The 144,179-nt window shown below is 39.0% G+C and overlaps 1 protein-coding gene and 2 long non-coding RNA genes across 6 annotated transcripts; all 3 read left to right on the top strand.

The window, feature by feature from the left end:
- Nucleotides 1-5,986: 5,986 nt before the first annotated feature.
- Nucleotides 5,987-30,558, top strand: LOC311436650. 2 transcript variants are annotated; one of them, XR_014692999.1, is made up of 4 exons: nucleotides 5,987-6,100; nucleotides 18,855-18,945; nucleotides 26,309-26,472; nucleotides 28,883-30,558. It is a non-coding gene; the product is annotated as an uncharacterized lncRNA (long non-coding RNA). The 2 variants fall into 2 exon arrangements; XR_014692998.1 differs by lacking the exon at nucleotides 26,309-26,472.
- Nucleotides 30,559-49,372: 18,814 nt separating this feature from the next.
- LOC311436651 lies at nucleotides 49,373-53,221 on the top strand. Its single transcript, XR_014693000.1, has 3 exons — nucleotides 49,373-49,435; nucleotides 49,746-49,879; nucleotides 53,101-53,221. It is a non-coding gene; the product is annotated as an uncharacterized lncRNA (long non-coding RNA).
- A 9,115-nt stretch (nucleotides 53,222-62,336) lies between these two features.
- ANKRD50 (ankyrin repeat domain containing 50) lies at nucleotides 62,337-125,447 on the top strand. 3 transcript variants are annotated; one of them, XM_084517542.1, is made up of 7 exons: nucleotides 62,337-62,523; nucleotides 75,315-75,397; nucleotides 79,025-79,127; nucleotides 84,455-85,744; nucleotides 107,920-108,149; nucleotides 116,510-120,057; nucleotides 122,385-125,447. In XM_084517542.1, exons 4-6 carry the CDS (start codon nucleotides 85,266-85,268, stop codon nucleotides 120,052-120,054), a joined length of 4,254 nt encoding a protein of 1,417 aa, XP_084373668.1. In that variant the 5' UTR covers nucleotides 62,337-62,523; nucleotides 75,315-75,397; nucleotides 79,025-79,127; nucleotides 84,455-85,265; the 3' UTR covers nucleotides 120,055-120,057; nucleotides 122,385-125,447. The 3 variants fall into 3 exon arrangements, with proteins under 3 accessions (XP_084373668.1, XP_084373667.1, XP_084373669.1); XM_084517541.1 differs by having other exon boundaries at nucleotides 79,025-79,792; XM_084517543.1 differs by lacking the exons at nucleotides 62,337-62,523; nucleotides 75,315-75,397; nucleotides 79,025-79,127 and adding an exon at nucleotides 83,772-83,808.
- Nucleotides 125,448-144,179: the final 18,732 nt, after the last annotated feature.

Here is a 144,179-nt window from a genome sequence, read left to right as displayed (position 1 = left end):
TAAATGATATGTGTGTGTTTGCATGTGTGTAAAAACACATACGCATGCAAAGACACTTTACTTAGAGATACTGCTTTCTTAGGGAAAGCTCCTTTAAGAACCGTCTATTGCCTGAACTCTGCATGTGCTCTGGCTGAGATCTCATCAGTAGCAATAAATTCATCTCATACAGATCTAATCTTGTCACTGAAGAGAGGATTATGCTAACTGATGACACTCAGGCTAGCATCTAGTTCCAAGCGGTCAGCTAGTTTGTTTTATCCATTAAATCTGTGGCTCACTAGAAAAACAGTTTTCAAGTGCACATTTTCTATGCAGCAGGGATAATTCAACATCTTTTGTTCTGAAGTGTTCCAGAATGTTTCACAGACTATTTAGGCTACGTGCATTAAATTTTGTTGTTACATTGCTGCAAATCCACAGTTACTCTATTGATTTCAGTAAAATTAGATGTCTGGAGCATGTACACATCTCTATAGCTTTTATGTTTCTCACTTGAGAGTAACATGGGATTTTTTTTACACATAGTTTCTTTAAGGGAATTCCAAAGCATGTCATAAATCTTTCTCATAAATATGCATATATGGAGAACAAACTCCAAAGCCAATTGGTGCATGTGCCAGCTTTTATCCAGATTTTTTTCTGAGAAATATGCACAGAGGTTTTATTAGTAAAATGTTACAGGAACAATTCAGCCCAGCTACTTGAGGAATTTACAAAGATCATATAAAATGTATTTTGTTTCCTTCAAACATCTAAGACCCCATCCAACGCCAGCTATGTCAGACTTTCCACTGACCATACTGCTACAGAAGCTGCATGAGACGTTGGCATTTGCAGCCAAACTGGCTCAGGAAACTCTACTCCTCTATATTCAGGTTGCTTTTTGCCTTCTATTTGTTCCCATCCTCACGCTTCAGCTCACGACCCCATCAGTTACAGGCAGCAACTTGTGGCTTGGGAGTAATTACGTCAGAAGGGGTTTGGCTGCTGATGCTGGCACAAGGGAGCCATGGCTGGAGTTTCAGCTTCACGAAGCAATTACTAAACCCTCTGGAAAATGCAGCTAGGAAAGGTCCTATATGAGCAGCCTTCATCTAGCAGCAGCTAAGGCTTGAGTGCAAAGAAAGGCATGGGCAAACCCAAAGCAGGCAGCAGAAAAGGGAATTTCTTGGAAGGGAATTGCCTCCCACTGTGGATGCTGTCCTGTGACACAAGAGACATCAGTACAGGGAAGGAGCGTGGCAGTTGCGGTCTCCTGACTGAGCACACCAGCTGCACAACTGCCAGGAGCCTATTAAATATTGAAGAGCAAGCATTCACCAGGCAGTGGAAACACAACATATTGATTGACTCATTTTGTTGCTCCTAGGAGAAGGGCTTTGTGATATGACTTGCAAAAACAATATGCTTTTCCCTCCTGTTTACTGCAAAGGAAAGTCACAGAAGGAAACTCTAGTGCAAGAGCGGAGCCACGATAACCACCCCATGGGCTTTGATCCAGTGTGTTGTGGTTTTACTCAGGTGGGCAGCTGAGCTCCACCACAACTGCTCTCCCATTCCCCCTCCTCAAAGGGGTTGTAAGGACAGGGAGATCACTCAACAATTATTGTCACAGGCAAAACAGACTCAACATAGGGAGATTAACGTAGTTTATTACCTATTACTTACATGTGCAGGCTAGAGAGGTGAGAAACAAAAAATAAACTAAAAATACCTTCTCCCCCAACCACCCTCTTCCACCTCCTCCCCCCAAGCGATGCAAGGGAATAGGCAAATAGGGACTGTGGTCTCCGCCACTCCTTCACGGTCACTCTCTGCTCCTGCTCCATGTGGGGTCCCTCCCACGGGATGCTATCCTTCCCAAACTGATCCTGCGGGGGCTGCCCACAGGCAGCAGCTCTTCAAGAACTGCTCCCACATGGCTCCGTCCCACGGGGTCCATCCATCCCCCAGGAGCAAACTGCTCCAGCACGGGTCCCCCATGGGCAGCAGCTCCCCCCAGACCCCCTGCTCCTGTGTGGGCTCCTCTCCACGGGCTGCAGCTCTAGCCTGGGGCCGGCTCCTGCGGGGTCTCTCCAGGCAGCCTCCTCCAGGCCACATCCACCTGCTCCACTGGAGGCTCCTCCATGGGCTGCAGTGTGGAGATCTGCTCCATGTGGGACCCATGGGCTGCAGGGGGACAGCCTGCTCCACCAGGGGCCTCTCCACAGGCCACAGGGGAACTGCTGCTGCATGCCTGGAGCACCTCCTGCCCTCCTGCTGCACTGAACTTGGGGGCTGCAGGGCTGGTTCTTACTCCTCGCTCTCCCAGCTCCTGTTGTGCAGCAGGTTTGTTTGTATTTTTTCCCTTTCTTAAATCTGCTGTCCCAGAGGCATAAGCATCATTTTTTGGCTAGGCTCTGGCCAGCAGCGGGTCCCTTTGGAGCTGGCTGAAACTGGCCCTTACCTAACATGGGGCAGATTCTGGAATCTTCTCACAGAGGCTACTCCTTCAGCCCCCTGCTACCCAAACCTTGCCACATAAACCCAATACAAATCGATGCCCTGAGCTTCTTACAGATTGCTTTTGGCAGTTCCACAGGTATCGAGTGCTCCCTGTGTGCAAACGAAAGCTTTGACATTCACTTGGGGGCTGTAAATGGCCTGCTGTTAATATTATAACATCTGCATGGCAGACATAAGCAGTGTATATCTTTTTCTTTTTTCTCTCCTTAGGATACCGTAGAGACCAAGGATCTTTCACAATGGGAACTGGGTCCCTTGATTACAGTTTATGCCCTTGGGTGTCTAAGCAACTGTTTGCTGCAATTGGACCTTGACCTTCAGGAGGGTTCACAACCCGATGTGGGAGAAACATTTTATTCCAAACCATTCAGTTCAATCAAGGAGCTTTTCATTTGGCTAGAAATAACAGCTTTTATCGCCAGCTGGTCAGTAAATGAATTATCACAAAAATATAATTATAGTATGCCAGTAATGGGTTGAAGCCATTATCAAATTTCACCACTTCAGAACACTAATTTTTATGCAGGTGCAATAAATAATAATCACTGCTTTACTGAACATCTTTTGGTTTTAGCAGTAGTGGAGTAATTTATTTTTTAACATACACCTGAATTTAATCAAAACCACACTCTAGCTTGTACTCTTTCCATTGGATGACATACATTTACCTAAAAAAACATACTGTAGGTTTGCATTCTTACATTTGGCTACAAGCTAAATCTTGGCAGTCAGCCTGATAGTTAAAAACTTGATTCTAATCTTCTGTTCTTAAGCCTTTAAAAATTAACATGTTGAATCATTCTTTGAGTTAGAATTTGCATCATTTTCTAACATTTCCTTGAATATTAGAGAGAAGCTACTTCATACTATACCACGAGAACCCTCTTTTCAAAGAGATAAAAGATAGGCCTAAAGACTATCTGCACTATACCACGAGAACCCTCTTTTCAAAGAGATAAAAGATAGGCCTAAAGACTATCTGCAGTGTTATCTTCTACACTTTTTGGATGGTTCCTCCAGACTATAGGACATTTAATGCCTGGGAGGTATTCTTACAGCCAACATCTGCCCCTTTCTTGTTATGTATGATTACATAGTCTCTTCTATTTTCCTCTCATCTCTCCATTCTGTGCATTAAACACAAATAGTTTTCGTTTTGTAATTGTCAGATTCATTGTCTGAATTCTCTTTTTGGTCAGCCTCAGAACATACTTCTTATATTTATTCCAATGCATAGTGTGTAGTAGTTACAATGAGGTTTGAGGATTTGGAAATGTTTACAAAAGTAACATTAGTGCTCACTGGAGCAATAGTAGCTCTCACCACTGTGAATTTAACCTCAAGTTCTTGAAACCAAGTTAAGAAAGACTTTCTTGTCCATTTTTTGTTGTTGTTGTTTGTTTGTTTTAGCAATATTAATACTTTTTTCTTCAGAATTGTTAAATTTAGAAAATAGTTATTCACATGTATTGCATATGTTTGATTTTTTTTCTTTTCTTTTTTTTTTTTTTTCCCATAAATTACACATCCACCAAACTTCAATTTTATAAAATGTTTCCTTTATTTTTCTATACAAATGCTCTCATGTTCAAACAGAGTAATTTGCTACTATTCTTCGTGTACCTAAATGACAGACTTTTCCTTTTGTGCCCAAGCCTTTTTGCACTACCTTGCATCCTTCAAGTGAAAATCAATGTTGTGCATATAGTTTCTATTTTTTTTTTGTTATTTTTGTTTTGTTTTTTTATCTAGAGTAAAAAAATTCAATGGCCTCCATCCCTGCCATAGACCACTAAATAGGACAAATATAGGACAAATCTTCCTGTTTTTCTTAAATGCCTTTTTTTTTTTTTTTTTTAAATCTGAATGGCTCTCAATTTTTTAATGCTTTTTCATGTGTTTGTTTGTTTTTGTTGTTGTTGTTGTTTTTCAAGTTATGCCATTGAAAGGAAAAACAAAACAAAACAAAACCTTCCTTATTTATGTCTGCCAAAAATATTTCTATTCTGATGTGGACAAATATCCTCTGGATTAGTGAATTAGTGGATTCTCTCATTTTGGAGAAAGTCAGGCCTAAGACCAGGTTAACCTAGTCAGGTTCAGTAGGCAAGAGGAAAGAAAAGCTCACATTTTTATTGTAGCAAAATATTCCTCACTTTTTACCCAGAAGTCACCTAAGATTTCTGAACATCTTTCCCATCACCACCTCTCTGAGTGACAGTAGCCTGCTGCTGGTGGCTTTCACAGCATTGAAAAGCAAGCTCAAAGGTGAGACAGTAACTGGGCTCAAATCATTGTGCACCCACAAGCCAAGATTTGGGGTTGCAGTGTAGTAAATGTGTGGAAAAGTAGTGACAGGGAGGATATTGTGATGGCATGAAGGCACCCTTCGCTGTTCCTTTCTCCAGGTCCACTACTCCCATGGGCTTCTCTTCCCTACATATCTTTTTATATAAACTCCTCCTCATGACATATTCAGCTTTTGCAGCATGAGAGGGTGAGCAGAACCAGGGTTGCACCCTTGGAATGAGTAGGAAAAAGGAGCTGAAAACATTTTTTATTTTGTACCTACTGCTGGCCTACAAACTCACATCAGCAATACTGAAGAGGCAGAGGAGGGAGGAAAGGATGCCAAAAAGGAGCTGGGGTCCTGTGAAAACTTAATCTGTTTCAGGCAACATTAACTGATTCCTTGCTATAGGTCTGGAGGATTTCCCAGTTGAGGGAGAAAAAGCCAGAGCACACTGCTTCTCCCTTAATAATCCTCTTCCTTCTGGCCAGGGCCAGGGCCAAACTTCAGGCAAAGGAGAAATGATTTTGTCCAGGTTAGAATGAACAGCCTCCTGAAAAGCCAGCTGACCTGGCTCCCCTCTATTTCCTTTATGACAATCCTTGTGCTGTGGGTCAGAAACCAATTTTTCTTCAATTCTTGCTTTAAGCACTCAGCTTCTCTCTGTACAGAAATTGCCTAATGGGATCCACTGACCAGCTATTTTGGTCCACTCTTTCATGCAAGCCAACAGCAGGGTCATAAAAAACCTGCCCGCAGTCACGCATTTAATTGAAAGCTGTGACCTGTTTACTAAGACTACTGCAACTACAATTTTAATTAACCTCTGCACTTTCTGCAACCAACAGGTCACCTATTTTATCTTTGGACAGAATTAAACAGTTCTCATTCCCAACATAACCTGTCCACCCCCAACCCGCACACCTCTGAAAATGGCTTAGCTTTATGAGGTGGCATGAGGGGCCAGTCAGAGCTGGACTGCTAAAACGACTGTGGTCTAGGTATATGGGTCACAGTTTCACAGTTTGACATAAGAGCAATCTTCAATTTTCAATCAATTTCTTATCTACATCTCCTTAGGTTCAGCTCTGAAATTGTAAGCCACCTGGAACTTAAAAAAAAAAAAAAAAAAAAAAAAAAAAAAAAAGAACCAACTCAGCCCAAATACAATTCACCTGATTCAGAGACAGAAGACATAAAAAAGGTGGAAAGTGTTTGCTTCTCTTCTTCCACCCATTCCTTGAGGGATCAGATGCTGCCTTCTTCTGTTGTCTCCCAGTACTGCTTAATGAAACACATCAGGTACCTGTTTCAGCCTCTTTATTTGCCTAGGAAAAAGTAAAAGAAAACCTCACTCCTTTCTTATAGGTTTAAAGGTCCTGATTTTACATTTAAATCATTTCCAGTCTAGTTGATTTACATTACTGTGTGAAGACTGGGTGCTATACACCATTTACCATCCTTGAAACTAAAATACATGCTACTTTTGAGCCATCAAAACACAAAAAGATATCAGTGACTTTTGGGGGGACCCAGTCCAGCTCTCATTAAAATCAATGGGAATTTTCCAGTCAATTTTGATGGGAGGTGGATCAGACCTCCCAGAGTGTAAAAATTACAATTTTCATGGTTGGATGTTTCCAACATAGCAGATTTGATTCAGCTTTTGAAAATGATACAGTCCTGGACTGCAAATATGAAATTACTATGTAGATAGTCAGATAAGAGACTCTGAAGCTTAAACAAAAGATCTCTTCAGACTTTTTTTGTGCATTTCAAGCAAAATAACGAAATAAGCCACCAAGTGCAGTATTTGCTAGAGTGTTTCAGGGAAAATAACTTTTTTTGTTATAGCTAATGAGTCAAACCAGATGACACTGCTAATTAAAAATGAACATTGATCTTAACTGCCATGAGCTGGATGACTTTTAGGCCTCCTTCTGAATGGATCAAAACATTTCTATCCCAGTGGACACAAAGCAGACATATCCTGAAGAGGGTCAGTCTATCCCTGCTCCATCACCCTTGAAGGGGACAGAGCTTGTCTCCAGCAGTAAAATGATATCTTCTTCTCCCCGGGTTTGGAAGGAGCTACAGCTCCAGGCTGGGCTTCCCCAAGAAGGTGGCTCTGCCCCATATGGGGCAAAGGGCAGATGCTGCTTCCCAGTGTGCCAGGACTGTAGCTCCTTTCTTTGGTCTTCTTATTCTCCCTATTCTCCCCCTCCTTAGGGGCACCCAGGTATTTCTCATTTGATCTTGTCCATTTTCCCAAACATGTAAGCTGTCCGAGAGGTGTTTAGGCCACCTGAGAGCACATGTGGCCCTTTGGTTCAGCTGCATTCCAGCAAGGCAAGGAAATAGCTGTGACTGAGGAGAGGATTTGGGGGATGGGATATGAAGGAGAACATCCAGTGGCTTGTTCCAAACCTGATTAGAATTTCTTAACAAAAGATAAAAGTTCCTTAATAATTCCTCAAGGTTAAGAGGTTCACGTTTTACTCCCATGTGCTCTGACCTTCCCTAATTGGCATGCTGTTGGTATTTCATGTCTGAAATATGAATAAGCTATTCATTATCATCATAGCCATTATTCTTCTGCAAGCCACCAGAAAGAAAAAGTTGCTTCTTTTCATAGGAGACAAGGTCAATCTACTCTATCAGTTGACTAAACCTGAATAATGTATAAACTGTTTTTCACAGCAGGCTTTGTCAGCTGAGCAGGTGATAAGAAACGCATATCCATAACGATGGCCAGCCAGAAAAGATAATCTGCTATTTAGAAATATTTTTACTGTGATGTATTTGCTACCTCTGCTACAGTATCATCTGAATGAGTGGGCCTTTGCAGATAGAAACCTGACTCTATTATCTTTTTACTTCAGTTCTTTCTCTTTAACAGAGTGGGAGTTATGATGCAGGATATCCCTGACACTGAAGATTGAAGAACAGGGATTCTGCAGCAGGAAATATTTCTTGTGTTTGGTGGCTGGTATCAGAAATATCTGCATTCAGTATCTACTTTTGTTAAGCCTGGGGAAGCGTGTATGGAGAAGTAACAGCTTTCATTAGGCCACCTAAAACAGTTGAAAAAATAGGTGAAGGTCTGGGCATGGGAGTCTTTCTGGAGGTTAGAAGACAAGACCCAATTTTGCTGATATTTCTTTTCGGACCTGTGGAAGTCTTTGTGTGCCAAAAAGCTTCTCTGATTTCTCCAGCTGCGTCATTTCACTCAAAATGCTCTCATCTCTCCTTTCAAACCTTGCTTTAATATACCCTTAGGGTATCACGACACAACATTACTGCTAATTATATTAACTCACCTCATATAATGAGAATTAATGAGAATGCTGCCATACTGAGGACAGGTCAATAGTACAGCAAAGCACTAAAGGCATTCTTAGCATTTCTCATCCTTTTTTTGGTCGTTGTTACTTCTATTTAATTCATCAACTTCATCATAGGACATACATGGAACACAAACACATAAATCACTTTCTCTTTCCAGTGATAAAGTTTTGTGCTTCTGGATCTATTCTAGGAGATGGATTCCATGTCAAATAGTCATCACTGTTTGTCTATGTCTTTAGTTTGAAAAGTAAAGTGAAAATTGTACATTCTTCAGTCATGCTTGCTTCTCCAGATGTACCCTTCATCCAGAATTTGTTAATATCTGTTTCAAAGAGTTTCAACTTTGGAGATATATTAAAATATTTCAGATTTAATATATTAAAAGCATATTTAACATATAAAGATTTCTTTCTTCCTGTTTTCTCTGCATTGCCCTAAAACGTAAATACAAGTTTAAACTTGTTGATTTTGTCAGAGATTTATTATCATAAAGCCCCCTCTACCTATGAAAGTGACTCTACCTATGAAAGTCTGCTACTACTGCATTTGCTTGTGCCCTGGTTATCTCTGTATTTATCCCTCTAGGGCTGAGTTTAAGGTCAGCTGAAGGTAAAGTCCTTGAAGGTCATACAACTATAAGTCTGCTTTGAGGATTTGTTTAAATCTTCCCTGAAATTCCATTGTTATCCATGGTCTTATCCCATGGCTTATGCATGGTCTAAGTGCTACCCTAAAAGGAATCATTTCACAAGTGCTGTGTAAATGAAAAACAACTAATTCCTGTCTGTATGAATGATAACAATGAATCAGAAATATACTTTAAATGCTTCAGGTCAGACTTGCTAACTCTCTGCTTAATAAGTTTCTCACAATGAGTCATTCATTTTTAGAAGAGGGAAGGCTATGTGACATGGCAAAATGATAAAAGAAGCATGTTTCCACAGTCTGCAGGACTTACTCATTTTAGATGATTGCCATATTTATAGCTAAATTGATGAAAAAAAAAAATCTGAAAGCATGATCTTTCTGGAACATTTGTGGTGAAGGAGATGGGGCAACCAGTTGGAAGTTATGGCCAAAAATAAGGTTGAACCAGTTCCTCAAGTCTTGCCTAGAAAGTTTTTATAAAAATGGTGCTGTTTTCTGTGGTTCTAATATCTATGCCTATGAAATCTTGAATTTCTTTCAGTGACAACTAGAAATTAAGATCCTTCACTTTGCTGATAAGTCAGGTGACATTATTTAAGCAGTGAGGTCAAAGAATTTACATTGGACATATTTGAAGTAAAATGTTGTTATCCATCACTTTTGGTATTGGGACACTTCTTCCTAAGCATATTATTAGAATGTTAAGATCACAGTTTAATGCCATAATTTAGTTTTAAGAAGTAGAGTAAAATAAATTACTATTTTTTTCTCAGATCAAAAGGAAACTGGAAAAATATTATTAAATCTCTCTGAAAAACTTTAAGAAAAATGATTTTTATTTTGTCTGTAGAAGAGCAAGTTACTCAGGCAGTTCTTGTAAGGGTGTGTATTGAGACATTTGTGGGAAATATGTTTTATGATTGTATGAGCCATGTATACGTAGGCTAAGCAGGATAAGACAGAAGTTACATCAGGTACTTCCAGGGTCTGAGCTCATACATCCTGGTCAAGAAACTTGTAAATGCCCTTGTTTCTTTCACAGCTTGTATTTCTGAGGGTTTCTGCCACACAAACCAAATGTCCTGGACAGGAGGAAGACAGAGCTCTTCTCAGAGCCTTGATGGAGTTAGAAGTTTCACATGGCAGTTTTACTCCAGAACTTGGCAAAAATTTTTGGTTTTCTATTTTTCACAAAAAAAAAAAAAAAAAAAAAAAAAAAAAGCATGTATTTTCTTAGGGTTATCACCTTTATCTCATTAGTTAGTAATATTTTAAATGAAAAACGGTATTATGACCAGCTTTAAATTGAGCTGCACCTAAAGTATTACAGAATCACAGAATCACAGAATTTTCTAGGTTGGAAGAGACCTCAAGGTCATCGAGTCCAACCTCCAACCTAACGCTAACAGCCCTCCACTAAACCATATCCCTAAGCTCTACATCTAAGCGTCTTTTGAAGACTTCCAGGGATGGTGACTCCACCACTTCCCTGGGCAGCCTGTTCCAATGCCTCACAACCCTTTCTGTAAAGAAGTTCTTCCTAACATCTAACCTAAAACTCCCCTGGCTCAACTTAAGCCCATTCCCCCTCGTCCTGTCACCAGGCACGTGGGAGAACAGGCCAACCCCCACCTCGCTACAGCCTCCCTTGAGGTACCTAAAAAGAGCGATAAGGTCGCCCCTGAGCCTCCTCTTCTCCAGGCTGAACAAGCCCAGCTCCCTCAGCCGCTCCTCGTAGGACTTGTTCTCCAGGCCCCTCCCCAGCTTCGTCGCCCTTCTCTGCACCCGCTCAAGCACCTCGATGTCCTTCTTGTAGCGAGGGGCCCAAAACTGAACACAGTACTCGAGGTGCGGCCTCACCAGAGCTGAGTACAGGGGGACGATCACCTCCCTAGCCCTGCTGGTCACGCTGTTCCTAATACAAGCCAGGATGCCGTTGGCCTTCTTGGCCACCTGAGCACACTGCTGGCTCATATTCAGCCGACTGTCCACCATCACTCCCAGGTCCTTCTCTGCCTGGCAGCTTTCCAACCATTCCTCTCCCAGCCTGTAGCTCTGCTTGGGGTTATTGCACCCCAGGTGCAGGACCCGGCACTTGGCCTTGTTAAACTTCATGCAGTTGACCTCAGCCCATCGGTCCAGCCTATCCAGATCCTCCTGCAGAGCTTTCCTACCCTCAAGCAGATCGACACACGCACCTAACTTGGTGTCATCTGCGAACTTACTGAGGGTGCACTCGATGCCCTCGTCCAGATCATCGATGAAGATATTAAAGAGGACCGGCCCCAGCACCGAGCCCTGGGGGACGCCACTAGTGACTGGCCTCCAACTGGATTTGGATTTATTGCTCTCTCCTAAATCTTTTACCTGCTACAAGAAGAACAAGTTGCAGTGCTCACTGAACAGGTTAAAAAAAAAAAATGGAACAAATGTTCTGCAACACAACAGTTCACCTGTAGTAACAAATAACAATAATAACAATAACACCAGAATGTATAAAATAGGGAACAAAAAACTAAGCACATTCTTTCCTCTGTGTGGAACGTTTCCTATTCTTCCATTCATTGATAGTACAGATAGATACACAACTGTAAAGATGCAAAGAGTGCTTTAGTCATTGTCAGGACTATTAAAGAAATCTTCAGTGACTTGAAGTGAATCAACAGTTTCTTGAGAAGATATCAGCCTATGCAATACACTTATTTCTATTTAGTAAATGCTTGAATGATTTCTGAACCTAGAGAAATCCAAGCATGATAAGGAGAGCAGATGTTGCTGTGTCTAGTGCTCAAAGCTCTAATTGCCAGCTGGCATGCTTTTCTTAATCCACTTGAGATATCAAATTGCTAAACTGAAACATAGAGTTAATCTGAGCTCCAGGAATACCGGGTGTGTAGCTCATCACTCCTTGTAGAGTGAAATGCTAACTGTAGGTGTTATTCCTCACTATCTGTGGAACACCACTAGTTTGAATGCTTGTTAATCAGAAAATCCAAACCTAAATTCAGGAATGACTATATCTTTTTTAAATAGTGCTGCTGCAGACAGCTCTCAAGATTGTTGCCAGATGTAAAATCTCCTAGACGTTAATGGCAGCAGCAGTCTTCCTTTTACAGTGAGGACAGAGGCTGAAGTTTTTTGGTCTACCAACAGTGTTGTACAAAACAAATCTGTAAGCCAGCATCTCCAGCAGTTTGCTATGGGTGAAAAAATGGCATTTTTGAGTAGGAGTTCTGAGAAAAAAAAAAAAAAAAATCTTATTACTGTTACAAATTACAGGATACAAGCAAAATCCAGCAATCTTTCTCAGATGAAAAGATCTATGTCATGTGGAACTCATTCTGGAGCCTCCCCAAAACAGGACAATGATCCTCCTCTACTGTGAAATTTAGTTGAAGCTAAGATGTAGGCACTGAGACTAACACTTTTTAACTGAGGGCAACCACCAGCAAAGGCACTCTGGGCAAGGAGGATACCATCCTGAGAATTTCTTATAGGTGCACAGAACAGCTTTGCCACAGAAGATGAACTGACTGACATCCTAAAAGCAAAGGGAACATTTATTATTTTTAAACTGAACACAGGTGCAAAGATGCCAGCATGGTGCCACAGAAAGTTATAAGAGCCCAGAGAGAAAGGGGAGCACAGAATGCAGCTGATTCATACTGGGAGGAAATCTCTGCCTGCTCTCCAGTAGGAGGTGAGGAGAGGATGTGGATCAACCTTTGCTGGAAGATGAAACAGAGTATATCCACTCAAAGGCTGCACCCTTTAATTTATGTCTAATTCATTGAACAGCTAGAAGTGGAAGCTTTTCTGTATGATCTAGCTTTGAAGTTGGTCCTGCTTTGAATTTGTGGTTGGACTAGATGACCTCCAGAGTTCCCTGCCAACCTATTTTTTTTCCTATGAATTTGTACTTAACTACATGTAGATTTTTCTTTTTTTTTGGTCAAATGTTTTTCCTCTTTCAATACACCCATAAAGTTCTGCCTGAAGCCCTCAGAAAGAGAGCAGTCATTTTTGCACAGCCAGCATCCCCCAGGAGAAAGGCTGCTGAGTGTGTTAAGTTTGCTACCTGAAATACGTCAGAAATGGATAGACAAGTTTTTTCTTGTGCAATTGCAGCTGCTATAAGTAATTATTTGGTTTGTGAGAGAAAAAATAAAGTCACCACAAGCAAACTTAGAGAAATTTTGCATGGAGTTAAAATAGAGTTTATTCTGACTAAATTGATACAGACAGAAACAAGCTACTTGGGAGAGGTGGGACAAGTCGAGCCCAATAAAAAAACTGATATCCCCACCCAGCCTACTTCCAGAAACAAGGAAAGGGAGTTAAAATTAGTTATAATGGTGAATCGTGAGAAATGTGTGACTGATCTAGCTGCTTGTGCCGTGAGCTAGTGACACCCTGCAGTCTGGTCCCTCAGCTGGGCAGATGTGGGACCTGGCTGAAGACACTGCAGCTTCCCTCCAAGCACTGGTCTGTGGTTTAAACTCTCCAGAATCTGGACATCAGAAAGGTTTTAGGCTTTCAGAACTGACAACTAGCCAATACAGTTCAGAAAGGCCACTGATATATAGAAGATCTGTGCTGAACAAACTTGTCTTTAAATATCTTGCTTTAACGTGCTCCTAGTCCTGAAAATACGTACACGGGGCTATTTTTGTTTCTTTTTCACTATAATACAAACCTGAGGATGGTATTTGTACAAAACCTAAGCATAGAAAATTTTGTTGAAAAAGTTTAAATAAATGTCATTCTGAATAGCAAATAAATAAAAGCAAAAAGCAAACAAAGCAGTCTGACCATAGGTGAGATGTGAGCAAAAATTGTGAGAGCCATTGCTGAGGGTAAAAGCCTGAACAAAACAGCTAAGGCTTTTAGCACAAGGTTACCAAGCCAGCTTGTTCCTAACATCTATTATGAATTGATGGCAGAAGTTTTATTATGACAAATGATTTTCTTAGAGACACTAGATAATGATCTGTAATCTTGAACAAAACATAATGTGGAGAAGGGCATGCAAAAATGCTGTAAATATCTGTGTTCCAGTATATAAATACTTATAAGATGGAAAAAATGTAGCTCAATATATCATCCTATGCGCAGGTGTATTATAACACTGCATTCTTCATGAAACAACAGAAATACACTGTCACCACCTCAGCCTATATATTTATACTATAAAAAAGTAGTAGTAAAACATGTATAAAGGTAAATTGGAGCTGTTCTGCACATCTTCAAAGGAGGCTAGTAGCAACTTAAATTAATTTTGCAGAAACAGACATTTCATGACAGCCGCATTTCTCAGGTCCAGCAGGAAATTTTTATTCAAAGAAAGCAGCAAAATATCCCAGGTAGCTAATAAGGCCTGCAGACTACCTTAAATCAGGTAGAAAAGTGCCCTGGGTTGTGTCCCCTGACTTGATTGTGAGTGAAACAAGGCGGCTATTCTGGGGTGACCTGCCTTGAGAAGAGGTCTGTCTTGGGCTGGTCCCAGTCATCTGCTAAAATTCATGTTTATTCAAAAAGCATGTGGAAAACCCTGCTGATCTCTTCCTCAGCTTTTCAGTGACTACTCCATTGGTTAGGTTATGGGCTTTCTCTTTCTCACCTATCATATATTTAACCATTCACACAAAGTGTAAGAACCCCAGCAAGAGGCAAAGACTAAAAGCAAGTGGGCCAGCAATTAGAGGGCTCATCTGGAATGGCAGATGGTAGCTTGCTCTTTCTTTCCCCAGGAATATCTAATCATTTATTAAATGCAGTGTTGGCAGTAGCTTGGGCTGTAAGGGTTTGTGATCTGGACATAAGCATTCATAAGTCATTACACATTTTCATATTTCTAATATTAAAATAATGTACAACCTCAGCTCTATTTCATATCAGTCTTTTTATCCTCTTGCATAACTGGTTCTGTAGGAGGTAATCTTGCAGCTAGCCATAGCACTATATGTAAACACATAGACACGCACCCACAAGCATGTATGTCTTCAGAGAGCTCAGTCCCTCTCTACAGAACATTTATCTTACTTAACCAGGAGATAATTGATTACTTCTGTTGCTTTTTTCACAGAAACCAGGACATTCATTAAGCAGTAGTCTGGGTGTATAATCTTCAGGAAATAGCTGGTTATGCGTTTATGGATGATGATCCTGGCATGTCACATTACTATGTGAAGTAGCCTGTTTATCATTATACCTTATAGCATTTCATCCTTTCTTTGTTTTTTTTTTTTTTTTTTTTTTTTTTTTTTCTTTTTTCTTTTTTCTTTATTTTAGTTTGTTAAAAAAATAAAAAAAAATGTTGATTGAGAAAACTTAACTTATCCTCTAAAGTGAAATTCAACATCCTGTGCAAATATTGTATTGATCTGAAAACTCCTTTTACAGCATTCTATTCTTTGGCACTACATATTATTCCTGTTTCACTGCATATGTATTTCCTTATGTATGGCAGTAAATAATTTGGGGTGAATTTCTCTCATTTGATTGCCCATGACCAGGAAGACGTGTTTTCTTCTTTATGTGGATCTCTTTAACACCAGCAGATGCTGCAGTCAGGAGCACACTGTGTATCTCTCAGTAACTGAGATCTGCAGTGGTTGGTATTTCCCACGGGGTATGTGGGAAATGCATTGTTTTTCACTTTCTGAAAGTGTTGTGTTCTCTTTTTTGTAACTTCTTTTAAAATTATTTTTGACAGAGTAATACAGAAAAGGGGATGACAATTAAAGTTTACAAAAAGAAGTAATAGAAAAGGAATCATCCTAACAGAGAAATTGTGGCAGTCCCAATAATTCTCTGGTTTCCTGCAGGGTACACGGCAGGAAAAGTGAAACGCTTGATGGGGGAGAATAAAAGAGTTTGTCTTGGCACAGCCGAACTCCATGAATCACCTTTTTGAAGGAAAAGAAGCTGAAACTTTAACTTTCAGTGCATTTAACAATGCAAGTGACAGATTCTTGTACTGCATGTGAAAAATGAACTGGGGACATTAAAATACCATTACCTCTTTGATTTCCTCCACCTGCTGCTCCACATGAAGCCTGTTCTAGACAGCCAGTGACTGACTGCATTTCAGGAAACACAGCTTCGCTTTCCTCCTACTCTGATCTCTGGGAGTGTTTATTATCAGCTTACATTTTTTGGAGCACCTTTTGTGGGAGTGGTATCTTTTCTCTGGACTGAAACCAAACCCTCTTTCTTCTGTGATTTTTCCTTTCTGCAGTGGCCTCCACATACTTTGCCCTTCCTACCCACTGCAAAGGTCCTCAGAGTCTCATTCTTGGTCTCATTCTTTATTACTTTATTCTCCAGAGTAACTTTACTCTGGGTTTTACACAAGGATACTGTGTCAATGTGGATACATTATATGCCTCCCTCAGCTCACTTTGGTAACCACGTTCATTTATCAGACTGTCTTGGTTCTTTCACCCGTAGCATCACCATGACTTCCTACTCTTCAATATTTCAATTACAAAATCACCTAGCTAGGTAAAATTATACAAATGCCTGCAAGTCCCAGCCTGGGCTCTGACAGCAGTTCAAGTTTGGTGAGACTGCTCCTCAGGTCTTTAACTTGAGCTAAAGTCTGTATGATAAGTTATATAAACAATACCTTTGGCAGTTCCTTGCTTTCTCGTGAGGCAATATCTCAAAAGTCAGATGTGTGAGTGATTTGCAAGGTGTAGACAAAAACTGAGGTTCAGTGGCACAGTGTGTGATGCCAGGGCAACTCGAAGAAGTGGAAAGACTGGTCAGCCCCCCTGAGCCCCAAAACATAGTCAGAGGAGTTTCAGAAAATGATGTCTCACAAACCTGCACATTGTCTAGAACAAAGTGCAAAACAAGGTAGTTAAGAAACCAAGATAATGAAAAGAAAACCAGATAACTCACATTTAATCAGACTATGGCTGACTTTTCTGATACCAATTCAGAGCTGAACCATTGAAGTGGGTTTTTGTTTGTTTGTTTTTATTTAATTTCTTCTCATTTTATGGAAAGCTTCACAAAATGGGGTTCATTAGCAAGAGCAAAACTTTGCAGTACTTCCTGGTGAGTTTTTGAAATCACAAGCAATTTCAAAAACAGGGTTAAACTCCGCTGTCACTCCAGTTCATGGCTGAAGAATACACTGGAGATTCAGCCCATTGGTCTTAGAGCCTACAATTTTGGTGAACCAATATGAATTAGGTATTCCTGGAATGACTGTAGTCGCAGATGAAATGCTTTTATGTTGTGTTTGCAGTGTAAATATTTAAAAAATAAAACATTCAATGTTTCCAACCCCTTTTGCTGAAGAAGCACGAACACAGAAAGGGCACAGAAGTACGTGGATCAAAGAAGATACTTTTATTCAGATATTTCACATTACATGCATGCTTCTCAGCCCTGAGTATTAGATGGGGGACATTTTCTGTCTGCTGGATTTTTTTTTTTTCAGAATTTCATATATTCTCCTACTTTGTCTTTCAAAAGCATCATGTGAAAAAATATGAGAGAGGTAGAAAGAGAGCTGGAAAACCAGTGAATCAGTCCCCTGGTGATTAAAGCAGGCTTTTATCTAAGACAGGATGCCCAGTTTGATGTTCACCTTTCACACCAGGCACAGCAAGGATGGAAAGCTATCTGGAGGGTCAGACACAACTCTGAAAGATTGTTTATCAGCTTTTCTTTCCACTGTGCTGATCATTTCTGTGCTTCTTTTTCCACTGCTAACAAAACTCCTTGATATTGTAAAGCATTTCAGTGAAACCCTATTAGATTAAGGAAACAGGGACTGATTCTTCACAGGGTCTGGTAATTTTTCCCCAGAAATAGCAGTGTTTAATGACAGAAACATAATTATTTTGTACATGATGTAGCAATGTTGTTTATATACAAGCAACATCAGTGCTCATTCTCCCTCCCATATCTGATGCAGTTTTCTCCCTCTGGCAAATGTGAGGCATGAGGTTATACTCCTAGCTTAATGAGGTAAATTATTGCACAATCCTGGAAACTTCAATTGCAGCAGGGCCCTTGGGATCATCCACATGAGGCATACTGGGTATGCAGAAAACTCTGCGGCATCTCACAGTGCAGTGAAGGACTGATGCGTGGTAGATCCACGCTACAGCTCCTGAGACACACATAAGATCTGGGTGAAGCTTGCTCGAAGTTGGTTAGGCTCTCACAGGAAATCTGCTACTTTCTGCAGAAGAAATCTCATGGAGTCTCTCTACACTACAGCCTCAGTATTCCTTCCTATATCCTGAAAGCTGTGTGAGAGCCATGTGTAACATTTATAGCCAACGCTCACTTGGGATTAGCATGTGTTACCTCAGGGACTGTTGATTATAGTATTGTATTTCTTTTTCTGTTGTCCCAAGGGGAATTCTCTATTTAAATCGGTGTGTCATTGGGTTGTTTTCTTTTAATTGTTTGCATATTCTGATGATCAAAAGTAGTTTTCAAATGAATTTCAATTCAGCAGTGGTTGGAAAGAGTCTATGGTTATGAAATAATTCATTACAGAGCTGAATTCTTAACTGTCCTTGCACTCATCTATATGCCTTCCAACATAGCCTTCAGCCAAGTTTTGGGAGGTAGAAATCTTGTGAGCAAGAGGTCTGGTGGGATGAGTAATGAATTTGGAGGAAGAATAATTTAAAATTAGACCAGTTTTGAGGCAAGTGAGGTAGGAAAAGGCTGGGACTTAACCAACCCTTGTTACTTCAGGGCCTGCTAGCTCTGCCCTTTGACAAGCACTACATGGAAGGTGGGTGACCTGTCATCCCACACAGGAACACAATCAGGGAACAGGATTACAGGGGCAGGCCCAGGGCTTGTTAAGGACTGATGTCTTCAAAGATGAGGACAGCGAAGAGAAATGCATGAGCTCTGGAAACCTCTGCAAGCTTGGGAATAATAAAAGTCCATAGATCTATCTGGGTTTGTCAAGAGATGTCAAGTTTTGGCATGCGGAGGGCAGTTATGAAAATCCTGACCCATCATTTCTTTGGCTACATTCCCTTTGACCTTAATGGGATCATGATTTCATTCCTAGATTTTATGGTGAGGAGGAAGCAGCAACGAGGACGACTGTTCCCCATCTGCAGGCCATCATCTCTTTATAATGGCTTCATTCATCTTTCTACGTAAGTCATTTGGTTTGTGCATTTCTTAATATTCCTAGGATTTGGGGAAGGAGTTGGCAGAGACAAAAGGGGTTCCAAACTCCCATACGAGAATTCATATTCCGTAAAGAACAAGTCTTATGAGAAGCTGTTGGATGAGTTTGACCTTTCACACTGTAACATCTTTAATTCAGATCCTGTGCAAGATTTAGCTGCTGGTGCTTCAACAACCTAAGCCTTTTCCATTTATTCTAGTTCAGTTTAAGTTAGCATTTAGTATCTTTCTTGAGTTATCCTATGTCTGTTACTGTACATTTTACAATAGATGAGCAAAAATAACATCCATGTTTACAGTGGACTAAGAAGCTATTATTTCAAGCCTGTAAGCTGTTTAAAGTGTGACTGCTCCCTGTATGTTAACTTATTTTTGAAAATAATTGAATAATCTTGTATTATTAATTGATATTGACACAACAGACAATAGATTTTGCTTGCTGCTTTCTGTCATACACATATCACTCAGGCAATCTTGATCCCACTAAGAATAAATTCTAAAGTGTGCTGTAAACACTGTTAAAATCCCTTCATGAAGTGAGGTCTCTTTACAACGTTGTGATGATGGGCTTGTTTGTCATTCTGCATCACCTCGCAGGGTTCACTAATATGGCACGCTCATAGTACTCCCTCTTTACATTTTTTTTTTAATAACACAACATTCAGCCATGTGTTTGGAGAAATAATAATACCTAGAGCCACTGGGGATGGCCATAATCCAGCCGACAGCCCAAGCATTTTGGAGCTGCGGCTTGGAGCGGTGTTGATATTGCTGACCGCTGTGATGGACTATTCCCATTAGAGGCCACTGCAGCTGGATGCAATTTAAAGAAGCCCTGGGGGGTGCTCTAAGCTTACAGCCCTTGCTATTCTTGAGGATAAGGAAAGCAAAAAGGTGGTTTGAAGCCTTATGTTTCTCAGCTGTCCCTCTTTCCCCTGGCACTCCCCAGCATGCCAGGCACACACTCCTCAACTGACAAGCCAAGGTTTGACACAGCCAAGAATTTGGCTAAGCATGGGAAAAAAAACAATGGATTTGAACTTAATATATGCTGAGTAAAATGTCCAGATTCCCTACAGCCGTATCTCTTGTTACTAAAACAGAGTGTGCAAAAGCCATGTGGTTATCCATGAGCCCAGGGAAAGGCAGTCATACAAAACTGACATTATTGTTTAATAGTGGGTACAAATGACTAAGCAGGAGGAAATTGTGTTAAAACAGAACAGCCTTATTTAGTTTAACATAAAAGCAGACCAGCATTAGACATGGCTAAATCAGAAATTTTCAAAGCACCAAAAACTCCATAAAAGAGATGGGACTTGCATTAGGGGCTGCTACTAGCTTAAAGTTTGGTGCACTCTTTTGCCTTTTGTATGCCAACAGACTCAGCTGTTGAAAAATATCTGCTAGTATGAAATGCTGAAGACCAAGTCTTAAACCCCTTGCATTACAGAGCAGAGGTGTAAGACCATCTCCCAGTGTACCTGCCTATGACATACTCCTTTTAAAACTCTTTGGCTTGAGTTTTTATTATTCCTGTAGTTATTGGCAATTTTAAATTATATGGGAGAATGGTTAGGAGAAGCACAAAACTTTGACAAGTTAGGCTTGGCTTAGGCCATAATTTAAAGCTTTCATAATTAACAACCTCATCCTCTTCGGTTGTAGTTATAAATAAAAATAAACAGGGTAGAAGGATACTTCCTTTGATAAAACAGTCTCAACCTATATATACATATTTTCAAATACTATATTCCAGATTAAAGTTTCATATTATGTTTGTAACCCCACTTGCAAAATTCTTGTCCTATCTTTAAAGCTAGTGTAGGAGGAGAGAAAAGGAAAATAGGTTTTTCTTTGAAGATTTGCTAACATTGCTACATTAATGATAGGCACTTCTGAAATATTTGACAAGGTTGTGCAGTGTGGATGGATTATTAGCACCACATGGAGAACTGGAGTGCTTCAGGGAAACTCTTGTGATAATCCTTCTCTTCAAACAAGGCTGATGTATTCAAACCAGCCTACAGAAAAAAAAAAAAATAGCAATCATACAGACAGATATATAAGCAACTAAGTAGCCAGGCAATAAATAAAAAATAATAAAAAAAATAATAATAATAATAAAAAAACCTGCTACAATCTGCAGTGATAGAAGCCCCTGAATGTATCCCCAAAGCTGTCAGTCAGCCCCATCACTTGGACAGCCATTCAAGATCTTGTTGTCTTATTCAAGAGTCCCCATCAACCTTTTGTTTGCTTTTGGTTTTTCTCTTTCGTATAACTTCTCCCGTATATCCGCTCCCCTTGATTCAGCTTTCTGGACTTTATTAGGATTTCTTTCTTGCTTATAACCTCACCATCCTTCTCAGCTGGGACTTCTCCAGCACCTTTCTGCAGATCCTTCTGCTGAGGTCTGTTCCTCCACAGCAGCTGCTGTTGCTTGCATATCAATTCACTCTCAAATCTGTACTTGGGCATCATTGGCCAGCCGTCAACAGTCAGGTAGCTCTGTCCTCTGGTCCCAGTACCATCAGTGGCGCTACCTCTGTGAAGAACATGCAAGTGCTAAACTCAGCAAAAATGATGTTGAGCAAAACCCAGGCTATTGCAGTAAGAAAACTCTAAGTTTGCTTGTGTGGCAGCACTGGAAGAAAGAAGCCACCAGAGAAGCAGGAATCATTATTCTTCCCCAAACCCTTCAAGAACAATTTATGCCTTAAGATCTATGGCAGATATTCTGTCACGAGAAGAGAAATGGTCTGTGCATTCAACAGATAATACACATTGGACAGGGAGCTCACCAGCATGCAGCCAAGATATTTTGTACAGAAATGAGCCTAAAATATTCATGGAGGTATAATTCTTGCTTTTTCATCCAAGTTGACACACGATGTTGACCATATTCAATCAAGGCAGAAGTGAAATTAATAGATGCTATTTTTTTCTAAATGTCTGATACTATACACTTCATATTACATTACAGAAATTCTCTTATTCCATAGTGATTGCAAATATAAATATTTATGCTTCTGGGATTCTAGTTTTTTTCCTTCTCTAGTCCTGAAAGTAATATCAAAGAATCTCTGAGAAGGGTTATTAATCCACTAAATTAATGAACTTTCCAATTCCCAAGTCATTCTGGAAAAATGTTGCAACATACTGAATAAACAGTAAGGTGTAATCTTCCAAATATGCAGTGTTGTTGTTCTCTTACTGCGTTGTTGTTTTTTTTTTTTTTTTTTTTTTTTTTTTTTTTTTTTTTTTCCCTATCAGGTTTTCTCCCCCTGTTGAGCTCTGAGGTCTGAATAATATAGAGTTTAGAGTCATTGTTGCTGGTAAACTCCAGATAATTGGACGTTGTTCACTGGAGAAAAACTGCAAAAGACAAGAACTACTTTCTAAGTATCTTTTGACCTGTATTTGGTCAACAAGTACTCCCAGGAGATAAGCAGAATGCCTTAAAATATATACAGACCTATAGAGCTATCTGAAGAAATGCATATAGCAGTAAATATAAATTAACTTAAACCATTTCTTTTGACATATATACAGATTTGGCTTGTTATACATCTACCCATAGGAAGTAATGGAAATGATGAGGTTATCTATCACCCAACACTCATGCTTTGCAAATTTACAAATGTGTACTAAGGTGATGTCAAGCTTTGACCAAGTTTCAACTGAATAGATGCCAATTAATGGTTTTGAGTAGAAGCCATATAAAACTTGATGGCTTGAACTGAATTTGGAGGGTCACCAAAAGCATAACAATATCTAAACCAGTAATAATTTAACTGAAGCCAATGAAGTTCCACCCATGTAAGGCAGAGAACTGAAATCCGACCAAAGGTTGGTAAATGTCTACAGGCTAAAAAGAAGAAAAAGAGGCACAGCCCTTCTCTTTCCATGGGCCAACATAGCAAAGCCTGTGTAGCTGTACTTAATGCTTTCACCTGTCAACATGTTCCTCGCTTATTCCTCATTTCCATTCATTTCTACTTCTTTATAGGAGTTTATGGAAATGTCAGGATGTGTTCTTACAGGAAGGCTGGTGTCACCTCCACATTTCCTGAGGGATATTTTTAATAAAAAAGTCTTCTGGTCCACTCTGAATAATTCTGTTCTTTTTGTCTATCTTCTGGAAGACAGAGAGGTGACTGGAAAGAAAGCTTTTACCTCTAGCTTACAGCTTCTAATTCAGCTCAGCTCAGTAGTAAGTAAACACTCGGTAGTAATGTGACAGCCCATGTCAACCAAGTTAGCAGCATGCATGAAGCATTTGTATAGAAAAAAAAAAATTACTTTATGGAAATAATTGTCAAAAAATGCATCTAGATGACAAACACTTTCTGGGGAAAATAGATGTTTATTTTGGAAGTAACATCTGAGTGTATTTAAAAGTGAAAGCTCTCAGTATATAACATAAAAATATAAACACAGTAAGATAATGCTTAAGAGTGGAGGAACAATTTTATAATCAAATCTGAACACCCAATTCATTGTGTCAAGCAACTTGCTTTGAACCTTAGTAATGCTGGTAAAACAAGTGTCAGATAAAAAACATTTTGGAAGACTGCATAACAAAGACCCTACAAACAGCAATGAAAAGGCACGCAACAAACTTTAGACTTATGTATAATCTCTCCTACTATAATTTAACTCTGTTACTTCCTGTCTTTGCTCCTCGTTCTTCACAGAGCAAGCATGACTCTGTGGTTAATATTACAGGATCATAGAATTCCAGACTGCTATAGGTGTCATATATATGTTATATATAATATATATTATATATTTTGCCAAATGCAAATATATATATGTCCATGTCTGCATTTGGCAAAATATAATTGCACTCCAGATATTTATCTTTTGCTGTGTTTTGATTGTTTAATGTTATTCTAAGCTAAAACTTTCCCACCACTCAAAACAATCCAGCTTTGCATTTTTATTGGCTGCTATTTGAATAAATTACTATTGAAAAAAATCATTTGAAAGATTATGTGATTCTTTTTCAGAGCTCCGTGGGCCAGAGATTTTTATTTTTCATTTTTGGAAGCATTCACTTAATTTATTGGTTGTGAAACTTCTAGGCTAGAGACAGAAGAAAATAAATCCTTCACTCTCTCCCTGAAACATGTGCAGTGTGCCCTCTGGACCACCCTCAGCCGCAGCCCTTCAGTAGCAAGCATGAAGCTTGCACTTCCTCTGTCTTTTCAAGGTCATTTCTTTAAGGTAGGAGGGTAAGAGCAAAAGTGATTCCCAGGTACTGGTTGGACTGGAAAGAGCTAAGAAGACTACTGGACACTGAGTGTCCTACCTATCTGCCTAGGTGGTGTTGGTGGTCACAGGGCAGGAGGTGCTGTCACCTTTGTCTTCTCAATGCAAGTTCAGATACACTTCCTGCTAACACCCCATCTTGCAACCCTCCCCTTCTTGTTCAAGGGTATGTGCTACCTGAGAAAAGCAGAAGCTCCATATTCCATGTCAGCTGTAAGCAATGGGACTTCTCATAGAGACCCAGCCTGAAACACCACTGGTTTATTTTTGTTTCACAGGTGGTGCACCACAGGCCAGGCCAGGCTCAGCTGGATGCCCTTGGCCCTCCCTGGGCAGGAGGAAATGCCAGCCTGGAGGTAGCAGCACTCACTGCTGCAGGGCTTTCCTCAGCTCTAGCAAAAGTTGCTCTGACAAAGCCTACAGCTGCTGTTTCTTCTACATGAAGGGCTAAGGCTGTGATCAAAGTTCAAACAAGCTTGCTTTAAAACCACATCCCTACCTGGTTCCCCCCTTCCCCAGGAAAAAATGACCCTCCTTTCAGTGCACAAGACAGTGGAAGGGCCACAGGAAGCCCTGAGGTCTTCAGTGTACTCTGCTGCCATTTGGGTTTGAGAAACCCCTTGCTGTTTTTGCTGCCTGTCACCGTGGTGAGCTAGCACACACAGTGTTAGCCTGGTCTAATGTCTTCCCCAGCAGTGAAGGAAAATGAAACCAAATACAGGGTGAATAAGTCCTTTGCACCAAGGCCACACTTCCAACAAAGGACAAACAGAACCTTTCCATGTTTGTCATCCATGCAGTAGCATGGTTCAACTCAGGGAATGAGTTGAACACTTTGAATTTGGCCTGGGAAATTTTGTATTGGCTTCTGTCAGCTCTGAGCTTGGCATTTTGATCTTGGGCATCAGTGGTCTGAGAAACAATTTTCCTTGTAACTGAAAAAAAAGAAAGAAACTGAATGGGCACCTAGCATATGGTCATCTTTTTTATGAGCAAGAGAAAAGAAGGCAGAAAGACAGACTAGTGACAGTTCAAGAACATACAACAAGCTAACTTTTCACAGACTTTCATCCTGACCTGTTTGCTGTGTTAAATCCCCCTCTGCTCTGCTGTGAGCTGTTAATACTCCAAACACTGTTAGAAGGATATCTGGATCCCTGTTGAAGTAGATAAGAGCTAAACATGTGGGGCTCCATGCAGTGGTGGAAGCTTGAAGGAAAAGAAAAATGAGAGAAGAAAAACGAACTAAATATTTTAAGTTAGCAAAAGGAAAGAATAGCAACTTTTTGCCTATTGAGTTGTATATCAGTACAGACTCCTTTCCTCAGGGAAGGAAATGTTGAATGAGAAAGCAATGAGGTATAGCTTTAATCAGCTATTTTATGCTAACAGCGCCTAATCTGAGATGAACATTAGTAAGGGTTTGGCACCCTTCTCAGGTACCTGAGGCACCAGGCTAAGCAACGTGCCTGAACCATGTAAGAGCAGCCTGCTGGCATATTCTTGTTTATTATTCTCTAAAGAAAAGATCACAGACAGAAGAAGAGAGGGGAAAAGGAGAGTTTCTTGGGTACATCAAGCAGAGGATTTGCTGCAGAACTGCTCCAGTTTATGTGAGCACTCCACCCCAGTTTGAAGTGAGAATCAGAGCCTGTGCCTGCTCATTTTGCAGGTTTACGTTCTGATGAGACATGGGGCGATGACTGACACCACTCTGCCAGTCCCAGCACGCGGGGCAGGGAACATGCCCAGCACTCTCCTCTGGCATGCACAGACTTTCCCAGCAGTTTCTACCTGTCTCGCTAGAAAAAAAAAAAAAAAAAAAAAAAAAGCATAGTAAGGAGCTCTAGGCTGCTCTATCATATGTGAGCATACATCTAAATGTATGTAGAGGCTGTATGTGTAACAGCCTCTAAAAAGCTGTAAAGGTGGCCCTCAAATGCAGTTAATTAACTAAACAAAATACTGTTTATTTGTTTGTGCAAAATATATTTGTAAACTGCAATAGTTTCAACCAAAACCATCAGTACTGTTATTCATATCTGAGCACAGGAAACAGCTCAAGTCAAGGGGAAGGGGAAAGTGTAATGTGAGAGGAGTGGACTCACAGCCAGAAGCATCAGAACCGCTACTGGGAAAGGGCTTGAAGATGTTCCCATCGGTCTCTTCACACTGTTCTCAGTGCTTCTCACTGAAAGTGGAGCCATGACACTCAGGTAAAGTATTGATCAGTGATTGACTTCAGCTGGCTGTGAAACCTTTTTTACCATTAGTACATGAGCAGCAGTATTGACAAAAACAAAAAAAAACAAAAACAAAAAAAGGAGATGCAGAAGTGTCCTACTTAAGAAGCTACATTAACTTAAAATTCAAAGTTAAAAGCTGTTGTCTCAAAGCCTCTTAGTTCTCTAATGGGATGAATGGACCAAACTTCAGGAGTAGTTCTTGTTTGTGGCTATGACAGTAGTTGTAGTTTCCTGTCTGAAGATTAAGTTTGCTAAAAAAACAAAAAACATGAAAGCACCATACCTCCATGCATTTAGTCAGTAGATGTTATAGACCTAATATATCTCAAAAGAGATGACAGCAGTGAATAGATGAGAAAGGAGTTCCTATTGGATGCACAGTTTCTAAACATAGCTCAGAAGAGAACTTTAAAGTCTGCCAAACTCAATTTAGGAGAGCCCCAGAGCATGTCCATACCTGTATACGCTGTGTATGTGCCCCATGACAGATTCCACGGCTGGGATGAGAAATGCGTGCCCAAATAGCATGCCTGCTGTTAAATCTGCAGAGCTGAGGCTCCAATATAACCTGCAGCATTACCCAGATACAGAACCATTCCCTGATTGCATGTACTGTCAGTTCCATGCCCAGATTCATTATTTCAGTCCAAAAGCTGTCATGGAGGGTCCCTTAAGTAAAACTGAATGGCTTACAGCAGTGCTCTACTGACCTGGCTAGGGATTAATTGCTTTCTGCATTTAACGTAAGCACATTCATTTCACCACAGTGAAGTCAAAGCAATGTTGAAAAGTTACATTGGAGGCACAGTAACCAGAGGCAAGGTTACTCTAACTCATACACACAGGAGACATTGAAGGCCCTGGAAGACTTTGACAGGAATTGTCTGCATTAATAGGCTTTTTAAGTTCATTAAGTTAATTTGGGCACCTTTTGCCTTATGTCGAGGGGAAAAAAAGTCACTGTTAAATTGTTTCAAGCTATTTTGGACACTACATGAATCATTCCAGATTAAAAAGCAATCTGGTTTAACATGAACTCTCCCATCTTCCTCAGTCTGTGCAACTGATGTGTTAAAATTATTTGCTTGTAGTACATTTACACTGCTGCACAGAACAATGGCATCTGATGTTGTGCCTATGTTGTGCAGATGAATCACACAAGTAGTGTCCCTCTTCCAAAAAAAAAAAAAAGTGTGAATTGATAAATTGCTGGGATCTCTAAAGTATTCATGGTCTTCTGCAGGTTTGAATCAAAAGTAACCCCACAGAGCTTAACACATTACCTGCAGAACACAATCAGTATGCAATATAGGTGGATAGCTGACAGACAGTGTGTTGAAATTGAGCATTCTGGTCCATAACACATTTAAAACACCTTTCCTCTGTTAGCAAAGCTGATGCACATGAAGATGGGGTGACCTATGTATGGACACATTTAATGGCTTCACAAAACTAGTGCTGTTTTTAACTTGGATCCTTTTTGATTCCCATTCTGAACACTGTTTGCTGATCTTGTGCTGCTCTGAAACCTCTAAATGACTTTGAGGCTGTAATGTGTTGATGACAGCCATTTGCTGGGTTGAATTTAAATTTACTTTGTCCCACACCATTTAAGCTACAACAGACACTGACAGCCAGCAGTCACGGAGAGAAAATGGGAATGGTTCAAAATCATTTCTCCCATAAAGAGAACATTTGAGGGAGAAGAACTCATCAAGACGAAATGTTATGTTCAGGGCAATGTAAATTAAATATGGTGTTGACGTGCTGGTTGGGGGTAAGGAAAAAATAGTAGACTACTTTTGTAACAACATTTATTGTTCCTGAAATGAGGCAGAAAGGTGCCGTAGCATGCAAGTGTGATAACTGCAAGAAAGGTATTGTCTTTTTGGTGCATTGTTCTTTCTTTTCCACTGCCTGACAGATGCTGAGCAGTTATTCACTCTAATGCAAAAAAAAAAAGGGCTTGACCCTGGCAGGAAGAGGGACATTTGGCTTAAAGTAACAGAATTGTTGAGTAATTGATGTTGGTAGGGATTTCTGCACATCTATTGGACCAACCCCCTGCTCAAAGCAGGGCTTGCTTGGGAGTTCAGTCAGGTCACTCAAGACCTGTCTAGAGGAGTCTCTAAAGTCTGCATGGATGGACATCCCACATCCTCTCTGGATGACCCCTTCCAGTGCTCAAGCACCACAACTAGGAAAATTGTTCTTCTGGCATCCAGCTGGAATTGCCTTTGATCACCATGACCATTGCTTCTCCCCCTTAATAGTGCCCACTTGAGAAAAGACTAGCTTCATCATTCCTATAAATCCCCCATTAGGAAACTGAAGGCAGTAAATAGAACCCCTTGTAACCTTTTTGTTTGTTTGTTTCCAGGCTGAATTAATCCACATCCCCTTCCCATACGGTTGCTGCAATCAACATCTGATTAGGAAGGTGCACACATTAAAGAAAGCCAGGATCAGACCCCAGGCATAGCTTACCCCACTGTTGCAGACAGATCATACTGGCTACTGGTGTTAAAGTGATTTGTCAGTCGCTGAATCAACAGGGATCAGACTTTCCCTATACAATTATGGACTAAGAATATAAGTTCCCACCCACAGGAAACCCAAACTGAAGTCAACGTTTGCTATGACAAAAAAATATTTAAACATGATCCTTGATATTAAATTGAGTGTTCAGTTGTCACCCGCTATTGAGAACGGAGTTCATCAGATACAAATCTACTTTTTCAGAAACAGACAGAAGTGAAGTCTTTGGGAATTTTTGAAATAACATCTTCACTTGGCTGTAAATTATCTCTCACAAAAATGAGCTATTAATTACTTTTTCCTAATAGCAATTTCATTCTGTAAAGTGAACAACATTGCCATTTTGCATAACAGACCTTTCAGGAAAACCACAAATGATAAAATTTTGCCCCACATCATCATCTGACTCCCCAGCACCAATACCTCAGTGCCAGACAGGATGGAGAGAAAGGATAAGGCTGTAAGCTGGCTTTGCACTTGGTTGTCCTTCAAACTATAGCTGGGCTGCTTTAATTTTGTCAGAAACACTAGCCCCCAGGATGAAAATATGACTGAGGCTGACTGGATTGCACAGAAGTTTCAGCCACCTCTCTTTTCCTGCCTCCACCTTTCTGCACAGAGGACAGGCTTGGTGCGGGGGCTGGCTCAGAGCCCCCAGCGGATTCCTGTGTCGTGGAGGGAATGTCAGGGAGCTAGCCCTGGAGAGCTCTCAAGGGGGCTTTGTGCCACTCAAGTGTGCAGAGTAGGTTTAATGCAGCCAAGGAACAGGCTAGATACATGCTCGCTCAGACTTAAGCATTTGCTTTTAGTATAAACATCATCTCACAGCTAGGAGAATGCTTGGCTTTTATTTTAAAGGGAGGTAGCAAGGACTCTCCCAAAGCTCCCTTTGTTCTAGCACATAAGAATTTATAACACAGCGCATTAAAACATGTATATGAGGACACTCGGAATAGAACTACACTGCAGAATAGAATAGAATAGAAAGGTCTCTGCACTCTCTAATACATCATGCAAGTGAAGCTAGCAGAAGCTCATTAACATCACCACGAACGTAACTGCCTGCCCATCTCCTCCCTGTAGCAAAGCCAGCTATGTGCACTCACTGGCCTTGCCTTGCTGTGCAGGCAGCATGGTTCAGCCACCCTTCCACTTACACAACATCATTTGTTTGGGAATTGTCCAAACGATGGCTTCAAGTCTCTGCCCTCTGCCCCCACCACCCAAGCTGACCCACAGAATCAAAAAGTTGAAGAGAGTAAGAGAGGGATGTGGACTGCCTGGTGAGATGCTGACTGTTAGGCTCTATTCCTAGATGTTCTGTGGCTTTACTATGTGTATTCACTGTTAACCTTCAATGTGGGCTTATTATAGAGAAACTGGATGTCTTGAGGACTATATTTGGAATTGCTGAAGCAAGAAAATTCTAAAATTGCAATTGCAGCCTACTGAAACATTGAATTTTCACTCTGTAATTAAAATCTCTTATATAAACTTGAGCTTCTTCAGCATTCAGAATATTTTTCCTGTCTCTGCTTAATGTTTATACATTCAGTGTCTGTGGAAGATTAATACAATTTTCTTTCCTAAGACTACCCCCATTTGAACTGCAGTATGCTTTTTTCCAGTGTCTGTGTCCCCAGGATGGTTTTGATCTCTCCATCTCCAGCTGATATAAATTTTCTGTAATGCATGGGATTAGGGAATTTATATATATTAAGGAGTTTATATATATGCATATATGTATCTAAAGTATGTGGTTTTATATATAAATTTATATTTATACATATATCTACATATGTATATAATTTTCAATACATTTATAAATAATATGAGAACTACCTGGACAATAGAGAAACAATCTGTTTGTTGTTTTTTTTTTTTGTTGTTGTTGTTTTTTTTTTTTTTTTAATTGTTGTTGTTGTTTGTTGTTTTGTTTCCAAGAATGGAATTGTGTTTGCAGTAAGTTTACTTCCTATGTGCAACTGCAATGGCTTCTGCAACAAAGAAATGACATTCTTGGCCAACAGTGATGCCACAATGGTGACTCACATCTATTTATATTCAATCTTGTCTTCTGCCATCGGTGTCAGACCTTAGGTTGCCCTTTCCTCTCTTCTTTCAGCTTGCTTCAGTGCTGATTATTCCACAAATGGCAATGTGAAGCTGTGTGTAGTACGATAGCAGACCGAATTAAAGGTCTTAATGAACTGCATATGATGCTAAGGGGTTCCTTCATGCTGCAGCATGAAGGAAAATCTCTAGCAGATCAATTAGAAAAAAATCTTTATTAGAAAAAAAAAAATATAGGAATAGTATTTTGAAGCAGGAAAGGAAAGATAGAAGAGGGGAATATGTGACTTTAGGCTTTAGTCTGAAAAGGCAAAATGAAATATTCAAGTCATTTTGCCGACTTCTGCAGCTGTAGATTAGGGATGTACATTGAGGCCACGCAGCCCGCTTCTGGCTGAAGTAGCAAAGACAAGACATTGGTTCTAAATATATTATTTTCTAGCAGTAATGCAAACACACAAAACACAAGAGTTGTGAAACAAGAGCTGCAGAAAGACTATAAAGGTACTGAGAAATGCAAAATAGTACATCCTCTGTCTATTTTTTGATCTGCTCTGGTTTTACAGCATCCCTAACATGAAGAAAGCTGATAACCTGCAACAGTTCTGCCACAGCACACATCTGTCGATGGGCAGTGTATTCCCTTACAAAATGGTTTCAGAGAAACAGAATTTTAGCGAGGCTTGCAGCATGTATTTTATCACTCCAATTTTGCTTGCAGTACAGTCAATGCTATCAAACTGACTTTTAAAAATCACTCATTTGCATATATTTCATACATCCTTTCTGGTGACTCTTGGATGTTTTTCTGTGCACTGTAAGACTCAGGAAGCTAAGACAGCATGGCATTCAGTTTATTTATCTGTCACTAAATGGCACTGTGGTATTTATGGGAGTTTCTGGAGGTCGTACTGGGAAACACTTGTCTCCAAGAATTACCACTCTGCTGGACTCTGACTGCTCAGGAGAGACACAGGGATGTGAAAATGTCCATGGTGCATGACCTGCGGCACAAGATGACAATGCCACCTGACGAGGTCAGATGATCCTGCCACCCTCTTGGATGGGACTGCCAGCACTGCTGGCACATCCAATTTCAAACTTGAGGGCTAGGAGTACTTGTGTAGATCAGCTGGAAAATCATTCTCTGGTGACCTTGGTGCTGGAAAAGCTTAACTGCATGGATTTGCAAACAAAGCAAATTAGATTCATTTCTACTTAAACCAAAGCTCAATTTACTAATGCTTATTCTTGGCCTGGAAGAACAAAATGACTCTTTTACCAGAGAAAAACACCAGTGTGATTGTTTTCATAAATAATGAAAGAAAAACCTCCATCACACACTCAGCAGTGAGCAAGTGAGGTTTTTATTTGAAGCAGCAGAATATTCAATCAGTGATTTCATCACTATAGGAGACCTATGGAGTCTGCCACAGACACAAATAAAAATGCAGCCAGCACACACAGGAGGCGATGGAGAGGAAACAGATAAAGCAGAACTAGTTATTTTTAACTGTCATTAATATTGCAGGAGAAGCTGTGACAAAGGCAGCAGCTTTAGAATTCAGGATAGTGTTCTCATTAATACCAGAAAAATATTATCTAATGAGATATGTCATATCAAGAATAACACAAAATGAAGGCAAGAACAGACATCATAATAAGACAAACACAACAACACTTATATATATATATATATATATATCTTGTGAGATTTTGAACAAAATCTTGACTTAATACAAATAACAGATATTGCCTTTACTGCATACATGCTTCAGCCTTTTAGTTGTACAAGAGTATAAACAATTCCAAGAAAAAGAAGTGTTTTACTAAGACAGCAAGATAAGCTGCTGAGAGTACATTTATCATCTTAGATCACAAAAACACACTCATTTAATTTATACCAATGACTGGGGTGATAACTTGCATTATCAAAGATGTATGAAATGCTTGACTGCAAAGAATAGGAGAACAAGATTCCCATGATCTCTTACTTGAGCTCTGAAAAAGATGTTCAAAAATTCAGATGCTAATTTGAATATATAGCACTGGAACAATCTGCATCTATTTACTTTCTGTGAATGTGGAGTGAATAAAATGTGTAACTACAATCATGTAATCTGGAGATACTTTAAAATCCTAATAGCTTCCTGGAAATTATATGAAGTGGAGTCTGGTAAACATTATCCCCTGAAAAGATAAAAAATAACTTGTGTACCCTTCCCTATTTTGTCATACTTTATATGATAAAATTTAAGAACTTGTTGCTGAAATGACTAAAATGAAACAGACACCATGGACTTTGTGGGTGGGGAAAACATTTTCTTACAAGAGCTGGACTTCTGTTAGAAACTGTATATTTCTGCAAGATCTATTCATCAACTGATCTATATATCTGTTTTTCTATTTGTTATAAAATAACTGTTGATAATAGAAACATTTCATATTCCTTTCTTTCCTGATACTTTTCCTGAAAGATTATACTCCCAATACTTTTTTTTTTTTCCCCAATCACTTCTGATAATAAATTCGATTAATATTACTAGACTACCAGAAAAATGCAGCATCCTATAAGATAACCTTAGTTACATAGCTCAACTATTAGTTTGTCTGTAAAGAACTTAATGTTTACAGTAGATTTGCTCTTGAACAATCCACTGATTAAAAGATCATGATAGTCAACTGTGAATATTAATTTACAGGCTATTGGTGAACAAACAGGACTAATTAAAGATGTTTATCTTGGATGACTCTCATCTTATGTAATAAATACAGCACTTTTAACATAATAGTAAACCACTGCTTCTGAATGAAGTACTCTTTCTCCCAGGTTCTTATTCCTGAGATTAATTAACATTTATTAGCATAAGCATTTCTGTGGTCACTCAGTTGGACCATGAAATTGATCTGGATTAAAATTAACTTGACAAGACAAACAAACAATAGTTGCTTTCAACCTTAATTTTAAGGATTGCCTTCATTTCTCTAGGGTGAAGGCATCCTGCTTCAGTGTCCTGAAAATCACCTTTTTACCTACTTTGGAGGAATTTTACTCTTTAATTTTTATTCTTTAATTTATCCTTATATTCTTATTTAAAACAAGCAAGCAAACAAAAACGCTTTCCTAAACTTATTCTTGCAGAAGAGAGGAGAGAAAAAGAACTGGCAGTTATCAGTCAGACTGAAATTTCAATATGAATGTTATTATTATTCAAATTTTAAAATTTGAAAACCAGATTTCAATAGCTGTTTGTTTGTTTGTTTGTTCAAATCACCAGAACACCTTATTTTCTATCCCCAGACTCCTAGATGGCAATTTTTCCAGCAGCTTTACCTGAAACCCATGGCAGTTCTATTACTCCTATTCCAATACAACAGGAAGAAAATTTTGCAGAATGTAATTTTGCAGCTTTCAGGATACACAGAGACCCCTGTGCACATTTGTTCATTGTGACTCTATGAAGCTGTATATTTTCCCTTGTATGTGAAGCCTGCTAGGTGGTATAAAACCAGTAGGAACATAGTTCTTCAGATAATTTCTGGGGGAGAAGCAACACAACAGCAACACGGGGGCTAACTGAGCTCTTCTACCTCTGAATTTCTCATTATCTCTTCTCATTTGTCTGTCTTTAAGCAGTGCAGTGTATCACAGCCTACTCATTACAGTCCCTTCTAAGAACAAATGATCTACAACATCTAATGAAACCCCTTCTATTGTTACTAAGACCTTAAGATTTTAACCTGATTCTTCTTATTACTATGAAATGGATGGGTTCTCCTATCTTAGCTGGAAAGATAGTTTTGAAAACAGGCTCCTTTCTATACATATGATGAAGGAGTTCATGGTACTGGGAAAACTGAAGAATGTGTGATATATGACCCGCAATTATAATGATTCTCAATAACTACATCTCACTTGAAGTGCATGTGCTCATGTGAGATGAGCAGCCCTTCAAAGAGATGGCTAAACATATCTGAGGCAAGAGGCAAGCTGTGGTTTGAACCACATAGCTGAAAACAATTTGATAAAGCCACTGGGAAGTAAATAAGGTGAAAGACAACATACTATGTTGATTTTCTTAACCTTTGGCCAGAAATTGGCATCTCCATGTCTCTTTGAATTGCTTGGCCCAGAAGCACATCCTGCTCCCTTTGTTTGAGTGTATACCTTCAGTATTCCACAGCTTAATAAGGCCCAGGCTTGAATTACACCAACCTGGTGTCCTTCTCCCCTGTGTTTGATTTAATGCGGAAAACAAGCTAAGGCCTGCAGGCTAGAAGGGACCTGCAGTACATCCCCAATAGCAATCTACAACTAAGTGGGAATAGGTTCTCCATAGATCTGTGGACCTGAAACTCCAAAATAGTTTGTGTGGAAGTTTTTTCTGCCCATGCTGGAAAGAACTGTCATGCTTTAATATGTGTGGAAAGATCAGAAGTTATTATCCTCATATTTTCAGTAAATACACTTTCAGCCTTCTCTGCATCAGCAATAGAACCCAGACTTCCAGAAGACTAATTTGGGGAAAGTCAGTGAACCCTTCTTGTTACTGGAACATTTCAGCTGTTGTGTGTTCCTGCCATTTTTTATTTTTTATTTTTTTGCATGCTTCCCTTTAGATTATTCTCCACACCTGACAGCCTTCAGCTAACAGGTCCAGAGTTCAGATGACTCAGTGAACTTCAAATATCAGGTTTCTATGCTCCAGATACTACAAAAGATGTTATTTACCTGTTTTTAAACAGCAATATGTTCTCAGAAGAAAGGAAATTTTGGATAACAGTAGCTTCCTGTGCCTATTTTGCAATGATCTAATGAGGCAAATGAGCTGTAATGTTAGCATGGCCAGTTTTCTAAAGATCTGCTCAACATGAGGGAATTCTCTAGGTAGATGAGATCTACGCACATCATCTCAGCTTGGCACTAATAAAGGGTGGCAGCCAGGCAGAAGGAGTTGTAGCCCAGACTCTACCTATCCTTCACAACTTCTCACTGTGTGAATGGTCCCTGCAGATATAGGCAGGTGGGCCTAATTTACAATAGCCCCAAGGCAAATGCATAATTATTCCAGAGGCCAGCCTAGGTTCCAGACACTAAAATCAGAAAAGCAAAAAGCTAACATTCAGACACCTTTTTCCTTTGCATTCATGCTTAACAAATCTCAGTTGGAGATTAATTATTTCTATGTAATTATGTTAAGTTTTGAAGTGATGATTATGTAGACAGGAGACACTAAAGTGAAAATGAAAATAAATCATAACAATGTTTTTATTTAAAACCATGATCCAATAATAAGGCTATAAATAACATCAAAGAAATCAGCAAGGATAGCATACTAATCTAAGTACCAAATTGTCTCCCTGTAGTATTAGTTCCTGTGAATTTCTTTATAGAGATAGATTAGAGAATGGCTTGTCCTTTCCATTTCTTTTTCTTCTGTAGAAGCTAGATTTAATACACTTAGAAATATAAATAGCAATGAGGTCATAAAAATGTTGAAATGAACAAGAGTTGAAGAAAGAAACTGATAAAGAGAGGAGTCAGACTGATAAGCTAGTTGGTAATTTCAGAGTGCCATGAAGTTGAACTAGACAATAAAAGCCCTCTAAAAAAAAAAAAAAAAATCAACCCTAATAAAAACAGTAGTCTGTCTGCTCCAAATCAGGTCATTGTAGTGTGCACTCACAAATTACTGACAGAGGAGAGAAGTGATGAAAATGAAGTTCAGCACAACTGTTGCTGTCCCAGCAGTGGAGGAATGTGTGTGTTGCGTGAACCCCTAGATACAATGACCCCCAACACTTCTCTTGCAAGTCTATCTAAGATCAGTTAAAGCTCTTCAGTAAGAAACACTCTTTTCTGCATAGCCAGTTTTGGTAAAATTCATGTTGTTAGTCATAAATATATTCAATTGTATTATCTAAAGTATTTGAGATTCTGACTTTAATATAAGTGGCCTAGAGTTATGAAGACATTCCTTAGAGACATTCAGACAAATTATGTTCAGTTTCTGCCTTTGACTTTAAATCCAAGTGAAAGAAAATTTGGGCCAGATATTGTTTAACTAGTTTCCTTACAACAGATATGCTATTGTTTTATCTGACTACACATTTCAATTGTCTACCAAAGAAACTACCTGTCAGCATCACTCGTTCACCTTTGCTAGCCTTCCCCAGTTTGGAGAGGGAAAACAGGTCTAGCCTTCTTAGTGAATAAGAAAGATGATTATTTTCACTGTTTTTATACTCAGATAATTCACTTGATGATGCACTTCATTTGTAAATTTGAGTATTCATGCTTCTTTATAGTTCCTAGTTTTAAGATGAAAATAAGATTGCCAGTTCACCAATGAGCACCTTCTCAAATGAACTCAGCTTTACTCCAGGTGGCAGTTGCTAACAAGAGAGAATATATTGTAATTACTTTGCGGTCTCTACCCACTTCCCAAACTAGATCCTACTCCCTCTCCCTAAAGTAAAGGTAAAAGTCTTATTTACATCAGTCCATCCAGAATCAGTCCCCTAAGGTACAGGTTTCATTTCAACATGTAGATACTAATATGGATACACTTCCCTGTCTCATCCATCTGCAGTGTGAAGGTATGTGCAATACCAACTCCTCAGTGTTATCCCAAACTAAGAAAATATTAAAAAAAAAAAAAAAATGATGAGGAGGAGGCTAGACACTTTTTTGTTTGCTTTGTGTTATTTTATTTTATTTTTTTCCTTTGGAAAACAGTCTGTGTGTCTAATGTGAAGATTGGTGGCTTGGGTAGTATTGTTTTAACCTACCTCAGGTTAAAGCAACAGTCAGACTTAACCAAATCAATAATAATTCATTTAGCTGTGCTAAGATATTTGCCCAGTATACATACATTAGAGTGATACATTGTAGTGTGATATGCTATATAAAGAAATATTTCTCATATCTCATATAAATAAATTGCTTAACTTTAATAGTTTCCTATTAAGCAAAACAGAAGTTCATGACTCACTTTCTTGATATCATCCTTTAGTTTATATTTCTCCTCCTCTCCAAATGTAATTAATATTAATGTTTTAAATTACTTCTAACATAGAAGACCCCTGCGTCTTTAATCATGCTCATTTCTGGAGCTATTTAAAATTTGTCTCTCTTTTTTTCAGTCACAGGACATGACTGAAATTTTAATGCTCTCTGCAAAATTGGTATATGCCATTGTTTTATCATGTGTAATGGCATTCTTTTCCCAGATATCCCAGATTTGGCTTGTTGACTGTTGTTACACATTTAGAAAAGGTGTTCTCATATATCCACAATAGCCTAGTCAAAAACATCACAGAAAATGAAAAAAGTTCTTCTGGGCCATTTAAATATCATTTAGCTACTGCATGATCTCAATTTGAAAATTACTGAAGTATGCAGTAGTAAATTTTGATGATCATTATTTTAACACACAGTAAAGACTATAAATCATGCTAGGTGTCAGAATTTGTTTGGATTGTCTTAATGATCATTGATTTTCATAGAATGAACGTTCAATACAGCATGTGGCAGTTACCATCCCTTAAATGAACCAAACACAGCTAATTTTGAGGATGAACATTACATTTATATTATACAGTAGTAATTAGATATCCCAACAAATATGATTAAGTGCTTATTGCTCTAAGAGAAATCAAAACATAGCAAGAGACAGTTCCTGCCATTAAGCATCCACCACCTGATTGAGCAAGTTAAACTAAATACAACTTCTCAAGAAGCAACACTAGCACAGAGAAGCAGATTGCCTCACTAAAGATGTCACAGCTTTTTGGTGGAAGCGCCATGAACAGGAGCTCAGAAACCCAGCACAGGGTCTACCAGGCTTCAGTTATGCCTTCAGCATGGGTTATTCCTTAAGGTCAGACTGAAACCCTTCCCTTTCTGCCTGCAGAAATTACAGGTTGAAAACTTAGAGATTTGCTAATGTTAGCTAAATTAGCTAATTTGTTAATTCATAAGGAAACTGAGAGACATCAGCTACCATGATCTAGAAACAGCCCCTGTACTGTATCAATGACAAAATGTCCACTAGAAGCCAAATGGTGTTATGACACAAACAGATCTTATTGTCATGGACTGCAGAGAAATGAGCATATATTTTTTGACAGCTTCATTGCAGAGAGACCAGAATATTTATGGGTAAATTTGTTTGAATACCCAAAGAAAATAACCAAGTGACCTTGTAATATTCTTTTGTAACAGAGAAAGGCTGTTATCCCTGTTTTACATGTGGGATGACAGAGGCATTAAGGGTGGTTTGATTGTCTAAATGTAGGCAGCTGGTACTAACTTAAAAGCTTCATGGTGATCCTCCAGGACTCCTGGGTTTCCCAGGGTTGTATTCTGACTTTGTGGTTATACTTGCCAGCCTCATGCAAGTGTCTTGGATACATAGAGTCTGCATTTAAACCCATAAATTGCATTGTAAGTGACCTAAAATAATCCAGGAATCATGCAATGAACTGTGAAAAGAACCCTGGGCGTACACTTGGACTGCATTTCACAAAAATCATCTCTTTTCTCACCTTTTTCATTCAGACTCACATCACCAATTTCTTCTCCTAAACCAATTGTTTACACTTCCACCAATTTCTCCCACATTTACAGCCTACGCTGACAGTCAGTGTGACTCCCTCCCTCTTTTTTCTACCTTTTTTACCTGCTGACTGTAATGTCTGGTCACTCGTAGCCTATGAAACTATTCATAAAAATGAAAGATGAGGGGAAAAGACAGCTGGGTGAATGAGTAGGGCATCCCATGTGGGTGGAAATCCTTATGCTGTACAGAAAAAGAGCTAACAGATTTGAAGGCAGGAGGGAAGAAGAGGCAGAGACGAAGTTTTATTTTTTCAGGGGTTGGGATAAGAAGAGGTTGAAGCCCACCACAAAATTCAACTGGCAGTGAACATCAGCAACTAAAACCAGTAACTGAATTCACTACTAGTTTTTCAATACTGGTAAGACATGGTACCTTGCAGTCTCTTATAGTACGGACATAAAGAACATCCACATTCAACTACTTATGATTTCATCTCTTGTATTATTTAGCCATTCTCTTACAACTGTGCCTAAAAATAGCATTGGAGTGACATTAGATATTAACAATTGAAGAACAAAAGAGTATATAATGGACTCACTCTCCCTTGCAGTTAGACTACCTGTATGTCCACCTGGTTCATGTGGTTTCAGTGAAGCTGGTCTGGTGCAGACGTTTGGACCTATAATTACTCTCACACGGGTACAGTTGAGAAGAGGAAAAAAATGTTGCTTTAAAATGTTTTATGAGTGTAGTGCCCATTATTATCTCTAGTTATCACACTGTGTGAGAGATGAATTTTGCTATTTTTAAAGTGTAAACACTTTGGAAATATAGAACATTTTATTTTTAACGTTTAGACAGTGCTTTGCAGCCTGCAGTTAGACAGGATGAGAATTAATACTGCAGAATTAGTTGTTTTATTGTGAGACAACATTTTACACAATTCCCTTATTCAACAAATGTCTGTGTGGAAATGGAGAGACACAATTCTTAGGCAAATAACTCACCTTTTCTATTTTCTTGTGGTAACATAGATTTGACTGGAATTACTCTGTTTTGGAAGTATTTTCTGAAGTTAATTTTTGTTGCTACTGAAAGATCAGATTCAAACATACCATCTAACAGCTTGTCTCTTGACCCTGAGCACAGATGTCACTTAATGCATGTAGGAAATGTGAGGAACTGCCCTGTAGTTTTGGAATTCTAATATCAAGCACCCAAAATGAGGTTTCATACAGCTACTGACTAGCCACAAAGTTTTTGTGACTGCAGACCTCTGTTCCGCATAGGCTTATGCAGTACAGACACCTATTTGGCTCTAAGGAGACTTCAGAAACATGAAAAAAAAAAACACCTCACAATAATATATTTTTCTCTTCTAATTTATTCTGCCCTTTGGAGTGCCAGGGATATGCCTGTCATTACTTCAAAGAAACTGCAGTAATTATTGAACAGTTGATAGTGCAATTGATTCAGTAACAAAAAGTAAGCTTCATTTAGTTTTCAGTAATTCAAACACAATCAGCAATTTTTATTGGTGCAGGAACTCCTTCATAAGACTTGTCTCATTCTAAACTAATTATTTCTGCGTTGAGACTCTCCTGTCAGCTTCTTCCTTGCTCTCCATTTCAGACAATTACTATGTCTGTAGGAAAAAAAAAAAAAAAAAGAAAAAAAAGAAAAAAAAACTGCCCAAAATGACAGTTGGTAAAAAAATAACCCTTTTAGAGAAAATGACTTGGCAAATTCTGCTGTTTTTACTATTAAAACCCCTCATTTTTCAGGAACTCCTACTGCACAGTATTTTAAATTACCTGACAAGAACTTTTGACATTGCTCGGTGTTTGGAAATAATTTCAAGTGTTTGTGTGATATTGCTGAATATGCTGAATAATTTTACATGTGACTATTGGAATTTTGTCTTATTTGTCAGCTTAATTTTGATCTGAGTATCCAAAATAACAGTCACTGCCAAAAACAGCCGTCTCCTGTTGGACACATATATGCTGGCTTTCCCGGCTCAAAGATCCACCTCACAAGTGGGTGGTTGTCTTTTCCATACCACGTTTCACAGTTACTTAGCAATAAGGGATTATCTGACACCTGCATTCTAATGAGAATTTGACGGGAAATAGTAAGCATGGCACAGTTTCATGTATTCAGGCCAACAAGGTATTTAGGCAAAGGTGAAATGCCAGTTGCTTCATTAAAGTGACAAGTAAGGATAGTATACCGCCTAGTTCAGATAAAATAGTCAGACTGTTCTGGGAGTTTGACAATGATGTCTTGTCCACAGTTCACATCAGGGGCCGTTTGCTTATGTAACGGTTTCTGTCCATACAACAGCTGGGCATAAGACACATTTTAACCTGCTCATCAGCGACATTCAGGGCTATCTGGTGCTGTCTGGAGTTTAAAACACTTGGCAAGTTTCCTGTAACACATATAGCCCTTCTGACACTCGGTATTGCTGCTGTATGAAAACATTCAGGTATTTAACAATCTCCTGCTAAGAAGCTGTCACCTATACTATACAGCTTGTCTTCCATTTGATAGGTTACATGCTACAATGAAATATATACTTGTCCATATAATTTTTTTAACTACATACTTGAACAATGATTATGATATGCATTGCATTTTAAACTATTTTCCATTATGTTTCATGTGCTGTACAGACTTCAGTTGGCATTTGCAAGACAGCCAGAAAATTACAGCAATTATTGAAAATTATTGTGATATAAAAGCAACGCACTTCCCCTCCTCCTATCAAGTTTCTTTGTATTGGTGTATAAAACAGACTGCTGCTTCAGCACCTAGGAAGACAAACTATATTTTTCCTCCTTAACTATTAACTATGCAGAGAGAATAAATTCTACTTAGCTTGATAGTTTTGGTAGCAGATATGTGGTCAATATCATTTCTGAGCTTTTACCAGGATTACGCTTTTTAGTATTGAGCCATTTACTTAGATTACAGTCTGTTACACTTAGGTGTACACTCACATATATTTTCACAAGTGTAACAGTCAATTCTTTATTCTTTGAAAATGTAATCCATTTTTAATTTCATTATTGCTTTTCTGGTTCAGATTGAGGAGGTTTTAACAAGAACTTCTTTGGTCAATCTGTTTTATTACTTCATTTATCTTAATGGCAAGGACCTTTTCTATAAACTCATCTATCCATGGTTAGTTTTACATTCATGAATAGTTTCTTAAGAGCCTATGGGTTTACTCACGTGCAGGAAGTTAAGCATTTGTGTGTTTATAAGAATAAGGTCTTATTTTGCCTGGGCTTTTTAAAATGTACAGCACTAAGACTTCATTGTGTTCCTTTAAGGGGAGAAACAATTTAAAAGTGTTTGAGAAAGAGGATTAATGTTTTTCATAGCATACATAAAGAACAGTAATAATTTTCATCATGTATGTCTGTCTAAAGTAAAAATTGTAATGCAAATCTCTGTACTATAGCATAACAAACTTGTACTTTGTGTGTTTTCCTCTGAGTTTAATTGAATTTGACATTGTAAATGGCAGGAATTTTAATTACTTAGGGCATAATACAGATATTATTTTAACATGGTAGGTAAAGAGGATGTTGTTTGATTATAACTCAGTTCTACATTTTTTCTTTTGTATGTTTAAAAAAGCAAATACGGGCAATGTCTTTATTGTGACAAGAAGGTATCTGATACAAGTTGCTGGGAAAATAATCAGAAAAAAAAAAAACTGTGTTAAAATAAAACAAACAAACAAACAAACAAACAAACAAAACGATGTAATTCCTAGCTAAAACATTGCCTAGGCTCCATGTTATATACATTGGAACAGCTACCCCAAAAAGATCTGTAAGCAAGTTCTCTGATGTGAGATACTGGGGTATGCTATGCCATGACATTACAAAGTAAGAGCCTTAAATTAAGCAGGTCTCTGATTTATTTACCTTTTCCTTCTGTTGTGGTTTTCTCTCTGTACTCCTTTTCATTTTTTTCTTCTCAAGTTTTAACTTTAAAAAAGGCCACCAAGAACACAGACGAAGCAGAGTTTAGCCATGAGCTTAATTTGAAAAAGCCAAGCGCCAGTGCTGTCTGCTTGATATCTGTAAAGGTATTTGCTTGCTGTTCAGCATCCTCATTAACAGCCCATCAGACACGTGGAAGAGGGATGTTGTGACAGTAAACAGCAATGCTGTGAGCAGGAGGTGAACTGGAAAATGGGAGCAACAAGTCAAATGTACTGTTGCTGAACATTGTAATCTCCACTAATTCCACTTGATTATTTTGACACAATTTGCAGCACAAATTATGCTAGATAAATTAGGGGGCTTACTCCCACACGCGTTTCAGTGTTCCTAGAGACCTTCCTCCACCTCCTCCTTGATTCCTTCCACAGCAGGATGCACTTGTGATTAAATGTATTTTGCACAATACGCTGACTGTTGTTACTTACGATAGTAACTGGTGGTTAGTGTTGAGGCAATTTTTAGCATTAATCACAACTTTCTCTTTGTTTCTGATGAACAGTGAACAAACAAATGGAAAGAAGATAAACCTTCTGGTTTAGGAATTACCTTAACTGAGCTCTTCTCTTTCTTTTGTCCTTTTTCACTGTTCTTTTGAAAAAAAAAAAAAAAAAAAAAAAAAAAAAAAAAAAACAAACCAAAACAAACAACAACAACAACAAAAAAAAACAACCAGATACCTGTGCAGTTTTAAACAGTTATTTATTTTTCTAGGAGCTCTGTAGTGTCCTAGGCACTAAATGGAGCACACCAGCCTAAAAACAGAGGAAAAAAAAAAAAAAAAAAAAAAAAAAAAAAAAAGTTAAGCCCTGGCTTTGAGAAATTACTTAAAGCATTTAATATACTGAAGGTCTTGTACTCAAAGCATCCCTTCCCTCTCTTGTGGTTCATCTCCTAAACCTCCATTTTCAGCATTTTCACTTAACATTTTGATATTAGCTGTACTTAAGTCCACACGTGTTTCATTGAATGAACTCTTGGGACAGACAGGCAGCCTGAAGAGCTGCAGCCATGCCAGCTGCAGTACAACGTGGAGCGAGCCTGGTGCTGAGAGCAGCAGGGGGTAGCTCCTCTGCAGCCTCCTGAGCCGACACCACAACCCGGTGCTCAGACCCATGGGCCAAAGGGCAGCCAAAGGGGGCGGCCAAGCAGCTGCTGCTCAGCCCCAGCCATTTCTTTCCAGTTTTGTTAGCACAAAAGGCCACCGGTTTCTTCTCTGGCAAACGCTGGAGGGCTGAGCATCCTTGGAGCTGGTCCAGCTCCTACTTCTGGTGTCCCTCTCATTTATGCAACCACACGGGCAAACTTTACAACACCTCGTATATTATTTGGCTATGGACAGGCACAATGCATGGATGGTTATCACTGAGTATAACCAGATGAGCCTATGTCACAGAGCTGCTTAGCATTACGGCTTAAAAATAGACATATATTTATATCATTTTTAGTTGCCATGGGTAAGTCTAAACTGTATTTGGTTTTCTTTTTTTATAAACAGTGCCTTAAGTTATGTGAACTCACAAAGAGAAAAAAAAAGCCAATTAAAAAAAAAAAAAAAAGAACAAAAAAAAAAAAGAAAGAAAGAAAAAAAAAAAAAAGAAACCAGCCACAGCCATTCAGCCATTTTGCACTAATATATATATATATATTTTAATATGTGAAGTACAGTTGACAGAAATGTAAAGTTTGGCATATGCATAATCAGGCAGTGTTAGGAAGGTCACGCTACCAGTGTCCTGCATCTGTCATTCATAAAGGAAGCTGTCTACACGGGACACATGAATATAGGTTCCTACAGTAACATGGAGCTTTTGTTTTTCTTCAAGTTTATTATGTAGAAGCCAAAGAGTATACTAAGACACTGAGTGCATTCATAACTCCTAGAAAAGTCTGGTGACTGCTTTCTCAGAGGCACCTCTAATTGACTCGTTAACTGCTACAAACTGCAACCTAGAAACAAAAAGCAGACAGCCCTCACAACAATAATATCCCACCATGGTCCAGGCTTGTGTCTACAGCTCAGCAAAAAAACCAAAAATCATGTAAAATAAGTAAATAGATAGACAGAGGGGAATAATAATAATAAAGGCAGTTAAAATCCCTGTTGTCATTTTCTGGAGTAAACTCAAGAGTCCTACAGCAAGGACCTTCTCTGAGCAGATGCAACGGAGTAACTCTGAGGATATCTGAAATGTGCAGTAACGCAATGACCTCATGCTGATCTCCTCTCCTGTGTCTTGTTTTTACAATTTTAGTACAACAGCTTTGTTACAAAAGGAGTAAACAGATCTTTGTCAGCTCCCCATGGTAGAATTGTACAGTCTGTTAGATGCTGGGGAGCTACATGACAGAAATGATTAAATACCCTTTTCTTATGAAAACACCCATCTTTTATGACTCATCTCTTTTCAATTCACCTTAAACACCATTTAATTTTAAAGCTGAAACTTTGTAGGTAGCTTGAGGGAGTCATAGAGAAGAGAAACAGAAAGCAGTGGTGCTCCAAGATTGTATTAGTTCTTACCAGCAAAGTTATGAAGCACAGTACCTAAAAATACATGCACAATCTATTTAAAGCATTGTTATATTTGCTCACTCTTTAGTTTCCTTTGGGAGCTAGCTGTGTTGTGGCTGCATTCAGGAGCAAGTCTTCAATCTCATGGCCCTGCGGTTACAGGAAAATGGCAGCTGAAGATCACATTTTTGTTTTATACAGCTGTACGGCAACACTTTGGGCACCCTTTAATTAAAGGGAAAAAGTTAAGTAAACTGTTTGCTTTCCCGCAGTGGACTGCTTTATGACAGGGATGAAGGATGGTTCGTGGTTAAGAAACTGGCTTTACACTTGGGGATGAAAGTTTGGTTCCTGAATATTGCAAGGGTTTTTGTGTTTCCATGTGCAAATTTCTTAGGGCAGGGCTGTCAAAAGTAATGAATGATTTCAGCTTCCTCCAGATGAGGTTGCCCAATTGAAGACAATTTAGTGGATAATAATAATGGATTTAATGAACAATTTCCTGGATTTTCCAAGAAAAACTGAGCATCAGCATTCCTCAAAATAAGGTCCCTTTGTCTTCAGTTGGGTAGTGCAGATTTCCTCCTAAAATTCCTACGTGCTTTCTGAAAATCTAGCCCAACATCACTGGGGCTCAATTGCCTATCTATATTAGGAGAAAACTCATATCATTTTCTCCATCCTTTATCTTTTGTTTGTTTTTATTTTCGCCTGCTTAGCTGCAAAACCCATTTAATGTGCCAGTGTGTAGTGCCTGGAATTGAATTCTCAGATCCTTCCTGATGATTTTTAATGTTACTAAAGTGCAAGTGTCTCTGCATCAAACTCGTACAGTTTTATATGCATCTTTTTCAGTGCTTTATATAGAAAAATCCTATATACCTGCATCCAATTTGGGTGTGGGATAGTTGGCATAAAGAAAGCTGCTGGAGTGCCTTAGAAGCCTTTTCTTGCCATGACGCTGTGGCTTCTGTCAGATTCCCTTCCCTGCTCTTCATGTTGCTGCCGTGGCTTGGGCTGCACGCAGAGGCAGCAGCCGGCGTTTGAGCGGACACATGGAGACCATCGACTCCATCCCACGAGAGCAAATGGGCTGCCAGGGAACAAACATCCCCCAGGGAAGATAAGCAGATTACTTTAGTCCTCACATTTCTGCCACACTCTCCTGCGTGATCAGAAGGACACCACAAGAAGCGCTCTGAAAAGCACTAATCTGCTTCAGCACACTTCATTAAAACTGAAATCCAATCAGCTGAAATATGCCACACTTCAACAGACCCAAAAGGACTACAGAAGACTCAAACTGTTCTTTACTAGCTTGTGTTTGCAAAAGGGAAAAGCAGCACCATGGGGCACTAACCCTGATGCCAATGAAGCCCAGTCCTTGTAGCTTATTCATGCACACCCCACAGGAAGCCCTAGTTAGGGAGCCATATGCAGAAGAAAATATAGAACAGAACAGAACAGAATAGAATAGTTCAGTTGAAAAGGACTGACAAAGATCAATGAGCCCAAATGCCTGACCACTTCAGGCCTAACCAAAAGTTAAAGCATATTACTGAGGGCAGTGCCCAAACACCTCTTGAGCACTGACAGGCGTGGGGCATCAACCACCTCTCTAGGAAGCCTGTTCCAGTGTTTGGTTCACACACGTCCTGCCACCAGTGAGCAGAGGCCGGTGCCTCCCTCTGTGCTTCCCCTCCTCAGGAGGTGCAGAGAGCAGGGAGGTCCCTTCTCGGCCTCCTCTTCTTGAGGCTGGGCACCCCACATGTCCTCAGCCTCCCCTCATAGGACAGGCATTCCAGCCCATTCACCAGATTCATTGCCCTCCTCTGGAGGCTTTCAAGTGCCTTAACATGCTGTCGGTATTGTGGAGCCCAGAGCTGCTCTCAGTGCTCACTGCAGGCCTTGTTGCTCTGGACCCAGGCAATCCATTTCCATCCTGTTGCCCCAGCCCCACAGCTTGGCAGGTGTGGACTTAACAGCACCCGTCAGAGCACAGAGAGTGCCAGAGGGCTCTGCCCAGGACAGGAATCAGCTCCAGCCTCTGACGGCTGGCCTCCAACAGTATCGGCAGCACCGGCATGATACTGCTAGGTGTGTAGGTAGCTGCTGGCACCTACGGTTAACAGCATCTAGCTGGGCCTTGGCCTTGTGAACTGCCAGCTAGAACAAATGGCATTTTTCTGAAGATTTCCAACATCTCTGTCACTGGCTTCAGGGCTAGATCAGAAATAGCTCACACATGGCTTTACTCTGTGAGCTGCCATTCCTGCTGCAAAGCCATAAACAAGCATTGGGGTTACACCAGAGAAGAGCCTAGCATTTCAGGGCCGGGGGTGGGGGGGGGGTGGGGGGGGGTGGGCTCTTGCCACTTACGCAGTTCAAACTCCAGCAGAAATAGAACTATTTATTTAGGGGTAATTTATCGCAATCATTAATATTAGTTGTGATTCAGAGGCAGCAAAGACAGGAGATCTCCCAGTCCATTCCAACTCCAGTTGTTATGCACAATCCTGTCTGTTAATCCTTGGTAAAATACTCTATCTAAACAGTCCACAAGCTTTATTGCAAAGTGTTAAAAACCTAATGGTCTTCATCTACTAACTTTTGATTTCTGGTCTGAAATGGAGAGCTTTACAGCAGCTTTGTTTAAATTATGTGAGTTTAGAGAGCACTTAAATTCAGCCTTGAACTGACCTTGTTGTACAAACTGTAATTTTTTTGGCACCAAAGCCTCAGGCTGCAGTCTGCTGCTGGTTGCGTGCTGTATTGTGTCTTTTCAAATGCATCCCCTGAATGCATCTCCCACATATTTGCAGAAAAGGACTGTTTCCTGTTCACGTCCTGATGCCCTGCCAAACGTTCATTCTCAAGTAAGTAGCGCAATGAATTATCTCTTCTTCCATACCGAATAGCAGCCCCAAAATAATCCACAGGTTAAACTGGGAGCTCTTGGAGCTATAGAGACATATGGAAGGCTTGGAAGTTCTGTCTTGGAAACATGAGAAAAATGTGACCTTCTAATCACCACGTGATCATACCATGCATGCCTGCAGACATCTGCTTGACCACATGTACGTTCTTCCTGTAAAAAAAAAGAGTGAAATTAGAACTTGCGAGCCTCAGGAAATTTTATTATTTCAACATTTTGTTCGTTTCAAATGAGGAGGAAGCTGAAACAATGATCTCTCCTGTCCTCTGCAGTGACCCCACTCAAAGTGAGTATCTAGACTTTCCCTGGCAGTATTTTTGAGAAGAAAATGGTAGCTTAATGGAAATAATGGAGATTTCTATTGGATTTCTATTCTGACAGAAAATTATGGTCCCCAAATTTAGATGTTGGTTTTATTTTTGAACTGCTTTCTACGGAGTGTATCTTGAGGTATACTTTTGCATTCTTGAGTTTTTGCCATGCCTGTGACATATTTGCTTTTTTATTATTATTTATTTTTAAATAAGTGCTGCCAGGAACTAGGACCTTCTTAAGCTTTCCTTCTGAATATCCTCTCATCTCTTCTGGGCTCCTAGTATCATTCAGAGTCACCTAGGAGCTTCCAAAACCCGCCAAGGAAACCCTGAGTGATGAAATTATGATACTTGAAATAAAGGATAAAAATGTCACCAGGAGCTCACTGCAAAAACGGCACTGTTACTCCTTGCTGGTGAGTACAATGATGCTGCTCTCAGGCACCTGTGAGGTAGGAACTGCTGCTCCTCTCCTGGTGGAAGGTCCACCACCACCTTGCCTCCTGCCATGAAACAGAAAGAGAAATGGTAGATAGGGATAAAGAACCTGAACTAGAATAGAATAGTTCAGTTGGAAGGGACCTACAAAGATCATTGAGTCCAGGTGTATCTGTATCTATAAGGAAGCTTAGTGAAAGAAAATAAATCACGTGTTTTTAATTACTGAGAAAAGTCTTACATTTTCCCCAGTATGCACATCAATACATGAGGCACAATGGTGTTCATATCTTTATTTTGTATCAATCTTTTATTTAAAGAGATCTATGTCCCAGTGCAGAGGGGCTTTCTCAAACCGAGCATCTAGCATTACTGAAAACAGGAAATACATCTGTTATTTGACAGGGGATTCATGTTTATTTTTTATATTGAAGAATAAAATCTTCCTAACAGAAACATGCCAAGGTTTCCATTTCAGGGATAAAAATACTTCCATTTCCATTCAGAAGATGACTGGTATTACAGAAATTGAGATAGAATGTTTCTCGCTCTATTTTCTCTTTTTCTTCTCATATATATCTACACATTGACTTAAAAAATAATGAATACACATAAAAGCTACATAACAATACAGCTATTATTGGATTATCAGGTAGAATAAGGGCTAGTTTAGCAGCTATGAATATGTGGCACGTGCTGGGTTAAGAAAAGTTTGAACTGCAAGGTTTCTAAAAGCCTGGTTTTCCAGAACTACTGAGATGGTGGCATTTTGCCAGACTGATTTACAGACAAGGCTCATTTTTATTTTTTCAATCTGTCTTCTGCTATCACTCTGGCTGCCCAGATGTCATACATTTCTGAGTTCTGAAGAAGTTCAGAAATAAAAATGATGAGCTTCTTGCAAAGATATGCAATCTCTCATTAGAAACAGCTACTGTTTCAGAAGACTTGTGGATAGGTAATGTTTAAAAAAATAATTCAGACAATTAAAAGAATTAGGGTAGTAAGGGTTACATCAAAACCTGGAAAATATAGTTGAAGTGCTACTTATAAACAGAATAACCAATTGTCTGGTGTCATAACAGGAGTGAGTTTAACCAATGTTTTTTTACAAGTAAAAAAGCATCTAATTTTTCATCAGAAACTTCAAACTGGAAAAATCAAGCAACTCATAAAGAAAACTGGCTGACACAAGCTGCTCAGGTTTACCAAGAAATCCTTATCCAGAAGTACACATCACATTAAAGGCAAAGCATTTTCATGAATCACAAACCTGGCACAAATTTAAAGAAGCAGTGTTTTAGGTTCACTTCTTAAAAATATTACAAGGGTCGGTATTAGATTCAATGTGTAATGTATTTACTAATCATCTGAATGGGGGGTGGGTAGAGAAGTAAAACTACTTGATGATGATGAAAAGTAATGAAATGAGAAACAACAAAGGTCAGTGCTGAAGGAAAATATTTACTTGCCTAAGCCCACTTCACTTTAGTAAAGGAACCTGATATTCACTGTGCAGCTGTAGTTAATGACATGCAAGTATCCTTTTCTTCCTATACATGGGCATACCCATCCAAAAGTGAAGTAATAGAGCAAGTGGATACAGGGAAAAATAATTATATCAGAATTCAGAGTAAAGCTTCAGATATAAAAAAAAAAAAAAAAAAAAAAAAAAAAAAAAAGAGTTGAATATTCATTAGGTGATTTTAGGAAAGATATTGCAGATTCAGCATGAAAGACTTTCAGAGATGGGCAATAAGAATGGTCAATGGCATGGAAAGAGCTCTTGTTCAGAATGACTTGAAAACTCTTAAGACTGTTTCACTTAAAGGAATTTAACAACACTGGACACAATAATAGAAATATTTGAAATAAGGGGAGCAGGTAAAGAAATATATGAGAAGCTTCTACTTCTGTGATTATTCAAAATGATGACAATTTATGAGAATGGAAAGTACTAAATTCAAATTGCAGGAAAGAGCATGTTGGAAAGTCAAACCTGGCAAGGTGGATTGATAGTAATGTAGGTTAAAGAAATATCAGGAAATCTGATTTAAAAAAATAATAATAAAATGGAAAAAAATAGAAGTACTTCAAAGTTTATATCAATCTCTAAAGAGCAGAATGACCAACATGAGAGCCTCCCAGACACACATAATCCCTCTGAGATGTTTTCTCCATATTCTCATGTATCTGGCTGTGGTTTGATATGTTGATTCTTCATGGCAATCTCTCTGTTTCTAAATTACTTATGGCCATAGGTAAATGAAAACAAACAAACAAGTCTTCTCTTTCAAAATACTAAGTATCAAATTTCAGTTAGAAATTTGACTATTAGAATAAAATCACATCATCTTTACTCAGAGGTATGGCAAAGTACCTTTTAATATGCTCAGCCAGCTCTTTAATCTTGATAAAAACCCATTTATAAATATGTATAATATTTAGTTATGGGCATTTATTTTGGGGGGATCTGTCAGGTAAGACTGGAAATTAGGAGCCAACATAACATATTTGTGGGAGGCATCCAGAAGTGCATAGCATAATTGATAGAGAGAGCAGGAAACATTGCTACTTTGGTTTCTTGTATGAAAGCTGGCCCTGTATTTATCTCTGCTAGGATTTTTAGAATGAGGATCTCATCAAATGTCTGTTTTTTTTGATTGCTATGTAGATCACCATCAAAAGAGACCCATAGATGGAAAGATATGGATGGAGGTCTGCAGCTTGTAACTTTGCAGGGTTAAAGTAACTTGAAGAACAGGGTTCTAGAATTCAGGCCAGAAAAGTCCAACTTAATAAAAATAATATATGTAATGCAGGGGTATTATAGCACAATGTCTCTGCCTGGCAATATTTTTGAACCTATTTTTCTGTTAACTTGTTTAAATATCTGCCAGCTTGAGTTCTTATACACAGTGTCCCGAGGCATTAATCTCCTTAATAAAATGCTATGCATTCCCACTGAAGCCAGTAACAGAAAAATAAAAGGGAACCTGTGGTCATATTTCACCATAAAAATGATCTTAAAGAATTGCTGAGTGTACAGTCTAAAATGTTTTGTAAGTTCGCTAGCTAACCCTTTCTCTGGAGATAGAGTAATAATGAGTATGTCCCAGGGAAATAAGAAATAGCAAGACCATGCAAGGTGAAAATATAACTAGAAAAGCTAATGCGTGACTATTGATTATTTTTGCAGATTCTCTGCTGCTGCAAGTTGCCTTTGTCCTATCGACATCAAAGTGCCACCACTGCAGGATCTGTCCCTGTATGGTCATAGAAGGAGCTCAAATGGCTGTATGAGCTATTTCACATGTGAGAAAAGATGTGTGTGCTCTTGCTGGTATGACTGTGCCTAAAGTGCTACACCAGAATGCAAAGATCTCTTGCAGGGTCCAGACGAAGTTTTGCAGAATATCAAGGAGGCCAATTACAGAAATGTCTGGGCATGCTGATGGGATGGTATAGTTAACTCCTACTGTAGTGAGACTGTTCAAGAAAAAGCTACAAAGTTCTTGGGTCAATAGTTTTACCATTTGTACCTTTTCCCCAAGGAATTCTTTTTCCCTCTCTCTCTGGCAGTCTCCCCTCTTCATTGTTTAGGCACTTTCAGGCTACATCAGAAATCTCCTCTTGAACACACGGAGTCATATCAGACAATAACTCCATCAGTAAGATTTGAATTCTCCCTCGCAGTTTCTGATGGTGCACAGAGACAGCTGTGAAGAGGCCTGCTAAACTAATTTATCAGACAAAAATGACACAAAGAGCTGACAAGGTGTGCTATGGCTTGCTGAGTACTGCAGGGAGCAAAGAGGACTCACGCCATGTGAGGGCTTGCTGGTGGCTGGGCTCTGTCTGTGTTAGAGCTCAGTGCCAAGAGCAAGAGGTATCCTGACACCTCTGCCTGGTTCTTGAATCTGTTTGAACATCATGACAAAGGGAGAAAGAATTAACGTTCAGAAATGAATAATTTCCAAGGAAGACGAACTCCTTAATAACATACATTAGATGTTATGAGGCACAGAATATTTGCTGTGCTTAATTTCATCATTCTGTACAACCACATTCTGCTAGAGACACTCATAGGATGGAATGGAGTGGGCCTATATCACTTGAACAAGACAAACAAATATATTTCAGTTGTAATTTGTATTAGATGATAGAATCTATGGTAATTTTCTATCAAATAACTCATTCTTACACTCCCTGAGAGCATGGTTGTTTATAGTAGCCTGTCTGTCCTTCACATCTCTTTTACTGGTGCAGCAGGAAACATGATAGCAAGGGGATTCGCTTATGACCGATGTATCTCCTGCATATGCAATGTGCACAGGTCACATATAGTTGCAGAATACATGGTAAAGCATTCTTCTGTAAAGTTTAGCTATGTGAAATTGCTTTCCAATTCCTTTGCTTTCAATTGCCTTTGGTGGGGATTCGATTTTTTTTTTTCCTGTAGATTATTTCTGGGCTCAGGTAATGAAGCTATAAGCATTTGAAAGCTGTCATTTCTAGTTAAATCTCCATGCTGAAAAGGATTATTACATATCAGTGTCTAGGCAGTTTGTGTCAGTATAATTCAGCAGATCAGGCACTAGATACTCTAACTCTGTGAATTGTCACAGTCACTGGACAAGTCACTCTGACTTTAGTGCAGGGTATTAATAGCTATGGATATTTGTTTTAATAAATCCTTCCTTCCTCTCTTTTCAAATCAGAGCACTTCATTTTCCTTATATATATATATTTTTTTTCCCATTAAAAGACCTCTCCCAGACCCTACTCTGCAAACAACCATTACCTCCAAATCACAAGGAGTAATTTCCCAGGTATTTTCACAGTCAGCCCAGTTCTGATCAAAGAGACAAAAATGATCTAAAAAGTTATCATGAACAGCACTGCATCTGTTGGTTTCTTGCTACTCTTCTCCTTTCCTAGGGAGAAATCGCATTTTATACCCACTTTGCACATTTAAGTAACAAGTCTCCAAGATGCACATTTGTTTGAAGCACAAAACTGTCTGGCTTAGTAATTAAGCTTGGCATCATCTTGAACAACTGGTCACATCCAATGGCAAAACAAGGATGAGTACCCAAGACTGGTACCCAAGACAGTTTCAAGCAGATATTTGCTGTGACACTGAAGGAAAGGTTTGAACAATCAATAAATATTCATTGATTAGACTTTCCTTTTTGTAACATCTGAATGGTTAAAGACATTTATATTCTTCATAGCTCACTTTTTTTTCCCTCTAAGATGCAATGCAATCATATTTCTCTGCCAAGTAAAAATGGCATAATTTCCCAAATGGGTAAAAATTCCCCTCAGTTATTGCTAAAATTTCCTATATAAAAAAGGAAATTATGTTTCTGAGAGCCTGGGGATTGAACACAATTTTCCAGAGTCAGTCAGACAGTCCCACTTACCTATAATGCAGTGCTTTTGAAATCAGCTACACAGCATGGTATGTGACAGTATCCTGCATCTAATTATGTTCCAGTTTATAAGAGGGTGTGAAACAAGCCTGCTATCTCTTTATATTGCACTTACACTTCTAATTATATCTACAGCTTGTTATCAAAAATATAATTAGGCAAGGTGCCAATAGGTCATGGAGCTGCTTTAGTAACTGTGGCTGGCTGGCTAACTGCCTGCAGTTAACAATTGGGTTGATACACTCCAATCGTCGTTATTATGGGAAATCTATGCAACTGATGGATGTTCACTGTTTCCAAAGCATTCAAACATTCTGCTTATTTTTACTTCAAATTACTTACCACTCTCCTTTGAAAGGGCATAGACAGCAGCAAAGATAATTAAACAACTGTTAGTTACTAATTAAAGAAAAAAATAAACTTTACTAATTAAAAATCAACAACAACAAAAAAGCCTCTAAGCCTTACTTTCTAACAAGGAGAGAGTTTTAGCAAGATCAAGGTTAGCTGGTTGGATTATTGGTCTCTTTGGAAGAGATACATCGAAACAATGCCTGAATGCAAATCCAGGCACTTATTAAATAGTTCTAACTCATTAATCATACACTTGTACTGTGTGGGGATTTTCTATCCAAGAAATGAATAAACAAAGACAAGTTAGGGAGCTGATTATTCCACTCTTACTCTCTGTAAGCACTATCTATACAAGTACTCTTGCCTAATTCAGTGGGATTACAGGTAGGGTTGAATGCTTGATTTGAGACATCGTTTCCCTTACAGTACATTTTGTAGCTTGAGTTTACCAATTCATGTCAGAAATCACCTGGCCTTTCTTTGCCTTTTTTTGCTTTGAACTGAAGTCAGAGGTGCATGCAACCACACATATTTTAGCTAACTCTAAGCTTTCCAGATGGGGACTCATATTTCACGAGTACAATTCAAAGCAGTATGTACCTTTGATCAGTTCTTTATAGTAAAAAGAACAGAGAATTGTAAATGCAAACTAATTCAAGTCAATTTTAACCAACATAACACACTTTATAATTACTGAAACAGAGTCTTCCAAAGAGCAGACTGAACCAGGGCTACTTAAATTCAGTCTGTAACATGGAGAATCTGAGACTTCTGACTCAATCTGGGATCATCCCCTGCCTAACATGGTATCTGAACATCTTTAAATACCTGTAGAAGTCTGGATTCAGAGCAGAATCTAGACATCATGAGTAGCAAGTGGCTATGTGTTATTTCTGTACAACGCCATCCTGGAGGTGAAAGGCATTTCAGAATTCATTTTGTATGAGGAAGACCAATCAGATTCACATCCTTTATGTTAGATAATTATCCAAATTCTTCCTCAAGACATTCAGGGATGAGGACTGTAGCCCTGCCCAGGTGACCTATTTCAGTGCTTCCAAAACTTCACTCATGGTAAACTTTTCTTACTGCCTGCTGTGACTCATTCCAGTTTCAACCCATTATTTCTTGTCATAGTGAGTCAACTAAAAATTTCCAGTTTTCTGAATTGTTATAATTGTTATTAGGATTTTGGAAGTCATAAAATGCTGTAATTGAGGATACTGTTGTGAATTCAGTTTAAAAGTATAGAGTTAGCCCTTCACAGTTTTCTGTAGTTAACCATGTATACAGTGTGTTTTTTTTTTTTTTTCTAGGACCTATCCAAATCATCAGCAAATTGTCCTCTGACCTCATCTCTGAGAATTTTATATTCTTAATAACGGGTACTGTAAATAAATGTAAGTATTGTAATCACATAATTAAATAGAAATCTCTCACTATTGCCATCTGTATTATTATTATATGAAACTCTCTTTTGTAACTGAGGGCTCTTCTTCATTGTTAGCACTTCAAGATATAACGGACTTTTAGGTGAAAGAATTGACTTTTTCCTTTAGTTAAGTTTCAAAAATTACTTTGTTTCAGAAAAAAAAAAAAATCCAATGCACCAGAAACATATTGGCTATATAGCACTCTGTTTAGAGGTACAGACAAATTTTGCAGTCAGTCAGCAGTTTACATGTTGTGGCATATCTAGTACAGCATTAAGAAGTTGCTGTGCAAAGGTCACATTAATGTCTCACATTACCCATTATAAGTGTCTGACAAAGTTATTCTTTTTTAATCTTTTAATCTTCTGCATAAAAAGATACAATTCTAATATTGATCAATGAATATCCAAAGGATGGTTTTAAGTTTCTAAAGACTGGGTTACTATATTAAAAATTTCACTTTGTGATAGGCAATTATTAAGTCACTTATTAAAAGTTGCTTCTGTTCACTAACTGGACTGATTGAAGTTTCTCAAGACTTTTTGTATGTAGAAGTTCAAGTCATGCTAAGCTTTTTAATTATTCAAATTAGCTGAGTATATTTAGGAAAAATGAGATTCAAAGCGGACTTTTAATGGATAATGCCTCCAATGTGAAGGCTTTGTTTCTAAATTGCATTTGTCATCACAATATTTTCACATAACCCCATCTGAAAATGAAACTTGCTTACCTAAAGGTGAACAGACAAATGAGCCACAAGAAAACAGATTTTTGTACGGAATATCATTATTTAAGCCTAGTTGCAGATCTAGCTGAGATGTGTCAGCTTTTTCTGATTGTAGAGAAGATCACCATACATTCCACACAGATGTCATGCTGCTAGAAGATTGCTTTCAAATATGTTGTGAAAAGCAGAAAAAAAAATAAACAAAAATAAAACACTTGTAGTAAGGAAGTGGGGAGAAATAGCTGAGATACCACCAGCCTCCAGAGAGGGGATCCATCAGCTGGCAGAGGAGTCCTGACAGGGTTCTCGCTTTGCAGGCTCTTTCTTAGAAGTAATAGACAGGCAGGGAAAGAAGAACCTCCCAAGGATTATTTCCACCTAAAGGTAATTGTCTAAGCTAAGTGAAATGCATCTCTCTCAGACATTTCTGTCCTTACGAAGGGAGTTCAAATAGCTTTAGATAGATCCTAAAGGCACATAAGGGAAAACAATGGGTAAAAACCCGAGACAAGGAGAGAGGGGACGTCCTCACCAGCATTTTATATCAAACCAATTGATGTTTCTCCCTGCTCAGCACAGAGGCTGTTTTGCATCCTCCTTAGAAGTTTAACTCTCACCATATGTTGTTATAGGAAGAATTTGGCACTTCACCCTGCATTCTGAATCCAAGGGCTGGTAACCCAATACCCGCACACAGCAATGCTCCCCACCACCATACACAAGTCCCCCAGTGCATCTTCAGATCTGCTTTTAAGATTAGATAAGTATTAGATTGAATAACCCGAGACTGGAGTTGGTGACTGGTTTTGTTGTCTTTTGGTCACTGTGAAAACATTACCAGTCCATCAGAACATTTTATAAGATTCAGCTTTTTCTAAATGGCATTAATTGCTGTTTCCCTTCTCAGCTGTGCACTACACTTTCTGCTTCTTGTCTGCCAATTTCATGCCAGGGCAGCTGCAGCTCACTTTTGCTGTGTGCAGTTAGTTTGCAAAACAGGTCTGGGATCCTCTGGGATAGCAGACAGTATATAAATATGAAACAATATTGAAAAGCAGAGCCAGTTAGCTTCTTGTAAAACTACCTGCCAAAGTAATATAATATTCCAGACTCAATTACATGTACATGAAAGGAAAAATCAAAGTAAAAGACAAAATAAACTCTAAAAATAATGTGTTCAGTTGTTTTTCTTTATTCTTTGACAAATGTACATAAATGATTTTTTAAAGGTAAACAGTTGTTTAATCTTAAAACATAGTATGGTAGAACGGATTAGTGTTTAAATAACTAACATTTACACTTTCTAGTGATCCTTGACACTTACAGTGAAGAACTGGGACTTTACATTCTTGAATCCTCAGTTTAGATACTGCAGTATTTGTTAAGGAATGAGGATAAGAAAGTCAGATTTTTATTTTTTTTTTTCATTTCCAAAATAAGTGAACTTGAAATGTAGATGTTTTTATCCTGTGCTTGGCTTTAAGTGAGCAATTGTGAGCCTAATTTTAATACAGAGTGTAAAATACATTTGATTATGAACATCATCTGTTTCAATAAATCAACTTATGTAAATGAAATTCATGATGCAGCAGTAAGGTAAAATAGACACTGTCATTACAGTCCACACAAAGAAACCTGCTTCCATTCTACAGTTTCACACTAAACAGACTGTAAGTTACATAGCTAGTTTAGATGGTAGGTGTAAACATATATTATTCTTCCTACTTTATCTTGTAGTGTAGCCCAGAGGTTTATTCCATATGGTATACAAAATAAACATGGAAGAAATAATCCTCTATCAATTAGAGGTTTCTCTACCACAGCTCAATCCAAAAACCATTGAAATCCCTGGAATGACTCCTACTGACTTAACTAGGTTTTAGGTCATGATAGTAGAAAGTGAATTTACACTTTTAATTTAATGAATTTAATTTTATGAATTTAATTTAATGAAAGAGTATTTACATCTCTAAACTATTTTACAACGCATCTAATGAAGTAAGACAGAAAAGGATTAAAACTAGCATTCTTCCATTTAGTCAGTATACTCCTCAGGAACCAACACTGAAGTGAGCTCACTAGTACATCTATTTTCAGAGAATTGCAACTAGCTAACATACTTGTGGGTTGTCTTTGGAGAAGACAGATAATGTAAAAGCCAAAGTTTTCAGTTCTTTCTGCTAAGGCATTATTTCTGTTTCGCAAAACTAAACAGACGGAAAAGCATAATGAACTTACTTTTAGACCAGATTAAGAATAGATGTGTTTATCTAGCCAAAACTAAGGCTTGTTAAATATCTTGCATATGAAAACCATGAAAATTTCTTTGGAAAAGCTTAAAAAACACACAAAAACATTTCAAGATTGCTTGGTCAAATATACATAAATTAGTGCCATTTGTATTTATTATTTATTATTTATTATTAATAAAAATATTTCCTGGTAATTATATTTTTGTTATTATTATTATTACAACTAACATTTTGTCCAAAGGAAAGTAAAGTTCATGGAAAAAATTATTCATGCGTATGAGATTGGAGTGGTATGATACTGAGTCACTTTACCAAATTGTGAGTACAAAGAGAATACTGTAAAATTGGACATGAATGCAGTACATTCAAGATAATCACATCAAATACTTTTGCACAAATTATGTAATATGCAAAAAAGATTTTTTATGAAAAAAAAAGTCATTCAGTCATTCAGTCTTCTCTATTGTTCATTTGAGATCCTTACCATCAATGGGGTAGTACAGAAATGCATTTGAATGCTTCTGTAAGATGAATACTGTAAACATGCAGAAGTTCAAAGCTATTGTATTTCCTTTGACCCTACTTTTCAAATTCTGAATGTGAAAATTAAATTGAACCAAATGGCTAAAGACGCTGCCAAGATGCGATGGTCTTTCCTGGCTGTAGCGAGGTATACGTATAGTGCAAAATGTTGAGCTCCTTAAAAAAAAAAAAAAAAAAAAAAAAAAAAGTGAAAGTTCTTTCCATGTTATAAATACAGTAGAGTATCCCCATAAGACATTGAGAAGAAATCAATGTTCCCAGGTGTCCCTAAGATTGTTGAAAATACTGAGCAACTTCGAAGACTTAATATCACAGAGCCTCCACATAGCTGTCCCTCTGTGCACTCTTGCATCTGCACATAAATACACCTCACCATGTTAAGCTGGATCAAAGATAAATGATGGGATTATTTGTAATATGATTCAATAACTCACATCATCTTTTCCAGCTGAATGCTATTTTTCTTCTAGGATCCTCTGAATCTGAAGAGGAAACTGGAGTATAGAAATAAATTAACCTAAAAAGATTACAATTGTATGCATTCTGCTAATAAGTAAGAAAGGTAAAATGAAACTGCCAATTTTCTTCATTAAATTATCCCATAAGATTTGTTTGCCTACATACCATGAGTTAATTTTAAGGTTTGTGTATTTTTTCTAAGGGAAGTCTTTCTGAAAACAAAACACAAATAAATGTGATGGGAAGTTCCTGATCTTCCAGAACTGCAGCAGGAAATATTTGACCTTAATAGACCTCTAACTGTGATGTTTTCATCAGGGAAAAATATCAGTAAGCAGTGTCTACAGTAAAAGTGTCTTACAACAGCAGTGTGGAATTTTAAACAAAATATGTCAAGAGTAATTAAAATCAGAACAATGATCCAGCCTCAGTTAACATTACCACAGAAACAGTCACTGCCAAAACAAGAAACAGCCCCCTCTCACTCCAAGATTATAAGGGACAGTGAGCATCTTGCTTAAGGAAATTTAGAAGTTTAAAGTTTATGTGCCTGTATGTCCATCGTTTATTTCACTTAAATTTATAGTGTGCATATTCACTTTTTTTTCACAATGTGCAATAAATAAAGGAATATTGAGAACACTTCTGTTGTGCAATAAAATTTGATTATTGACATTTTTAAGGCAGATACTTAAACCTATGGAAAGTTTGGAAGGGAATTTCCTTATGTATTACACCAAAAGAAAAAAGTGTTTCAATTTATTCCGTGGGAGCACAAAAAGGTTTTCCTGAGAACCAGCAATAAATAAGTAGATATCAAGAAATAAAATAATATCTTCAATTTTGAACTGCCTTGGACCATTCAAGACATTGTAGTGGCCTTGCTATCAGTGAATCAAACTGCTTGGGGATAACAGTCCAAAAAATTCCAAAAAATTTCTAAGTGGCAAAGGGGGCAAACCCTTCTCTCAGTGACCATATCAAGTTGCCTCAAAGCCCCTAGGAGCCACTGCTTGTCTTGAAGAACAAGGGAGGGGACATTAAGTTATTGTTGAACACCTGGTTTGAGTTTAGACCATTCACATAACTACAAGACCACCCTCCCCATTCTATGAGGCTTTGGTACCAAGTGCCCTGAGGGAACCAATGTTTTCTAATTGCCCAAGTAGAAGCACCTGATGCCCCCACCCCATCCCTTGCCTCAGGGGCTATTTCAGCCCAGCCCTGGCTCTAATCCTGGTTTGAGTAGTGCTGTGATGGTCCCTGGTCCCTGCTCCTGGAGCTCTTCCCAAATTATTGCTTAGTCCTCCTGGAGCAGTGTGCTGGCTGCTACAGGCTGAGGAGAGTTGTTTTGGGATGCTGGAGTCCTCTGTCCTGGGCTGCTTGGGCAAATCCCAAGGATGAAGGATATTGAAGGTATAGTAAAACTAAATGCTACTTTGATAGAGAAGATATAATAACTGCTGAAAACATATAAGTTAACATTATAGAGTGTTTTCAGTATGGATTTGTTTTATGTTGTAAAAGAATATCATCCTGAAGAGTGTTGCTGAAACTTGTTTTGTAAAACTTTTTTAAAGAACTAACTTCCTAGATTAGGCTGGCTATTACGAAAGACCTTGTGATCTAGCTCCCATCACAGCACAGTCTTCTTGAGACTTCGGCTGATAAATCTTACTGTCCAATTTTTCCATTTAAAGCTTTACAGATCTTCTGAGAATATAGCAATGTCCATTTTCATTTTTTTTTCTGGAGTTATGTATTTACTGGCACAATGAAGAGTTTTCTGGAGTTCATACATCGTTTGAATTTTGCAACTCTAAATAGTGACTCTTTGGTTCTCATCTCAGAGTGTGCTAAAGGCAGATTCAAACCACATAAAGAAAAATGTTGACAAGTACAAGATCAAATTATTGTTATCTTTTTTTCTCCCTCAAAAGCATCAGAGGAATAGTTATGGCTTTGATTATTTTTAAATGCAAGACTGACTAATGAGCAAAATAATCACAACAAATAAAATTTATTTGTATTCTTAAGGAAGAAAAAAGCCTCTTTAGATGTTTTTTTTCAAGGTCAGAATGAAGGCTTTACTTTGTATGAAAGAGAAATAGTAATTGAAGTTGTGCAGTCTCCACCATTTGAATTAAATCAAGATTCCACTGGAGATCTTCCAATCTTCTGTCTGGAAAACATGCAGGATATGTAGCTTTAAGATCTTTTTTCATTCTGTGTTTTGTTTTGTTTTCCTTTTACTTGCATTTGCTAATATAGAATAAAACTCTTATTGCCATAACCTGCTTTAAGAAGTAATGATGTATGGATGTCATGAACTGATGAATCACGCAAAGTACTATTTAAAACCTCATGCGGTATAATTCTTTCTTAGATGTCTAAGAAAGAAGCTCAGTTTCTGAGGCAAATGTCATCATTTGCTCGTCTGAATAAGCTATATAATACAATAAGAATTCGTGAGAGAAAATACATAGATGGCTGATTAGCACAAAGACATGCAGAAAATGTATTGCAAATATTGGTGATGTTTGTTTTTTTTTCAGGATTTTCCTAATGGAAAATCTTATCAGTGGGATATCATCAGGAACAGTTTCTCAAAAGGAGACATGGAGATTTGGAATTTAAACAAAATACTTCATGGTTTTTAAAATCATGACTATTAAAACCTGAACTCATAACATTTTGGGATGTTGTTCCTGTAAATAGTGTACAAATTCCTTCATGCAGTTGAGCTGACTCATTGTTTTACATGAGCAAGAGGAAGGGTGTGTGTGTGGTCAAAAGAGCTTTGGAGCCTTGATAGGTATGCTGCATATTTACTGTTTCAGCAGTCTTGCTATGTATTCTGCATTTTTGATATATTATACTTAAAGTAAGTCACATGAATAGAAGCATTTGTCTATCTCTGCAATGTTTGTACTGTAGAAAGTAGAAAAATGAGAGGTTGTTAGCCATCGTGTTAGATGGATTAAAATGCACGTAGGAAAAGCTTAGTGCTTACAACTGGAGTTTGAAGGCTACTACATTCACTGCTGTAAATTGTAAAGCCGTGTGCTAAATGATCAGCTGTAATTGAACAGAATTTTTTTTTACTAAGTGGAAGGCCAAATAGTGCATTCCTGCCATAGCACTGCAGCCATGACTTGGCCCTTTCCTCCTTCATTAGGTAGGCTAACAAGTGGATGTCAGTTTTATTCACTTTCATGTGCACCAATACCTGTGGTTGTTACTGTATTTCAGTATAAGGTAAACCTACATGATAACATCTGTAATGAATGTCTCTCTGCATTCCTCAGGGGAAAACATTTGAATGAGCTTGTTTCAGTTGTGTGGCTCTATAAAGCGAAGGGAGCCAAAAAAATGAAAAAGGTGCTTGAATGGTGGAGGGTGCTGAGGTTTGAAATAAGCTTTAATTCTTCTGGAAATAAATTTTCTTCTTTAGACTGCCTTCCAAGAAAGCTACAGGCTGAGATCAATGCCTTCAGCTGGCTGCAGTTCTGATGAAAGCCTGCAAGGAGTGGGAGGAATAGCCCATATTACTTCATTCCTTGCATGTTTTGAATAGCACGATTGCACTTTGTCTTTGCCACTGGTCTTTCCCCTGGAAGATCTTGCTCCCTTTGCAGTATGTCAGCCTATGGAAAGCTGCTGTTTGTTTGAATTTGAAGTAGCCAAATCAAAGGAAGGAAGCTGGAAGCTGACAGCTGTGGCTAGTGGCTCTGGTGATGTAGGTACAGATATGGAGCTGGCTGTGATTTCCATCAGCCTCTGCTGAGTGCCACCCCTCTGCAGCAGGGCTGGAAAGGCACCAGACATGCTGCTACTGAAAAATGCTGCAAGGCAGCCAGCACGGGGGAAAACCACAGGCTGGGGAGAAGCTACAGCAGGAGAGTGGGGAGTAAGTGGGGCCTGAGATGCTTATCTTGGCTATCTGAACCTGGAGGACCTACCAAACCAGCCTGTCATCGGATAATTGCATCTCTCCCTGCCTAGAACGTTTCTATTAGGAAAGAGATGACCTGATGTTTTGGGTGTTTGCATGGGAAGGGTTGGTTCCCCTTGATGCATGCAGAGCTACACCACCCCAAGGTATCATCCCTCCTGAGATCTGATAGAGCACACAAGAAGGGCCTCCTGCTTGCAAGGTACGAGAAGGAGCACATCATGCTTCCTGCTGTCCTTGGAGGTGTAATTAAAGTAATTCTTATTATTTTACTGGATAGATAATTCTTATTATTTCACTGGATAGATTCAGGCAGCCAAAGAATTGGAAGCAATACTGTATGACATATAATCTAGCCTATTCAACCTGTAAAATAGGACACTTGAAAAAGTAATCCATGTGCTTTTTTCTTTTTGAGATACATCAGCAATGTTTGGAGTCAAAATGTAGTAATTTCACTGCTAGGAGTACCTCCTGTCTTCTGAATACAGTAATTTTGTTAAAAGGAAAATGTTCACTTAAAAACAGCCTAATTGATATTTCTGCCAGACATTTCTGAAAATGAAAGACCACATCTACAAGAGCACTTGAGAACCTAAAATTTCAAACATTTCTGATGAGATTCACAGAAACACCAGAGCAAGTAGGTAACAGGCAAAAGTATTCTATCAGTCCCACTTTGTTCTCACTGTTCTCACTTTTATCTTTTAAATTCTACATAATTTTTAGAAAACTTCAGACAACATGAAAAACTCAATTGTTCTTTTGAAATTAGTCAGCAATAGATACACATTTTTTTATATTGTGTATAAGATATATGCAAAGGAGTTAACTGCTGTAGTGATTATTTGATAGTAGATTGAGAATGCAATTTTTCATGCAGTTTCTCAATAAGATGCAGAATTGCAAAGCCATTTAGATCTTTCTAGAAATAATTTGCAATATCCCTTCTTGCTGTTCTTTAAAAAAGAAACATTCAAGCATCTTCACTGCTTTCAAAGTGCACCTGCAAAATTACTCCAATACTGTTTGAAACAGTTAATAGCTCTTATTACCCATGGCAAAATTCCAATTTGTAATCTAAGCACTTTTAAAAATTCCAATTTTAGAAACCTGAACAATATTTTGTTTGACATATTGACTTACCAAAGACAAGAAGAATGTTGTAATAGATGTTTAATTTGGTCCTTTTACATGAGCCATACAGTAATCTCTAAAGTTGGAAACTGTTCAGAAGGGTACAGCATCTAACAATCTGTTATACTAACTTCTGTCATTAGTGAAAAAGCCAAGCTGATTAACTTTCTGTTGCAACTCATCTTTTTCTCTGCATAAGTGTACTTATATTTTAATATCCTCCTTAAGTTACTCTAAATCAAGGTAGGGATAAGGCCCAAAAGCCTCTTAGGACTGAGTATATAATACTTCAGTAGAAATGTGTAGCATAGAACAAATCATTGCCAGAAAGGTTATTAAAATTGAGCTTAAGTGCCTTAGTCATGTTCTAGAGTTACTTCCATAGGTAGGGAAATCAACCAGTTCTTGGTATTTCTAGATCCTCAAAACACTTTCTGTTTGAGATTATTTTTGTCTTTTCTATATGCACCAGGAAGATATTTAGGAATTGTTTCTACACTTTTGGATCTTAAAGCATATATGAGCATTCAGTCTTAACGTTGTATGTGATTGAAGGTATTCTCAGATGTACTTTTGAAAAGTGAAACTATTGTTGCAGGAACAAGACAAAACAAAGGAAAAGAAGGCAGTTTTACTTTATTCCCCAGGGATTCTTTTCATCCTGGAAAAGGTATTTACCCAATATAATATCATTAAATCACTTGTCCCTGCAAGTAAGCTCATAAAATCCAGGCAATTAGCAATGTTGATTGTAGACATTAAAATAAATGGAAAGGAAGGGTTTCGTCTTAAACAACTCAATTAAAAATAAAAGATGTAAAATACTCTGGCTGCAATATTGTGTCCCTTATTATGCAAAGGGTCCGAGCAGAAAAAGCATAATCATTTCCGTATATTATTACTCATTTAGTTGTACAGGGCTTTTCCCTAGGAGGAAAGGGTTCTTCGTTTGGCAGAACATACATGTAGTCTTTACCCATCCTTTGCTCCTTAAAAACCACTCAATACAACTATACTTGTAAAGCCTGACTTATGAGAGCTAATGCCTAAAATGATCCAGCAAGATCATTTCACTATTACTTTTCACAATTGTTATGTGATGTATTCATTAGAAATAGCTTGGTTTCTATTTTTAAAAAAGCTGGAATTAGACAAGCTGGTGTTAGAAACCTAATATTTATAATAGAAGCTTAATATATTTTCTGCACAATAACAGGTGGATTCAGTTCTTCAGGGGAAAAAGTAATATAAATATTTAAGTACGATTTTCAAATCCCATAAGTGTAAAGATTTAAGAAGATTTCTTAGGACTTCTTGACAAGCCAGGAAGTCATATTAATAATTGGTTTTGGAGCAAATAAATTATCTTATGTTTTAATTGTCGTAAGGAAAAAAATCTAGCCATTCTTAAGCTGTTCCTTTAAAAACTTCTATATCTACTGCTGAGGACCTAGGTATCTCTGGATTGAAGCATTGATATTTAACCACACATTTCTTTAGCCTTATCTTCAGATGGTTTATTTTGGAACTGGGAGCATGCTTCACTACTTGACTTGAACAGAGAAACTTTAAGTTTTTCCAGTGAGTCTTCCTAGGACAAGCATGTCTCGTGCAATCAGGCGTTCTTCATGAATGTATGTTTGCCTGTCCACAGCTCAGTCAGTACTTGTGAATTCATTAACCACTTCAAATTGGATCTCACTGAAGAGTACCAGTCCTAGTAATGCAAAATTCTCACAGGTTCTGTGGAAATAAATGGCAGAATATTTAAAAAAAAAAAAAAAAAGTGTCCAGAGTGGAGGAAGAGTTATAGTGTGAACTGGACCCCAGATAGTTCACACAGAAGAAACATGATTATCTAGCTGATATGGAAAACTTCGGTTATTACACTTATTAGAAAGAAAAGCTGAAGTAAACCACACTTTATCATTTTGTTGCTTTACTATACTTGCAGTTAGCTACTTGATTAGAGTATTAGTCTCTGCATTTGGTAAAGCATGTACTTCTCTACTACGTCAGCATGATCCAGTGCCATTGGTCTGACCTGGGGCGATAGGTTTACATTCCAGCTCTGGCCCCTGTGGTGAAAAGAGGTTTGAAAGGAAGTACTTTTTCCAAAGAAAATGGAAAATGTTTGTGGAAGCAGGTAGAAGAGCATCTGTGCCATTAGACTAACAGAAATAAAGACCTGAAAGATCGATCACCGTGACTGAAATGTGATGTAATATCCACGGCTGGCTGTAGTGGTCAGTTGTGGGTCATTCCTCAGTGCTGTTTGTTCTCAGTTTGTGCAGACCTACCCAACTGATATGAGATAAATGTATGAGTTTTCCATGACTGGAAGATGGTAACTTTTTCTGAAATTTCATTTTTCTCTTCTGCCATATACTCTGACTGTTTTGCTTCAAAGGTTGCAGGAATGCTGTGACTGATTTGCTTCCAGATGTTTGATTCAAAACCTTTTCCCTAGTAACTAGTGTTACCTGAAAATGCCTAAAGGAAGATTTTAACATGCCCTGGAAGTATTCTACTGGTTTTCTGCTTTCTTGTAAAACCTGGAATCTTCTAATCCTAAGCTTATGTCCAGTTATTTAACTCCTTTCCAGCAAGTAAACAAAAATAACAAAAGAAAAAGTGGGCATATAACAGGAATTGGGATCATCAATACCTAGCAGTCAACCAGAAACAAGTAAAACAATTTGCAAACAAATGTCATATCATTACCTGAGTATAGATGTTCAAATGTCATCAGCAAGAGCCCCTTCTTGGTATGAATGTGAAGTTTTTGCTGACTTACCTGAAAAGACTGAGTGATGGTTTATCACTCAGAATTATTTTGATATGATTTTTGCATAAAGATGATAACCATACTTTCCAATCTTTTGGAGACTGCTTTTTTAGACCATTTATTACATAGGTGGTGGGCTAATCCTTAGCTAATGTTAAAGAAGCATGTTCCTGCTCACGTTTATGGAGGTAGACAAGTTTAAACTGCTTGGAGAGTTGGATCTATGCTTTAATTGCAGTTAAGTATGTAACAAGGGCAAGAGAATTAGTTTTTGCATGAGAGGAAAGTTATCTTGAATTGCCAGAAGTAGGGTGTGAGTTCCATCTGAACATTAGTGTTTTCTTTCCAATACCTCACTCCAATCCTGGGGAAAAAAAAAAATAAACTCCAAGCCTTATATTAAGATATTTTTTAGATTTTTCTTGGATACCATGAAGTAATTTTAATTTTTTGTTGCCTTTGGGATGAACATAAGGAGTAGTAGTCCCACTCAGCATCTGTCAAAGTATTTCCTCAGAAGTCTGCAGGGCTGTTACCCAAAATTCTGTTCACACATTCACACAGCTCAGTGCTCCTCCTTGCCTCCTAGAAATAATGATTGATTTAGAGGGCCAGGTCCATGCTCTGTGTTTAATTAAAGCCTACAGTGTCCTCCTTTTCACCATACTGTCTTTCATGTCCCAGAACTCATTACAGAGTGTATAACTGGTGTTGTAATTAAATTCCCCCTTTCCAAGCTCTTTTCTTACTATTAACCATGGTTTTTCACCTTTACAACAAAGCTTTCCAAATCCATATCCTTTAGTTGGACTTCATGTTTCCCTGACAAAGTTTGATTTTTCTACTGTCTCATTTTTTTTTATTATGAGGACCTTCAGTATATCTATACACAGTTCTTTCCCAGACACCCTGTAGCAGTCCTATGGGTCTTTTTATGATCACAAAAACATCTTTCCAGATTTTCCTGTGTTTGGCTTCTCTATAGCCTACCAAAATGTATATTTATCTCCTTAAGTCAGCCTTTTAAGTACCTCTTTTTCTTTTTTTTTTTTTTAAAGATGTCCTTGTTCTTGAAACTGCACTGCTGTATGATACCTGACTGGAGTGCATATCCTTACCATTTTCCAGGGATATAATTTTGCTAACCAGCATCTGTTTACCATATCTAGGGAGTTCTGATGTTCTTTGAGTGCTGGTTCATTTCTTAATTTTACAAAGCTGATGTGTGTTAAGGGGCAACCATTCTCAAGCAAAAATTTACTGGTGAATGCTCTTTCTTTACCAAGCATTTCATAAAGTTTTCCTATTTGTATTGACCAATAGACCATGGTGGCACAAATTTAATATCAATTTAAGTTTTAAAGGGCTTTAAATTTCACTATAGATTCATAGAATTTGATGTATGAAAATATTTAATATATACAAATTGATGAATACATGCTTATACTTAATATGGAAAAATCAACATGCATTAAACTTCTGTCTGCACATTTCCTCTGGTGCAAACAGGCATACATATGCTAGATGTTTCTGCACATGCAAGTATGCAAATTGTTATTTAGGATACAAATCCAGATCTGCTATGTGTATGTTCAGTTTTTAAAGCACTGACGGGCCAATAGGACAGGTGGAACTCATACTTGCCATTATACCTGTGAGTGGAAATTAGAACCATATTTTAATAGTCTGTATGCTTTATCTAAAATACATACGAGGAAGCATGAAAGTTATCAGAAGGTCACTTTGGACTGCAGCTGCCATTCTTCAAAATTAAAATTTCACAAAGTGGTTTTAAAATGTTAATTTTAATGCCAAATTTATTTGTTGGAAAATGGCATTATGGTGGTACTTTATTTTCAGTGAGAACAATTAGTGTAGCTTAATCCATTTTTCATCCACTTTTATTTTTCTGTCTTTGGCTCTTCAGTATGGAAAGAAAACACTGAATTACACTATCTCTACTCTACTAGCTTCTACTCTAAGAATATAATTGTTAATGCTACAAAGAGCAAAGAAATAGCAAGAGCGTATGTAAACAGACAAATCTGAAAAGCATCAGATGCTCTTACTTTCAAAGTATCCTATCATTTTGAAAAAAGTACTGTAAAAAATTATACTGTGGTTGCAGTTTCAGTCTTTCTACCTTGACTTGCTAATAGGAGGCTTTTCAATTGTAATGAGCACAGATCAAATCTGAAACTCATTGAAAACAAAACACTAGTTTTATTTCACTGTTCAAGTTAAATGAAATATCTAAATGAAACATCTAAAAAAAGGCAAAAAAAAAAAAAAAGAACTAATTTAAATTAGCAGAGATGCTATTAGTAACAGAATATATTAATAGAATATACAACTGTCATTGGGAATCATGGTTACTCCTTAGCAGGATTCAGCCCAATGTTGAACAATCTTCTGATTGTTCTGTATGTTCAAAACATTGATAATGCAAGGTATGATTAGAATTAACTGAGCTGTGGTAACACTTTAATAAATGCTCTATTTTTTTTTAAAGACTGGCATAGAAGGATATTCACTGACAGTAGCAAAATTTCTACATGCAATGTTTCCCCAAAATCATGGTGGATTATTTTTCCCACTGAATAAAGCAATCCAAAACTACCTGGCAATGGTGAAGAATGACTGAGACTTCCTTGGGATTTTACTTCTGTAGCTACTGTAATTAATAATTATGCAGTCATTAGTATGAAATGAAAATGTCACTTTGATGTTATTCTTAATGAAGCAGATTTTCATAAAGGTGACAATGTGCCTTGCTTACAAACCAGCACAATGACAGTTGTCATGTACCTTTTTTGTGGTGACTGGTGTGGTCTAAATTTTCTACGCTCTTAGGAACAGCAGCAACATGTGTTTGAGTCATCTGGCTCTATAATCAGAACATGAATATAATTATATACATGCACTGTTCTGACTCCATACCCGCAAGGGCTGCTGCTGCTGTGCTCTCCCAGTGGCAACTCCCTGCTCTGGGGAACCCACAAAAGGACTGTCTTTACATCAGGGTCTTGTTCTCTTCCAGAGCTAGAAACAGTTCCATCTCAAGCCTCAGCTAAGTTAAGGACAATGAGGCTCTTAAAATACTTGCTTCGCATTGTAACTCCACTCATACCTGTTATCCCATCTCCTACCCAAACGTTATGTATAAAACCAGGCATTGGCTTTGAGGTAGTTAGGAACCAGATATATTGAGTCAATTACAATGTTAATACAGTTAATAATGTTCTCAAAGATGAATTACACAACTAATCCTACATTTACAGAGATAATATCGGAGCTGTCAAGCATCAATATTGGAGAACCCAGCATCTGGCAATGCAGTGTTTACTGAAAACTTACACTATTTTGTACTCATCAGCTTGGCTTAAAACTTTATTTTTAACTACACATTGTTCACTAATCTATTTCTCTTTAGAAGTACCGATGCAAATCTCTTTTGATTTGGCTAGAAGTTTTGGAATTATCTGTACGTACACTGCAAACACACTTTGCCTTTCCAGTATCAACCACCTACCTTCTAAGCATTTTGTTAATCTATCTAATCTATGACATTCAAAAAGTACCCATTGCCATAGCATCATTAAGTTTCACAATAATAAATTGATTTCATTTGGGGAGCTGTACTCCTCATGGTGTGGGTGGATCTCAAGGAGTGTTTAGAAAATCAAGCTTGCCAGTAGCAGAGCTAGTGGCTGTAACCCTCTGAGAATGCAGTCAAAGTGCTAAAGAACATAACTAGCCCATGCAGATGGCTAGGGTGAACAGCTTAAACCTAGAGAAAAAAAAGGCATGAAATTAGAAATAAATATTTCTACTAAATGAAAGTATACAGTTTCGCTGGCTGATAAAGCTGGGACAGCTGTCATGGTCAGGGCTGCTCTTGTGTACTGCTCACATCTGACTTTGGTTTATGTCAATAGGATTATAAACTGTGCAGTCTAGCAGTTGATACACAAGAATGCTATTACCTCCAGTAATAAGACTGAGTTAGTAACAAAACACTTAATCCTCTTCCACTGAGTATAATGCTCTGAATGCAGTGCAAAAGAACCTGTCTAAGACTAAAACTCCTAGAAAACAGCTACTTTGTTTGCTTTTCTTAAATGGTTGCAAAGTAGAAAGTGTCTTCAACTTCCTGTTTTACTAAAATTTCACTGACTTGCAATCAGCAATTTCTGAAATTGGGACCACTTGTCAAAGTAGGAAAACAATTTTGTTTTCTATTAGAACAGTTGCACTATGGGCTCAATAGAGGGACATAAATTGCAGTTCTAAATTAGAAAGACATAGAATTTGTTTTCCTTTTTGACAAAATCTGACTCAACTTCTGATAAACCTGATTTTAACCTGTTACTATAAGGGTAATAGTGATTACTCTATTAGAAGTTAAATGGGAAGAAAATACATGTATATTCTGAAAAATGTAGCAAAACAGGGTAGACACTATAATGGGCTCACATCCAAACAGTTTCTTACTGCTTGAGAAACACAAATAGATTTGAAAATAGTTGTGAAAGACTTGTAGCAATGTGATGGCAAAACCACTGATGTTACGAATACAGAAATAGGTCGTGTAATTGATTTCTAGTAACAACTGCAGCATTGTCTATTTGCTGTATAATTTTCTTCAGACTAGTTTCATTACTTGCCGTTACAGTAAGATTGTCTTTACCATGGTGACTAATACCTTTTTTCTATGTATGTCAAAGTTAATCTTCCTGCTGCTCTACTGTTTCACTTCACTGAGTCTCTAGTGAGACACTGGAAGTTCCTTTTCTTGTGTTAAGAATTATTCCCCAGTCCTTAGATAACACATGTATACGGGTATACACAGCTCCAAGCAGTTGCACTACTGTGACCATGTCACATAAATGGGAACTTATCTTATGCCAGCAAATAAAAAAAATCCCTTTAGTCCTCACACTTCCCCAGTAATTCACACCTGCCTCCCACCAAGATAATTTAATCTGTGGAGGTTTCAGGACTCCATTTATCATCTCTCCCTCTTCTCGTTTACTAGATAGCTGAAGTTATCTCCACCTCCTTCTGCCTGAGTCCCATCACACACTTAATCCATTTAAATCCTTCCATTATTTCTTCTGTTAAATCCTCAGCTTCAAGGTCCTATGTGCCTTCTCTTAATGTGTCATAACCAGCACAAAGGTACTGGACTCCTCTTGCTAAGACTCAATAGAGCCTGCAAAATAAAGGCAATTTGTCTTTTGCCCCTTGTTAGTTATGACTATAACAAAATAGGCTTTATGCTTTCTCCGTTTTTTTCTGTTTACCTGCAGGTTCAGGGTCACAGGAACCCAGCTACAAGAGGTGAATAGGCCAGACTGTATTCTGCTTAGTTTAATGACACTTTCAACATAGACCAGTGTTATTTTTCAGAACTGCATCTTCAAATTAATGTGTTTTTTCTTTTAATCAACTATTTGTTTCTATTATCTTTGGTTTTTAGTCTTTTTTTTTTCCCGACTAGACCCGCTTTTGAGAGAAAGCTAAAACAAGACAAACCTTGCTTCACATCCAAATACCCTTTAATCTTTTTGGACAGAATTTCATGGTCATAAACCAGATCCTCATCTCTCCTGAAGTTTCAATTTCTGTGCCCGCTCCCTAAGAGCGTTAACAGGGTTTTATGAAGATGAGGCACTCATGGAAACAACCTGAACTGAACCTTTTGGGCTGTAAAGATGTGGTCTGGATTTTGACTTCAGTTTGCATTTCTACAGTGTGCTAATGCAATGGAGAAAAGGCCGGCTATTTGGTAAGGTGTTGAATAGTAGGAGATCATAGAAAATATTCAGTAATGTCCTCGCACTCTTTGCTGGCGAAGAGCTACCACAGGGCCACGGTCGTGTCTGTTTGCCATGTTCCTAGTGCACTATGCTGGGCAAAACAAAGGTCGCAGGCCTACCTACTGGACAGAATAGTTGCTGCTCTGCAATCCTTGTGGAGGCAAGATAGTACTCTTCATTTAGGAGAACGTTTTGCCACTTAATGTAAAAGGGTATTTGTGGAAGCTGTTGGGGTGGTTAGCTTCTCTGATTTTGCAGTAGCTTACTGCACACTTTACAGGTGAAGAGAAGAATATTCTTAGCACTGCTTCTGCCTCTTCTGTTTCATGCTGTAGTGTTTTCTGTAGCTATGTCTGCATCTTAACTGATAGTATCTACATGTCTGCAGGCATTTTCCTTTGTAGAACAATTATTTGTGAATTTGTGCAGAAATATTTAATAACCATATTTAGTATCTGCCCTGAATCAATTTTTAACTTCAATTTAACTTCAGCTTTCTGTTCAGTTTTAGGTACCTGATGAATTTCTCCTGACTTACCTTCAGCTTGTAAAGTTATAAGTAAACCATGCAACTTCTGTGTTTGGCAGGTAAAATTTAGCCCATAAAACACTGTTTTTTTTGTCGTGGTGGGAAAAAGAAAGCGGAAAAGTTATGTCAAAGCAACTAAACCTTCTCTTCCAATATGCATATAAAGTTCTGAATGGTTGCATAAGAAAACAATTTGATTTTTTTTTTACTTTTTATTCCTTTTATAGATTAATTATTTAGGATTTTTAAAGTACATTAAAATGGAAGGTGGAAAATAGTTTCTTATTTAGGGAAAGTGAATAAAATTATGGTTATCAAAGGAGATGCATGATCAGACTAAAACTCATTTCCACACTAAATACAAAAGCTTCTTTCAATCAACATTAATTTATCTTTCTCGTTTTATTTTCAAAGTCTAAAAGCATACTTCTAGGAACATATTTTAGCTTCCCCTTCTGGATCCAAAAATCTGTAATTAATCTAAGCAAACTTATCCAAAACATGCTTTAAAAATTCATAATCTTACTATATATTTTCTGTGCTCAGAAGTCTTTTAGAAAAGGACTAATCAAGTGATTTCATAGATGCAGCAAAACAGCTCCAATATCTCTTGTATCTTTAGCCCTGTTGATTACAATTTGTCATGAACAACTTCATTCACTGAGTGTCTATAACACTGTAGTGGCCTGGATGAAATTTTTCTTAGAATTATGCTGATTATAATCATTTATCATATTAATCATATTACAGCATATTAATGTTGTAAGCATAAACATAATTCTACAAGCAGCGGGTATAACTTTTCAAAAAAGACTTCAGTGCAGCTATGGATGCTGCAGCACTGTTTTACCACCTTCCCTCCTGATCCTGGGAACACTGAGCTGTTGTATGTGCTTTGGTACTTGAGTCTGCTTATAAGGAAAAGGTTTTTAAGGTTGCCTTATGCAATTATGTCCAACTTTATTCCTTAACATTCCATATTTTCCAGAATGCTGGTAAGCTCAGCTTCCAGAGTTACAGATAAACTTCTATTTGATAGAGCTAGTTGTAGCCATTGAAACAAATCGCAGAATTATCCATCCCACGTCAGATGGAGCTGGCTGATCCCCATTCAGGCAAAGTTTAAAAGGACAGGCGAAATCCTGTAATTTTCTCACTCAGGAGAAAAATGAGGATCTGTGGAGCACGAACGAATTTGAAAGAATAGCAGAAGTGCTTAGGGTTTAATACAGCAAGTCCAGCAGCGAGTGCTTAGTGACCTGGGAGATTTTGTCAAATGGGCAGTTTGCCTCCACAAGGATTGCAGAACAGCATATAAAATGCATGAATTCACAAATACCAAGAAATGATCTCGCAACAGGGTAAACTACATTGAGAGAAATGAGTTAGATTGACTATAGAGTGTATCAGCATGACTTCTCACACAGTGAGCACAGGGCAGAGGTTTGCAATAGCCAATATAGCAAGAAGTATTTTGGTTACTTATTGCTTATGGTTTAGTCTGCATAGCTCACACTGATTCAATGTCACTTCAGCCAAACTTAGCCAGTTAGAGGAACACTACCTTGCAGTACAAAATATTTTGGTAAATCTTGCTTTAGGTTGCAGTTTGGCCAGGCACAGCAGGCATAAAAGGGGAGATAGGAAAGATTTACTATCCTATTGCACTGACAGGAAAACAGAAGCGGATAAGGTTACACGAGTTGCTCAAGATCACAGAGCGGGTCAGGGCAAGTGTTCAGACACTGAAGAAAGCAGTGAGATTACATGAGGAACATATAGTAAGAGCATAAACTACACACAAATTCCCAATGCTTAAAGCTTATTTCCCACATAAATACTTAAATTTTACTAAGTTCATATGAAATCTTGCTTCAGCATAAATTCTTCTGTTACTGTAATAATTCTGATTCTTCATTTACATATTTCTTATCCTTAGACATCTGGTTATCTTTTTTCATGCATAGTCTAAATTTTTTTTTGATGAATATATTTCTGGTCCAACTCACATCAGGTCACTTTCTTGATTTAGTTTTATGGCTTACTGCTCATGGATTTTTCTTTTTGTTCCATAGACACTTTCACACCATCATGTAAGACATTTAAATTCATTGCAGCTCCTCATGTATTTTCATGCAGCAGAACTAGTTATCTACTGCAGCACCTGTTTTCCAGAATATTATACTTAATTATTAATTTTGACTGACCTTGTGCTGTCAACTTATTAAATGGGATGGTAATGTTACATCAGAATTCACATTGCACAAATATTGGGTTACATGCTACTCTATAGTAGGAGGAAGCTGGAGTATGTTCCTACCCCTGTGCACACTACAGCTGAGGTCAGAATGGCACAGGCAGGGCAGACACAGAGCACTACATTAAACTACATTAACATGCATTTCTTAGACTCAAAGTCACAGTTCTGGAGTATTTTTGTTAGCTGCCTAAAAATTGTAATGTATTGTCCGGACAACCAGCCAAACCCAAGCCCAGTAAGGATCAGAGGTTGAATATCAATAATTATACAGAAGATTCATTTCTTCCTATGGCTGTGTATGAGCATATTTGGATATTAAAAAGATGCTGTAGCAACATAGAAAGCTGTTGGGGTTTTGCCAAAGAGGCATAAAAGTGTCTCCCAGCACATCAGTTAAGTTTAGTGTGCAATCCCCATGCCTAATTTGGGAGGATGGTGCTCTCATGTCAAGAGAGGAAGAGAAAGGCTACTCCAGAAGCATTTCAGAGCCTTTAAACTGGGTTTCCATTATGAACAGCCATCTGGAGGAGCTTTTTTTTTTCCACAGTGTAGCACTGATGAGCGATTGCACTAGTAGGATGATTGTATAGTGTAGTTATAACTGAGATACTAAAGATAAAAGACATTTAGATGTAGAGCTTAGTGATATGGTTTAGTGGAGGACTTGTTAGTGTTAGGTCAGAGGTTGGACTGGGTGATCTTGGAGGTCTCTTCCAACCTAGATGATTCTGTGATACCCAGAGTACTAGCTATTTGTAAAATTATACCTGCAATGCTGCTGCTGTACCTTGCTGTATGGTCTTGGCAGCATTGGCAGCACAGCAGTTTGAGCTTGTCTTGGCGCTGTTCTTGAGCTATGAAGCGACCCCCACCATCACTGGGGTATTCTGTGCATGCATGTACTTTCACAAGGGTTACATGTATGCAAGCTTCCTTCTCTCCTTTTTTGATGGCTACAGAACAGGTCCTGCCTTTTAAAGGGAGCGTGGATCCTGACCTGTCTGCATCAAATCTAAATTGCCTTTCAAAGTACAGCAGCTCTATAATAACCTAGAAACTAATGATGCCAGCCTGGAAGTGGGAACAATTTCCTTTTCAGAAGGAATAAGAATACATCTCTTTCCTCTCCCATTCAAGTGTTTGAAACTCTGCATTATTGTGTCCAGGATCTTTTGTTTAATTTCACTTCAGCTCGATCATTCTTGCATCCTTTGTTCACAGAGATCCTGTTTGAAAAGATGGGATAGATAGTACTCCTACTCAAATTACTGGGTAATGAGGAAGGCTTGAGGAAGGAAATGAAAGGAACTAATGTACTTCTTAGCTATATTCTTACATAAAATAACACTATTACCTTTATCTGTTGAAAACTGCAGTGATCAGGGAAAGTCCCTCATAATTCAATCTATAATGCTATTTTTTCTAGTTATCTTCTTTAAAGAGGCAAGAAGGAGGATCCAGGGAACTATGTGATCAACTTCATCACAATTCGAGGACATCGTGAAGCACTCAGATTTCATTTCCAAGTAGTAAGTAGGCTATTTGTGCTTTACCAGCACAACTGATATTATGACTGGCTCTGCGGATGATCAGGAAATGGTGACTGCAATGTCAAAGGCTTTTGACGTCCCCTGCAGCATTCTCATGAAGGAACTGAGGAAGCATGGACTGGAGGAACAGGCTGTTTGGAGAGTTGAAAACAAGCCTATCCCACTTGGTTGATGACTGGCATCATCCATTTGGCAGCCAGTGACTAGCAAGGGGCTCCAAGCTTGATAGCGAGGGCTGATGATTTCCAGCATATGCATTGTTAGCCTGGGTAATAATGATGCAGGGCACACCACTAGTGAGCCTGTGGATATCCCTGTAGTATGTGGGAGGAGTAGTTGGCATGGCAAATAGCAGAGCTTCAATCCACAGGGACCTTGCTGAAGTTCAAAACCAGAACAGCAACAGCCTCAGAGTTCAATAAGGAGACATGCAGATCTCTGTGTGGGAGAGACAGAATAACCCCAGGCACCTCTGCAGGCTGAGAAGCCACCAGTGGAGCAGCAGCCCTGCCGTAGGGGACCTACAGACATGACAGTGGGTGTCAGGTTGAACACAAGCCTCCCACACACAGGGCTTCCAGGCTGTTCTGTGGAGAAATTTTATGATACTGTGAGGCCTAAGATGAAAGAACCTCTCACTCCAGGTAGGTTTTGAACTGGGACCTAAACATCAGCATTATAGAAATTACGCACTCATGTCTTTGCCTAAGCATTTCATGTGATAAGGCTTCCACTATTTGCTTGGGAAATTATAACATGTTTCTTATGTTAATTTTCTCACATTACATTAAGTCAGCTCTATCTTTATTTACCATCAACTTCACTAATTTTACCTGTCAGAGAAATAAAGTAGCTGAATTAATACATAATTATGCATGAAAACCAGTAAGTTAAAGTCAGAAAAGTAGTTGAAATGACTGCTGCGTGTTTAAGTCGACAATGGTGCCTCGGGCCCACCCATAAAAAAACATTTATTTTTGGATGTGAATGGCTGTCTACCGAAAGCTTTACCAGAGACTTTACTAGATTCTCCAGGATTTGCAGCCCTGCAGAGCTGGCACCAGCCTGAACGGGATGTGTGCGCACCCGGACTGTGGGACCAGTAATGGGTGTGAGTCATGCATGAACCAGAAAGCAGACAAACCAACAGTGCTGCTCCAAACCATGTACAAAACAAAAGTTTTAACATGCATATGGTTACTCAGATTCCGATGACTTCAAATATCAGCCTTGTCCTATGTTTGTCATCACAACTGATCATGTTCCTTTGCCTATCAGGGTTGACTACGTTATCTTAAAACAAACTTTCGTATCTAAATAGCATTGTACTGTTAACTGTTAAAATAACTGAAAAGCACATCATCAGTCCTTTCTAACATTCTGAAGAAAGATGCTGCAAGTCATTTAGAAAGTGTCACAGCTTTGTTTAATCCACCCCTTAGACCTTCCAATGTTGGCATACACTCCATAAAGAAAGAACTTAATCTTTTTACTAACAGTTTCTTTTCATGTTCTTAGTGTTAACTAGTATTTGATAAGTATAAAATCACGCCTAAAACTGCAAGACAGAAACCTCATGTTGTATTTTAAGACTAGGTCCTGAAATGAAGCTCAGTTTAAGCAGCAAGGTTATTACAGCCTCAGACCACTGAAGCTTCAAGAAGAGAAAGTATTTTTTCAGATGGGAAATTTTGATATGTTTCATCTTCTTTATGTCTGTTTTAGGTCTTATCTGTCAGTCTTGGAGTCTGCAAGGTTGCACCCAATTATATCATGGTTGGTTTGCTATCTATGTCAAGTTGAGTTATACAAAACCACAAAATAAGGTTTGGTTCTTATCCTGAGACTGTCTCATTAACTACAGCATTGCAAAATTGTATCAGTAATATCTGACTCTTAGCTATAATAATTCACCAGGATGATGTCATGTAGGCTGTCACGTTATAAATAGAAGGTACTATGCAAATAGGCTTGATAACAAAATGCCCTCCTTGCTTTTGAAGGTTGACTTTAGGGTCTTACTCTTTTGTGTACAGATGAAAGCTCTCAGCCTAAGGAGCTGTGCCGCCTACTTCATGGCAATCTCATTTTTTTAACCCTTCCAACAAATTTGATCTTTTTCTTTTTTTTTTTCTTATTATCACCCCAAGTATCTATATGCTTTTGCTTCCTAACAGTAAATCAGGGGTCAACGCAAGGCCACAATGAACCTTCACCTTTAGTTCAGACATGCATCCTTCTGGAAATAAGTGTGCAGGACATTGTATCTTGCAATATTTTGTCCTCTTCTGAAAGAAAAACTAAAAATCCTCCTACTGATTAGGGTGCAATTACATTCTAGGCCTGCTGCATTTCTTTCCTACTTTTATTCCCTCCTTTCTGCCTCTTTCTCTATGCCACTCCCGCAGCTAATTTATATTCATATTAGTTGTATAACTGGTATTCTGAAGGGAAGTTTTTGCTCAAATGCACTACATGTTATTTTTGTGCGGACAGTTATTGTGAGTTCCGTCCCATGCTAAAATCAAATTACCGTCATCTGTTCAGTTGTAGAATATATACATTAGCATGGAAAGATTAGTGTTTTACAGTCATTATCTATAATGCAATCTTGATTACATTTAAATATCTCATTTTAGCAAACCATGCTATTATTCTTCCTGCTGTGCTATGTTCATGTCAGATGTTGTGGAATCTGATGACAACTTTTCATGTAAATTGGGTCTTCCTTTGTGTCCTGGTTGTCAGGAAAGTGGGAACTCCATTTTCCCCTGGCTTTCACCATTGTTCAAATTATTATTTTTTTTCCTGGAACACCTAGCAGTCTAATATTTGTGTTGCCTAAGATCTGGCTCTTAGGATGCTGAATCTGCAATTATTTCTTGCTTTTGTTTGTTTTGAGTTTTGCTTTTTTTTTTTTTTTTTTTTCCCTGTTACTGTCAACCTCTTTTGTCTCTAGCCAACTTAACTGACCAGAACTGCAATTTAATCACTCAGAATGTTATCTATTGCTATTCTTTCCTTGTTAAAAGAAAAACAAGGGGGGGAATTTTGCAGTTCAAAGTCTCTTGGAACTCATATTAGCATCAGTTTTCTGAGTCGTAGCCTCTACACTGTTTCACACTGGAAATTAGGCACTGCTAGGAAAGAAAAAAGCTTAGAGAAGGCTATTTGCCTAAAGTTTTTTTTTTGTTTGTTTATGTTTTTTTTTTTTAAAGACTTTTTGACTTCTGATTCTCTTTCTGTTTCTCCCCCACTCCCAATTGCTTTGCAAATTTGTAATTCACTGCTTCCAAAGGTTCTTCAAACTTGTTCTACTGGTTTTCAGGAGTAGGCAGACTTGTTTTTCTAAGCTCTTCAGTATGCCAAATGAATTTAATTTTTCATTTTGTTCCTACAAAGAATCCTGGGACGCTCCTTGAAGGGCAGTTCATGAGTGCATGGCATCACATGGACACAGTGTGGGCTCCACAACACTTTAATTACCCCGTGTATGAAACCATACAGAGCTGTGCTAACACGAAGGCTCTTTTCAGTAACCATGAAGACGTTGATCAAAAAGTTAAGGGGAAAGTGCTGTATTGTAAATAATGCAGTCAGCTCCAGGAGGTCACGTTTTAATGAACATCTTTTCCTCCCTTGCCCTCGGGCAGCCAAGATGGAGGGGAGCTCCCTTTTTTTGCTGGGGTGTGGGCCTGAGGAAGGTCACTGGAAAGACCTTATGGTGGCTTCATCCCTGCTAAAACCACTGGAGATGTGGGCCTTGAGGGGTCTGTGAGCTGAGGGAGCATTTCTTACATTGAAGAGTGTATGAGGTGGGAATGGGCCAGCAACATGGGCCTCAGGCTAAGCACAGGGTGCTGCCAAGCCCATCTGGGAGAAAATGGGGGCTGCGCTTGGGTGAAGGACAACAAACTGCTTGCTACTGCACGCGTTTTGGGAGGCTGTGTGCTGAAACCCTGCCTGAAATGAGCCACTTCAGGGCAAAATGAGAAAAGGCAGTGGAGTGGCAGAAGTAAAATAAGAATAAAAGCGGTTAGGTCTACGCTTGGTTAAAAAAAAATGAAAAAAGCCGGTCTTGCATCAAAGAGACGGCTGAGGGGACGCCAAGCGAAGTGTCCCTCGCGTGATCCGACCCCCATTGTTCTCGCCCCTCGCCGTTTTTGCACTTGAAACGTTTCATCGCCTGTATTTATTTTCCGCCCCCCGCCGCTCCCCTCAGGGCGCCAGGCCCCGGCGGCAGGAGCCGCGCTGCCGCCCCCTGCAGGGCCGCGCGGGCAGGGTCCCGCCGCCGGGAGGGGGGAACGGGGGACGGGACACACGGACACGTCCCTCCCGGGAGGAGGGGGCGGGCGGTGCAGCGTCCCCGCCGCCGTGTCCCTCCGCCCAGCACTACTTCTCCGCCGGCCGGCGGGCAGGGGGCGGGCTGCGGGGCGGGCCGCGGGGCGGTGCCTGGCGGCGGGGGTGAAGGAGGCGCCGCGGAGCGCGCACGGGCGGGCTGAGGCGGCCGCGGAGCGGGGCTGGCCGCGGCCCTGGCACGGCGGCGCCCGGGGGGCGGGAGCCCGGCGGCCCGGAGGAAGAGGAGGGGCGCGCTGGGGGCGCCGGCGGAGGTGAGCGGGAGGCAGCGGGGACCCCCCCTCGCCTCCGGCACAGCCCGGAGGTTGTAGGGCGGGGGGTGACAGCGGGGAAATGGGGGGGGGCTTTGTGCGGGGTTTGGGGGCGCGGGGCACGGGCGCGGGGGGCTCCCGGCTGCGCTGCTCGGCTCGGGGCGTGCCTGGGGTGGTGCCCCCGGGGCTGGGGGGGACGGGGCGGTGGGGAGGGAGCGGGCAGAGCCCCGGGGTGGAGGTGAGGGAGAGCCCCGGCCCCCGGGTGTGCCCCGTGTCCCGCTGCCGGCGAGCACGGAACAAAGACGGGTGTGAGGCGAGGCGAGGAGCCGTGGGCAGCGCTGGCGTGTGGAGGAGCCCCCCCCACGCACAGCCCGAGCCGGGGCCAGCTGCAGGGGGGTCGGGCACGGGGAGGGCTGGGCTGGGTGGCGAAACCGGGCTGGGGGGGACCCGCCAGAGAGAAAGGGGTGCGCTCGGCGGGGCTCCCGGGATCCGGGAGGCTGCTGTCATATCTATTGTTTCTGAGGTTGAGATCCTACGTGGCTAGTCGCACCCTTCAACGATGCTCTTTAAAAGAGCTTTTTTTGGATTAATTTAATAGGAGGAGTAATAGCTATTGATTTTACTCTTTGTTGTCTGCTTTGCGATTGACCGAATTACGGCTTGCACGTAGGGTTAAAAGTGCTGTCTCCTTTATTTCAGGGCTCTAGGGGATGATGTTGTCTCTCCTGACATCTTGCGATTGAGATACCTGAGAACAGGTTCAGTAAGAATCCCGGTTCCCGACGGAGACGCTTACGAATGAACGTGCTGAAATAAGAAGTTGTAAATGCGCTTCTTTTCCTGTCATCTGTACCGCATAAGAAACCATAATCCGAAGCACTTCTCAGACACTTGCCCAGATGTACGAAGTCTGCCTGCAAAGTTCTCTGTCCAAACTGACCGTTTCTCAGTAAATAGCACATATCCGCGTGTTTGGGATGTGTACATAGTACTCTGAAGAAAAATCACTTTCTTTATAAAATTCCCAGAAGGAACGCTTTATTATGGACAGCTTTTTCTGGATTTACATCCAGAGAGATTAATGCCTAGAGTTGAAAGGCACTTAGTGTATACTGAAAAGCTGGCTTTGCCTCAGTTTTTCCAGATGTATTGTCTCCCCCGTACACTGGGAACATACACAACTGCATAAACTACAGATGTAGTCATGGAGCTGTGTGGACTTTTGAGCCATAGGAGAAGTATTGTTGAGCGCTGGTATCAGACGCTGCTTCATGATGTCAGCTGAACTGTGATTGTGTTATGCTAATCATAATAAAGCACCCAAATGGAGTGACACCCTTTCCAGGAAGAGGCTGTTTAGTTTCACGAGGAAGGTTAACTGATTACCTTAACCTCTGTCAAGTTCTGTGCAGAAGACCTTTCTGTGCAAGATGAACGCGTTTCTCCTTGTGCTAAGGTGTTGAAGGTGTACTGCTGCTTATGACAAATCCAAGAGAAGAAGCTTTATAAAATGGCTCAAACCAGCTTGCTGCAGGGAAAGCAGTTTTACTGTAGGGAGTGGGTTTTCCACAAGCTTCAGCACTGCCTCCAGGAGAAAGCTAACTGCAGCAGTAGTGCTGCCAACAAACCATCTCTTGTAGCAAATTCTGGGAATAATACCGGTGTTGTCTCTGGGAAAGGAGCTGCCTGGGGTGTATTGTTGGTAGGAGGGCCTGGTAGCGGGAAGACAGCCCTCTGTACTGAGTTACTGTGGCCAAGCTCACCTGCAAACCTGCAAAGAGGCTTACATCGTCAAGCTCTAGCCTTCCATTTCTGCAGGGCCCAAGATTCTGACACGCTCTGTGTTGGAGGGTTCATTAGAGGTTTAGTTGCACAAATCTGCAGCAGTGGACTGATCCAGGGATATGAGGACAAACTAAGAGATCCTGCCATTCAAAGTCTCTTACAACCGGGGGAATGTGAGAGGAACCCTGCTGAAGCATTTAAAAGGTAAAAACAAACAAGAAAACCCTACCCAAAGTAAAACCCAAATAAAAAGCAGTACTGTTTTCTATTTAGGTTTTGCTTCCAAAGAGTCTACGATATAGATGGTTTGTCTCTTGGCTTGTTATCTCTATGAATTACTCTCAGAGCTTTCACGCCCACTGTGGAAAAAAATGAAGTTTGTCCTTATAGCTGACATAAATAAATGTTTTCTTTTTAAACAAAATTTACTATTAATAGTGAATTTATTTACATTTGTATAATGATATCCTCAGTTGTAACTGGGGTTTTGGAAAGACTTTGAAGTAATTGCCTTAAGAGTGGATGACAGCTTGGATACAGGTAGGATGAAGTCAGTGGCCTTCGTGTGCCATAAAGGTCTTCACAGTTGTCTTCACAGACCTGAAACAGACCTTTCAGGACCCTCTGTAAAGCTTCCAGTACTGTCCTCTGACAAAGAGGAAACTGGACTAATGGATCTCTGGGTCTGATCCAGCACACCAGTTTTATCTTTGTCTAAAAATATGCAGTAGGAAAATGTCCATTAACTCCTGGTGTTACTTCTCACAATGTGGATGGATTTGCCAAGACTTTATCACTACTTACACAAAAATAAAAGTATTGAGTCGATCAGAAACTCATCAAGAGGGTCCATCCTGCCCCTTAGAAGGTTTGTCAGCTAAAATGAAGCAAAATACATACTATGTAGTGCTCCCTAACAAACCAGAGTCTTTTCAGTATGTCATTGAGAGTTGCATTTCTCTGAGGGTACTAGTGATGGTGTATATAAGCATGTGTATCTGTAGATTCCTTAAAAGAGCCTGCCATCTTGAGCGTGGTATTCACAAGCATGTGTCTTATCAGTAGCTTATTCCTTTGGGTCACTATGAAGGAAAATTCAGAAAGGACAAGGATTGTCTCTAGCAATAGAGCTTCTACTGGTTTTGCTGGTGGTGTGAAACTTTCCTGGGTTGTTAGTTAAACTGACCTTCTTTACTGCTGCAAAGTGACTTAACTTTCTGTGGTGCTTAAGGTTTTACTGGATGATGTTCATCGTATAAAAAAGAAATCCAGTCTCCTTTTATATTTTTCCTGTCTACTAAGGCTGGGTAAACAAACACTGAGGTTGAACTGTAGCACTTGATCATACTGTCATGGTTTGGAAAAGAACCTTCCAGTTCAGGTGGCTGTGATATCCTTGTCTGGTAAATAAACAGGATGCGGGTCCACATTGTTTCCAGTGTAGTGTCTTAAAAGCAAAACAAGTAGACCAAAGTGAGACTATTTCTGGATTTTTTTGTTTGTTGCTAAGTGAAGATGCAACTTCTAACAGCTATTAAGGCCCTCATTTCAGAAGTGTTAAGCCCTCTCAATCTCTAATGACTAAAAATGGGGTGAAATTAGGTGTCTATAAACAGAATAGCAGACTCTCTGTCTAGCTTTAGGCAGTCTTTTAAAATCATGGAAGTGGATTAATCTGGTGAATAAGAGCCTGTTTACATTTAAAAGTCTATTACAAAGAAATCTTACTAATTTAGAGCAAATTCTGTCTAAGAGCCTCAATCTTGCCTCTGCTCTAAACACGACTGCCTTGCTCTGAAGAACAGGAGTTAAGAAATGTCTTTAGACAAAAATGCAGTATAGAAATATAAAAGATAATTGCAAGTCCGACCTTTTTAGATAAGACTGCTTTATGAATGCAGGGTTTAATGACAAGCTGCTTTAGTATTTAGGTGTTTATATGGGATTCTTGGGTTTGTACTGGAGAAATTAGATGACAACGTTGGGTACCATTATCTCCTTTCTAAAATTTTGGGGCAGTGATTGTGAACTCTTACTGTTAGGCTAAAAATACTTGCAATGTAGTACATCAGCTTTGATCAAGGATTTCTCTTTATTTATTTATGGCCCTTCCTGTACTCCAGTGTTCCTCACCTGCCCTGATCCCCTGCTCTCCAAAGCGGCTGTGGTAGCTGGTGTTTATCTTCCTATTTCAGATTTAAGGGAGATGAGGTGTTAGAGACGAGATGCTTTCCTGGCAATTGAAGTTTTCAGCGCTGTGGCAAGGGACCAGGAGGTGGCTGTTGACAGCAGCACCGCCAGCTTGTTCTGCTGCAGCTGCTGTCCACAGACATGAGGATCTTGGTGACACCACCTCGCCCTCAAATGCCTTGATTGCTTTTTAATGGAGCTTTTGTTAATATATAAAGCAGGGAAAAAATGCTTACTAAAGCTCTAAGTGAGAATTTTTCATGATTCCAAAGACCTGTCAGGGAGCATTCTAGCCTGGTGTGGTTGTATAGGCTTCCTGTTAAATTTAAGTTGTTGCAATGGGAAATGAGTTTTAGGAAGAATTAAGTCAGCTGATTGCCTTTCACACTGTGCAAAGGCCCTGAAACAGTATAAAACCCCCATCTCAATGCTCCATTGATTTTTACCTTATTTTAATTTTCTTTATTCAGCAGAAGATGGGACAGACCTTTCTTGAAAGGCGCTGTTGGTTTTTTTCCTTTGCTTTGCACGGCTGCTCCAGGCCCTGCTACACATTCATGGCCTAAAATGGAAAGCCTTGGCGTTAGAAGAGCTGAACAAGTTTACACTGTTCTGGTCTTTGTGTTAATTGTCCTAGAAATAGTGAGAAAGAAGAACTTTACAGTGCCTTGTAAAGTGTCAGTTTATTCAACGTAACATGCATTGGTCAAAAGAGTGAATCTTTTCAGGAAGAATATTTTAAACAAGTTTTCAGCAACCTTTGCAGTCATAGTGGTACATGTGCAAGTGATTACCTAGAGAGTTAGGACTTTTCTCTTCCTATTTGAATGTCTTCTCTTAAAATTTTCTCACCTATTTATAACCTTGAATTGCCCTAAAAATTCTTTCAGGGTCAGATCTTGCAGAATTGTGGACCTGGAAGGTGTGCTACATACAAGTGTATTTAGCATTTCTGGCTGCCGACAGCTGAGTGAAAGAAGTGCTGTTATGGCACTGCTTCTGAGCCACTTCTCTTCTCCAGCCATGCTGTTCTGGAGCAGAAAGCAGTCTTAAATGAAAGGCAGAGCAATGAAGCCTCACATTCAAATTTTAGGTGAAAACTAAGCAGAAAAGTATAAAGGAAACGGCCAAGTATGATACATACTCCAAAAGACAGATGAAAAATGTGTAAAACATTTAATAGAAAAAGGTCTATTAGGCTATTCTTCCCCATTTAAATAGAAAAATCATAACCAGAATAACCTGAATTTTGCCAGACTAGGTTGTGAATGGGGGTTGTTTTCAGTTTTGTTGGAACAAGGTCATACTGCCAGCGACTGGAAGGAACACAGGCAGCTGTCAGTTATCCAGGGCCACGAGGAAGTAGAGGAAGTCAGATACAAACCATGAAGCTATTTAAACTAGTCTAAATTTAAGGTCTTGGTTTATATTTTTTGGAAAAAGAGAATGGCATTAGACTGCTCCAGGCAGCGGGGGAAGGCACATCTGCCTTGTGGGGCTGTGGCTAGGGCTGGTGGCGGAAGGCAGAGCTCGGTCAATTCACAGCCCAGAAAGTGGACCGGACTGGAAGCGTTGAACCAGTTTATACCACATAGTGATTTCTTTTCCAGCCAGTGCTCTGAGTTTGAAAGCCATCCAGGAGCAGCGCTCAGGAATCGGTTTCAGGGAATTTAGAGTGAGAGCAGCTGTCTGTTAAATAATGCCGCGTGGTCAAGCTTGTGCTAAGCTCACCTGTGGTATGCAGCAAAAGTTTCAATGCTGTGTAGTGCTTGGGTGAACTGATGATACCAATAAATCCCTAAAAACTGAACTGCCACATCTCCCAGCTGGAGATGCTTTGCTGTCACTCTCAGACAAAATCATTTGCTCTCCTCTGTATGCCTTCTCAAGGAACTTCAAATCTTGTGAGGTTTTGCACATGGGTGTTTTTCACATGCTGAATTGGGGCAGTTAAGTTATTGTGCAGCGTTCCTAAACTTTAGTATTAAATTATATCTATACAATAATTGTAGTGTAAGATGAGATCTAAGAGGTGTAGGCTATGGAAGAACAAAGCTATGAATTCAGATTTCTGCTTATTTACATTGCTGAGATTGCATCCCCATGCAATTACCTCTGCTGGATCAGTAGGGACCCAAGAAAAGAAGGATAAAATAAAAGCTGCTGAACACATTTGTTACTGTATAAGAACTTCACAGAAATTGTCTCAAGCTGATATTGTATCTTCTTTACCAAGAATACATATGGCAGAAAAGACACCATAGACTTCACTTCTTCCATGAATGGTGATGCTGAATTCAGTGTCATGGTTCTTGTTGCAGCTTGTCAGGCAAGCACAGCTTTTCTTCTGTTTGTAACTCCTGATCTGTGCTACTTACTTGAAAAGAAAACTCCCAGAGAGTTAACTAAGATGGATAGGTGAAAAGAGTCACCCACACCAAAACTTTGAAGTGGGATGTTGCAGTTTCTGTTGCCTGTGTGTATACCTGTGGTGTACTTCCTATGTGTCTGAGTACAAAAATGAATTTGCACTGTAGTGGAATATGACCCACAACATTAGATGATTTACAGAATGAAGCAGTTCTATAATTCTGTGGCATATGTAAATATCCACAGACCTGATTGTAATACGTGTAAGAGGTCATGTAGGGTTTTATGCTGACAGTCAGTTTGAAGCTGTGGTTTATACTGATGAAAATTGAAAACCTTCTTGCATGAATCATTGGTTTGGACAGCATTAAAGTACAACAAATCTTCTGCCAATAACTGTTATCTATGTGAAGTGACTTTGACCAGTTTGTGGGAGAACTCTGAAGGATTGAGCCTCTGGTGTTTTATAGTTGGCAATGTGATGGAAATCTTATGGCAGAACTCAGTCTAAAAAAAAATAATATAAGATTGTCAATCAGTGCTACAAGTATTTCCATCCCCGTTCAGCCTCCTTACGTGTGTTGGATTTCCATGCTACCAATTCCTTTTTTTTTTCCTTCTTCTGTTCCACCCCCAAGAGTGGTATATGGCCAGAAAGCTGTGAAATTTATGTGTTCAGAAGATCTTTAACCTTTATCTAAATGATAAGGGGAAACAAGTTTTATTTCATGTTCTAGGTTGTTTCTGAAATTATAGAAAAAAAACAGGTTTGTTCAGCAAATGTTCTGTGACAGTTGTCCAGGGTCTTTAAATCTGCAGTACTGGAATGCCATTTTTCTTGCATTTTATTTAGCATAGATGAAGGAGAAGGTTCAGAAAATGAGTTGTATGTGATAGATGAAACATGAAGAAGCTGTTCTTTTTGGAACTCCTTGTACTATCCTTGAAGCCAGTAATATAATTATCATGGATCATGTAGACTTTATTGAGCAATTAATTAGTCAGCTTTTCACTGTTTTGGAGTAGCCTACTCTTAATTGCAAAATTGCTTAAACATTTTTTGGAGTATATCTAAAAAGTAGAGGGCCAGCTCCTCATCTTTCCTTTTCTTTCTCTCTTTTTTCTTTTAACCATTTACTTTCACATTATCTTTAGCTAGTAGAAGGTTTCAAGTCCACCTTAACGACTGAGGCAAGAGATTAGAGTACCCTGGCTTCCATGAAAGCAAGAAGGGTTAGTTTTCAATACTGCCCTACAAACTGTGTGTTGTCCTTTCTAGTGAATTAACTGCAGTACATGCTGCTGTTTGCAGCTGGCAGAAGCATGGAAAGGACATACATAGGAAACTTCTAACAGTTTCATTGACACCCACGGTTCTGCAATTTCAGTGAAAATAAGCAATATTTGTTTTGCTTTGGAGGTGGTGAGGTGGTAGTGTGTGGTATTCAGGCTACTTTTGTCTTTTTTTAAGTGTGTTTAGTAAGTTTCTACCATGAACTTAAGAGGGATTTGAAATAAAAGATAAACTGAGAGGCAGCACATTGGAGTCACAGGTATTTGATCTCAGGCTACTGGAGACTTGAAAGCTGCTGGACTTTCTACCAGTTAATACTGAGTTGCTAACATCATGCAGAACAAATGTTTTTGTACAAAAGAGATGCCGTGACTTTTCTCTTCCAGGTCTCAGTCTCTCTGGAAGTGGTCTGCATCTTTCTCTCTGACCTCCTGCTGTCTGCAAGGCACTGCTACACAGGCTTCCAGCTGCCTCTGCAGCGCCAGTACCATTTTGGTAGCTGTAGCCTTGCCACAATTACAAGGTAGTATTAACACAGATTTTGTCAGACTCTAATTTCATGGAGCTATAAATGGTAGAAACAAAGCCGAGGACTAACTATATCCTATTTCATAGGAAGATCTGAATACATAATGAAATCATTTACAAGACCCTTTAAAGAAGAAAGGTTTTCAACTTCACAGCGTGTTTATTCATTTACCACATGTAAAGTTCAAATGTGCAAGTAACTGACTTCCACCTAGAGAGGGAGGCTTGGAGGGGACCTCAGAAAGTCAAGTCTATTTCTTTGTCCTGGACAGAAGCCACCAAGTCTGAGAGATGCTTGCTTTATCTGCTTTTATGCTGCATTGCTCTTACCAGAAGAAAATTCCTGTACGTCTAACCTGAGTTTTTCTTGCTGTAATCTATTGCTCTAAGTTTGTTATAACTTATGGTATTCACCAAGACATTGAGCATAGATTCTTTCTTTTCTTTTTGAGACAGCCTTTTACTTATTTGAAGGTCTTACTTCCTTTCATCTCATCTTTAAGCTACGTAATGCTAACTTGTTAGTCTTTCCTCAGAGGTCACACCTAGGAATGTGATATTAAAAAAAAAAAAAAACTTAGCTAAATGAAGTTTTCTGTATGCAGAGGGAAGTTTCATTAGCAATATCTCAGGTGTGTAAATATGTAACATTCTACTTCCATACTTTCCCAGAATTTTGTCTGTTCCAACGTCATTCACTTACGCTTGACTAGAACTGTGAAGTGAGTTGGATCCTAGCCCAGAGTAGCTTGGTCTGGTACAAGATTGGCTTCTGCTTATAATAGTGGCCATAAACATTTTCAGTTAAAAGCAAGCTGAGAGAGCAAGTCATCTTGTGTTAGGTATCTTTCAGTAGATTTGCTTTGATTGATGCGTCGATGAATTGTTCAGGATCTCAGCACCTACAACCTGCCAAAGGAGAAGTGCAGGCAGGGCTCTAGCAAGGGAGGGCTTCATCTCATTTTTGCTTTCTAGGAGTTAGCGACAGAGTTGTGGAGTGGGACATACTTCCATTCTTTCTTTTGAAATTGTATCATTTTGTATTATTACACTAGAAGAGACAGAAGAACATACCATTTCTTTATACTTTTCAGGGAATTAGTAGGAGAATTAGATTTGATTGCTGTTGCAAGTAGTATAGAGATTTTTTCAATTGAAGATGATAAAATTTGTACACATGGTATAAAAAAAATTTTGAAACCTTTCTTCTGTTATTGTATTGACTGTTAATGATTTCAGATAATCAGTGAGCTTTTGTAGAAGGTACTGTATTTCCTTGCAGTCCTCTCCAACATTTTAGAAAGCTTAATGTTGCCTCAAAATTTATGTACTTTGTGATATCTTTCTCATCATCCTCCTCTTAAGTTCGTGGAACAAATAGATCACAACAGTATATGTCTCTGAATAAAGTTGGTTGCCTTCTCTTGATGTCTGGAAGCGTTGCTTACAATTTTTCTCTGGAAGGAATCACTGCTGCCACCTCTTCCTCTTCCATGTACTTCAAACTAAAGGAATTAGGTCTTAAATGGTGGAAAAGGGTTCTAGGTAACAGATTTCTAATTTACAGAGTATATGTAGGAAGATAGCTGGAGTAGCCTTCTAAATCCTATCCCTCTCCTTTTTCTTTTTTAGGTTTAATCTTGGTGGTCCATCCCATGTAGTCTTCTGCCTGTGCAAGTCTTATTTTGAAGCAGGGTGTTGGACAGAAGCTGAGTGTTGGAATGACACGTTCTTAATTCTGTGTGATTAAAGGCTAGATTCATAAAAAGATTCAAGTCTTTCCACTTCTTGAAAATTTTAAGACTGTCCAATATAGTCACGGCAAAACTTAAGGAACATGTCACTGACAGTACTACATACTCAACTGTAATGGAACAATTATAATTTGCTCTTAACATTTGATTTCTGGTGAAGAAACTTGGTGTCAAAAATTCTTGCCTTCAACATTGAGTGGCTGAAGGACTGTTTATTTAAAAAATGCTTAATAAACTATTTTTCTTTCAGCCCAACTTCTACGGGTTTAATCAGAAAGATTGGATGGTTTTACTCGTTAGCTCCTTAGTAGATTGATGTTCAGGCTGTGGAGGCTTAAACTTAGTGATCATGTAGGAGAAACATAAAATATTAAAACAGCAGACAGCCTTCACAACACAAAGCCTCTTACTATCCTTCATAGGAAGCAGCTACATGTAAGCTGATATCTGCAAGATCAAAAGGTCTTTTGAGATCTAATGAAGAAAAGTGGTGAACAAGACAGTTTGTGTGAAAGAAGTAAGGAACAGTACAAAAAAATCTATTACGCTGAACTTTAATATTGTCTCCTGTGTGGTGGTGCACTTTGAAGATGTAAACAACTACAGTGGATGAATGTTAAACGTGTGGTAAAATGCTGCTCATCTTCAATGTAGCTTACTAGTTGCAACAGTTCAAGTAATTATGAATACAGTTTCTGTGCTGACTTTCACTTTTGTGTGGTCTGTTAATTTATAAGTATTTACATAGTTGTGTCATGTACATTACAGAGACTTCCAGTAAATAGACCATTTGCCTACTTTTCAATTATTCACTAACATGATTTATTTTATACTCAGAAATTAGACTAGAGGCAGGACACTGATGGAAAATCTTAGTGATTCATGAGTGAAGGGAGAAAAGAGATTTTTCTAAGAACATGCAGATGTTGAAAAGAACCAGCCAGCTCAGCTTCTATTTCCCAATTCAGTGAAACTGAATTTTTAGGAGGTGGATTGGTATCTCAGAAACTTAGTGTTTGGAGAGCATCTTGATTCTGGTGGAGCTTCCACGCGTTTTACTTCATAGCACATCCATGTAATGGGTAACATGCTTTAGACTCTTATCGACACAGGTTTTCATAGAAAATGCTGTGTTCTCATGCTCTGCACTATTAGAAAGTTGAACATTGCCTGAAGCTTAAGCAGTTGGTGGCATGTTTCTCTTTAGGCTTTTCCCTTAAATCTCTGGAGTTAGCAGGTCACATAGCAGCAGTCAGTGTTTCTGCAAGAGCAAGTTGTATGTTCTTCTTTCATTGTATGGAAGCTCTGCATACAGACTGAACATAATACCACTTAAGGTTTTAACCTTTTCAGTTTGAATTACCATAAGAAAGTTTCCCTAAGGCATTTTAATAATGACAACTCACATAGGCCTTTTTGTCTTCTACTTCTATAGGCATTAACATTTTGCCTTTAATCTATGTGGCTCAGTCTTAAACCTTGCAGGTTTTCCTATAAGCTGTTTAGTTAGATGGACCTTCATAGCAATTCTCACTTGTTAATTATTTCCTTTCCCTCCTGTTTTCTATGCACATGGTCATAGCTTGTGCAAGGGTTTAAGTTTCTTTTCTTTTTTCCTTTTTAATGAAAAAATGAAAAGGATTTGGAGGATTGTGAAGTAGAAAGGACTTAGTGTGTCTAATATACTGGGAAAAGATAGTGTTGAAATATCTCCTTCTGAAAGCGTTAGTGAAGCCATGCCTTGAAGAGGTTTCAGTTTCTGCCATGTGATGATGTGTGCAATGCACTGGGAATGCTCATAAACCTTCCATGCTTTAAGAGCAGCTGTGTTTTAAATAGCTGATGAAGAAACAGTGATTGAAGAATTGCTGCTCAAAAAATAATTAGGGTGAGTGTGATGTAGAAAAAATATGTATTGAACACCTATATATAACCCAATCCTTATTTCAAAGGTGTTGCAGAGGAAGTGTTGCAAAGAATGTAGGTGTGTGGACTCTTGGTACACTTGAGTGACATCAAAATGTGGTAGGATAGCATGAAAGAAGAACTGAAAATGTGATCAAGAGAAGAAAGCAAAATAAGGAAATTTACGTAGCTGATGGAGTGAACGGTGGAAAGCAATTGCAATCAAAGTTGTGTCCTTGGTGCATTTGCTTCTGCCTTCACACATTGGACCAAAATGTTCTTGTTATGATAGAGGTGATCACACTTTTTGGATCAGTTCTGGATACTGTTTTTAAATGGGCAGGAGTGGGAATAAAGGATCATAGTGAGCAGACTTTCAGACCAGGGGTCATTGTGACATCTTTTCCTTTTTCTGTTTGTTTTTTTTTGTTTGTTTGTTTGTTTCATTTTGATTTTTTCATGTACTAATGGTAATCGGCAGTAGTGTGGCATATGAAGAGGAGAAAAGGGCACCCATCTTGCACAGAAGTGAGCCTGTGTGCTAAAGGTTGGAGTTATCTTGTCAGATGGAAGAGATTAGGAGGAAGAGGGATGTTAGGGCAGCATCGTACTTAGGGTTATTTGAAGAATCATAGACTTGTCCTGGAAGAAACAGAAAACTTTTCAGAGATCTCATTAGGTAAGGGAAATATGAGCAGTATAGAGATGACAGTAACAAGTGGGTATGCATGAGCCTCATGGGCAAAAACTGTTGAGAAAGGGATTACAACATCACCTCAGTCTCATAGCACCTAATTAAAAAATCTTGGTTTAACTGCACTAGCTCGCCTGCAGTGACACAAATCACTAATGTCTATACTTTCTGTCTACTTCCATGAAGTAGAGTTCAACAGGATGGTGGAAAAAAGCTGTATTTGTAGGTCAAGCAGGGCTGATAGGTGGAAAGAGAAATTGTCTTAACATGATTATAAATTGCCCCAAGTTAGGAAAGGGTTATTAGCTCTGCCTTTTCTACCAGGTAGAAACTTAAATAGCCAGGCAAATAATTTAGGTGAGGATGTTTCAAACTGTTGGGATAAGTTGCCACCTTCTATTTTTATTCATGATAAAGTTGCTATCCACAGTGAACTTTTTTGTTAGTGTTTAAATTAGTATGGGGAAAAAAAAAAGAATTTAATTTATTTCACATTGTCTGTTATAGTTAGGGTTAAAAATAGATCTTAGTAAATACGAAGCTCTAGAATTGCTTCCAAGGCTAAACGCTGCGTCACTGCTGCAAGATAATAGAATTAGGTTCGCACGGTGCTAACCTGGCAGTGGTTTTTGAAAGTAAATTACAAAGAAGATACAGAAAGGATCAATAGGAGATTTACAGTCAAGGGAGTTCAAGAGAGTCAAGTTTGGAGTTGGGAGAGGGAGAAAAAAAGCACCAGGTAATTCATATATGGACCCTGAATGATGCAAGAGGAACATACACTTTAGATTCTGCTTCAGGGAATATGGGGAGAATAATTTTGAACGGGACATATGAAAGCTGCTCTCCCTCTGCTGCCTCTTCAACTAAGACAGTGCCTCTAAAGGTTTGGACAATCCTTTTGACTTGAGAAAATAAGATGGAAAAGGATCCACGGTGTAATGCAAATGTAGAAGGAAAGCTGTCTAAAGTGCCTGGCTGGTAAGGTAGGATCTTAACAGCTTTTCGTCTTGTATTTGTGCAGAGGATTTTCTGGAAATGAGGTTGGACAGCATAATCCTGTGATCAGTGCAGTGGTTGAAGCATGGGGTGTTTTACAATGATGTGCAAGAAATGAGAAAGACTCCAGAGCAACCTGACTAGGGAAGGACCGAGATTTCAAAACATTTTTTGGTGTTTCTCCTGGTTCCAGCAGGCGGGCAATTCAAGACCCCTCTCTTCTGAAGAAACAGCTTGCTCCTGCAGCTCCTCTTCTCTGTACATCCCAATCAGTAATGCATTCTTATCTTCTCAAATCAGATGTATAGGAAAAATCTAATTAACTATAGGATTGTCAGACTTAACTGGAGTAATAACTGTGATTGGTTTTGCTTCATTTGCATTATGCTGTTGTCTTTTGTTACAAAGTCATGGAATATTAGAAAATATGACTGGCTGGACAGTAACCTAGGATATAGCCTGACAAAAGCCATGCAGTTGAAGTATCCAGTGCAGCTTTCTACCTGTCCCATCTGTTGGGATTTCTTGTTTCAATTTTTGTGGCTTGCATTTCTTCCATGTCAACAAATACAATCCTGTACATGGAAAGTAGGTCTGTCTCTTCAGTTGTTTACGTTCTGCATACATTGAGACGCAAGAAAGAAATGGATTTTGTCTGTCTCCAAAACAGAATAATACCAGCAACTTAAATTGCCTGTTAAGCTACAGGAATTTATATTCAGTTGTATATTAATGTGTTCAGATAACACTACTCGTAGTAGAAGCTATATTTGATTAACAAATAGAGGTTAATTTTTATGACTAAGGGACCAAATAGTTAATGAGGAAAACTGAAAAGCCTATATTTCACTTTGCTGCACCTTTCATTTCGTAAATGATTTTAAACTAACTTTGCAATTTTAATATATTCTGTTGCATATATAAATCTGATAGTTTTTCTTATTATGGTACCCTATTCCTACCTGTTTCATTTCACTCATAGACTTCTGAATATTTACAAAGCTATTATCCTAACTTTACAGGTATAAAAAATAAAGTGCAGAATGGGTATTCTCTCATTTCAGCTAATAACAGATTATAGGGAGTCTGATTTGATGCTTTCATCTCATACATTTGATATAAAATGCAGTTTCTTTGATGTTCTTCTTTTAAATTAATTTAGAGATTGAGTTGTGGAAAGAAACAATGAGAATGTAATCGATGTTTAATGCAAAAAGAAAAACAGTGATTTTGACCCTAACAAATGAGATCTTTAAAGCAACACATGGTGGATGACAAATCCCAGGGGTAAATATAAATAACAGCATCTCAGATATTGGCTCAAAAACTGGGGACTGAGGAGGAGAAGAAATAGGGGTATTGATATAGGGTCATGGGACGGACAAAGAGGAGGATGAGAGAGGCAGTTAATCGAATGTCTTTGGTGTCTTTATACTAATGGAAAAAGGGTATGGGGCATAAACAGGCAGAACTGGAAATCTTAGTACGCAGTCAAGGTTGATTTAAATACTATTAAAGATCTCTCAGGATAACTTGTGTGACTGGTATGTTAAAAAAAAATGTAGCTTGTTTAGGAGTTACTTTCTGTATCGTACACTTGCCTGGAATTGTAGAATAAACTAAAGCTACTATAAAGTCTGTGAATAAACAAATATGCTACATTTGGGGATGGTTTTTGCATCTATGATATCTACTTAAAGATTTGTAGAAAAAGTCATTTTTACTGACTACAAATAAGACTCCCATACCAGACCATCTTGCATGTCTTAAAATTTATCTGCATTGGCAAAGTATAGTTGTTGTGAGCAATGGGGAGATTCCCTCACCTCTAAACCAAGTCTTTCCTAAAATGTGAATGTTTTTCATGTTTTTCTGTATCTAACCAACAAGATCAGGTAAACTAAGCTTCTTTAAGAGAATAAATGAAATTATCCAAAGTAAGGATTTGGATGAGAATGTCAATGTAGTTAAAAAATTTTGAATTGCCATAAGAAATTGGAGAGGAGCATCAGCTGGGAAACAAGAATCTGTTAGTGACCGTATTTCTAAGGTGAAAGAGAAGACTAGTGAAGACACAGAAATATGCTTCAAGCAGATTGGAAAGAACTAGCTGAGAAAATAGAAAGGCAGCTTTTGGTGATGGTGGTTATGAAATGATCTTAAATGTGTGATGTTTAGAAGAGAAAGAGGAAGAACAAACTAAAAGCAGTGGACTTAGGCCTCAGATAATTTGTGATAATTTTCTCGTGAAGAGTGAAGACAAGTATAAGGAACGACAGGAATTAGCTGGAAAGAACAGCAGAGTCTCAGAGCAGTACATTAAATGTCCAGTGCAGTGAAACTGAGCTCCTCATCATTCATGTGTTAAACCCAGGAACAAAGTCTACTGAAAGCAGATCAACTGCTGAATGTGAATGTAAAAGAGTAACATGAAATGAGGCAAAACGGAGAGTTCAAGGCATTATTTGTTTCTTGGAAGGTTCATTTTGTTTGGTGATAGGAAATAATTCTGTGTGTTAGCTGAAAAATGACAATACCCACCAAGTGCTGGCCCACGGTTCCTATGGAAAAAAATAGTGATAGCTCTGAGAAAGCTAAAATGTTCAGTGGTTATGTATATTGCTTCTCCCACCCCTTTTTTTAGCAGTCATTTTGCAGTCAGACAGCTAACGATGAAAACTAGCAACAAAGAAGTAAGATTACAGATAAGCATAGCATGGACAGAAGAAAACAAACAAAAAAAGACAGTAGGTGAAATGTTTTCAAACTGTTCAGTCTATGAGGTGTTACTGGTTGTCTTCAAAGGACAGGTTATCTTTCTAAGGGAATTTGGACATGAAAGAAAAAGATGTCCTACTTTGTAAAGGGACAGAAAGACATTGGGGAAGTGTAGGCATTGTCAATTGCCTACAAAATGCCAGAACAAAAAATCAAACTATTTGCAATCAGCAGGAAGATAAGAGTTTAAGCACCAGCTCACGTGGAATGACATGGTTTGTTTTTAACAAACCTGATCTAATTTCTTCCTGTGGAAGACAACAATAGTACTTGTGGGGAAGGGCTAACCATAAATATCATTTTGACTTCAGAAAGGCCTTGATATCTTTGTGATGCTCATGCAACCAGGCTGTGTTGTAGGTAGATCTGTACTGGGCTACGTGCAGGAAGATTGGAGTACCTAGGGAGCAGCTGTCAGCAGGTCGGTCACTTTCCATCGGACATGGCACATCCTGCTGGGCTTCACTGAGGTCTGTCCTGCATCTGTCTGTCTCTTCAGCCTGCTGGCTCCTCAGTGGTCTGGCTGACTGATCAGGGGGAAATGTTCCAAATTTTGACCATGAGGGGCTTGTGGATCCACAGGGCACCGGCGGTAGCACAAGAAATACTGAGTTTAAAGGTTAGACACACGGGGAAGGGGAAGACTTCCCTTCTGCAGGGCTATTGAAGCACCAGCATAGATTGTTAGGGGAGACAGAGCATTGATTGCTGCAAGTCGGCACGAGGGCTGTCGCTGCTCCAGCCGTGTGCGGGAGAGTGGGCTATGTGGCCTCAATCGCTGAGAAATAGGTCTGGGAGTTTGTGCAAAATAAATTCCTTTTCCATACTGTGTGTTCAGGAAATTCTTTGCAGGGTTTCCTGTATGCTCCTCCTCTGTGCCTTTGGTAGGGACACTGATTTTTGTATGTCAGATTCTGAGTAATCAGAACATGTTGTGTGTGTAAGCAGATGAGGCGAATGCATTGTTTAAAAATATGTAAAGAGTCAATGTGCTAGTGGTAGCTGATGTGACTGATTTTCAGCCACTGTTGTATTTCTTGTATAATATCTGAATTGTGTGCAAACTGTTCTAGGCAGTCCAACTAATACAACTAAAATATTTGCTCTTATGGTTTATATTTTCTGAATTACCTAGCAAATCTGCCAGTAGATCCACTGGCTGCCAGTGCTTTGTAGAAAAAAACCTCACCTATGTTATTTGTAAGAGACAGTAGGAGGTCTCTAATCAATACATAGGGGTCCAGCATGCCCTGTTTGTGTGTGACTGATGGTGCTGGTTGTATGATAAACTCTGCTTTTGTCAGGCCGGATACCCTGGAGCTAGCTTTTGTGCTCTCCTCGTGGGACTACAAATCTGCTTTACAATTACAGATAAAATTCAGGTTACCAGAAGACACTGCAGAATCAGGTACTGAATTGCACAGCAAGCCTTGCCTGCTGTTTCTAATTCTCTACTCTGAAAAGCCCAGGCCCCAAATCTACATGCATGCACTGGAGCTTTCCTAATGAGTAATTCTCAGTGTCTTTTTCTTTTCTGCTTTCTGCCTTTTTTCTGCTTCCTTGCCTCATAAGGCTTTCTTTTCTCCTAAGACTACCTTCAGTTGGTTAGACCTGCTAGAGCTGGTTTGCCTTTCTGTGCAGCCAGTGAATGAATAATTCACTTAAAACAATAATCTGGATTACGCTGTAGTCCACAAGTGTGTATAATTCCTGTATTGCATTTAGTCAGAAAATTGTAATCACTTGCAGGCATGCTTTTATCAGGCTGAAAAGTAACAGAACAGCTACCTCAGTCATCTGACCAAATGAGTAAGTATGTACACAGGTGTGCACACAAAATCAAGGCAGGTAACTTCGCTCTGACAGGGAGCAGCTATTGGACTTTACCATCAGAATTTTGCACAACCTGTAGTTCAGAACTGGTGTAATCATTAGTCGGGATACCTCATGATCCAGGTAAGCGGGCTGCTGCTGTCAGTGGTCCGTGACACACAAAAGCCTTGTCACAGGACAAGGTAGAGCTCACTAATCTACAAACAGTACTACAAGTAATTGGGGAAGATACTGGTTTTCATGTCTATTTTTTTTTCCCTGTGTGAATTCTGCTATTGAAAGTGTTCTCAGGGAGAGGTTAAGATTTCATCAGCTGAGCGGCTGGAATTGTCAATTTTATTAGAAGTGAAATTTACCTTTGCCTCTTTTATTGTGACCTGTGTCCTCCTATGCAGTTTGGAAAACAAAAGAGAGAAAAATTCAGTTCCTGGCTTACGTATGCGTTTGCTGAAGTCTCTAACAATGTGTAACAGCTTTATCCTCACCGGCTTCATTCTTTTAAATGCAAATTACAAACCATGGGACACGGTTTTAACAGTTTACAGTCTGCTAGCCAACCACTGGATTATAATATACAAATGGGTTTGTGAGACGGTGGGGAGTGAGGTGGGGTATTGCAGTCACTTGTGGAAATTTTGTAAGTACAGATGATAAAATCTAGAATTCTGCAATTTGTCTTTTATTCTTAAAGTGAATTTTAAATTTTAAAGCATTTGTGTTTATTCCATAAGCAGTGGAACTCATAAAAGCCCCATTGCCTGCAGCTTTGTGCCCTTAGATATCCTTAGGTACCTTGCAGTGGTTTGGGCTCCCCCTGCAGTGTCTGTATAATGTAATTCCTTTCAGCTGTGCCCTGGGGAAGATGAAGCTTCTGCTATACCTGATTCAGAGACAACAGAGACAGAGTCAGGTTCCTGCTTACTGTGCTTGGGATTCCAGCTGGGCTGCTGCATATGATTTTTATCAAAACAATTTCTTATGTTGCTGACAAAAATTACTGCAAAGCAGACTTAATTGGCTTACTTACAGTTTCACTGTTAATATACTTCATTTTCTCTATTTTCTGATACAACATAAATGGAAATGAGCGCCTTAAAAGTTGTATAGTAAACTGCTTTGATATATCATGTTGGTGTAAGTCACCCATAAGGAGAATGATCATTTGCTTTTTCCAAAGATTGAAATTAGTGTTTGAAAAAATGTCTGCTTTATTATACACTTGGGTATTATTAAACTTTATATACATTTATATAAACATATCAATCTGGTATATATGTAGGCATATTTTGTCATTATTTTAATCTTTGTTTGTTCTTTAAATCAGATTTAATTTTGTAGCAAATTCTGCAAGGCACTCATATTGTGGCAAGAACAGCACTGTGTGCTGCCTTTCAAGTAAGGTGAATGTTTTGTGAGGTTCTGTTGGCAAGGTTTTGCCCACTGAACAATAAATTCAGGTAAAATTCAATACAACTTTGCCGATACCAGTTAATCAGCTCCATCTTTGCCAAACCTATTTTTTCAATGTATTATGCCACTTTTTTTTTTATATATTTTTTTTTCCAGTGGATATTTGCAGTCCTCAAGGAAGTGTTTTTCTGAACTTGGCAGATATTTTCCGGTACTCTGTGGGATCACCTACTAGGAGTACGGTTTCTTCTGACTCAGAGTAGATGCAAGTAATGTGGCATTAGTATCAACTTAACTTTAAATACCACAAGGAGACTGTCTCACTGGCAATGTCTGTTGCTTTCCTTTTTGAAATACCAGCGCTCTTCCGAAGAGAGTATGTAGAGATCTCTGCAGCAAGGGTGCTGGTGCTCTCAAGCAGAAGAATGCCAATTTAATGAAATATTAAAACTCATAACAGAATGGAGGAGACAGATTTGCTGAAGGAGAATATAGTAGCAGCCTTGCCAGACAGGCATCAGTAGCCATCACTGCAGAGCAGTAGGCAGCATTTGGAAATACCACTTTGGGAAGAACTGCTTTACTTGTCTTGTGCTTTTGTCCTGTAGCTGTATTAGCAAAGCTTGAAACAGGGCAGTAGTTACACTCTGTAACACAGGTGAAAATGCTAGGGTCTGCCTACACAATACCAGTTTCACAGTGCAAACCACCTTGCTAGAGGGCAATGTGCATCCCCAGTCATTAGTCTGCATGAAGCTGGCTCCCTAACGATAGCTTTTTTTTTTTTTCTCTGAATATGTGCAAGATAAGTATGTTGCCTGCTTTTTAAAGGCCTTCTTCAAAAAGAACAAAGCTTGTTACATATTATACCCATTAGACATTATGTATATCACATGTAATTCTCTGATGGTTTGTCATGGTGTCAGTGGCTGTAACTAAAACAGAAGTGCTCAGCTAGAAAGTGTGAGCAAAGAAGTGTCTCAAAAGGCAACTTTTAAAGAAATGTCATATTGATGTAGAAAAAGAAATGTAAGAGCAGTACTAGTAGTTAAGCAGAATGTCCGAATTCATTTGTATCATTATGAAATTTGAAATATTTTGACTTTTGGTAAAGGAAGCAAACACTCAGACAGAAGTAGCAAAAACTCAGACAAATACTTGATCTTTGTTCTTCCTTCTTGCTCCTTCTGGTTTGCCCAGGAGATGAGTTTTGTACAATTGCTCTGTGTGTCTGCCAGTAGTGAACGCTGGCAGCTGGCTAGAGAAAAAGGGACCCTTCTGGGGTCTTGAGGGATAAGCTCTGTTCATGCTGTAACAGATGCGTCCCCACTTACATTCTTTGATACCTCTGACTTCCCGATACACCAGAGTCATTCAGATGCAGGGCACATTCATAAGAAATGAAGCTTTATCATTCCTTCTGCTTCTAGGACTGCTCATTCATCATTATTACATTAACATGCCATTGTTACATGGCATATTTCCTTTTTTGTTTAACAAGTATGTGCGTTCCACTGGGACTCTCTTTTCAATCTTTGTGGACACCGCCGCTATCCTGCTACTTTGTTCTGCTGTGGCTCAGCATTTTTGTGGATCCAGGCTAAAAATCTGAAGGATAATCATATGCAGCACTTCAGCCTTGCTGTTATATATTCCTTCCATATGTTGAAAATCATATTTGTGTGGGTTCGGTCAATTCAGTAGCAATCCTGAAGAATTCTGTGGGACGGTTCATTGTTCTGAGAACGCAGTTTGCTCAAGAGCACAGAAAATATCTTAGCTCTGCATAAATAAATCATTATTTTACATTGCCATTAAGATGAATCCCGTCATTTAAGATACCTAATTGTGCTGTTTTCTCTAAAACTTTTGTATTTTTACAGAGTAATACATTTTAGTGTTTTAAATCCAGATTTCTATTTCAGAAATACTCTGTAGCAAGAAGTTGCCATGTAATGAGAACCATTTTAATACCTGTATTGGATGTAAAAGTTTTAAAGATAAGGCTGTTGTTATCCTTTCAGAAGGTAGAGGAAATCAACTTCTCATCTTCTGAGTTGCACCGTGCAAATTAAGCAATCTGTAGATGAATCATCATTCACGGAAGTCCTTTAATTAATTCTGTGTTGATTGATGTAATTTTCATATGCAAGCAAGATACTGCAGGGAAGTGGGGATTACTAAGTCGCATTATGGTAAACATGACAGGACTTTTGGCTTCAGAGACTTACCATCTCTGAAGAATTTCCCTGTTATGTTACTTGGCATCTACCCTGAACCCAGAGATATGAGAAGTCTAGACAGAACAGAAGTTTATCAAATGTCTCCTAAGGGCACTTTCACAGAACGCCTTATCAATGTCTTGTCAATGCCATGCTTCTCACAATACAGCTGTAAGCCAGCTGAAGTCATCGTGCCTCATTTTATGTATGCCTGTTTGTGTATATGCATACATTTTTCCTAGTGGAAGTGAAACTTCAGAACCTGCAACCACTGTTTGCTGCAGTCTGGGAGAGATCTGAGAGGATGTGGCGTAGTGCTTGCACTATTTTTATTACATTATTCCTTAGACATTTGCTCTTACTTGGAGGCAGGATGAACTTTTTGATTTGACCTGCTGCAGCCAACTGCTGCATACTGTAGGAATTCAGCAGAATAAATTAGTTTTTCTTGGTATTCCCACCAGGTAAGTACTAACACAAGAACATTGTCAGATGCTCCCAAGGTATTTTGTAGGCGTTCGAAGAGGGTCACTCAGATTTTAGGTGAGATTTTATTTCAAGATACCATTACCATTTTATCACATTTCAAAGTAACATTTGTTCTTGAAAACTAATTTCATGCAGAGACCAATGTGAGAGGAATATTGGTTTTGATAGAAAGAGAAAAGTTGCAGAGAAAGTGCCTTGACATTAATAGCTGAGGGGGCAAGGCAGCATTCTGCTGGGGGAAGTGCTGGAAAATGTGGTAATTTCAACTACCTCCTTTCATTGTGGGATTGGCATTGCTTTGGAAAGCAATTTTGACCTTACGGCTACTTTAATTTCCTGCCCCGTAAGTTGGTAGCTGCTTAAGTTCCTGTCTTGGTGAACAGTGATTTTAGTTGTACTGCAGGCATCTTCTGGAAGAGTGGCTGGCTTTGGAGAAGTACCAAAGAACCCAAAGTAGGTTTGTGAATCTGGAAAAATGGGAGGCCAATGTTAGGGATATAAGTCCATCCAATACTAAAAAATTTCAGAATGCTTTCAGTTTTTTTATCTCCTTTTTATACTTTTGGGAACATTTCATCCAGCTGGAACAGACCACATAGCTGGCTCTGCTCGATCCTGCTGTTACTATCAAGGATGCATCACTGCGTTTGCCTTTTGTCTTTTTCTCGGTCAGAAAACCAGAAAATAACATTCTATTAGCAGTGCTTATGAATAGTTTCTGATTCTGGATGTGTTTTTCCATTAACAGGCAAGATTTGCCTGTGTTCTAATTTGCATGCTTGGTAGGTAATAATTAATGTGTTGGCCAAAGTGTTCTGAAGATAAATTTGTTCACTAAAACAAATGAAAGGAGATTATTATGGCCTTGAGTAAAACAAAAAGTACTTATGATGTGGATGCCATCTGGACACATGCAGATAATAAGTCTGCAAAAGAGTGGAAACAGTCACATATATATATTTTTTTTTATTTTTTTTTTTCATTCCTCATTTCATTTTCTGAGTCTTTTTACTATCAAATCAAACTTTATTTGTTAAATGTATTTAAAGATAAGTTAGTCAGTGGAAATTAAAAGCCTAAATGGAGCATCCCCCAAAATAGTAGTGCAGCATGGAAACACTAGGTAGGCACATGACAGTTATGTGTAAGTGCAGTTATATATATTTTAAGGAGTACCATTAAAGATGGCGACAATACATGTAAAGATGAGACCAGAACTCTGGTTATTAGCTATGGAGATGCATTAGTACAGGTGCTGGTGTCCTGAGAATGCAGATAATCCTTTTTCAGTAAGGGGAACATGGCAACTTCAATAGAAATAAAAAGTAATACCTCGCCAGCCTCAGTTTGCTACTAAATTAATTTACATTTCATTTGTTAACGTATGGTACTACAAGTGCAGAAATTCAGTTCTTTGTAAAACTTGCTCATTCAGACATGAACTCTTTGAGTTTTGATGTTTCAGATGTCTTTTATTTAGGGTTCTATTTCATGACCAGCTATCGTTCACTGTTAGCTTCGGATAAGCAATAATAGCACGTTTGGCACAGACAACAGTAATGAACTTCTTAAATTTTAGGCCAAGTAGTTTCTGTCTTACGAAAACAATTTTTTTCAAAGTCTTTTAATGAGCATTGAACCATGTTACATTGTTTTAAAATATTCTTATAAATTTTAAGTTAATAAAAATCTAATATTGCCTAAGCAAGAATTACATCACAGGCTATTCAAGCTATCTTTAGTTAGTTCAATCTAACTCTATATTTTCTTTGGTAACCATGTAGAAAATTGCCTAGATTATTTAAAAATAACCTTTCCTTTTAGGTTGATCATAGCTTTAATTTAATGAGTATATGACAGTTAATAAACACATTATTAAATCTAAGACTGTTTTTGTTTCATGTTCCTTCCAGGTGCATTCTGCTTCCTCTTTTGGGAATGAAGCCCCCTCAGCAGAGCCTCTTCCTGCTTGTAGACTCAGTTGATGAGGGCTGCAACGTTTCCGAGGGTGAACAGACTTCTACAAGCTTATCTGGGACGATAGCGGAGCTGTTGGCTGGCCATTTTGAGTTCTTCCCTCCTTGGTTGCTCCTTCTATGTTCTGCCCGCAAGCAGAGCAAAGCTGTTACAAAAATGTTTACAGGTGAGTGCAGACCCCAGCAAGCATCAGAACAAGGATCTAGTATCCTCAAGACCCTTGGTGTCTGTTGAAAACACTAATGTGTGCTTAGTTCTAAAAAGCTGCAGTGGCAAAAATGGTAATTCTAAAATCCTCACATTCAGTTTACTGAGACCTACAGAAAGCTTAAATCGTCAGAGTAATTCAGAGGTAAATTATGTCCACAATACAACTGTTGGTGGCTTTGAGTTTTCTTCTTGCTTTGCTAGTTCTAAAAAGCTTTGAAACAGTGTAGGTGATGTGTAAGTACATAAGTATTTTGGCTGTATACGCCCATTCCTCACAACCTCAAAAGATTTTTTTCATCTCCCATTAAAAACTTTCCCCTTATTTTCAGAAAGCGATGAATAACCTTTGAAGGTGCAACTTGAGAGGGTAAAACTGTCAATGTGGATTCTTAGAGTATACTTTTGGCAAAGATGGTGTGGTAGAGAATTCTTTACAACTTCTTCATCCAGGCTTTACTGTGTCATGAAAATATTTCTTCACTATAATGACATTGTTACTGGACGTTCTCTGAAATGCAATAAAGGGTAATATCTAGACTGGATTCCAGGCCTATGTATAAAGCCTGTGTGTGTTAAGGCAACAATTAGGACAAAAATGTGATTATAGAACACAGCCCCATAGGCTTGCTCGTTTCTACTGTGGCAAAAGGTCAATGTGATAATTGCATTCTGGAATGGAGTCCTGTATTAATCATCAGCAGACACGAACACTGGTATTTGGGAGTATGTGAGAACTAAGGGAAACTTTGGGGTAGCTTCATAGGGCTCCTTTGGAAGTTCATATGGGAATAGTTTCGTCAGAGTTTGGCTGATTAGATACGTTGTCACTGCCAAAAAACAGACAAAACTTTCTTCAGAGCAGCTTTATTTCCTTTCCATTGAATCATATAATGTTTCAGGCTAGTCCTAAAAAATTGCTGTTGTCTTCTAAGTATGTTTCCAGATGGAATTCTTGACAGAAAAAATCAGCAGAACTAATGGGTATGCCTTTAAAATAAATTTAACTTGAATGAGTTAATTTCTCATTTCCACAGCAAATGATTTGATGAATAGTGTAAAGGGAGTTGGCTTGCGGTATTATAATGCTATCTTCACTGTGCAAAAAGGTGCAGAAAAGAAAGAATGAATCCCAAAGTAATTGGACACAATTTGAGATTAAATTTTAGGGTCTATTTGTAAGAAATGGTGGTGGATTTTTTCCCAAAATGAGAGCAAACTGTGACATTACATCTAGCAGTACGCTTCTGGGTGATTTTCTTGTTTACAGCCAATACTCAAGTTTGTGAAAGATGTTGCAAGGACATGAGGAACATAGTTGAAGCTTCTGTTAACTTCATAAATACACACATATGTATTGCAACTTTGTGTTGCAAACTTTGAGATAATGTTGATTTTCTGGTTTTAGCCTGCAAAGGATAGGTTGTTGTTAACACTTCTGGGGCAAACTCTTCTCTTCTTTTGTGGTATTTGAATGTTTACTTTTAGCTGAGCTTAAAAAAAAAAAAAAAAAAAAAAAAGTTAATTGACAGGCAGGCAGAATTTAAGATTTACCTTGAGCATTTTTTGTACTTGTGACAGAAGAAAGGGTGTGCACAGTAATTTGCACTGTACTCTGGGACACCATTACACTGAATTTCTTGTGCTTCCAGTTTCTCAGTAAATGGTTGCAAGTGTAACGCTAATGTAGTCACTGGTCGTTTTCTTCAGATGTTTCTTCCATTTGGCACAAAAAATCAGTTTCACTCTAACTTCGTAAGATAGATTGGAATCCTTTTAACATTGTTTTAGGAAAACGAGTCCCATCTGGTGTTTTTTCTGCTAAAAAACGTTATAGTAAGGTATAGAATATATACTAGCCAGTATTAATTTGATAAGTCAGTTTATATCAGGTTTCACTTATAATTTTGAAGTGTGAAATCTTCCTCCACAAAAGTGCTGAAATGAGAGCTAAGACTGTATGTCAGCATGTGGTATAAATGATTGGGAGCAGGGCTGCTGCAGTTGCTTGGTCCCGACGATGTTCTTTTTTGGGTGTTGAACACAGGCGAGAGCTCTGCAAGCATCTCTCCTGCCAAAAATAGTCATGACATGGAAGAAAGAGTCCAGCCTTTCCTCATCCACCGTCATCTTGCCACTGCTAGAAAGGAGGGGAGTTTATTCTAGTCCTCATTCCTTCCCTTTTGCCGGTGACTTATTTATGCAGGTTGAATAGCTGTGCCTGCCTCTGCTGCAGCCCCATGTTCGTGGCCCCTGTGTGTTTGGAGTTTCTGTAGTAGCACAATGTGCTGCAGATTTTTCCCCTTACTCCAGATTCTCAGCTTTCATTAATTAAAAAAAAAGAAAATAGTTTTTGCCTCTTGTGGCTGCAAAGACAACCTCAAAAATATGAACCAAATGTAAATTGATGCCTGCATGAGTCTGCGGTCACCCTCCACAGTGAGCAAAAGCCAGCCAACTGAGTAAAAAAGAGGGGGAACAGATAACGCGTGTCTTCCTGACTTCTCTTCTATGTACACTGTCACCAACTGCCACATCATGCCTGCCTGCTTTTCTTACAGACTTCTGCCCCAAATTTAGCTATTTTCCTTCTAGTGTCCATAGTTGTCCAGATAATCTCCCACGTAGTCATTTGCTATCATTTGGCAACAAGTGTGGACTGTCAAGCAGCTGCAGTAAACAGTCTTTTCAATCCTTTTATTACAGTTTTTTTTAGAAAACATTATTTCCTTTTATTCCCTGTTTTCTTTCTTTTATTTTCTAAATAACTCAAAAAACATCTACCCTGAAAGTGGCACAGACCATACAATGTGTATAGTTTTTTATGTTTCAGCTAACTAGATAATTAAACTGTTTCCCCTAAAAAGAGGATAAATATTGGAAGTAAAGCAGCTATTCTTGCAAAACTAATTTCCTCTTTAAAATAATTTAGGCATTTTAAATTCTGGCAATTTTATTTAGATAAATTTGAGTAAAAAGTGGATATTTCCTCATTTTACAACATAAAGATAAACAGGCAGAACTGCATATGTACAAATGCTCTATTCAGTGGTCTAAAGAGGCTTTTTAATGGGCATGTACTTCTTTGTTTTATCTTTAAAAAAGATATTATCTGTGGCATCCGGCTTGATTGTACCCCTCAATTAAACACTGACATTCTTGATCAAACGAATTCCTCGTGCACAAGGCACCAGCGTAGTACAACCCATGCAGATGACACATCTCACAGAGTCGTAGTTACCATGAAGGTAACGTTACATACTGGAAACTGCAATAAAAAGACTGAAAAACGGACATGAAAGGGTTCAATCTAGCATCGGAGGCAGCTTTTTCTCAACTTATCTATAGGCAAAAGCAGACCTTTTGGCTTTTCTCACTCTTGTATTTGTCTATCATGCAACTCCAGACCTACAGATATTAAGAGCTGATATTTTATTTATTCAGACTTGCTCTGGATTGGAAACCTTAGGAGCATGGGTCTCAGCAATTTTTGCAATTTGCTAGTTCTGATCTGGATAGGTAAGGAGGGTCATTCTTGTAGCATTTCCTAAAATTAAAAACTGAGCAAAAATGTGAAAACTGAAGGAAAATGTAATAAAAATCACAAACCAGCTTTTCTGCACCCAGAAGATTCAGACTATTTGGTTATTGAAGCCACTTGGGTAGCTGTAGTGCTGAATCCCCAAATCAAATCACTTGTCTGATTTGGAACCGAACCTTTCCAAATCAGCTGCCCAGAGTATAAATGGCATGAGACCACTTTAGGAGAGATCGCTTAAAAAAAAAAAAAAAAAAAACAACAAAAAAAACCAACTATGTTGTCCTCTAATTTTTCATTGTAGGTTAAAATTTATTTAGGCAGTTTTGTGTTACATTAAAGTCTGGATTTTGACAATAAAGGATAATTTATATAGATTTTAAAACGTTTATATAGTTGTAAAATTTACTCCTGTATTATGACTACTGCTGTGAAAAAGATATTTGCAGTTTTGTTTTGAAAAAAATCATTCAGGAGACTTGGGAAATAAGTGTGGTTTTCTTTTCCCTTAGGAGGTAGACATGACTTTATTATTTACTGTTTCCTCTTTTCTCACTCTTCTGATCAATGCTTCAAAATTTGATGCTAGGGAGTTTCTTCTTTTTTAATAAAAAGTTGTGTGCATTTTCAGCTTTTTAGCTTTGTAATTAAAGAGGCAAGACTAAAGTACGTCTGTAGTTTAGTAAATCTAACAAAATAAAATTCCATGCATTGACATGGACCAGTGACAGTAGCAGAATTCAGCCTCAAGACTCTTCCAATATCTCTTAGCATCTGTGGTAGATGCAATGCAATTTGTAGCACATAGTACACTGCGAATGCATTAAAAACTAAGGGTGCTGCTGCAGTTTTCAGGTGCATTTACTGTGCTGGATACATTGTTCTTTTTGAGCAGATGTCCATAAATAGCCAGAGAAATACTGAACTTAATATATGCTTAGATCAGCAGTGTAAATTATTAATGCCTAAATGTTGCCATAGTTTTAATCATTTAGATTATTTCAAAGCTAACAGTTTAGTTAAATGAAAAATATTAAAGTGTATTTAAAACTTTAATGCAATAAAATATATTTTGTTAAGGATATGAAAATTGAAGGTTATTTTTAAGTATTTAGTGGAACCTGCTAGTTAATAGCTTATTTTTATTATTAAAGTTTGAAAATGTTCATATACTGTAAAAGTATTTATATAACCAAGATACTTTTTTTTTTTCTTTGAATGACCCCAGACCTTGCCAAGAAATACATTTGGAACTGATTTGTTTACAGAACTGCCAGGAATTTAATAAATCAGGAAAATCCATATTGGAGCTCCCATTGGGTTGAAAGTGATGTGTTGTAAGAAAAATCTTAGCAATGCAAAAAGCAGGGTCGTGGGACTGCAAGTTCTGTCTGCTGCACTCCTGTTTTGCTGATCTTAAGTAGTTCGTGGGAATGCATCTGAAACAAAATGAACTTTCTCCTAGTGTTTTGATGCTTCTTGTCCGTGAAAGTGACTTATTGTGTCTGGTAGGGTGGAAAAGCAAGTTTGCAAGATCTTTGTTTGGAAATGTAAAATGAGCTCATTTAGATAGAAGGTTGGGGAAAAAAAAAAAAAAAAAAGCTTTGTTCTACTCCTTCAAGCTAACAACAAGAATATCGTTGTTGTTGTTTTTTAATATTTTCTATCCGTAAAACTTTCCTTGGAGTATTTATTGTAGAATGGCATGGTGCAGTGGTTAAATATAACAGCCTATTTCTGTTCAAAAGCCTGTTACAATGGAAGTTTATTAATCCCAGCCCTTAAGGAATGTTTTGTCCTTAGGACATGTGAAGACATGTATGGCTGTAGTGTGTTCGTTGTATATACGATCTTCTCTTCAGATATGATATATAGGATTTCCTTAAGAAAGAACATTTGAAAAACTTGGAGCATTTAGGGGATTGAGGTTTTGGGCTGGTTTTATTTTTTAGATCATGTCCAAAATGGTTTTATTGACTTCCCTACCCCTTCTGAACGGCAAAATGGAGATTGGTATTTCAAGACATTTCAAGATAAGGAATAGTTTTGTGCTTTTGAAGCACAAGTATGGGATCTGAGATGCATGAGCAGTTATGACTCTGCAACTTTTCTTGCAAAGGCTGAGAGTCAAGGAAGGTGAAGAGCGGTCATAAGTCAACACAGAACATAAGCTGAAGTCTTATTGCTGTTGTGTGGGTCTGTCAGGGATTTTCTTGCTGGGGTGAAGTGAAATCAACCACTGCAAAACTTGAAGAAGCATTGGAGTTATTTAAAAATAAAAGTAACTTAGATACGGAAATGTAGGTGAGAAGGAAAGATGTGGGCATGGGATTGAGGTGAGAGCTGGGGATGTCGTGAGGAGAGTCACCTATTACTAGACACACTGAGAAGGATTTTGCAGAGCTTTGTGCCTATTTCCTTTCAGCCAAGTGACAGATACAGATCTGACTCGCAGAAGTGTTTACTTCTCTCTTAACAGAGGAGTTTAAAGAACTACAAAGTGATTGTGGTGGTTGCTTTTTGCTCTGAATTGAGCAAAATAGAGCTGTTGCCTGCACACATGAGGCGAGACAACCAAAGCAACGCTTGTGTGATGACAGCTCTGTGCACGCGTACGACTGTGAATTCATGCACCAAGCAGTCCTTCATTTTTAACTCCACTGTTTTTGCTTTTCTGTCTTCTGAAAGCTCGCAGAAGCAGCCTTTCCTTGAAAGGAAAGCTTGGAATCGGCAGAATGGGAGGGCACCAGCTGTCCTTACTCAGCAATGTTTCTTATTTGGCTTCTGTACATGAATTATGGGCTTTACAAAGTTACATACAGAATATTTTAACCAAATGAACAGTAAATCAGTGAATTATGCCATTCTGCAGGTCAAGTTAGGACATTATTTGAAGTTGCGGTAACAAATTGTGATGGGTAAAGATGGTTCTTTTTTTTTTTTTTTTTGGAGAGACATTAAAAAATGCCTCTAGAATAGAGAGATCTTCCCAGATCTTATTTTCTGCCTCCTTGCCCTTGCATTCAAAAATCTGCAAGTCTATAATGTCATTAGTGTGGTCTTAGCATTTGCAGAATTATCCTGTCCGATGATTTTATTTTGAGGGGAAGCATACTTTTGTATTCTATCGATTTAGTCCTCTTAGATTTGTCGTGCTACCATAATTAATATATTTCTGCTTCTTTTACTATTTTAGTAACATCACTGTAATTGGCATCTTGGTTCTAGGCTGTTGTGTTTGTACACTGCTTGGGAAGACTTAACTCTTAAATAGTTAACAGAAGGAGCTGGACATCATGTTCAGAACCTCTGCTGAAGATATTCAGGAGCAAGAAACAAAGCTCAATTATTGGAACAAGTTCACAGAGTGAGCAATTTGATCCACAGAATATTTTAATCCAATAAAAACATAGAGTTGAAAATGACCTTCTTCAGAGTGTCACTTCCAATTACTTGTTCCATGAAGTTAGGACTGAGATTGCATTGGGTGGGTTGCTCAGTGGCTACTTTTCCTTCAATATAATTTGGGGGTTAGTAACTGCTTTGGTTTGCAAAGCAAGGCTTTTTTTGACAAGATGAGCTGACTCTAAAGGAAATGTGTGCAAGCTGCTACATTGGAGGATGAGATTAAAGCCTGTCCCTGGAGAAGTGAGGAATAATTTTGGCATGAAATACAGTTTTAACCTCAGTAGTTCAAGACACTCTGTCTGTGTCTTCTGCAGTTTTCCTGTAGCTTTCAGAAAAGTAGCATTCAGAAAAACATAATGTTTTGTTAAACAAAGAAGGTAGGTATTCCTCAAACACACAGTTTGGTGCTATCAAAAGCAGTGCTTTAAATGAGATAGCCATGTATTCCATGGAACTGAAATGCCATTCACATGTTCCATCCCGCCTTATTCTTTAGGGCTTTCTGCTACTGGAATTGCCCTGGAGACTGTTCCTCACCTGTTTGTATGAGCAGGGTTCTTTACTTTGCAAGAGGGTGTGGGGTTTTACGTGTATGCATGTAGGGAGGAGACGTACACACTATGCATATATGAAATTTCCCTTTTTCCTCTCAAGAGTAAATAGTTTGGAAAAAACAATGGGATCCTATGACTATCAGAAAGCCTGTTTCCTTATGCAGCGATTCAGCTACCAAAGAACTGGGGTGTTTATCTAAAAGTCCTTATTTGAAAAAATACATGGTAATTAGTGCACAGAAATGTAAAGGCATTTAAGATGTTCTTGAATCTCTCTCTCTTTTACATCATAAAGGCTTTTAAAAGAAACTAAGGTGATCATGTTAAAGTGATTTATGTTCATTTCAAGAATATGCACCAGGTGTAAATAATATCTTCTGTAATTATATTAATATAATGGTTGTCTTAATCTAAATAGCTGAAAATTATTTGGAATTTCACTGTTAACCACATTGGAGAAAGTATTATCCCTTTAATAAAATAATAATACTTAATAATCTCACTTTAGTTGCAGTTCTGTTTTTCATTTATTTTTCTTTTTGCTTAGGTGTTTAGTATTGTCCAAGGCAGATACACAATGTCTGATTCAAGTCACTTTTAAAATGTTTGTCTTTAATGACATGTATTTCTGCTTACAGTAGATCAGGATTAAAAATAAGTGTTTTCTGCTATTAATAATGATTTACATTCAGTATGTTTGCATACAAAACATACTGTGGTGGGTGTGCCCTACCCCAAAATGTCTTTTTGCTTTTTTTTTTTAAAGACTTAAGCGAAACCAGATCAAAAATATATAATAACTTTCTTCTCTTTCAATAGGTTTTAGAAAAATAAGTCTGGATGATCTACGAAAGGCATATATTGTGAAAGATGTGCAACAGTATATTTTACATCGTTTAGATCAGGAAGAAGCACTGAGACAACATCTCACAAAAGAAACTGCAGAAATGCTGAATCAGCTCCACATCAAAAGCAGCGGTTGCTTTTTGTATCTGGAACGTGTCCTAGATGGAGTTGTGGAGAATTTTATTATGTTACGAGAGATCCGTGATATTCCGGGAACATTAAATGGCCTATACCTTTGGCTCTGTCAGAGACTTTTTGTGAGAAAACAGTTTGCAAAAGTCCAGCCTATTCTCAATGTGATTCTTGCAGCCTGCAGGCCGTTAACCACAACAGAATTGTATCATGCAGTGTGGACCAAAAATATGACGTTGACTATGGAAGATTTTCAACGCAAATTGGATGTCCTGTCAAAAGTCCTCATTGATGGACTTGGAAATACAAAAATCTTGTTTCACTACAGCTTTGCGGAGTGGTTGCTGGACGTAAAGCACTGTACGCAGAAATACTTGTGCAATGCAGCAGAGGGACACAGAATGCTGGCGATGAGCTACACCTGCCGGGCAAAGGATTTAACGCCCTTAGAAGCTCAAGAATTTGCCCTGCATCTAATCAACTCAAATTTACAGTTAGAGACCTCAGAGCTGGCTTTGTGGATGATATGGAATGGCACACCTGTCAAAGACTCCCTGTCGACCCTCATTCCTAAAGAACAAGAAGTATTACAGCTCCTGGTGAAAGCCGGCGCTCACGTCAACAGCGAAGACGACCGCACGTCTTGCATCGTGCGGCAGGCTCTGGAAAGAGAAGACTCCATTCGCACCTTGTTAGACAACGGGGCTTCGGTCAACCAGTGCGACTCGAACGGGAGGACGCTTCTAGCCAACGCGGCGTACAGCGGCAACCTCGATGTCGTTAACTTGCTGGTTTCGAGGGGAGCAGATTTAGAGGTAGAAGACACGCACGGGCAAACAGCACTTACCCTCGCTGCGCGGCAGGGGCATACCAAGGTGGTGAATTGCTTGATCGGATGCGGGGCTAACGTTAACCACACCGATCACGATGGCTGGACAGCGCTGCGGTCTGCAGCGTGGGGTGGGCACACCGAGGTAGTTTCTGCGCTCCTTTATGCCGGAGTCAAAGTGGACTGTGCAGATGCCGATAGCCGAACAGCGCTGCGAGCAGCAGCCTGGGGAGGACATGAAGATATTGTGCTGAACCTGCTCCAACATGGTGCTGAAGTTAATAAAGCGGATAACGAGGGCAGAACAGCTTTGATTGCGGCTGCGTACATGGGGCATAAAGAGATCGTGGAGCACCTGCTGGACCATGGTGCAGAGGTGAACCACGAGGATGTGGACGGAAGGACTGCACTGTCGGTCGCTGCGCTTTGTGTACCGGCTAGCAAGGGGCATGCTTCTGTGGTTAGTCTTCTGATTGACCGGGGTGCTGAGGTCGACCACTGCGATAAAGACGGCATGACTCCGCTGCTGGTAGCTGCTTATGAAGGACACGTAGATGTTGTTGATCTACTTCTGGAAGGAGGAGCAGATGTTGATCACACAGATAACAATGGTCGTACACCGCTTCTGGCAGCAGCCTCCATGGGCCACGCTTCAGTTGTAAATACTCTTTTATTTTGGGGTGCAGCTGTTGATAGCATTGATAGTGAAGGGAGAACAGTTCTGAGCATAGCCTCTGCACAAGGCAATGTTGAAGTAGTACGGACTCTGCTGGACAGGGGACTAGATGAAAACCATAGAGATGATGCAGGCTGGACACCTTTGCATATGGCAGCTTTTGAAGGTCACAGGTTGATATGTGAAGCTCTTATAGAACAAGGTGCTAGAACAAATGAAATTGATAATGATGGACGTATACCTTTCATATTAGCAGCGCAAGAAGGTCACTATGATTGCGTGCAGATATTACTGGAAAACAAATCCAACATTGATCAGAGAGGCTATGATGGGAGAAATGCTCTTCGGGTTGCTGCTTTAGAAGGTCACAGAGATATAGTTGAACTACTGCTCAGCCACGGAGCAGATGTAAACTACAAAGATGCTGATGGCCGGCCAACACTTTATATTTTAGCATTAGAAAACCAGCTCACGATGGCTGAGTATTTTTTAGAAAATGGTGCAAACGTAGAGGCGAGTGATGCCGAAGGAAGAACAGCACTCCATGTTTCCTGCTGGCAGGGCCATTTGGAGATGGTACAGGTGCTGATAACATACCATGCCGATGTGAATGCTGCAGATAATGAGAAGAGGTCTGCTTTGCAGTCTGCTGCATGGCAAGGTCATGTGAAGGTAGTGCAGCTTCTAATTGAGCATGGAGCTCTGGTTGATCATACGTGTAACCAAGGTGCTACTGGACTCTGCATTGCAGCCCAAGAAGGGCACATTGATGTTGTCCAAATATTACTTGAGCATGGTGCTGATCCAAATCATGCTGACCAGTTTGGGCGCACTGCTATGCGTGTCGCAGCTAAAAATGGACATTCTCAGATTATTAAATTACTGGAAAAATATGGTGCATCTACTCTGAATGGCTGTACTCCGTCTCCAGTCCACACAATGGAGCAAAAACCCTTACAGTCGGTCTCTTCTAAAATGCAGTCATTAACAATGAAGTCAAATAGTTCAGGGAGTACTGGTGGAGATATGCAGCCTAGTATGCGTGGCTTATCTAATGGGCCTGCTCATGCGTTCAGCTCTCCTTCAGAGTCGCCTGATTCTACAGTTGACCGTCAGAAGTCATCTTTGTCAAATAATTCCCTGAAAAGTTCCAAAAATTCTTCTCTCCGTACCACATCATCGACCGCAACCGCTCAGACTGTGCCCATCGATAGTTTCCACAGCCTCTCCTTTACCGAACAAATCCAGCAGCATTCCCTGCCACGCAGCAGAAGTAGGCAGTCTATTGTTTCTCCTTCTTCCACAACTCATTCCCTAAGTCAAAATCACAATTCACCAAGTAGCGAATTTGAATGGAGCCAAGTGAAACCTAGTTTGAAATCAACTAAAGCTAACAAAGGGGGGAGAACGGACAATTCCAGCAAGTCTGGATCAGCTGGGAAAAAAATAAAACAAAGTGGTTCCTCCCAACCAAAAGTGTTAGAGTATGAAATGACTCAGTTTGATAAACGAGTACCTATTGCCAAATCTGGGACGAGTGTGCCGCTCAAGTCAATGCCGGCAGAGTCACAGTGCAAAATTTTGGTCCCACCAGCTCAGCAAGAAATTGGTCGATCTCAGCAGCAGTTCCTAATTCACCAACAGAGTGGGGAGCAGAAGAAGAGAAATGGAATTATGACGAATCCCAATTATCATCTTCAAAGCAATCAGGTTTTTCTTGGTAGGGTTTCTGTCCCACGAACAGTGCAGGATAGAGGGCATCAGGAGGTACTGGAAGGCTACCCTCCTGCAGAGACAGAACTCAGCCTTAAGCAAGCCTTAAAACTTCAGATTGAAGGTAGTGACCCAAGCTTCAACTACAAGAAAGAAACGCCACTATAAAAGGTAAACTATCTAGTCAGGAAGGAGTAAAATGCATGTATTTCATCATGTGTGTTTGAAGGAAGCTGAAAATACATTTCATTGTGGTTTACTATCATAGTTGTCTTCTTAATGAAAGCCATGGCAAGTATTTGGTTGGTTGTAATTTAAAAACATCAGCCTTGGAAGAGTTGGTTTATCAATGTATTTTTTTTGAATTCCAAATGCTCAAATCTTGCCCCACTGTCTTTAGTATATTACTGAATGAAATGCTAAGTTTCATGTAGCTTTGATCTGGAATTTTCTTTACCAGTATAAGAGTAGCTGGGAATTTTATTATGTGGTATTTTCAGATACACTCATTATTTCATGCAGTTCCCCCTATATTGAGTAATTAATCATATTTACAAAGATGCTTCTCAAGAAGATTCTTGCAAGTTACAGGCAACAAATTTACTTCTATGAATTTGGATTCTGAATGTGAAAACTCAAATTTATCCACAAATGTGAAAGTTTAGAAGCTACCCTAAAGCTTTAATTTTATATTTCTGTTACTGTGAAATAACCTTCTACAAAGAAATGACATTCCTCATAGCAAGGTAGAAATCTGTTATCAATTTCCTCACCATTCTGCAATTCTTAAGTATGAGCTGAAAATCAGTGGAGTTCACTTTGATTTCTCACTTTCTCTCCCATACTAAATTTTATGTTGAAAAATAAATATTATGTAGCTTTTTCAAGTATGAATTGTCAGTAAGGAAATCAGCTAAAACAGAACCATTTCTCTGCCTCATCCTGGGGAATTTTTCTTTTTTAGGGTATTTGGAATGTATTCATAATTAGTATTTTCCATTTGAATTTCAAAGAAGCAGCATCTTCATACATGAAATGTATGCAGCTCTCATTGCTTATTTGTATTTTTCTGAAAACATACATTTTGTTTGTGTAAACACTGCATTTTTACAGACCAGACTGCTGCTCCGTAGAACCAGAATGTTCTTGGTAGCTGACTCACTTCTCTTGCAGGCCACCAAAGACTGCAGGTTTCTAGGGCAATTGCAGATGGAACAGAATGCACAAATGGGAGATTTTGAGCTGCCAAAAGCATGTTGACATTTTCTGTTTTTTTCTCTGAAATGTCTGGGAAATTGAGTTCACTTTAACAGAATGCATCTCTCCAGGTGTACCTGGGATCTCTTGTGAACTGCAGAGTGTTGAGATACTGTGCTGGACTCTTAAAATGTTTCTGTGGGATTCCTATTTTGGTTAAACCGAAATATTTGAAACAATACAGTGTTTCACAAAGCTACATAATAGAGCCTGCACATTTGTAACATGCAAATATTTGTGTTATTTATCAAAGGGTCAGGTGAGCTGTGAAGCAGACAAAAGCGAAAGGGTAGAACTACAAGAGCAGAGAGAGAGGGGAGTAAGCAGGTGTAAAAATGGAAATGGACCCTAAATTTTAGTCAAAAGAGCTATAGATTCCTACAGCTCTAAATCCTGTCCAAAACATTGTTTTTTGTTTGTTTGTTTGTTTTTTCCTACCTCCATACACAGGTGCCTGATGTTCAGTGCTAGCTTTCATGTTACATTTTGTATATAATTCTGACCTAAAATGTATTGTTTCAACATGACCTGTGTCCTTGAAGCTGATGAGTTTTGATGAATTTTTCATCGGTGTAGATTTTAAAACATGTAGAAAACATGGAGAAAAAAAAAAAAAAAAACACACTTTGTGTATAATTTTAAAACTCATGTTGAACTTTGCTTTACCAGGAACATATAGTGCTTTTTTCCAAAGTCAGGGATTTTCCTCTTTGAAGTACTTATTTTATGTATTAAGCATATGAGGTGATAGATAACAATTTTTTTTCTTTTGCTTTTCTCTAATGCTTTCACGTAGTTTAATTTTAAATACAGAAGTTTAAAACAACTTGTGTGCATTATTAACTGCACACAAGTTCAGACTGTAATTTACCTCCTCTTTTGCCACGTCTGGAGCACAAAAGCAGTAATTTCCCTGACCGGTGAGTGCATTAGTCACACGTGCAGAATCACACAAGAAATACCCTGCCAGAGCACCTGAGGACCAGCTTTCCTTCCCTGGCTGCCTCTTTTAAGCTGTATTCAGGAGGCTTTCCTGCTGCAGGATCCTTGTAGCTGTTTTGGACGGTAGCAAGCACAGGAAATCCATCACGTGGGTTGAGTTAGACAGGAAATGCTTTTTGTCATTGGTATGTTGTTGTGTGCTTTTAACTTGAGTTAGAAATTACATAGCTGCCTGGCTGACAGCACTGCATCTATGGTGGAATATTTCAAAACTTCACGGTTTTGTTTTGTGTTTTTAGGTCAGTTCCATGATGCCACGAACAGAAGTGCTTCTGCTCCAAATGATTTATCAGCTGGCTGGGATGAAAGCATTGATGAAAACACCAATGAATGCTTGTTTAGTCCGCCTGGAAATTCAAGAATGTGATTATACCACAGTACAGTTACCTTAATTACTGTAACGTGCCTACATTTTCAGGCTGCCTTCTCCGTATTACCCTCTGTGCTTCAAAAATTTATTTTATGTACTTTATATTTAATACACAGAATGAGCACTTCTTTTTTTTTTTTAATCGCAGAAAGATACACGCGGTATTTCCCTGACAACAGCTGAAAATTGTAAGATTGAGGAATTTCTGATTTCTAGAACGCTTGGCAGAAGTGCATGTGCCACAGTGAACTTTGTATGAAAAGGCAGTGCTTTTTTGTATTTATTTTCCTGTGGCTAAAGAAAAAAGCAGACAGTGTGTCACATTTGCATTGGTGTAACGTATGGTCAGTCTTTCCTGTGTACTTCAAGAAGTCCTCTTGAGAAATACAAATCTTGTAGCAGTATTTTATAAATACTGTACTTGTGTGTTCTGTCTCTGTAATAGCTGGTCCCTGGTAGCAAAGGGGTCAAACTGCAGCCATCTGCAGTATCTTTGGGATTTTTAAGAAACAAAATTCTGTGTCTGGTACCGTAGCATCAAATCTGGATGGCAGCCTGTGACCACGGGAAGCAATGGGTAAATTTGGTCTTGGACACCTGATCTTAAATAGCCTCAGTTATTGTTATGGTAATGAGGTAACTGAATATGGGTATTTCTTAGGTGCTAATGTAAAAGGTCTGCTCCTGCTTTCATGTACATCTTTATACATTAGAAACAGCTCTTTATTTTTCCAAGGCAGAGGACTGTATTGAGAATGTGTCGGTAAAACCAACCGTGGAAAATACAGAAGCTTTGTTAGGCTGAGAGAATATGCATTGAAAGTATAATGGAGAAAGAAAAGGTTAATGATACCACTGTCTGTGGAGGACGAAGATTACTGAGTTAGCCCTGTCCTGAGACAATAACTCTAAAGCACAAACTTGTATGAATGTGGTTGCTACTTCTGGTGGATTAGGTAGTGCCTGTGTGTGTATCTGTACCTGGAGTGTGGTTGGTCAGCAACCTGGGTAGTCCATATGTAGGTAACAGAAAAACAATTTCCCACTCTTACAGCAGAAAAAGATTACTTATATAAAGGGGAGCAAAATCAAGCCCATTGTTGTGCAAGTGAACAGGATGAATTTTTCCTTTGAATGTGCATATCTTATTTGCACAGCTCTGAGTGATAGAATTAAACAAGTGATTATTTTCTCCTAAAAATGCAAGCTATATTCTACTATTCACCATTACACAGCCTTGCTCTTTAGAAAATAAGCCTATTTTTATACGTGAGTATTTCTTCTAAAGGCTTGAGATTCGTCTTTTTCATACTCTAATTCTGATCATTCCACAAATAAGAAGATAGAAAGCTGAGGTTATTTTTCATAGAGGATTAATTAGATGTGTGGCTATCCCTAAACTTTGATAAATGGCCCCTGGATGTATGTGTAGTGCATATTCTAAGGCACTAAAGGGCTCAGTGTCTTATTATCATAACATTTTCTTGTCATCAGAATATTTTTTTGAAGTGTTGGGTTTTTGTTGTTGTTGTTTTTTTTATATCTTGCACCTCCATTCTTATTCACTTGTTACTAAATGTAAAAAGAATCTTTTATAGTCAGGCATTCAGTGCATAGTAAGATTAAATATTAAAAGTTGACACACAGCAATATTGATTATTCTGAATGTTTCGTGTATTGAATTCTTGTCCCTGTGGGACAATTATAAAATAGACATGACAGAAGTCTTGCAAAACGGCCTTAAGAGTGGCTCGGTAAAGAGATAGTACCAAAATGTTCTCAGCAAACTTGTTCCAAACCTCAAGTACAGTCCATTTGCAATGCTGTGCAAGAATAAAACTTTTCTTAGTTGTTAGATGTATGTTTTGTTCTGTAGAAAGGGATCCCTGAATGCTAACGTTTTTCTACTGACCTTGACTGTCATTGGGATTATATTTATTTAATTTTATTGTGTTATTAATTGCACCTTGTGGACAGAGGACGTAAAAATATGGCCAGTTTCACAAGGGGCCACCATTTATAGATAGCCTGATGGTTTTTGTGTGAATAGTATTTACATTTGAAACAGCTGGTGGGGAAACCCCATATCCAAATCAGCAGAAAGTAGACCTGCTGAAAACGTTTTCAGAAGGAAAATAACAATGCTTACGGATTTTGAACATCACTTTGGAACAGAGCACGAATCGCTTTAAAGCATCTACTTTCTCAGAAGGTCTGTGTAATTCCACATTGCTGTCGTGTGTGATTCTTAATCTCTACATTTGTGAGGTTCCTGTGTGCAAAGGCAAGTTGCTGTTCCCCCGTTGTCCTCTCTGTCCTGCTCTGCTCCGTCACATCCGCGCGATCAAGTGGAGGCGAATGGAGTTGTGTAGCTGTGACTCAGCACAGCTGCTTCTGGCAATGTACCGGTTCTCCCGACCCAAAAAGCCTGAATAAAACATGAATCCTCTTTCTCTTCATCACATTTCACTGGTCCTCCCAAGGTCACCTCCACAAGACACCTAAATCTCCTAACGGGAAAGCTAGGGAAAAGACTGTTTTGTGGACACTGGCATCAGTACTGTATGCATGTGGAAAAACTCTTCAAAAGAGCAATGCGTTAAGAGATGTAGAGACACAACGATGCATTTTTGTCCTCTCTGTGATCAGTATTGAAAACATTACCATTTATTTAAAAATAAAAAGGTGTTTTCCCTCCTCAGTTACTCTGCTATGCAAACATCTGTATTGCTTAATATTCCCCATCTGAACTTCTCAGTTAACTTGGTTTGCAGATAGACTGTTTTTTTCCTGGAGTGGGTTGTAAATAGCCTTTAATGTACATTGAATGAATTTCACATTGTAAAATTTTTATTTTATTCCTTGTATTATATTAAGCGAAAATCCCTGTGTATATGAAAGTGCATAATAAATATATTTGCTTTTCAGCATACATCTGTTTTAATTTTTGTACCTCATTTCCCGGGACATCTCAGGAAAAGCTTATTAAATGTGATTAACACTTGTATCATACTTCATGGAACAAAACGTATGCATCAGGCAGTCTAGGTGAGCAAAACTCAGACCTCAACATTAATTCCTACACACCTGCTTATCACTGAGGTGACCTTTCTTTTTCCCACATTAAAAGTGAGTCAACCCTCAGTATCTGCAGCAGGAAAATCAGTGCATGTTACTTGGGTTAATATGACAATTTATACCAGCTATAGCAAGAGGGCATAAAAATTAAATATTTCAGTTGCTCTTAATTCTTTACTACTTTGCATGGTATTTGTTAATCCTCTCTTTGCTCGGTGTTTTTCTGTAGTATTTTTGGTTTAAGCTTGCTTCCTGGCAGTGCCTACTCATTTTCTTTGAGCTTGTTACTAAAAATTAGTAGAAATAGTAAGAGAAGGGAGAAGTTTTCCAGTCACTGCAATGATTTAATTTGCCCCAATGATCTTGTCTTCAGGTTGTATACTCATGGTGATTTCTCTGCAGGGTTTTTTGAGTGTGGAGGGAGAGTTTGGCTGTGCCTTCTGCCAGTGATGCTTCGCCTTGCCCTCCATGTACACTGCATCACACTGACTGCAGCTGCTGGTGCTCAGGGGTAGGCTGGTTTGCAAGGTTAGGAGAGTGACAAGCAGAACTGTTGGTACCTATTCACTTGTTTTGTGTGTAGTATTTCTGTGGTTTCCCACAGTAACTGTTGACACTCTTCTGTTAAGTTCTTTATGTCTGAAATAGCAAAGTATGAGATGTATTTGTTCAGTGGCATTTTTTCAGAGACTTATTTTTACTGATTGAATATTTTTTTATTGTGTTCCATAGAGATTTTATTCAGATAATCTCTAATAATATCTAAATATAATTATTCAACACCTGTTTTAAATTCCAAATCCTTTTTAATTCTAATTTTATGGAATATAAACAATCAGGATGAATAGTTCTTCAAATCTTCTGTGAGATCTTTGTAACAGTTTGGCTTCTGCATTACATGTATTTTCCAAATGAAAGCTGGGACTAGTTGGCACAGTGAACAAGTGCAAAGCTTTGCAGTCGGGGGCCCTTTGAGAGACAGCAATGAGAATTTGGCATTGATCTAAATCCTAGCCATTGTATGCTACAAAGAGTCACAGTTATAGGGCATGGGACTGAGAAATCTACTTGGCAAATCATTTTGTTAAACAAGTCTCCAAAGTTATACGTAGTTAATGTAAACAAGTTGACCTTTATGATGAAAATTTAATTTACTGGTGTCCCAGAAAGACCTACCATTCTCACTTTAATTCTTACAGAATATTAAGTTTGTATTAGGCCAACCAAGTCACAGAACTACAATTACAGGTGAATTTTAAGCTAGAGAAAAACAACTTCTAACAGGCTCCTGGATATAATCTTGTCTCTCTGGGATTTTAGTTTGTGGTCTGTAACCCTTTCTGACTGATTAAAAACACAGTAAAGGATTTTGTGTTTTGGTTTGGAGCCTTTTTTTCTTCTCTGTGCCTCACCAGGTCATTTTTAGCTCCCCAATCTGATCTGTATCTGCCTTTGGGGGCTTGTCCAGCACTTTAGTAGGGGACTGCCAAAGCTACAGAGCTTTCAGCCATTTCACATGTGTACCCTTGAAAAACTGGGATGTGGCAAGGATGGGGATGCTGCAGTAAATAGCTATGCCAGATAGAAATAATCAGATTTTTTTCTGAAGGAAAAGTAATTACTACTTTTTAAAATCTGGAAGTTTTCATCAAGTTATCTCTGGTTTAACAGTTTCTTGCAGTTGCAGGTTTTATGTCCAAATCCCTAAAATCCCACTGGCAGACAGGTACTGGATCTGTAGCCAGAGGCAAGGAAAAGGAGAAGTTGATGTATCGGGTAGATGTGCATCTCCAGTAAGAGTCACTACAGCTTTGCTAAAGGATCACTCAGAAAACCTTCTGCTCTTTCAGGGAGGGAGTGGAAATGGCTTTGTCAAAGAAAATTTTTTAAAGAAAACGGTTATATCAAGAAGCAGCATACAACTTGGTTGACTAGCCTGTTCATGGGGATTAAAATCTTCAGCTTCCAGGTCTACAGCCGTGTTCAGAACTGGTATTACAACATGACAGTCTGCTGCAGAGCTTCTTCAGCTTTCCTTGCTGTAGGTCTGTGCTAACTAGGCGAGGAAACCCGTGCTTCAGTCTGTTTATTATCCCTGCATTTTTCAAAATGATGATAGTTCAATGTTAAGGTGACTCACATAGTGTGGGCAAGCTGCCCCCCATCAACAGCAGTTTTCAAACTGAGTCTGCAAAACCCTCACGATTCATGAATGAATTTTACTGCTCCATAAAATGGTAACCAAAAGAAAAAAAAGAAAAAAAAAAAAAAAAGAGAGAGAGAGAGAAAAAAAAAAAAAAAAAAAAAAGAGGAAGACCTGAACTTATAAAAGGGCCCGCCTTTGGCATTTGAAAATCAAAAAGTCAGAAAACCACAACTCTGCAGTTTCAGCTAAATAAGGTAATGCATTTAAGGAAATTTTGGGGTTTTGGAAAATTTTGATTCACAAGTTCCTTTGGGAACAAAGTGACATTTGCCCTCCTGGGCACCTATTACAGCTTCTCCAGTCAAAGCCTGGCAGTTGAATTAGGATTAGATTTAAAGATTATGATTGGATTTAAAGATAAAGTTGTATTTCTAAGTAAGTTTTGTTATTTATAGACCTACGGCAGATTGTAGGCTCTTTCTGCTGGGGAATAGCACCTGTATATCAGCCTCTTCTGCAAGCAAAGCTAGGAAACAAGAAGAAAGTCTGTGCCACAGAGAAGTGGTGTAAAATTAGCTGGTGAGGGTTGTAACACAGGGGCCATATTGTTAAAAGCTCTTAATTTTTTAATTGCCAGAAGGCTGATGATAACGTGTGCTGCCAGACTGCTGCAGAGAAGGCAGACTATCTGGAAGTGCCAAAGTGGGCAGGAGGTTTTTAGGTTTTTGGAAAGTCCTTTGGAAGGTGCTTGGTGCATTTATTTAAAAACAAAAACAAAAACAAAAACAAAAACAAAAAACTCATTTCCCAATGACATTACAGGTTTCTTGATGAAGCTGACCCTCTGAAAATAGCAAGATTACGGAGAGGAGAGTTTAGGGGACAAAAGAGAATAAGCTGTTGGTTTTGTTTGCTTGTTTTCCTATCTATTTTGATGTATGTTGTTTTTAGCCTGCATCTCCTAGGGGGGAAGAGAATTGAAAAATAAATATTTTTCAGATAAGCAATAAAGGTTTTTTCTTTCCTTTATTGAGTCAAGGCCATGAGCACAGCTGTTGTGTACTTGCTATGTCCTGGCAAACATTAAGCAACCTCATAGGAAGACTATTTAAAATTCAAAGCTTTATTCATAGATGATAAAGACAGAGTGGACCTTTATTATGATTTATTCTGTCTTCTTTCATTACACTGGCCATTCGATTTGCTGCTTTATTTTCCCCAAGTAGAGAACAGTCCAGTCTTAATCAGCAGTATATCTGGACAAAATGCTGCGCTACAGTGCTTGAGATTGCTTTAATAAGAATAATGTCATAATTGCATTGGTGCTTTTCTGTATTGCTCTTCTGTAAGGTATTACCTCTCACCAGTAAATCTCAAAACGCTTTGCAGAAAAGACAAGAGCAGTATTGAGATAAAGAAATCTTTGCCCTCTCAGCCACCAAACAGGACACAGACAAAGTCAGGAAAAGCCCCTGGGTCTCTCCCAGCAGTAGGAACTGTGTCGCCTTGAATAACCTGCTGTCTGGCACTAACTCATCTCCTGCTTTTTTTAGTTGCTTTCTGTGCATTTGCAGTATCACCCACTGGAGGCTATCCGCGCAGCTGGGTGCAGGCAGCTCAAGCTCTTTGGCCAGCCGTTTGAGCAAGGCTGAGTCAGCTTGGATTCGGAGGCCTCTCAGACAGCAGACTTTTATTAGGTTGGACAGGGTGCAGCACATATAGTCATTGTACTACTGCAATCAGATCTTCCAAAAGTCACTCTTAGACATCAGACTCAGCCAGGAACCTGACTGGCAGCTGTGGGGAGACCCCAGAGTTTGCTCAGATGTTGTGGGAAGCAATAGTGGGCATGCATCCCAGCCTTTGTGTCTGGTACCCGGTTTTTCCTTTTTTTTTTTTTTTTTTTTTTTTTTCTGACCTAGTATTTTGAATCAAATTGAAAATAAAGCAACATGATTGTTTCTATCTCTGGTAACTTTTAATTTCTTCCTTGGCCTTGGTTAGCTGTCAATCTCTTGACAAACTAATGGGTCGTTTGAAGGTTGTCACTTAAAGGTATTCATGGCATTGAGAAACAAGGTCTTTTATACACACAATGCCCAATGAATAGATTTTTTTTCATAAGCTTGATAGGACCAAACTGTCTATGTGTCTTTCCAGTTGCACTTGTCTGAAAAGAGGGGAGCAGAAAGCAGAAGTATTGAAGTACAGGCCTTGGTTGCATGGGAAGAAAAATGGGGGGAAAGAAAGGTTCATGGCATCTCAGAAGACATCAAAACACAGTTCATTAATTGCCACTTCCAAAACACTTTCTTACTAGAATAAACCTCAAGGTTATTAGTGAGTGAGTAATTAAGAGCAAGAGTCTTCCTCTGTCCACAGAAGGTGTTTGTTGCAGACAAGGGACGAGGCAGAAGAGCCTTTGCACTGGCTCTGTTGAGATGCTTGCCCTGATAACAACCTACCTGGTAATTCAGTCTTCTGTTGAGATTTCCCAAAAGGGGACTGGATGAAGTTGTTTTTTAAATGATTCCACTAATTACTTTTTTAACATGTGAAATTAATGAACAAAATCATCCAGGGGCATTCTTAATAATAGAAACTCCTTCCTTGATTGGTTGCGTTGATTTCCTCAGCAGGACTTCAAGGGCACATGCAGCTCCCTTCACTTGGAGGAAGGGTGGCAAGACCTGTGCCTGGATTGATGTTACGGCGCTTTTTAGCTCATGCTGCCAGCTCATTTACACGAAGCCTGGTTTTATCAAGGGTAAGTCTTCCCCTTTGCCAAGATGTGCTGATGAATTGAAGAAGGGCCATTTCAGGACAAATCAGAGATCCATCCAGGCCAGCAATCTGTCTTTAGCAATGACCAGTACCAGATGAGAAGAGAAGAGTGTGAGAACAGGGTAAACTTGTAACAATTTTTGTCCTGAGTGCTCTCCAGTGATTTGTGGTTTGAGGGTTTCCAAATCCCAAAGCAGTGCCTTTGTCTATATTTTACATATTGGTCAATGTTAACTAAATCAGACTAGCAGAGAAGGAAAAAGGATATTATTTTGAAGAAGTATTTAATATTTATTCTTTAAGGGTAAGACCACTGAGCAATCAGCCACCTAGCACAAGATTTAATCCCTAAGTAGATTTATACCAGAGATCTATATGATAAAAATATCATGTATGGTATGAAATAAATATGCAGCAATTCATGTTAACATACAATACAGCAAGTAGGGGTATCTTGAGACAAAAGAAATTCCTCACATATGCCAAAAACCTGTCTTGGAACAAGCAAGGAAAAATGTTACACTACCCTGGATCCTTTTAGGAAAGCTTGTAGGTCTGTTTGCATGGTGACACGACAGTCCCAAGAGTGAAACCATCAGTTATTGTATTTTTATTACCCACTAGCAACATGAACATGTTTGAATATTGGTTCTTTGTCTCTTCAGCTATTAGTCAAACCCTTCATATGTCAGTAATAAGGAACACACACAAAAAAAAAAAAAAAAAAAAAAAGATGTTTTAAAAATTAAAAGCGTGAGTATAACGGCAGAAAAAAATACCCATAGCATAGCAAAATAAATGGTGTCTGTCCCATTCTGGAATGTAGGAATGCAGAGGTGTTTGTAGCTGAAGCATGGGACCAAAATATTTTTAAGTAATGGTCCTGTACATTTAATCTGCAGTCCAGCGTTGCTGGTGCACTCAGGATGCTGGCCATGCACTTGGTGGTGTTGGCAAAAGGAAAAGAGGCTCCACCCGAGCTGCTCCGAGGAACTAGCGTGTGAGCACCATTCCTCACACAGCAAAACCATCCTCTCAATTAAACCTGCTCTGTTCTTCATGTAGGCATCCTAATTATTGGGCAAAGTGCTGCTGTGCTTGGAGCAGGACAAGCAGAACAACAGGCTGTCTCTCGCCACAGCAGTGAGTACTGACCTCAGGCAACATGTAGGTGTTTCCTAGTCCAGAAAGCAGTGAGGCAGCAGAAATAATGTTTGGGGTTTCTTTTCTTTTCTTTTCTTTCATTTTTTTTTTTTTTTTCATTCATAGCTGAAGTCTTATCAAATTTTGATTGTTTCACAACACAATAGATTATTAAGAAGGGAGGTGGGAAAAAAAGTCTGTCATAATGTGGCTGTTTATTACTGTCCCAAGCAGTAGATGAGGAGGAGGTGCAGAACAGCTTTTTTGAACATCCAGCATCACGGTGGGCAGCAGCTGTTGGCAGTGCGGGCTGGCCAGAAGTGAGAGCAGAGCCTTTAGTGACAGATGCGAGAGATAGTCAAAACCTTCAAACACCAGTGGCTCATTTTCAGTGTGGCAGAGAAGGAGATGCTATCTCAAAGAGATGCCATAGCAAGAGCCATACTAGAAAAATTGTCCTTGGACAATGACTCCAGATGGACATAGCACAAGATGTGACATACAAGAGTTCTGCTTTGTAAGAGGAGGGAAGGTCTCATATCCAAGAGATTGCTGAATGTCTCTGAAAGAGGCAGGAAAACATGAAAAAGGTTGAAGTTAAAGACTCAGTTAGAGACAGAGTGAGGAGCGTACACTTTGCCTTAGCAAGTCTGGGCTGTCCCCAGCTTGAGAACTGCTGGGATGAGGACATTGTTTGTGTACCCGGGTGCAGCTGTAGTACCCAGGTAGAAAATAGGCTAGGGTATTGTGACCGCTCCCTTGGGATGGGGACTTTAATCCCCGCTTTCATTAGTCTGAGATTGCACAAGGCTGTTTAAGTGAGTTTCTTCTGTTTTGGGGCCATCTGCCTAAATCCATTGTGCAACAGAGACCAGCACTAGCTTGTTCTGCAGTGTGGTCACTGCATCCAGTACTGCCTGCGTCTGCTGGGGCAAAGCAGCTGTCCAGATGTACGGTCAGTCTGTCTGTCTGCAGGCAAATCATGACACACCTCCTGCACTCCTGGCTGCAGGGAGTGTTAGCTGTCTGGGATTAATTTCATTTGTTCAGGGCTATTCAAAGAGCTCAGGTCTGTTTCCATGTACAAAACACTGTTTATGATGCAGTCAATTCTCTATTAGCTGAAATTAAGGGAAGACTGAGGCTCTCCCAGTACACTCCCTCAACTATTAACACTGTGGGATGTGCATGGGAATGCAATGTGCAAATATCCACACATCACCTGGGCAAGTTTGGTAGCCCTGAGGCACTGCTGGCTTTTCCTGATCTGTGCTGGCTCCTGTGGTGCCCCCGAACACAAAATGTCCCCACAGCACCCTCTCTCTGCCCCCATGGCCTCTCTGCTCCAGCTCAACATCTCTGCCATGCAAAGGTATTTGGGTGCCTTGTCACCCGGCCAGGGCTAGTAAGCCTGTGGGATCTCAGCCACTTCTAAATGCACCATTGCCTTGCACTCCCTCTGCTGAAACAGGGCGCAGATGCTGCTATTGGATGGAGGTGCCGCCGGGTGATGCTCCCAACCTGGCCTTTGAAGCAGCAGCAGAGACCTGTCTGTGTGGCTCCTTGCCTGGGCAGATCTGCCTGTCACATCTGCACCACCTCCCTTCCTGACATCCCCTTTCATGTGGCCAAGTTTAGGGAGCAAGACCTGGCTGCATTGATTTGGGGTGACGGAGCAGCACGGGGCACCCCGAGTGGCCCTGTAACTGCTGAGCCCCTGCTAGACTTAGTGTAGAGTGAGGATCTGCTGCCCGCATCTCACGGCAGCTTTGCACCAGGTCTTTTTGCCTCAGCTGCACCCCTTTTTCTGTGGGTCACAAGTAAAATAAGTTTTCAGCCAGCGTGTGCACTGTGTGATGAGCACGGTGCCCATCCCCGCTCGCTTTTTGAGGTAGGTAGCTATCAGCTTCTTGGCAGAGCTTTCTCTCTGTCATTATATTTTTTTTAGAGGAAACCAGAACAATATATGTGCTCATTTTATGCACCACTTTAATCCCAAAATATCTGTTCAGGCTCAAGTTTACTGCAAGTGAGAATTAGTTTACTTTAAAGCAGTCCAAATGGAGCATGATTGAAAACTGCATGGCCAACTGTTAGTACATCAGCCAGCAAGGGGCAAAACATCTTTATAGACGTGGAACAGGCTGACTAAAAAGGAAAGCTACTTCGCATAGCAAGAAACTCCATGTTGGGCTTAAAAAAATGCAAATCCCAAAGCCCTTTACTCCCATCAGATCACACGCCTATCAGAAAGAACAATGCAATGTAGTTTGTAAGAATGCAGGTTGCAATGGTGCCTTATGAAATGTGGGTGTAAAAAGACTCAAAACATGAGTCTGGAAAGACTCAAAAATGATAAACTCAGAGCCCGTGCAAATGGCTCTGTCACTGTGCTTCAGTGTGCTGGTTTTCTATGTACAGAGACAGAAATAATGACAACCGTTTATTATTGATGAAATTGCTTTATTGTCACTAGGATAGGAGTTCAAGAACTGAAATTCCACTGAAGGAATGATATTTTATCACTGAGCTTAAAACCCAGGGCAAAGTATCTTGAGAACCATTTACAATCACATTTTAGTCTGTGACAAATTACACCAGAATACTGCTTGGACAGTCCTTGGTATTAACCAGATGCAGTGGGATTCATGCTTCTCCATTGTACAAGAAAATGACTCACATATTCCTCTTTCATCCTAAGGGACAGATGAAAAACTGATTGCAGGCTCTTGTGCTGCTCTCCTTTCATGCTGCCTGGCCCATCCTGTACTCAAGCTGGGTTTAAAGAGAAGAAAAGATGCTTGTGTGTAAGAGATTAAGTGTGTTCAGACTGTACCCATTAGTTATTCTCGGCCGTGGTGCTGTGCTCAATTTGCGGTGTGTTCCAGTCCCGGGGCGTGATTACAGGCTGAGCCCGTGGTCGGTGCCCCGTCCCGTTTTCACACTGGTTTTTGCTCTACTTGCTTTGCAGGCTTTCTTAACCACGTGGCATGGGAGGCTGCTCTGGTAAATGGCTGCTGCTTTCATTTGGAGCCTGCCTGAACAACAAACGCAGTCTCTTTCCATGGACCTTAAATTTAATGAAAGTTTGGCACAATGAAATGATGTTTATATTACAGCATTTCGAGAACTATAAGTGCTGATGAGACTCAAAGCCAAATATAACTGCAGTCAATACAGACCCAGAGAAATTGTTTTCAGGCTCATGCCAACAAATTGTGATTAATTTCTTTGTTGTGGTGCAAGCTCGCTTCTGAGCATGTTCCCCATTAGCTCGATGAGCATCCTGTGCAGTCACTGGCACGCTCTGAAGAACAGATCAGCTCTCACTTCTGTCACACTGACAGCACCTCACAGTGCCAATCCCACTGAAAAGCTGGGTACCGCTGTCTTTGCTCTTTCTTTACCTCAAAACTGGAAAACACTGTGTTTTTTTTTCCTCTGAGGAGGAGTTTGGGACCCACAAAGATGAGTGCTGTTTATCCTGGTCTGTATCATAGCAATGGCACCAGCAAGGTGACATTTCTTAACGCTGAGAAGTAAAAAGGTGCCTCTGGGTAGAAGTGACTAGTTTCTCAAACTCTATCTTGTGTCAAGCATAATCAGGAAGTCTTGGAAAGCTACATATCTCAGGCAGGCTTTGTTGCTGGAAAACCAGGAAAGGTCTGTTTTGTTTAAACAATTCCCTTGGAAGTAGCAATTCATCTAAATAGAAACTGTTAAGCAGAAAGCACAGATTCAGAGAAACCTCCTACTTTAATTATCTGAAAAGTTTGAAATCACCAGAGAATTTTATTAGGTAGTTTTATTACTTCAATTTTTAAACTAAAACATAAAAAAAAAAAAAAAAAAAAAAAAAAAAAAAAAGGAAAAAAAAAAAAAAGAAAGAAAGAAACAGAGAAACAGAAGCAAAAAGTATAAAAATTTATAAAAGGCTTAAGATGCAGTCAGGACTTTTAGCTGATCTGAGGCTGTTTCTTCCTCTTTAGATGTCTAGGTCAGGGTAGCTGTCAGATTTTGACCCCAAAGTCTTGCAAGACCAAAAATTTAATCTGCAACCAACTTAAATTTTTATGTCTTATCACAATATGGACTTCCTGAATTTATGGAATACCAGGTTTTTTTCACAGTATAAGCTTTTGCCTCCTTTCAGCTTGCTTTTTTGCCTTAATCACTCAGAAGTATGAGCAAGCATGTTCCGGTCTCTCACCATTCTGCTCTCTGACTTTCCTTTGGCTGCCTTCCATCACGCCAGGAGCCACAGATCCCATGTAGCTCTATGGGAAGCAGTGGTGAGGTTTCAGAAACTACTGGGACAGGACCAATGGGAAAAAGGGGCATGGGGGAGGAAACTCATTTCCTCCTCTCACATATTTTTCTCTTGATTTAATCATCCTAAAGACACTTTAGATATCAAATCTGAGCATGGGCCCCTTATCTGCTCATGCATAATGTTTCAGAGCTTCTGCTCAGCATAAACTGATTGAAGCAAGTGTGCTTTCCCAGAATAGATCTTACTTTCTTGAACTTTTCCTGTCCTCCTTGATCAAATTGAGTGGAGTAGGATTCACGGCCATAAAAAAAAATGGAACCTGGCACATCCAACAGGCAAGAAGTATAATGATTGATGCATTGTCAGAGGACAAAAGTACTTTTCTTTGAAGGTTAATTTTTCCATTAACTTTCCATTGAAGTTAACTTTAGATTGTTGCTGATGATGATTAGGGGAGTTCAAAATTCAGCTCTTAAAGCTGCTTAGCAACTATCTTGGTAGCAGAATGCAAATTTTCCTGTGACTATCCCTGCAAGACAGCAGGTAAGAAAGGTGCTATCTTAGTCATTTGGACTGTCAGCAATTGGCCAGGGTATAATATAATATATATATACAGTTTCTTCTGTATGATGTAGGTCTGTATACAAAAGGTTTAATCAACTTGGATGTATGGTAAGTGCGGTGAAATGGGACCATCCTGGTAGTTATCCCCAGTAAACAAATATTTATTTCACTTTGTTGCACAAAAAGTTTTAAAACATTTGTTATTGTGAATAATTCTGTTTATCTGAGAGAAACAAAAGCATTTGGGGCCAATTTCTACTTCTTCATTCTGCAAACATGTTAACTGAAACTCAAGAGTCCACTTGTGTTTAACATCTCTGTGACATGAAGCAGAACTGGTTTCCTCATGTGTTTAACACAAAAAGCATGGACATGTTTGTCCTATGCATAAGCATATCACTTTTTTGCCTGACTGATCAATATGAAACCAAGCTGTGTGTTGAGATTCTATTATCGTGTTTTCTACTGGGATGCTAAAATGTTCTTAAACGCAATAGTCACTGTTTAAAATAAGTGGTGACGGAAAGAAAGGTAATCTCTCTTTCTAGCAAAATGTTATGGTGAACTCCAAGAACTTGATTTAGAATAATGGAAATAATGACTTTGTTCCTCTAAAATAAACATAATTATCCATTGTTATAATCACACTAATCTGGAACTAACTGTAGAAGATCAAATAATTAAGATCAAGCAATTAGTATATGAACTCATTATGCATGATTCAGGAACAAATCTTAAGTCCTATAGGCTCCATAAATACCAGCTTCCAAACTGTTAATGTAACTGGTAGAAGATCATACAAATTCAGAACCTAGTGCAGTTTTAATCTGACTGAAAGTTATGTTGCGCAGAGCTTTCAGTGCTGTTATTTGTGTTACTATGGGGCACAGCATACTCCAGCAAGCCTGGCCCAGGCCTCAGCTGAGAGAGAAGTAGTTGCCTCTTTCTGTGTCTGTTAGGGGGGTGATCTGTCCGTCCTGCCCAGGGTCCACACACCTATCCATAATGCTCCACCACCCCAGCTGAGGGTGGGGATTTGTTCTGCTGTCTTCCCCAGGATGATGAACCATGACCCTTGCTCCTTCCAAGTGATTCTGGGTGGCCCACCACCAGCCCCTGGGCCACCAGAGAGACAAATTTCACTACCAATGCAAGCCTGGTAGCTAATGATGTCTTGATACTATATTACCGTCATTTCAGTTAATAATTGCAGTGGGTTTATGTGGCAAGGTTTTGGTAGCAGGGGGCCATACGGGTGGCTTCTGTGAGAAGGATCTAGAAGCTGCCCCATGTTAGATAAGGGCTTCACTGCTGACCAGAGACAAGCCAATAGGCGATGTTTGTGCCTCTGTGAGAGCATATTTAAGAAACAGGGGGGAAAAAACAAAAGCTACAACAACAAAAAAAACTGCAACACACAGCAGCTGGGAGAGTGAGAGGTGTAAGAATAAGCCTTACAGGTGCCAAGGTCAGTGAAGGAGGAGGGGGAGATGTGCTCCATGTTCTGGAGCAGAAGTCCCCTGCAGCCTGTGGTGAGGACCATGGTGAAGCAGGCTGTTCCCCGGCAGCCCATGGAGTACCACAGTGGAACAGATCTCCATGCTGCAGCCCGTGGAGGAGACCACAGTGGAGCAGGTGGACCTGCACTGACAGAGGCTGCACCCTGTGGAGGACCCCTGCTGGAGCAGATTCTGGGCCAGACCTGCAGCCCGTGGAGAGGAGACAACACAGGAGCAGGTGACCTGGCAGGAGCTGCTGCCCGTTGTGGACCCAGGTTGGAGCAGTTTGCTCCTGAGGGATGTACCCCGTGGTATGGACCCATACTGGAGCAGTTCTGGAAGAGCTGCTGCCTGTGGGAAGCCCCTGCAGGATCAGTTCAGGAAGGACAGCATCCCATGGGAGGGACCCCATGGTGCAGGGGAAGAGAGTGACCGAGAAGGAGCGGCAGAAACGAAGAGCCTGGCCATCACCCCCATTCTCCTGTTCCCCTGCACCGCTTGATGGGAAGAGGTGTAAGAAGTTAGATGGGGTGAAGGCATTTTTAGTTTCTTTCCTTTGTTTCTCACTTCTCTAGCTTGTTAGTAATAGGCAATAAATCTTACTATTTCCCTATGCTGTTTTGCCCGTCATAATAAATGTTGAGTGATCTCCCTGTCCTTATCTAAACCCTTGAGCCTTTTGCATTGTATTTTCTCCTTCTTCCTCTCTGAGGAGGGGGAGTGAGAGAGCAGCCATGGTGGAACTCGGCTGCCCACACAAGTAAAACCACCACAATAATGAATTTGTTCTTGGTTCTAGTGACACATACTAATAATTTAGAGGCCTGTTGCATGTGTAAGACCTACGAAACATGATAGCTCCTTCTGGTTCCTTGTTTCATTACAGAAAATGTTGAATCTAATCATATAGACTCCGGGGTTATTACTGGCTCCATTCAGAAAGAGGCAGGTACAATGAGTGTTAATGAGAATGTTATGGTGAAGAAGTCATCGCTAGGCCTGTTGCCTCTGAGTCTCAACTGCATAAACTCCAGGAGTTCAGCTTGTTTTAGCACTGTCTTACAGAGAGTGTTTGACAATAACCTTTAATTTGGGGAGAAGCTACTACAGATTGTAATTAAGGCAGCCTTTTTTTTTTTTTTTTTTTTTTTTAATAATTATAGTTAACCAATAGCTGTAGCATTTTAAAGAAAAAGAGACCTCCCCTTGTTAAGTTGTTCTGAGAGGATATTTTTAATTAGGACATCTCCCAGAGAGGTAATATGCTCTAGCTGGTGCCTTAAGCAAACAAGAATTAAGCATGAAGCCTTTTTCCTCAAGGAAACAACCTTCCATTTAAATACATACAAGGTATTCTAGAGGGAGTCTTTTTGAAGACAACTTCTTAAGTATTTACTAATATAACAAAAACAAAGTTGGGAAGTGTTTTGATTATAGCTAGGCTCAAATTTCATTTTGAAAGGAAAAAGTCTTTTGATTATGTCTTAAATAAAAGCTTGTGATAATACAAGCTCCTTTGTAATGTTTAGTTTGGAATAGTTTATATATAAATAGAGCCATTTAATGTAAGAGTAACTTGATCTTGTCTGTATTTTGAACAGTGAGGTGCTTCATGCCCTACTATAGGATCAAACGATTCTCATCTCAGTAGATAGCTGTTTAAAAAGCAGTTTCAATAGTAATTGAACCTAATTAGTTGCTTTGTAATGCTTAACCAATATCTTAACCACTTCAAGACTTGGTAAGAAAGAAAGGCAATACCTTTGACAATTTTAGCTAGAGGAACTCTTAAGAATCTAAATGTTCTATCAAAAAAATAATAAAATAAAATTATTTTGTTTCAAAAAATCTTGCAAAAATGAGCTAAATTAGGATGCAGCTTCAGCTTTAAAGGGGCTCTGAGAGTAGTAGTAACTGCATTGATGGATTTCAACACAAACCTCAGAGGAGGTCTGTGTTTTAATTCTTGTTTTGCAGAGGGGAAGCTCAAGGCATGGAGGAGGGGGTGAGTTGCCAAAAATTGGACCAGCAGCCCAGGAGCAGAGGTCTGCCAGACATTTCATGTGCCAGCCCAAGCTCCCTCCTTTCTGTGGAAAAGGTAAGAGTTGAGAAAAGGTAAGAGTTGAATGTCCAGTTTCTCAATGAGCTGATGCAAAGGAAATGATGATATCAGTGTGATATCCATCCATTTTGCATCCAATAAGTTGCTCAGAGAAGCTGTGGATGCCCCATCCCTGGAAGTGGGGCTTTGCGCAACCTGGTCTTGTGGTGAGTGTCCTTGCCCATGGCAGGGGGGTAGGAATTAGATGGTAGATGGTTCTTTAAGGTCCCTTCCAACCCAAACCATTCTATGATTCTATGTTTACCAAGGTTTCTGACACATAGGCAAGAGATTTTATAATTATCAAAGAAAATGGATTATGTGTTGCTGTGAAGGCTTACAACAAGGAAAGATCTGATATTTGTGGTTCAGGAACCAAAATCCAGGCAAGACTTTCATATTTATTTCATATTTAGTCTCTGTGCTGCTCAACATTGTAATTTTTTTTTTATTTGTTTATTTTTTGCTACAGTGTAGTCAGTGTTCCTTGGACAGAGAGAAAAGAGTTAATATCACCTGCTTTCTCCAATACATGCTCATCCTTGAAATGGATATATGTGCATGTACAAAAACCCCACTTTTTTAAAAGAAAAATTATTTATAGGGTTCTAAAACATGAAGTAAATTATTATAGCTACTAGATAAGAAAAAAAAATCATAAATGTGCTTCAGGAGGGTTTTGTGGTCTGCAAGGAAGCAGGTTGCAAGCCTTCAAGCTTCAGCTGTCTTCAGGATTAGACAAGCTGAATATCTCTGAAGGGACTTCTGGTCAGTAGCTTAATGCATTCAGTGTGCTGTGTTAGGGATTGTGAATCCCCAGCTGTATTGTGCTAAATTGCTTGTTACTTGGTTTAACAGAGGACAAAAGCTTTGACATTGTACTGGCTATTTCTAACATAAACATAATAGTTTGTGCCAGCCATCCAGCTGAGAGCCATTGTGTAGGAAATATAGAAAATGAGATGGTTTAGATGTGAAAATAAAGTCTTGAAGAAAATTAGACACAGAAATTATGATATATGTATTTTTAATTAAATTTCATAGATTTAAAATGTCATTCAAAGAGCAGAGAATTGCCAAGGCTAGCAATTATTTTACACAATATATAATATCTAGAAAGTACTGTTACCTTTCATCAAACCTCTGTGGAAAGAAAAAAAAAAATCTTTGAGTGCAATTTGGGAAGATTTATAGCACTGGAAAAGTTTGCAAGAATGACGATGTTGATATCCAAACTTTAATTTCAGCAATGTTTGCTATTCATTTAATCTTTTTGCTTTAATCTCTGCAAAAGAAATTGATTTAAAACTCCTGATTTTTGTTACTATCCAAGCTATTTCTAGGTCCAACAAAATCTGTGATGTATATGCCTGAAGGATCATAAAAATTGCTCTGTTTGGCACTTGCTTTAACACAGGGTGTGCTTTGTACTATATATGCAAAAGTGCTACTGGTTTATCATCACATACAATCTTTTTCTATATTTTTTCTAATGTTTTTGTTTATATTTAATTGCACTTTGGTATGTGCAGAACACAGCTTTCCAATAGCAATATTCAGTCAGCCTGTTAAAGAAAAGCCTAAGGACATGTTTCTACTAAGCAAAAACTCTGAAAGGAGAGGGACAACAGATAAAGTACCCACAGAAACAATTCCTCTAGAAGATTCTTCTTTTGAAAATACATAATTATCTAATCACTTCCATCCTGGTATGAAGCATAGAATTATCTGACATCTTCCTTTCTCTTATAAGGGAACAAATGCTGAATGGATTCAATTAGAAAGTTATTTAATAAAGATGCTGCTAGAGTTCAGTGCAAGGAGAAACCTGAGGAATTCATATATTTCTTTGCTGTCTCCCAGAAAATAAAACAATCATGTAAATTTTATCTTTTAGCTTTCTCAAAACAAGAACTCTAGTTGTACAGGAAGGCAAAACATGAATTAGGAAAACTGTTGTGTAAATACGTTGGAAAACAATGCCAACCAGAATACATTTATAACAACAAAGTATAGGGATGACTCTTGTTTCCCCCTGAACTCAAGTTTTTCATTATTATGGCAAAGAAAAACTATCTGAGCAACTTTCATGACCTCTTAAGCAGCAGGATGTTTCATATCAATATAAACTGAATTAGAACAGCATACTGAAATGTGGGGAGGGTATAATAATTCTAAATAGCTAGTAATATATTTGGTATATAATGATTTGTTAAATTCATATAACGAATCATTATATACTTTAGATACATAGTAACAGATTCTGGCAAATAGCAATGTATAACTTAGTTGTTGTGAGATTGAGATAAATGGAAAAACTATTAAAAGAAAAATGTGAAATCTTACAGAAAAATAGTGCTACCATGTGCAATACAGAGTATTGAGCACTAGCTTCTAATCTCTTCCTTGGCTTCCTCATCTCTAGAGCAGATCTTTTGAATTAATGTAATTAAAGTGGTAAGCAAAAGAGAACTTCAAGAGAAAATATTCCTTTCATGTTATTTTTATATTAAAAATATCTTAAAAGAACAACAACAACAAAAAAGAGAATGATTATTATTCAATGCACTTTTCCAAACAGATGCAGATGTAGGAAGCTTATATTTACATGTAGAGGTACAACCAGTTAAAATACCATCTATGCAGTTCTCTTTCATAACTGAACCATCGTGGCACCAGAGTTTTGTGCACAGCAAATCTGTATCTGCAATCTGGAGTCAACAACATAGCCTACAAATGTATTTATTTCATAATCACAGCTATTTTTCCATCATATGATCTCTGAACCTGGTTCCAATTTTGCCAGTGGCATGTGTTGAGTATTATTCCCAACAAAAATTCTCTCTCTCAATGCCTGTCTCAGTTTGGCCACATCTCAGCGAGACCCATGTTCAGGATCTTTGAGAGCAGAGCTTGTCTGCAGGCTGGAAGTCCTCGGCTATGGAGAGCACAATGCTTCAGCTGTAGGGCCCCTTTGGAAGATGTTGGTTGTACCCTCACAAGTGTAGATATAGAGAGTTATACAGAGATATCTGTCTATACAGCATTCAGATTGAGTTTATTCACTGAGGAAGTGCCTGGCTAGGCTATGGGAAAGACTGGGGGCACCAGCATGGGGGCACCCAGGGATGCTCCAGCTTGGCAGTGCAGAGTGATGTGTGTTCACAGTGATAGCTGTCGAATTTCTGCCAGTGTTATGTTCTTCTGTTAGCAAAAGACTGCCTCTAGCATTTAAGATGAGGTTGTGTTAACCCTAGACTTCTATGAACTTGCTTCTCAGTTGGTAAACACAGTTTACTGAGCTCAGTTGGGATTTCATGCTGTACTCCATCGGTGCATTGCTTTCTGCTGTGCTACAGTTTTAAATCAGACTTTCAGTCTTGTAATTTTTTTTTTTTTCTTTGCTCATACATAGAATTCTTACTTACTGTAATGCACAGAACATCTTAGGAAAGGTACAGGAATATTATGAAGAATACAGTTTTATGACAGCTGTAAAAACTGTTGATTCTGTATACCTTTATACCTTGCAAAGCATTAGTAACTGCATCCTGGCTACAGGATGTAATTACATTGCTTGGTGCATTGTTGGCCATTAATAGGATTCCTTCCATCTGTCTGATGTATTTCTTTTCCAAGAATACTGTTGTGTTTTATTACAACCGTTTAAAAATTCCTGGTGCCTTTCCAGGCTTACTTGTGGTGTGATAATACAGAGGTTCACCCAAAACATTTTAAAGGAAAACTGAACTTTATGAGGCAGACAAGGATAGTATTTAGCTTGCTGCTGTCTCAGGTGTATGCTTTTGCTATCATAAAGTAACTTTAGCTTTATTACCTGTGACTGATATTTTCATTCTTATATTTCATTACTTCAGAGTCAGCATTCAAATACAGAAATGCTATTCAGGTACCAGGGGCTTCACAAAATCAAATGTGAATGAACCTATGTTCTCCTGTATCTATTCAGCTCTCTCACTGCATAGGTGACTGATTTAACAGATCTGATGAGGCACCCATAGCATCAAAGTACTCATTAGTTTAATGCAAAGGGGGCAAAATCCTGGCCCCTTGTC

The sequence above is a fragment of the Aythya ferina genome (assembly GCF_964211825.1).
Source record: "Aythya ferina genome assembly, chromosome: 4".
Taxonomy (NCBI): Eukaryota; Metazoa; Chordata; class Aves; order Anseriformes; family Anatidae; genus Aythya; species Aythya ferina.
Note: the sequence above shows the minus strand (reverse complement) of the source record. Positions and strands in the feature narration are given on the sequence as shown.

Excerpts from the sequence above, each read along its gene's own strand:
- ANKRD50 (XM_084517542.1), top strand. The coding sequence starts at position 85,266 with ATGGCTCAAACCAGCTTGCTGCAGGGAAAGCAGTTTTACTGTAGGGAG. Across the intron at positions 85,745-107,919 it reads CCTGCTGAAGCATTTAAAAG|GTGCATTCTGCTTCCTCTTT; the intron begins GTAAAAACAAAC and ends TGTTCCTTCCAG. Across the intron at positions 108,150-116,509 it reads TGTTACAAAAATGTTTACAG|GTTTTAGAAAAATAAGTCTG; the intron begins GTGAGTGCAGAC and ends CTCTTTCAATAG.